The sequence below is a fragment of the Malania oleifera genome, chromosome 10, assembly GCF_029873635.1.
Source record: "Malania oleifera isolate guangnan ecotype guangnan chromosome 10, ASM2987363v1, whole genome shotgun sequence".
Lineage (NCBI taxonomy): Eukaryota > Viridiplantae > Streptophyta > Magnoliopsida > Santalales > Ximeniaceae > Malania > Malania oleifera.
This window is the reverse complement of record NC_080426.1, coordinates 93,102,990-93,247,168: the sequence shown is the minus strand read 5'-3', so window position 1 is coordinate 93,247,168 and position 144,179 is coordinate 93,102,990. Positions and strand designations below refer to the sequence as shown.

Genomic DNA, 144,179 nt, shown 5'->3' with positions numbered 1-144,179 from the left:
TGAAAGGGTAAAAAACGATCTTGTAAAATTTCGCATTGATCGGATAAGAAATCACCGCTCGATTGGCTTCATCTAGTTGAATGCGCAGACGCCAATGACTCCACTGCTGTAGCGCGAGATTGCTATTCCCTGCTTTCGGCCACCTCGTCCTGACTCCCAGCAGCATCAGGGGAGGTTTGAGAGGGCGGAGTGGTGATGGCACGTGGAGACAGAGAAGAGAACATCCGGTTGAGATGCGGAAGAGGCGAGGAGTCTGAGAGAAGTCGCCAATGGTGGTGGAGAGAAGGTGTCTACACTTCCTATAGCATCTGAAAAATATTAGATAAGGTGTCTACACTCCTTATAGCATCTGAAAAATCTTAGATCATAATGGAGTGAGACACTTCTCAGTAAGTAGGAATAAATTATTATTAGTGTGCGGCATATGAGTTTTTAGTGTATACTATGCACATCTATTAAATAATTAACTTTATCTGACAAATTATGTAAAACCGTACTCACACCTTTATATTTTCAACTCATATTTTCTTCTTAAATCATGCTTTGGTTTATTGAATTTCTCTGTCGACATAAATCTACATATACGTGTTTTCTATATTGAGCATAAGCATTTGCAATCTGTAACTCATTCCTATATAATCATGAGCACACATTTTCCTGGCTCAACATAGCACCATAAACATATTCACTATCGCGGCTCAAAAGCGCACCATAAACATATTCAGTATCGTGGCTCAAGAGAGCACTATAAACATAATTAGTATCGCAGCTCAACAGAGCACTATAAACATATTCAGTATCGCGGCTCAATAGAACACCATAAACATAATTAGTATTGCAGCTCAACAGAGCACCATAAATATAATCAGTATCACGGCTCAACAGAGCACCATAAACATATTCAGTATTGCAGCTCAACAGAGCACCATAAACATAATCAGTATCGAGGCTCAATAGAGCACCATAAACATATTCAGTATTGCGGCTCAACAGAGCACCATAAACATAATCAGTATCGTGACTCAATAGAGCACCATAAACATATTCAGTATTGCGGCTCAATAGAGCACCATAAACATAATCAATATTGTGGCTCAACAGAACACCATAAACATAATTAGAATCGCTACTCAATAGAGCACTATAAAAATATTTAGTATCGCGGCTCAATAGAGCACCAAAAACATAATCAATATTGCAACTCAACATAGCACCATGTTCATGTTCATGTTCACATTTCCGTATACAGACTGTCATATCATATCTTGGCATGAAGCCCTCATATCCTAACTCGACATATAGTTGTCATACCCTAACTTGGCATATAGCCGTCATACCCTAACTCCCCAATACTCTCTACATTCCCTGAGATCGGTACAAACCACAAAGTTCACTGTATAATAACATAAAAATCCAACATGTTTATTTGTGTAGTAAAAACATTTATTCTCATGCCACACGATTTGAACGTTAATCCATAATATGGTAAGTTGCCTGGGAAAAATAGATTTTTATTGAAAATTATGTCTATTCATTTCCATTATTGTATCTAACTCAACATATGTATATTTCGGGTAACGAAGATGATTAACTTACTCACTTTGGTTTTTTCCAAATACCCATATATATATATATATATATATAATAACCCAAAATCTTCATGATCATATGCCTAATTATTCAAAAAATTATATATATCATTTCTGTAAACACATGCTCCATTTTAATCAGTTAATCCTTAAAAACACCTCACATAATTTATTCCCTTCACCTGATTCCTAGAGAAATACTTGCAGGAATCCTCAAGCAGTGCCTACGGTGTTCGCAGAAATCTCTGCATTCATATATTTTAGCTTAATCGGCTAAATCCCGAAATAATTACTATCCTAACATCCATAGGCTCACATGCTCCTATTAACCGTTTAAATTCTAAAAAAATGCGGGTATGTTCTACTTCCCATATTTAAATTTAATTTCCAACATATTTAAAAACACCAATATGATCAAATCCTCACAGTTTAATCTAATTCCAAAATATCCCCAATCCAGGCATATATTTAAATTACATGCATATAATTAAATTCATATATTCAAATTTAATCAGTAATATTTTAAAATATGTCTGACAAAATCCATTCTTCTTACCTTATCCCGAGAGTGGTGCCTACGACACCCAAATGACGAATCCACTCCAGTTAAAATGTTGGTGGTTGAATTTGGAACTCAAGGGTATTTTCTATTCTTCGATCGGCGCAACTTTGGCCGAGAAAATCAAGGAGAGAGAGAGAGAGAGAGAGAGAGAGAGAGAGAGAGAGAGAGTTTGAGGAGAGAGAAAGTGGAGAGAGAAGAAAGTGACTAGAATGGCACAGGGGGGGGGGTCTAAAATGTTCTTAGGAAAGATTTCAATTCCTGAAGCTTCTATCTAAGGATCAATTCTATACATAATAAATTACAATATTTTGATATTATATTAATGTTATATATACATATATATATATATATATGTATATATCCCTTGTTAGTATATACTTATACCCTTATATGTATCAACATATTAATATTAATATTATTTAATTATTTAATTAATTAATTTTTTATTTTAATTATTTATTTATTTATTTTTGGTTTTTTTTAATACTTCCTTGCATATTATTTTTGGGGTCATTATATTCTCCCCTCCTTATAAAAATTTCGTCCACGAAATTTATTAACTACCCCTTTCAAATAAAATTTATCGTGAGCTCAATGAATTTAAGTTAACCTTGTGAACAAACTTACCAAAATTGACAACTAGCCTGAACCGACGGATTGAACATCTTACTCTAATATCCCTTGCTACATAACCATCACTCAACAATATTAATTCCCACTTCTAGTTCCTCGAAATCTAACATGAACTTAACCTTTATCTCTCAGCAGACTATAGATTTTGGATATTCCTTTGAAAATTCCTAGCATAGAATTCAACTAGAAAATCTCCAACAACAACCTTATCCCATAATAGCCAAGATCGATTCAAATTTTGAAAATAAATCCTTGTATTATTTGTGAAGACTATAGGGAATCATCACCGCAATCATCACCCAAAAATTGATTTGTATATATCAAAATTTTATACTCCCATGTGCACTCCGCATATAAATCCAATCATAGATTAAATATAACTCAATCCACAATAAAACATGGATGTTCCCATTTAGTTCCATGCATGTGCATCTTTGACCTCATTTCCCATGGAAATATATTACTAAAATCTCATTACCAAGTAAGTAATACATACTACCCAAGTTCATTCAACCCTTTCTTAACCAACAATCTCAAAATGCCAATAAGGTAATGCAACGTACCCCAGTCCTTGATTGTACTCGACGTAACTATGGCAAAACCAAATAAGGGGTCACCCTACCAAATTTGTCAAGCCAAGCAAACCTTAAATAGCCCAATGTAACTTACATAGCTTACCATCCACCCTTTGAGCAACATACTCACGTGGTTGCTCTGTATATTGCTATTCCTGCTAACATTCATTCAAGAAAGCCTACAAGGCATTTTCACATCTAATTGATATAAGCCCTCAGTCAAAATTAACTACCAAAAAGATTAACATGAATGGATTATCATAACTTAATTAAGCAACGGGAAGGGAATCCGAAAAAATAATCATCTACAGCACACATTTGGATAAACTCTTTGGCAACCCATCCATCTATTCTTTATTTCATAGAGAATTGACGGAAAGATATGTGATGGTGTAGACTCAATGACTCTAACAATCTCCTTGTAAGGAAGCAAATTCAGTCACACCAGGATGGATCTTTGAAATCAAAAGTCATAACAGTGAAGGGAAAAAGGAAAACAAGGCAGTATTGATGGTTGTGCTATATGTGCCTACTTCTTGTCATTCATACACCCTCAATTATTTCTCTTAGTTAGTAAATTAGGGATTTGGAATAAAAACAAAAGCTTCCTCCAAAGGACTAAAGGCAATTACTCAAAAATCAACACACATGGGAGATACCAAAATTCGTCAATTACTATATTAGAGCACTAGCTTTCCATAAAAATACACAAGTACATCCCAGTATCATTATTACATCACCTAGTTACAAAATATATATATATATATATATATATATATATATATATTCCATAAAAATACACAAGTACATCTCAGTATCATTATTACATCACATGGTTACAATATATATATATATATATATATATATATATATATATAAGTTACGCAAACACTCATTGCAACTATACTATCTAAGTTTCGTCCCGAAGTGCTAAGCTTGATCCTCTGAAGGTTCTGAAACGTGAAAATATTTATTAGGGTGCCTGATTGTTTCCCTAGTAATGATTAGGAGTGGCCACATTATCCAATGACCCATGACATTCTCACATAGTGTGGCCAAGTCTACTGCACCAATAACAGGTATTCATTCCAACTCGACATTCCCCATATGCCTCTTGTTACATTCAGTGCAAATAGGGCGTAATGAATTACCCTGTCCAGCTTGGTTTCCCATCTCCTGTATTTGACCTTCAATATTTCTATTCCTCCTCCATTGACCCTGACTGGTACCTGCTTGAAAACTAGGAGGCACAGGCCTCTTGCACTGACTCTACATCCCAGCACCCCTCTATAGGCCGGTCTCTATTATTATGGTTTGATCTATTAACTTAAAGAAGGTCTGGACCTGGAATGCCACCACCAGCTCATAAATACTTTGTCTCAGGCCTCCCTAAAATATCATTGCCTTCTTTTCCTCATCTAGCACCATATACGGGGCAAAACAAGAGAGCTTAACAAATCTAACTGCGTACTACTGAACTGTCAAGTGCCCCTGGGTCAAATTTAGAAATTCTGCTGCTTTAACATTCCTGGTAGTAGCGGGGAAGTACCGTTCGAAGAATATTTCCTTGAAGCAGCTCCAAGTCAAAGCTATAGGTACTAGTCTCTGATCCTCTAATAGCCTCACTGATCTCCACCAACGCTTGGCCTCCCTAATCATCTTAAAAGTAGCATACAAAACTTTTTGTTCATCAGTGCAGGGGTGGACTGCTAGTATTTCCTCGATCTCCTGGATCTAGTTTTCTGCAACAAATGGGTCAGCTCCTTTTGAAAAGGTTGGAGGATTCATATAGGTAAACTGTCTTATAGTGTATCCCTGGTCAGCAGGTGGGTAGTTTTGTTCCCTTGAGTTTCTCGCAATCTCTGCCATCCATATTGGAAGTCCCCATGTTGCTATTACCTCTAGCATTTGTATTACTATTCCCAAGGTCCGTCTTAAAAATAGGACAGAACAATCTTAGAATCACATTATCATAACACGATCGTTACAATCATTTAACTAAGAAGCTATAAAATGTACTACATCCTCATGCTGAAATACTTGAGTTTCCCCTTTAGGAACTCTCCTTGTACAACCAACTGACTCACCATCCATGCTCTCAAATTAAGGTTTAGTCTTACTGTTCAAAAACATAACTGTCAATGGTTTGCCGTGGCTTTTCGGTAACTGTCAACTGCTACATAAAAATCACAGAAAATCGCCAAGGGATTTTTGCTTTGAGGCTACAAAACCGAAACCCCAAATTCCAACTTCTCCTTCAATGATGATTTACTATAAACTTGATCTACCCATTTCCTATCCTTATCATAACTCATTCTTATACTCTGGGAAGATCATCTGTTTAAGTCTACAAAACTGCTATGCTCTGATACCACTTGTAACGCCTCGAACCCGAAAGTGGGGTCTAGAGTGCTACGCTAAATAAATCTCTGATAACAATTGTAATGACCTATAAAATTTCATTCAATTTCTCTGATATCACATGTAATAACCTGATTATTTCATATTATAATACTCACTGATACAGACAACGAAAGACCTCAATTACAAAATTACCAGAGTACTAAACTATCACCTTATAAAAACAATATTCCCATATGGCAAAATTAACATCCTTAAAATTTCTAAATGCATTAAAACAAAATTAAATTGATAACAATTCTAAATACAACATTCTGTCCCACCCACGCTTCCACTGCGCACTCTAATTTCTGTTATACTCCTTATAACATTTGAAAAATATTAGATCGAAATGGGGTGAGACGCTTCTCAGAAAGACAAAATAAATTATTATTAGTTTGTGATAGATGAGTTTTTAGTGTATCCTAAGCACATCCATTAAATAATAAACTTTATCTGACAAATCATGTAAAACTGTACTCACGCCTTTATATTTTCAACTCATATTTCCTTCTCAAATCATGCTTTAGTTTACTGAATTTCTCTATTTACATAAATCTACATATACATGTTTTCTATATTGAGCATAAGCATTTGCAATCTGTAACTCATTTCTATATAATCAAGAGTACACATTTTTCTGGCTCAATAGAGCACCATAAACATATTCACTATCGCAACTCAAGAGAGCACCATAAACATAATCAGTATCGCAGCTCAACAGAGCACCATAAACATAATAAGTATCGTGGCTCAACAGAGCACCATATACATATTTAGTATTGCAGCTCAACAAAGCATCATAAACATAATCAGTATCACGGCTCAACAGAGCACCATAAACATGATCAGTATCGCGGCTCAACAAAGCACCATAAACATATTCAGTATCGCGGCTCAACAGAGCACCATAAACATAATCAGTATCGCAGCTCAATAGAGCACCATAAACATATTCAGTATCGCTGCTCAACAGAGCACCATAAACATAATCAGTGTTGCGGCTTAAGAGAGCACCGTAAACATAATCAATATTGCAACTCAACAGATCACCATAAACATAATCAGTATCGTGGTTCAACAGAACACCATAAATATAATCAGTATCACGGCTCAACAGAGCACCATGTTCATGTTCATATTTCTGTATACAACCTGTCATCTCATATCTTGGCATGAAGCCATCATATCCTAACTCGATATATAGTTGTCATACCCTAACTTGGCATATAGTTGTCATATCCTAACTCCCTAATACTCTCTACATTCCTTGAGATTAGTACAAACAACAAATTTCACTATATAATAACATAAAAATCCAACATGTTTATTTGTGCAGTAAAAGCATTCATTCTCATGTCACACGATTTGAACATTAATCCATAATATGGAAAGTTGCCTAGGAAAAATATATTTTTACTAAAAACTATGTTTTGTTTATTTCCGTTATTGTATCTAACCCAATATATGCATATTTCAGGTAACGGAGACGACTAACTTACTCACTTTGGTTTTTTCCAAATACCTATATATATATATAACCCAAAATCTTCATGATCATATGTCTGATTATTCAGAAAATTATATATAACATTTATGTAAACACATGCTCCATTTTAATTGGTTAATCCTTAAAAACAGCTGACATAATTTATTCCCCTTACCTGATTCCTAGAGAAATACCTGCAAGAATCCTAAGGCAGTACCCACGGTGTTTGCATAAATCCCTATATTCATATATTTAAGTTTAATTAGTTAAATCCTAGAATAATTACTATCTTAACATCCCTAGGCTCACACACTCCCGTTAACCGGTTAAATTCTAAAAAACGCGAGTATGGTCCACTTCCCATATTTAAATTTAATTTCTAACATATTTAAAAACACTAATATGATCAAATCCCCACAGTTCAACCTAATTCCAAAATATCCCCAAACCCAGACATATATTTAAATTACATAAATATAATTAAATTCATATTTAATCGAGAATATTTTAAAATATGCTTGAAAAAATCTATTCTCCTTGCCTTATCCCAGGAGTGGTACCTATGGTGCCCAAATGACGAATCCACTCTAGTTAAAATGTTGGTGGTTGAATTTGGAGCCCAAGGATATTTTCCGTTCCTCGATCGGTGCGCATTTGGTTGAGGAAATCAAGGAGAGAGAGAGAGAGAGAGAGAGAGAGAGAGAGAGAGAGAGAGAGTTTGAGGAGAGAGAAAAGAGTGACAAGGATGGTGCGGGGGGGGGGGTCTCAAATGTTCTCAAGAGAGATTTCATTTCCTGAAGCTTTAGAGAAAAGCTTCAGGATCTTAGGATTCTATATATAACAGATAGAATCTCTTAATATAATATCAAAATATTATAATCTGTTATATATAGAATCCTTAGATTCTAAAGCTTTTCTCTGAAGCTTCAGGAATTGAAATCTTTCTTAAGAACATTTGAGACCCCCGCTGCACCATTCTCGTCACTCCCTTCTCTCTCCTTAAACTCTCTCTCGCTCTCTCTCTCTCTCTCTCTCTCTCTCTCTATATATATATATATATATATATATATCCCTTATTAGTATATACTTATTGTAACGTCCTCAAAATTAAGATTTTTTTAAAAAAAAATTGCTCTGATATTCCTGCTATAAAGTCGCAGACCCCAAAGGATACTAGGGTACTCTTGTATACAATGAACATACCTATGCAATGGAAACATACATCATAGAACCATATACATATATGTTATACAATACCAGAATCCAGTATATACAGACCATATCCATACAAAATAAACCTCTTTATCCTCATCTTCCCCAAAATACAACTCTGTCAAAAACTCACCCTAAAACCAAGGTAATCTAAATACTCTCTATCCGCAAGCCTGATCTGCTCGCCCAGCTGTCTCACTTGAAAAATGGTAAGGTAATGGGGTGAGTCGATGCTCAGTAGGTGGAAATATGTTATTACTAGTGTGTGGCAACTAAGTTAAGAATACTTTTTAAATAGTAACTGAATTGTAATGCAATAAATAATTTGTAAAGCATATCTTTCAAGCATTGCTTTCTTTCTCAATTTAAAACATACTGCATCGTTTGTATTTTCTACTTTTCATACTGATAATATTATACTATACTCATCATATACTATAAAACTGTATACATATACATAAATGTACTTTATCCCTAGGACTCTGTATGTCATAATTTGACCCCTCATGACAGGGTTGTGCGGCCTGTAGGTGGGACTTCATCTGGTCAGCCCTCTAGATAAGTCAATATACTCTACACTACCTCAGCCTGGCCAAACTGCATCCACTCCTAAGCTCGGGACTGGCTACTACCTCGTCAAACCGGCCCCCTCCACCCAGTGAACTCGGGAGCTGTATCCTCTCTGAGCACAGCTGATGGTACCCACACCCTATCTGAGATATGTGGTTGTGCTCTATCTATATATAGCAACGGTACCGTGCTTTGTATTCTATATATGTACTGTATCTGTCTGTAATCTTTCCACAGGGATCTGATACTATATACATATATACTCTTTTACTGTTTTCATCATGTTTCCAAAATTACCATAACGCTATCTTTCTATACTGTAAATACTGTAATCTATGTATACTGTATTTATAGCATCTTGATGCTATCTCTGTATATCTGTTTGTATACTCTATCTTTACACTCTGTCTATATACTATGTATGTTATGGTAAAAGGAAACATGGCATGCTATAACTGCGCATATACTGTTCTGTATAAAGCTGTAATATATATACTAATCTGAGTAAAACTATATACATGTATATGTATATATATATATATATATATATATATATATATGTCTGTTTCATGAAACTATTCGTTTAAAAGCTGTTGTAAATTTCTCTATATAATCTCTGTGAATATATATCTATATCTGTATATTTTGTATAACTCCATATACTATGAAAAAATATATAAATTGTATATATTGTCTATATCTGTGTACTCAATATAGTTTGATGCATTATAAAAACTATATAAATTTCTTCATCTCATGAAAATCTACTCAAACCACACAAACATTTAAACTCGTATTCTGTAAATACTGTATAATAAACTGGTATATATATGTTTCTATGAAATCTCTGATAGCATTATGAAAACTTCTAACATAGCATATTTCCCTTACCTTAACTTTGAAAAGCCCTTATAAAACTCTGGATCTATACCCACACGGTTCCTAACTCAACATCCTGAAAACAAAATCCCACAGAACAAAATATCAGTATTTTCTCACCTAAAACATTTCTTATAACTAAGAGAAAGGAAAATACTGAATAGAATGTCTTACCTTGAGATTGGGACGAAATCCAACCCAACTTTTCCAACGATCAACTCCGGCACACTTGCAAAGAACTTCGCTAGGAGCGTTGTGGTAGCCTCAGATCTTTGATCTGGCGAGAAATAGGCCTGAAAACAAAGAGAGAAGGAGAGAGAGACGTAGAGAGAGAAAGGGGGAAGCTTTTTGCGTTGGTTTTTCATCAAAATTCGAGTTAAACACTATTTATACAGCGGCCTTCGTCAATGAGACACGTTATCTCGTCGACAAATCTTTCAGTAATTTCGTCGACAAACCTTGCTCCCTCGTCGACGAAATTCAGGCTGCCCCAAAACCTCTCTCGATATTTTCTCGTCAACGAGGCGTAGCTTCGTCGACGTATTCCCTTATGCACTCGTCGACAAACTCACTGTGTTTGTTGACGAGTCCCTGTGTGCTACTTCCAAGTTTTTCCTTCCAAAACGTAATGTCGTTCGCGTTTGTCGACGAAGCCTACTACCTCCTTCTGTTTTTGTTTCCATTTCCCTCTCTCTTTAATATTTAAATATCATTATTTTTCGGGTCGTTACACTTATACCCTTATATATATCAACATATTAGTACTATTATTATTATTTAATTTTTAATTTTTAATTTTAATTATTTTTTTACACTTCCTTGCACATTATTTTTTGGGTCATTACATAGAGCTTTCTCCTGCTTCAATGCTTACAAGAGGCGTAGTTTCTTCCTTCCCAGTTCACAACTCGAACCATTAATACAATAGTTGAATGAAATTCTAATGAGTACAATAAAATCCTAAACATGCTCACAGAATATAATATTGAAGCTCAATGAGTGTATGTGATGTTTTCAGTAATATTTTTACAATAATTAAATATATGATATTTGTATATAAATATATATATATATATATATATATATATATATATATATGATAAGTTTGCTCCAAAGATCTAAACATTATTTTTAAAAAAAATTATCTACAAAAGATATCTCAAAAATATGTATTTTGGAGATTTTAGGATTTGCTCTCAAATAGTTTTTGTAATAATGGAATATGATGAAATCTTTGAATAAAATATAAACGTAAATGCTTTCAAAGATTTAAACTCTAGCAAAAATTTTTCCTAAAGAGAAATTTCAAATAATAAATTGATGAAGAACTAGACTTCTTGCTCTCAATAAGATGTTAAAAATAAAAGGGCACGAGAGAAGAAATACTTTGAATATGATGATTGAATGCTAAAAAATTAAAGCTTGTTTTACTAAACCTCAATACCCGAATGTTTGCCAAAGATATGAGTGAACGTCCTTTGATCTTGAAAATCAACGTAAAGAATGCCCAAGAATGTTTTTATGTGAAGAGTATCGGCAAAAGGATCTAAAACTAGGTTTAGGGTTTGATATTTATAAGCATCTTCGCATATGGGTGTATCCTGACCGTTGGATCACAAAAGAAATATTATTGTTAATAAAAAATTTGCCCGTTGGAGCATCGTTTTGCCCAACGGACTTGTCGACAAGTGCACACATTCGTCGACAAGTGTTCAACACACGTTCAGCGACGAAACCAGGAGATTCATCGATGAGGCACTGACTGAAATTATTGAGGCCTCGATATTTTTTCTTTGATGAGAACAAAGCCTTCGGCGATGAGTGGCCTTCATGCATTCATCTACGAGACCAAGGGAATCGTCGATGAGCTGCCTGTTATTTAGCCCGATCCAACCTAGGTCAATGCATATGAATATGTCATGAAAGATATGCATCCTAAGGTCAAATTATATTTCATTTTTGAGCTTCCAACAATATCATGTGAACAGGAATATACAAATATAATCTAAAACAATACAACTGAAATAAGACAACGTCTTCACTCATTTGCTCTTGAATTCTTTATGGAATGGGCCAAGATATGTGAGCTTTATATTCGTTACAGCTCTCATTTTTCCTTTTCCATGTGTGCATGCTTGAAGTATAAACATGTTCAAGTATTAAATGCACACATGAGATATTTGGGTTTTGTCATTATCAAAATGGGATCAGACTCAAAAAGTCAACAAAAGCAATATTCTGTCTAATAAAGAAGTCAAAGTGTTAATTGTCACGCCCCGAACTCGGAAATGGGACCCAGGGGTGAATTTGAGTAACCTAACCTGTCTCTATATCAATTTAAACGTACATGATACAATACAAATAGAGGGTACGAACCCATGGGGTGAACGGATGCCCACATACATACATACAACCATCCATACTCATCCATAATACGCAGCGAAATACGGTCTTTTATACATAAACAGTATCATACCAGAGTCTATACAAACTAGGATATACATTCCCATAATTTCAACACATCCCCCCAGGTGTCTACAAAACCATCCCGACAACCTCGTTACAAAACCCATACCTAGGAGGTACTAACAGTAGCTACGACACCCTTTCTCCCAGACGCTAGGATGCTACTTACGGCTACTTGAGGGACCTGAAAAACATCGATATATATTTGGGGTGAGACACCTCTTAGTAAGGGAGAAAGCATGCTATATTAGTGTGTGGCATACCAGTGTTATTTTACATACTTCATAACACTATAAAAAGATACAATACAGTTGAAACATTTCCATACAATTTCATACATATACATACAGTTCCATACAATTCCAGTATTTTCACAAAAACCATTCCAGTACATACGATACCCAAAACATACGGTCAGTGTCATCACACTAGTTCGCAACTACACAAGGTCACCTCGTCTCACAGTGATTACATTGCTACATACGCAACTACGCTACGACGACCGAGGCCCAATAGTGATTACATTGCTCCATACGCAACTACACAAGGTCACCTAGTCTTACATCAATTACATTGCTACATACGGAACTACAATGCGACAACTCAGGCCCAATAGTGATTACATTGCTACAGACGCAACTACACAAGGTCACCTTGTCTCACAATGATAAAATTGCTACACACGCAACTACTAAGCGATGACCTAGGCCTACAGTGATTACATTGCCACATACGCAACTACACAAGGTCACCTAGTCTCACCAAGATTACATTGCCACATGCACAACTACGCTGCGACAACTCAGGCCCACAGTGATTACATTGCTACATACGGTGTAGAACACACCCTTCAATGACCAGCCAGAACATACTAGTGATATTTCACACCCCGGATATAAAGCCAGCCACTCTCGCCCATCGTAGTTAACCGATACATGGCTTTTTTACAAATCCCTGGAATCATTTTGGAACTCACATCCCTATACATTTTAGCGTACCGTAATTATCCGCCACAAAGCTGTTTTACAAATACCTGGAACAAATACAAACATTCATACATACCACACTTATTTGGTTTACGGCAAATCATATCATTTACAATTTCAAGTATACAGTTTATGCAAATATGGATTATGGTCACCTCAATAATACAGTTTTAGCATAACCAACAATTTTCCAAACAAAGTAGAGATGATACCTAAAATTCTCGATTTTTCTAGAAAACTGTAACCCTAAAATCCCACATTTTACCCAATAGATTTTCCCAAATAAGTAGCCAAAACATACATACGATCATAGCCTATAAGCTTACCAATCCTAATTTCGAAAATGGACTGATATAAACTGAATCCCCTTACCTTAACCTGAAATCCAACTATGAACTCTACGGTCCTCAAAACTACAAACTGAGACTCCAAAACCTACAAACCACAGTACAGTACCAGCTTACAATCTGTACTACTACTCATATACTGAATCAGAAATAAAAATCGAGCCTTATCTCGATTTTAGCACGAAACCCGAAATCCTCCGAAACGAGATTCCGATCCACTAGAAACGTAGAGAATCCTTCACTGATCCTCGCAGTAACTTTGGATTTGCAATTTCGATGCCAAACGATGAGGCAATCGAGGAGAGAGAGAGAGAGAGAGAGAGAGAGAGAGAGCTTCCAATCCTAGAGAGAGAGAATGAGAAAAAAAACCATAACTTAGCAAAGAAAAAACCACAAATATCCTTTTAAAGACCTTTGATCCGAGAGATTTCGTCAACGAATTGGTGTTCCTCGTCGAAGAAGTCTTTAGGGATTTCGTCGACGAGAAAGAAATTTCGTTGACGAATCTTGATATTTCCAACTTCCGCCTCTCGGCTTTTCCTCGTCGATGAACCTCTGAATTTCGTTGATGAATTCTTCACTAGCTTCGTTAACGAATTATGGGCTCATTGACGAAATCTGTACAATTCCATTTTTATCCCCTTGTTTACATAATAAACTCACATCTCACGGTTCGGGTTCTTACAATCTCCCCTCCTTACAAAAATTTCATCCTCGAAATTTGAAATCTCTCATTACAAACACTTTCATACTATTACATACATACTCACTCTGAAGCGAAACCAAACTGTCACAATACATATATACATACTCTAGAGAATACGACGGCCATTTATACGCAGCCCCATTATGATACATACATACATTCCCTCACTTATGGCGGATGAATACCGTGGTTACATACATACGTGACCTCAGGAGCTTACAATACAATAGGACTCTCCCAAAGACTAACCACCCAAATACAATACGATAACCGAGGATTACATACATACATAAATACTCATACCTCCCTGCTATCCAACTACTACTCAGAATAACTGCGGACACTTCCGGCGTATTTCCATTTTCAGTTCCCAAGAAGCTTCCTCAACCTTGTGGTTCCGCCACAATATCTTCACTAATGATATCTCTTTGATACGAAGCTTCTGAACTTTACGGTCCAGAACCTGAACAGGTATCTCCTCACACACTAAAGTATCCCCAATTTCTAACTCATCATAACAAATAGCATGTGAAGGATCCAACACGTACCTCCTCAACATGGATACGTGAAACACATCGTGGACCCTCGAAAGTGCTAGAGGTAATGCAATCTTGTAGGCTACCGAACCCACTCGCTCAAGTATCTCGAATGGTCTGATATACCTTGGGCTCAACTTGCCCTTCCTTCCGAATCTCATCACTCCCTTCATCGGAGCAATTCTAAGGAATACTTTACCCCCAACCTCGAACTCCAACTCGTGGCGGCAAACATCTGCATAACTCTTCTACCGAATCTGAGCCAATCTAATCCTCTCCCAGATCAAACCTACTTTCTTAGACGCCTGCTGTACAAGTTCAGGTCCTAAAACCTGACGTTCACCGACCTCATCCCAATACAAAGGAGATCGACACCTTCGACCATACAAAGCCTCGAACAGTGCCATCCTTAGACTAGCCTAGAAGCTATTGTTATAGGCAAACTCCACTAGTGGCAGAAACTAAATCCAACCACCACCGAAGTCTAATACACAAGCTCGTAATATGTCCTCCAAGATCTATATCGTCCTCTCTGACTGTCCATTAGTCTGGGGGTGGAACGCTGTACTGAAAGTAAGTTTCGTCCCCAGTGCTTCCTACAAGCTGTTCCAAAATTGAGAAGTAAACCTCGGATCCCGATTGGAAACAATGGACACCGGCACTCCGTGCATTCTCACTATCTCATGCTTATACAGGTCCAATAGCCTACTTAAAGGGTAGTTGACCTTCATAGGTACAAAGTGAGCATATTTTGTCAACATGTCCACAATTACCCAAATAGTATTCTGCCCATGAAGTGCTAATGGCAATCTAGTAACGAAGTCTATGGAAATATGCTCCCATTTCCATATCGGAATAGGCAAGGGTTGCAACGACCCCGCCGGCCTCTGATGTTCAGATTTCACCTGCTGACATGTTAGACACTACTCCACAAATCGAGCAATATCCCTCTTCATACCACTCCACTAGAAAGACTCGCACAAATCCCGATACATCTTTGTACTACCCGAATGTACCGTATATAGAGAACGATGCGCTTCCTCCAAAATTGTCCTTCTGATCTCATCGTCGCTTGGAACACACAACCTGGTCCCAAATCTCAACACACCTCTGTCAGAGATGTTAAAATCCGCAACCAAACCCTGCTGCACTTTCTTCACAATCTCATCTAATTCCACATCACTAGCCTGCACGACTTTAATACGCTCGAATAAGATCGGCTGGATTACCAAGCTAGCAACGAAAGCCTGGTGATCACTAGACACCAACTTCATGCCAAGGCTTTCCAGATCCCGTCTGACATGATGCTTAGCTACAACTGCAGTTACTGTTGCATGCTCTAACTTCCTACTCAACGCATTTGCTACCACATTAGCCTTTCCTGAGTGATAACTGATCGTGCAATCATAGTCCTTAATCAACTCTAGCCACCGCCTTTGCCTCATATTAAGTTCCTTTTGCATGAAAAAGTACCTGAGGCTTTTGTGGATAGTGAAAATCTTACACTAAACACCATACAGTTAGTGTCGCCAAATCTTCAAGGCATATACCACAGCAGCTAACTCTAGGTCATGTATAGGGTAATTCTTCCCATACTCCTTAAGTTGCTGAGAAGCATAAGCTACCACCTTACCCTATTGCATAAGCACACATCCCAAACCCTTTAAGGATGCGTCGCTATAAATCACAAAACTCCCACCCCCTGAAGGAATGGTCAATACTAGAGTGGTAACCAACCGGTGCTTCAACTCGAGAAAGTACTGCTCGCAATCACTAGTCCAGTCAAACTTCACTCCCTTTTTAGTCAATCGTGTCAGAAATCCAGACAATTTAGAGAATCCCTCCACGATCCGACGATAATAACCTGCCAGTCTCAAAAAACTCCGAACCTCCTGCACACTCTTCGGTCTAGCCCAGTCGACTACCGCTTTGATCTTGCTAGGATCAACTGAGATACCACCCTCAGACACTACATGGCCTAAGAACGTGACCTAATTTAACCAGAATTCACACTTCTTCAGCTTAGCATACAACTTCTTCTCCCGCAGAATCTGTAACACTAAACTTAAATGTTCCACATGCTCTCTCGTACTTCTCGAGTATACCAGAATGTCATCTATGAATACCACCACGAATCGATCTAGGTACTCATGGAAAATCCTGTTCATTAAATCCATGAACACCGCTGGAGCATTCGTCAACCCAAAAGGCAATACTAAGAACTCGTAATGGCCATATCTGGTTCAGAAAGCAGTCTTCACTACATCCCCTACTCTAACCCTCACCTGATGATATCCTAATCGCAAATCGATCTTTGAAAAGACCTGAGTTCCCTGCAGCTAGTCAAAAAGATCATCTATACGAGGCAAAGGGTAACGGTTCTTCATCATCACTTTGTTGATCTCACGGTAGTCAATACACATACACATCGACCCATCCTTCTTCTTCACAAACAATACTGGAGCTCCCTAGGGAGAAACACTAGGTCGAATGAATCCCCTGTTTAGTAATTCCTGCAACTGCTCCTTCAACTCCCTAAGTTCTGCTAAAGCCATATGATATAGAGCTTTAGAGATCAGTGCCTTACCGAGCAGCAACTCTATCACAAACTCCACCTCACGATTCGGAGGTAAACTGGGTAAATCATTTGGAAACACGTCCAGAAACTCGCTGACTACACAAATGTCCTCGAGCCTCAACTCATTCCATGACGGTTCCTGCACACAAGCTAGGTACCCCTGACATCCGTCCAAAAGTAGCCTCCTCGCCTGTAGTGCCGACAGAATCTGTGTTGTCGAACGCACACACGATCCCACAAACTCATACTCTTGCTCCACAGGAGGTCTGAACACCACTACCTTCTTACAACAATCAATCACTACATAGCTGGAGAACAACCAATCCATCCCCAGTATGACGTCAAAACCCGACATGTCGTATACTACAAGATTTACCAGTAGCAGTCTCTCCTGAATGACAATTAGGCAGTTTCCTAACATCTTACCACAAATCGTTACACTCCCAGTCGGCGTATTCACAACCAAACATTCATCCAAAAGTTGGGTCTCAACCCTACACAACTTTACAAAACTAGCAGATATGAACGAATGTGTTGCCCCCGAATCAAATAAAACAACAGCTCTATTCGAAAGCAATAGCATTGTACCTGTCACCACGTTCCCAGCGTGTTTCGCATCTACTGGAGTAAGTGAATATACCCTTGCTGGAGCTGTGGTTGCCTGGTGGTTTCCTTGAGGCATCTGATTACTCCCACGGTTCTAGCTCTATGCAGGCATAATCCTCCTCTGTTCCTGACAGTTCTTCGCCATGTGGTCGATTTTCCACAATTGTAGCACACACCCCAGAATGGCTGACATACGCCATCGTGCCATTTACGACACTTAGCGCACGGTGCGGAGGATGGATCCCTGGAAAAACTCGGCCGCTCGGTGTTCTGCCGATAACAAGAGCTATAGTTTTTCTTCTTCTTCCACTGACTCTGCCGATGCCCACTCTGAGGACCATAATATACTGGCCTCTTCCCCTGAACTTGCACTACCTCATCTCCCCGTAAGGTCAGTCTCAACTATGGGGGCTTTATCCACCAGGACAGAGAACTCATAGATCTGCAACATCCCCATAAGACGGCGAATGTCTTTCCTCAAATCCCTCTCGAACCTCCAAGCCTTCTCGTGTTCATTCGGAACCAAATACGATGCAAATTGAGATAACTCGATAGACCTAGGAGCATACTTCTGTACCGTCAAAGTACCCTGTATCAAGCCTAAAAATTCATCGGCCTTTCCATCCCGAGTGGAGACCGAAAAGTACCTCTTAAAAAATACCTCTTTGAAGCGGCCCCATGTCATATCAGATGGACCAGCTCTCTACTTCTCAAGCAGGCTCACCGCCGTCCACCATCGCCCTGCCTCTCCAGTCAACTGGATGGTAGCGTACAAGACCTTATGCTTCTCAGTGCAGTGGAGGACTCCCAAAATTCTCTCGATCTTCTCAATCCAGTCCTCTGCCACTATCGGATCAGGTCCTCCCATAAATGTCGAAGGGTGCATGCGTGTGAACCTCTCGATGGTGCACCCTACATCAGTAGGAGAGCTGTCGCTTCTCCTAACACTTCGCCCAATCTCTCTGATCACCTGTCTCGCCAAACCACGAGACACAGAAGGAGACTCATCGCTTGCCATCTCCTCGGAGCCACTCTCCAATGAAATTAGGAATGGCTTCCATATTCTTTAAGCTTTCTTACTTTGCCTTTCTTTGGTTCTTTTGACTTTAATATGCCTTGGCTTTCAACAACTCATTCATGTCCTCATATTCTTCAACAAGTAATTCATGCCTTGGCTCATTTAAGCTTCATATGACCTTTGTGAGCACTTTGACCTTACTTCCATCATATTTGATCCTTGTGGGCACTTTAACCTTACTTTCACATGTATGAACCCTGAAATATCATTACTTACACAAATACATTAAATTTCACTTGTTTGTTAGCATCAAAACAAGATAACAAGATTTTAAGTTTTGTAAGGCCAACAATCTCCCCCTTTTTGATGATGACAAACAAGGAGCAAAAATTGGAGTAAGCCTTAAAAAAAAAAAAAAAACTCCCCCTTTCAATAAGCTTCATTTTAATAAAATCAATATTAATTTCATCGATCATGCTCATTACTTTCTTTGGGTTTTACAAGCTTTGTCAATCAATATTAAGTACTTAAATACTTCTTTTGAATAGATATAATGTTCATGCTCAATTATGCCCAATTTTTGTTTCACAATTTCTTCCCCTTTTGACATCAATCAAAAAGAAAAGAAATGATTTAAATTCAAATACAAATCATTTTGAGTATATCAATAACCATGTATTCCAAACATATGCACACACTCAAGTTATTGTTTTTCAATGTAGCATGTGTAGTGTGTAGCTCACCGCATTTATTCAAGATACCAACTAATATTAATTTGATGGTTTTTATGATACCACTTGTTAGGATCAAGTGCTACCGGTTCTTCTAAAACCAATTGGTGGTAGAAAGGGCACAACTTTTTCCTTTAAACGGCAGCGCAGAGCCCCGCACTAAGCGTTGGGTGGACATAAGGAGCTGCACCAATTTAAAATTTTAAAAAAATAATAATTCATGATATCAATTGATTAATGATTCATGACACTCCCCCTGAATTCAATACATTCAGTTTTGTTATTAATTTTTCTTTTATCATCTCATGTAAAATATTGAATCATATCACATATCAAATATCAATATCATGCTAAGATCATCAATGTCACATCATGCTCATAGACATAATCATGCTCATGAATAATTTGACTTTGTGATACCAAATAAGCTTTTAGGTTTGATATCTATTGAAAATTTTAACATGTGAAACCAAAAATACTTTATAGATTCCAAAGCTTAATATCACACAATGTATAGTTCAGGGATACCAATATAACTACTATTTTCTTTCATAGCTCATAGATAAAGAGTAGTATGTTTATCCATGTGATTTATTTAAAATCATGCATGTTCAAGAATTATCCTTATATCAAAAATTTATACTTAAGCTCAATAATCTCATTCTCAATTTTCAACATAATGTGCCATACTTTTCAATATAAATCAAATCAAGTTAATTAATACACATGTAGCATATTAATACATCACTTGTAGGCAAGTAAGCATGTAGCATGTAACATCAAGGCGCTTATATAATAGATATTTTCTTTATATTTTCTTAAGTTAAGCCTTGTAAAAAGTCATCCTATGATTTTGGTCAACAATGCCATTTTCTATTTTATATATGTGTGAAGTCATTATTTCATTTTTTTTTTCTTTGGTACCCATATTTTCTTGGGTCCGGATGATTTTTCAAGGGAGGTTTCTTTTATTTTCCATACTTGTTTGGTTTTAACACTTTTTCTCTTAAACGGACATTCAAACTTTATATGCCCTTTTTTCTTGCATTGATAGCATATGATGTTTGTGTAAGCATTAGAAAATGTGCAAGTATAGTCTTTGGATTCTTTCGAGAAATATTCCATGTAAGAATTCTTTTTCTTTTTATTTTCAATTCCATTGAAACCAATGCCTTCTTTATTTAAAGACATTCTTTGTAAGTCAATCATTTTATCAAGATTTTCTTTTCCTTTAGTGAAGTTATAAATGATCTTATCTTTTTCTTCAATCTGACTCTTGAGATTTTCTATCTCTTTCTTGTTATCAACTTTCTTTTGTGATTTCTCTAACTCTAGAGATAATTTTCTTATTCTATCCTCCAATTCAGAAATATACATATCTTTCTCATATACGATAGAGGATAGAGATCGAAGGTCTTCTATCATTTGTTCATTCTTGATTTCTAGTTTCTCAATTTTCAAGTTGTTTTCTTTTTTAGCAAAATTTTTGGATTCTATTTCTTTCTTTGCTGATTCATACTTATGTTCTAATTGCTTGAGTTTTGAGTCTTTATCTCTTTCAGCATTCTTCAAGAATTCTAACTCTTTCATTAAACTTTCATTCTTATTCTTCAATGAGGTGTTTTGTTTATTTTCTTTCATCAGCATCCTATGTATGTTGAATAGATCATTTTGAAGTTCATCATAAGATGACATACCCTCATCACTTGATTCGTCACTACAAGAATTATTTGAAGATTTAGTTGAGGAGCTTTCTTTGTTATCCCATGCCATAAAACACGTGTAAGCAACCTCTTGGTCACTTATTTCATTTTCCGAACTACTTGTACTATCCCAAGTAGTGGCTTTCATGGCCTTCTTCTTTTTCTTCTTAGATTCTTTCTTTAGTAGTGGACATTCCGATTTGATATGTCCAGCTTTGTTGCAATTGTAACACGTAGGAGTTTTATTCTTTGATTTCTTACTAACTTCTTCTTCTTCTTCTTCATCTGATTCAGATTTTTGAATTCTTCTCTTGAATTTGTTTTTCTTTCTTAGTATCCTTGCTAGCTTTTTAGATATAAAGGTTGCTTCATCTTCATCCATCTCTTCGCTACTAGAGTTTTCTTGTGAAGTTTTAAAGGCTATTTTTTCTTGGGCTTTGGTTTTCCCACTCTTTTCATTCATTACCATTTCGTATGTGAGGAGAGAACCTATAAGCTCATCTAAGGATGTATTTTTCAGATTTCTACCTTCCGTAATAGCAGTAGCTTTTAGTTCCCACATGGAGGGAAGGCCTCGTAGAATTTTTCTTATCATCTCATAAGTAGTGTAAGTTTTTCCTAAGGCATTTAGGGAATTTATTATATGAGTGAACCTAGTAAACATATTTGTAATTGATTCATCCGGGTTCATCTTAAAGGCTTCATACTTGCTTGTGAGCATATCAACCCTATTATCCCTAACATCCGTTGTTCCTTCATAAGTAATTTCTAGCTTATCCCATATTTCCTTAGCTGATTTACAAGCCATTACTCGATTAAATTCATTAGCATCTAAAGCACAATATAACGCATTCATAGCACTAGCATTAACTTGTAGTATCTTATAGTCTAGGTCGGTCATATCGTTTTTCTCTTTGGGAACTTGTTTTCCATCAACTATCTTAGTGGGAATTCGGTCACCTTCCATGACAACTTCCCATGCTTTCCAATTCATAGTTTGAAGATATATTTACATTCTCTTTTTCCAAAAAGTGTAATTCAAACCACAAAAGATAGGTGGCCTAATTGAAGATTGTCCTTCTCCAAAGGGAGCTACGCCTAAGTTAGCCATTTAGATCTTTTTATAGCTACTATTTAAGATTTTCTATAACCCCGCTCTGATATCAATTGAAATTAGGAATAGCTTCCATATTCTTTAAGCTTTCTTACTTTGCCTTTCTTTGGCTCTTTTGACTTTAATATGCCTTGGCTTTCAACAACTCATTCATGTCCTCATATTCTTCAACAAGTAATTCATGCCTTGGCTCATTTAAGCTTCATTTGATCTTTGTGAGCACTTTGACCTTACTTCCATCATATTTGATCCTTGTGGGCACTTTAACCTTACTTTCACATGTATGAACCCTAAAATATCATTACTTACACAAATACATTAAATTTCACTTATTTGTTAGCATCAAAACAAGATAACAAGATTTTAAGCCTTGTAAGGCCAACATCCAAGTTATTATCCTTGGGCTCCATTCTGAAAACAGAATAGGAATCAGTTAGAATTCCTATATAGTACGCAGTTATCACAATCATAGACTTAATCATGACAACTATTACTCTCACAGGTCCAAGTCTGTCCCGTCAGACACGAATCCATCAATGGTCTGCCCTGCCTTTGCTGGAATCGTCATTCCAAAAAAAACACGGAATACTGCTGACACATCCCGATCTAGCAACAGTACAACCCTCGATCAACACTACCCATTTCCTACATCCTATACTCTGGTATGTACACATCAATACTCCTAACCAAGTCTACAAGACCTAACAACCTAGTTAGCTCTAATACCAAGTTGTCACACCCCGAACCCGAAAATGGGACCCAGGGGTGAATTTGAGTAACCTAACTTGTCTCTATATCAATTTAAATGTACATGATACAATACAAATAGAGGGTCCGACCCCGTGGGGTGAACAGATGCCCACACACATACATACATACAACCATCCAGACTCATCCATAATATGCAGCGAAATACGATCTTTTATATATAAATTGTATCATACCAAAGTATATACAAACTAGGATATACATTCCCATAATCACAACACATCCCCCCCTGTGTCTACAAAACCATCCCGACAACCTGGTTGCAAAACCCGTACCTAGGAGGTACTAGCAGTAGCTACGATACCCTTGCTCCCAGACGCTAGGATGCTACTTACGGCTACTTGAGGGACCTGAAAAACATTGATATATATTCGAGGTGAGACACCTCTTAGTAAGGGAGAAAGCAGGTTATATTAGTGTGTGGCATACCAGTGTTATTTTACATACTTCATAACACTATAAAAAGATACAATACAGTTGAAACATTTCTATACAGTTTCATACATATACATACAGTTCCAGTATTTTCACAAAAACCATTCCAGTACATACCAAACCCAAAACATACGGTCAGTGTCGTCACACTAGTTCGCAACTACACAAGGTCACCTCATCTTACAACGATTACATTGCTACATACGCAACTACGCTGCGACGATTGAGGCCCAATAGTGATTACATTGCTCTATACGTAACTACACAGGGTCACCTAGTCTCACATCGATTACATTGCTACACACGCAACTACAATGTGACAACTCAGGCCCAATAGTGATTACATTGCTACATACGAAACTACACAAGGTTACCTAGTCTCATAGCGATTACATTGCTACACACGCAACTACGAAGCGATGACCTATGCCCACAGTGATTACATTGCCACATATGCAACTACACAAGGTCACCGAGTCTCACCACGATTACATTGCCACATGCACAACTACACTGCGACAACTCAAGCTCACAATGATTACATTACTACATATGGTGTAGAACACACCCTTCGGTGACCAGCCGGAACATACTGGTGATATTTCACACCTCGGATATAGAACCGACCACTCTTGTGTAGTTAACCGATACATGGCTGTTTTACAAATCCCTGGAATCATTTTGGAACTCACGTCCCTATACATTTCAGCGTCCGGTAATTAGCCGTCACATAGCTGTTTTACAAATACCTGGAACAAATACATACATTCATAAATACCACACTTATTTGGTTTACGGAAAATCATATCATTTACAATTTCAAGTATACAGTTTATGAAAATATGGATTACAGTCACCTCAATAATACAGTTTTAGCATAACCAACAGTTTTCCAAACAAAGTAGAGATAATACCTGAAATTCCCGATTTTCCTCGAAAACTGTAACCCAAAAATCCCACATTTTTACCTGATAGATTTCCCTAAATAAGTAGCCAAAACATACATACGATCGTAGCCTATAAGCTAACCGATCCTGATTTCAAAAATGGATTGATATAAACTGAATCTCCTTACCTTAACCCAAAATCCAACTACAAACTCAACGGTCCTTAAAACTATGAACCGAGACTCCGAAACCTACAAACCACAGTACATTACCGACTTACAATCCGTACTACTACTCATATACTGAATCAAAAACAAAAATTGAGCCTTACCTCGATTTTAGCCCGAAACCCAAAATCCTCCGAAACGTGATTCTGATCCACTAGAAACGTAGAGAATCCTTCACTGATCCTCGCAGTAACTTTGGATTTACGATTTCGGTGACAAACGGTGAGGCAATCGAGGAGAGAGAGAGAGAGAGAGAGAGAGAGAGAGAGAGCTTCCAATCTTAGAGAGGGAGAGAGAAAAAACCATAACTTAGCAAAGAAGAAACCACAAATATCCTTTTAAAGAACTTTGACCCAGGGGATTTCGTCGACGAATTGGTGTTCCTCATCGACGAAGTCTTCAGGGATTTCATCGATGAGAAAGAAATTTCGTCGACGAATCCTGATATTTCCAACTTCTGCTTCTCGACTTTTCCTCGTCGACGAATTCTTCACTAGCTTCGTCGATGAATTATAGCCTCATCTACGAAATCTGTACAATTCTATTTTTATCCCCTCTTTTACATAATAAACTCACATCTCACGGTTCGGGTTCTTACAATAATACTATGAACCTCTTCACAGATTTGGTGGCATATAACCTTTTTATTTGTTTTTTTTTCTTACCTCTTTCTGACTTATATGATTTTTTTCACTATTTATGTGTGTCTGGTTTCAAAATAATTGTGGTCATTTGGTTTGAAATAAATACATTATGGATTCTGATTCTGATAGTTACAATTTATCACTTGAGTTAGCATCAATATCACTTGATTCAGAGTGTGAATATTCATCTGAAACTTGTAGCATCATGGCTAGGAATGAGAACATGCAGGGGGGTAATCCGAATAGAACACATAGAGAATATTTGCATCCTGGTATGACCACCACCCCATTATGCATCATTACAGCTTTGAATGCTCACAATTTTAATTTTAAACCTGGAATGATACTGTTGTTGTCATATTTTCATGGGATGGAGTCTGAAAATCCTTATTTGCATTTTAAGGAATTTTAGGAAGTATGCTCTATATTTTTAAATCAAAATTTCACTGAAGATATGATCAGATTGAAACTGTTTCCTTTTTCTCTTAAGGATAAAGAAAAAATATGGTTAAATGCACTAAGACCAAGGTCCGTTGGCACATGGTAAGAAATGCAAACTGAATTCTTGAAAAAGTTTTTTCCAGTGCAATGAACTAATGCTTTAAAAAGACAAATCATGAATTTTAAGGAATCTAAATTTTTTATCAATGTTGAGAAAGGTTCAAAGATCTTTTAAATGCTTGTCCACACCATGGTTATAAGGATTGGCGTATTATTAGTTTTTTATGTGAAACTTTGATACCCAAGATGCACCAATTTGTCGAAACCATGTGTAATGGAGAATTTTTTAATAAGGAACCTGAAGAAGCATTTGTTTTTTTTTTTTTTTATTTGGCTAAAAATGCTCAATCTTGGGACACTTCTTGTGCTTATGATCGAACTGGACCATTGAGGAGCATAAGTGGGGGTCAGTATACTTTGAATGAGGAAGATGATTTGCACGCTAAATTTGCTTTACTGTCAAAGAAATTAGAAGCAATTGAGTTAAAGAAAGTGCATGCAATTCAAGGCATTCCAAAGCAAGAAAAATGTAATATTTTTGTAGATGATTGTCATGAGACATCCAAATGCCCCATTATTCCAGCTTTTAAAAAAGTTTTGTTTGATTCTTCTCACCTCATTAATATGACTTCTCAGCCTTTTTCTGCACAATATTCTAACACTTATAATGCAGGTTGGAGAAATCATCCCAATTTCAACTGGAGAAATGATCAGCACATGAATTCAGCATATCCCAAAGCTGGCATATCTCAATATTCAGTTCCTACTCAACAAAATGCACCACCCCCAGCCCTCAGGAAACCTATAGATGATCCACTTTAACAAATGGCCTCTACTCTTCAATAGTTCATGCAGAGTCAAACCACCATCAATAACCAAACTTCTCGAGCGATCAATGACATAAGAACTAATTTGACTAGGCTAAACATAACATTGAGCACACAAGAGAAAGGCAAATTCTCATCTCAACCCCAACCAAATCCTCAAGTGCAGGATGCAACCATGGAGCCTTCATCCTCTACCAGAGCCAATGTCTAGACTTGCAAGGCCATAAAAACTCTCCGCAGTGGTAAGGTGATTGGTACATCAGATAAAGAAGCTGATTAGAATGGTGAAAGTTCCACTTCCAAAGAACAAGGTAAAAATTATGATTTTGGTGTTTTTGAAAAACCAAAGGTAACTATTCCAACACCTTTTCCTCAAAGATTAGTTCCACTGCACAAAGATAAACATCTTGCTGAGATCTTAGGAATTTTAGACAAGTGCACATTAACATTCCTCTTCTTGATGCCATTCAGCAAATCCCAACATATGCAAAATTTTTGAAGGATTTGTGTACAATCAAGGGGAAGCTTAATGTGCAAAAGAAGGCATTTCTCACAGAACAAGTTAGTATAATTATCTAGTCCAATACTCCTCCAAAATACAAGGATCCAGGTTCTCCAAAAATAACTTGTTTCATAAGAAGCTCAAAAATGGGACATGCGTTACTAGACCTAGGTTCTAGTGCGAATTTGCTTCCTTGCAGCACTTATGAGCAACTGGGATTAGGAAAGTTGAAATCAACTTCTATCATTTTACATTTGGTTGATTATTCAATTAAAAAGCCTAAGGGAGTTGTGGAAGATTTGTTGGTGCAAGAAGAACAATTTTATTATCTTGTTGATTTTGTGCTACTAGATGTTCAATTAATTCCTAACTCTATTTTTCAAGCACCTGTCATTTTAGGGAGCCCATTTTTGGCTACCTCCAATGCTTTGATAAATTGTCGAAGTGGTATCCTTAAATTGACTTTTGGGAATATGACATTGGAACTAATTATGTTTAAAACTTGCAGGCAACTCCAAAACTTGGAAGATGTTAGGAAGTGAACTTTTTGGAATCCCTACTTGATAAAGATTTTTTCTTATTAGAGTAAGAAATTCAATTGGAACATGTTTTTTCTGATACCTAGAGAGTATTGATTTATTTGAGGCTAATTTTTGTGCAGGTAACAAAACAGACTCGATGTGGCAACTCAAATTTGGAGACCTACCACTTACATCCTTAAACTTGCAACAATCAGATAAAATTCCTCCCGAGCCTCCAGACATACTGTGATGTTTTAATTTCCTTTATTTCATTTTGCTTTATTTTTTTTTTATTTTTAGTTTATTTGTAGGTACATTTTCTTTTAGTTTTATTTTTTTTGTTCTTTACTTCTCTACCTAGGTACTCTTCTATTTCTCTCATTATCACTCTTTTGCTTTTCTTTTTAATCATTGAGGACAATGCTACATTTTAGTTGGGGGGTGTGATTAGAAATTATTTTTCCTATCTGCATGCCTTAGATACATGTTACTCCGCTTTGGGGAAGTGCAGGTAATGAGTTCAATGCATATTAAATTCCTTATTATTGAATTTTATATGCTTGATTTTTTTTTTTAGCTCATGGAACATGTAAAATATAGTGCAAATCAAAGTTTAGATCGAAAGGGGCATTTATCCATTTCACTTAGTTTCAACCAAGGGAAATATGTTAAAAGTTTTGCTAAAACACACACAACACAAGTTAGAATACTTAGAAAGACTACCTTGGGTCATTATTTGTTGATTTATACTTTGATTATTTGAGACTCTAATTAACCATGTCCTAATGGTTTAGAAAAAAAAAAATCTAAAGCGAATTAAAATCGAAAACAAGCCAGGGATCAAATGAAAAAAAAAATGAAAAAAAAAAGAAAGAAGAAAAATAAAGGAAAACATTTGTGTATTGGAAAAGACTACCTATTATTGAGGTCCTAACAAAATCAGAAAGTAAGTGTCTTCTAAAGTGTAATAGTGTGAAAGCCACCATTGTACATTTGTGTGCTGGAAAAGGCTACCTATTATCGGGTTCCTTACTAAATAAGAAAATAGGTGTCTTCTAAAGTGTAATAGTGTAAAAGTCGTCACTACAATGGTTTTGAATTCGAGTAAGATCATGTGGTTATCTCAGATTAGTTGTTGTGATTGAAGTTGTTAATGCCTCTTGGTAGTCAATCTTGGAATTCTTGTCTTATTCCTATGCATGTGAACTTTGTTACATTCAATTACTTTGGTTGATTAACTAAATGGTGTATAAATCTCTTAGTTGATACTAAATTTAGATTAATCTATTTCCTGTGTTCCTAAACTCAAAAAGTTTAGTTCATGGCATGTGATTTTCTAATATACAGGAATTATAGTTAACACTTCCCCTTGTATGAGTTCATTCATTTTATTTCCTAGAGACTAGCAAAACGCTAGTTGAGGGGTGTAATTAAGTGTCAAATATTGCATAATTAGGTATTCAAAAGTGTATTAAGTATTGCAAATTAGATTAAAAGTCCAAGTTATGCACATTATTTTAAATAGAGCTCAATTTAAAACATTAGGATTTTTATTCTATTTTCGCCTATAAAATTACGAGCACTTGTGTTTAATTATTGTAGGGTATTTTCGAGAATTAAAAAGGAAACAAAAGGGAATCAAGAGAGAGTCGTGAAGCATGCACAGTATAAAGAAAAGGGCAACAAAGGTAATGCATGGCCCATGCACATTATTTAGGAATGTGGGCCATGCACAGGAAAGCAAGAATTTATCCAAGTTGAATTTGAAATAAAAAGGGGTGCATGGCCATGCAAATTGGTGAGGCATGCAAAAGGAAAAGTGAATTGCATGGGCCATGCAATTGCAATGGAGATGAATTAAATGCAGCCCATGCAATTGAAATGAAGAAGAATCAAATGCAGCCCATGCAGTTGAATAAGTCATGCAAAAATTGAATTCAACATTGCATAAAAGTTGGGCCGTGAGGAAGCAATAGGGCTGGTTCGGCCAAGGGACCCATGCGCAGATGGAAACACACGTGCAGCCATAGGTTTTTGGGGGAGAAAAAAAAAGCAAGAAAAAAGGGAGAATAGGGTTTAAACAAAAAGGGGAGTCATGAGGGCACACTGGGGCTGGCCGTGCGCAGCACAATGGCTATGAAGGATAGCAGCTTGCTGCGGCCAAGCTGGATTTTTCCCACTTTTATTTTCTTTTCTCTCTTCCTTTGTTCTTTATTTTTATTGTCCATTTATTTTGTTTCTTTGAATGATTTATTGTTGGTTTACTTTGTTCCAAAAATTTCGAATTGCAAACATCTTAGACTAGATTTTATCTTAGACGTGAAAGCACAACTAATACTTGAACTCATATTATTTGAATTTGTTATACAATCTGTTGTGTATTTTGCATTATATTGAAATTTTAGGTTTGAATGTTATATTATCCGGTCATGATCTCCAAGAATAGGTAAGTGATTGAGAGAAGATGAACTTAAAGGAATATCCATTAGCAAATCGGAAACGGGCAAAACTTGCGTCTCAAGTGTTTAATTAATTGTTTCTTTTAATTGCAATTTAATTTCTATGCATTCCCTTTGAGTTGTTTAGTTTTTGGTAAATTTAGATTCTTAAATTCATCTTCATCTTCATCTTCAGATCCTACTTGTGCATGGACCTCATTATTTTTATCTTTTTTTTTCCTAATCATTGTTTTAACTTGTTAGTTAATTATTCATTTTAGGAATTCCCATCACCATAAATAATAATTTGATTTCTTGGTTTATAATTGAAACGTTAATGCTTGCATACTTCCTATTGTCCCCGTGAATTCGATCTTGGGACTCACCTTTGTATATTACTTTGACATCTTCTGCATTTAGAAGTCAATAAAATTAGTTGATCAAGAGAGCATTTGGAAAATCGCATGAGGGGACTTGAGCAAAGTCATGAGGAGATATGTGAGGATGGTCAGGAGATTAAAGATCAAATGAATAAGTTAATTGAGATGTTCACTACTATGAGCAAGGGGAAAGCTACGCAATCTCGAAAACTCGTTGTTAAAGATGATCCTCTATTTTCACCAGGGTTTAGGCCTATTAGTGAGCATCTGTCATCACAACTGGTGATTTTGACAACAACCTTGGGACCAAGCTTGCACCCATTTAATCCAAAAGCATCTGTCTCGGGTTTCCAACTGATGGGGAATATTTAAGCACCACCTATCATAATTCCTGAAGAAAAGGGAATAACCAAGGAAGAAATTAAAGAAGAGACCCCTAGCCTAGAGGTAAACCATAGGTATAAAGTATTGGAGAAGCGCTTTTGAGCTGTGGAGGGTACAAATGTGTTTGGATCAATGAATGCGTTTGATCTATGTTTGGTGCTTAATGTGGTTCTACCTCCAAAGTTCAAAGTCCCAAAATTTGAGAAGTTTAGCGAGTCCAAATGTCTATTAAATCATATGAAGATGTACTGTCAGAAAATGGCAGCATATTTCGATAATAACAAACTGCTTATTCATTATTCCAAGATAGTTTGACTGGGATAGCTATGAGACGGTATATCCAACATGACCATACAAAGATCCACACCTAAAAGGATCTAGCTCATGCTTTTATTACCCATTATAGGCAAATGATTGAGATGGCTCCCGACAAGTTGACTTTGCAGAATATGGAGAAGAAGATGAGGGAATCATTTAAAGAATATGCTTACCAATGGAGAGAAATGGTAGCATAGGTTCATCCTTCAGTTGAGGATAGGGAAGTAATTTCTTTATTTGTCAATGTCGCGACATCCTGGTGTCGGAGCCTCGGAAGGCAAGGGAAATAATATATGATTTTTTGAAAATTTTGAATTGTGGAGTCACCACTAACCTATTTTTCCTTGGTGCGGTTAAAACACCTAATTACTACTCATTTGATTGGTGACTATACTAAACCTAGGAAAAGGAACCAATAGTCTCAGTCTGCGTATACCAAAAATGAGATCGGAGTTTGGTTATACGAGGGGAAGGTATTCGCACCCCTCATACACCCGTTCTATGAATGGTACCTAATTAATTAAGAATTATCCCTAAATGGAATTTAATAACCTTTTAATTAACTCCTTTTAAAATAAATAAACAAATAAATGAATAAATGTACAAAATTAACAAGAATTAGAAAATCTGGTGGCAACTTAGGATTGTCTAATAAGACCTCAAAAAGAGGGGATCTTGTTAGAAAAATCCCCCCTCAGAGCCAATACAAGTGAGATCTAAAAATACCCCATTGCCTTTTTTTTAAATCATAGAGACACGCCCCAATAAAAATCCAAAAAAAAATCATCAAAATATTCTTAAAAATTATTCCCATATTTGATAGAAAATTTTCTAGAATTTTTTTAAGTATTTTTCCAAAATTGTCTGTGTTTTTTGGTAAGCATAGTAACCATTTACAAAATGGGTGTTTTAGGGTGCTAATTCTTTAAATTTCAATAAAAATGGATGTATAGTATTACCTGTCCTATTCACAAAAGCACTCCCAAACCTAATATCTTTCCAAAAAGGTTTTCCTTTATTTTTCCTTTTCAAAAATAAAATAAAGTGGTGACTTCGCTTTATAAAATAAAATGACAAGTTAGGAAACCAATGGTTTTGTTGTCTATACTTGGTTGATTTGTTAATGGCCACCAAAATGTTGGCTACCCAAACATGTGTTCAAAACCCGATGTTTACAACTTTGGTGACTCCGCTAGGGACATTTGAGAGTCAAGCCACCTCCTATGTGATTGTGTTCATTTTTTTTGTGATTATGATGAGTTTATGTGTTCTTGTTCTTGTATTGTGTATGTACGTCATTGTGAAATGATAGGTAATAATGTATACACCTTTGCCATGTTCGTGCATTTGCATATTCATAACTACTCCTATTCACATATCCTCACTACAACGCACAAGTCCCATACCCGAACTTTATACCTTGTAAGATAATATTAGAGAAGGAAGAAGTAATAAGGCCCTTCGTGGAGCTTGGTTTCCCATATAGGCCTTATGAAAATTTCTTCACTAAGTTTGTTCTCTTTATAGACAATCCGGGAGCCTTTACAGTTGTGATATGTAAAGCCAATCCATACACTAGAAAACTTTATCTTATACCCTAGAATAGAGCTTTTACCCGGAGTTTGGAAATAAACAAAAATGCTAAGACATGAAGTCATTCATGTGTTTTGTAACTTTTTCCATAAAATAACTCGTTTTTTCCTTGCTACTTGCTAATAACTCCCTAATGCCTAATTTTTCAATCTTAAATTGTGTTTTGAAACTTGCATTCTAACCCCTTTCAAGAAGAATTTTTTTTTTTTTTAAAAAGCATAATTTTGAGCTTATTTGCATATAAAGATTTGAATTTACACAATTTGTGCTAATCTTTGTTTGCTGCAAAAAAGAAAAGGAATCATTAAGGTCAAGCATATCATATAATTCCCTAAATAGAGCAAAATTCAAAGAAGCATTCTCAGTCACATCTCCAAATACAAATAGGCAATCCAGTTGAAGAAATCCTCAATGCAAGGAGGTATCAGTGCCAAAAGTTTAAAGCTTCAACAAGCTCAAGCATGCATCTGAGCCTGTTAAAGCAGAAGAATTTGTTGGTAAAGGCATGAAGACAACTCGCCACTAAAAATGGACATCTAGAAAATGCCTCGTTGACTTTCTTACCTTAAAATGTTTGTATCATCTCAGGTCGTGCAAGGTGCACATAAGCCATATTCCTTTTAAGTATTCCAGGTTGTGCAAGATGCATGTAAGTCCTGTCCCTTTTCAACAATTGTAGGTTGCGCAAGATGCATACAACTCCTGTCCCCTTTTCAATTATCTCGACTTGTGCAAGGTGCACGTAAGTTCCGCTCCTTTTAAGTACTCCAAGCAGTGCAATGCACATATAAATCCTGCTCCCCTTCAACTATTTTAGGTCATGCAAGAAGCATGTTGATTTAGGTGTAATCCCAAGAGGGGGGGGTGAATTGGGTATTTTAAAAAAAAATTCAAACTTATTTACCAATTAATCCCTATGTCTAAATTCAACCAATTACTTATCAAGTTTGCTTAAAATTATTCAACAAACATACATGCCATGTAAATAATGAAATGTAGTGCAGAAAGTAAAGAGATAAGGGAAGAGACAATGCAAACACAATTTTTACGAGGTTCAGCCAACTCGACCTATGTCATTGCCTTGAGCAACCCACTCAAGGATTCCACTATAATCCCTAGTCCTTAAATTGGGACGGAGTTTCCCTTACAATCCGCTGCTTACAAGAGGTACAACTCCCTCTTACTCCTTTGCTTACAAGAGATACAACTCTCTCCTCACACCCGATTCACAGCCCGAACCGTGATTACAATCAAATCTGTAATACACACAAAATTGCTTCCAAACAAAGCTAGTGAGTACAATTCAAATTCCTAATATATTACCATGTGATGAAATTTGAAGCTCAGAACGTATGAAACAATACAATTGTTTATGAATGATATCTTTCGACACACAAATCCTTTTTTATCAAATCTCCCAAAAATATTTATATAACTCAATGCTTTTGAGAACTTAGGTTAAATCTTTGAATACAAAAACAACTTTGAAGATTGTAAAGATTTTAAACACATTTTGTCAAAAACAATATTTCTTTCAAGATTTCAATCTCAATGTGATCCTGGTAATATTTGACTTAATGTATATATAAGTATCTATATGATGAGAATACCAAAGATCAACAAACATAATATATGATTTTAAGAAAATATCCTTCAATATATATATATATATATGCACTTCTACGGATATCTAATCAAATAGTTTAGAAATATTCAAAACATCAAGTCTTTAACTAAGAACACACTTGAATGTTACTTTTTGATCAATGGCCTAATAAAAACTTTCTCAATTATTGAACTAGTTAAAAACAATCTTTATATGAATGTGAAAACTCAATATCAAACTTCTCTAAAGATATTCAAAAACAGATGTTGATATGAGAATCTCTTGATAAAACTAAGTGGATTAACCAAACCTCAATACCAATTTGAAGGCAAGATGATTGCTAGATTTTCTTTTGTAAATCGAGGTAGCCTCAGCTTAGATTCGGCTTAAGAACTTTAAAATCCTAATCTAAAGTTTCAGCAGTATATTCCAATTGAGCTAAACGTGCAAATCTCCTCAAGTGAATGCCAAAGGTTTGTTCTTGCGTATTCTCATTTATCTCTCACTTTGCATTAGGGTTTAGATGATGTATATATAGGTGCTCTACCTTTGGAATCAATCTTGACCATTGGATTAAGAAATATCTTGCGATTTCTCTTAATAAAAATTAAATTTTTAAGTTTTTCTACAAGTTCAGATGACTGAGTTCAAGGGCCCAGACAACTGAAGTTTTTTTAAGCTTTTAAAAATAACTTGGACACAGGGTCATACGACTGAGGTTGGGGCTTAGACGACTTAAGTGTTGGGTTCAGATGATTGAACTGTGAGTTTAGTCTTCTGAGGTGCTTCTGCCAGATTCTAAGTTTCACCATAAATTCTTCAAATGACTGAACTTAATCTTCGGTCTTCTAAAGAAATTCTTCAGACGACTGAGGTTAACTTCGGTCTTCTGAAGTTCCCAATTCGTGGATTTTCTCTTTTAGTTTGAAAAATTTGTTTTTCTTTCTTTCTTGGCTCTTTTATAAAAATATTTTCCAGGGTTTTGACATTATTTCTAAGTCCATGAATGTTCCCTAATGATGTTCATGAAATGCATGAGTCCTAAGGTCATTCTAAGGTAAGATTTGAGCCTCAAATTAAATCATATGAAAATGTAAATACATAAGGTCTAAGTACCCATTCCTATGACGCTCTTGAACTTGTCGCTTGCATCTTCATTTTTGTACTCTTTGAGTTGCATGAGTTGTGCCAAGATATGCATGTTTTCATTTTCATGGCTTCCATGACTTGTTATCCTTCCGTGCATGTTATATATATAGTTCATGTTCACAATCTCAATGCACGGATAAAATACCAAGTGATTTGTCATTATCAAAAATCGGATTGGAATCGTAAAGTCAACAATCTCACCCTTTTTGATGATGGCAAATACATGAGCAAAAAAAATAGATAATGGGTTACGCCTGACAAGGCTCCATCTCAAATAATGCATTAAATATTCAATAAACGAAATATGCTCATGTACATACACGCGTTGTTCACCCTGATTCTTCTCCTATAGCTTGAATTTGCTCCTGACTTTTCAACAATTTTTTTTTTTCTATTATTATCCTTCTCCCCCTTTGTATAACATCAATAACAGTTTTTGCTCATTCTTCTCCCCTTTTTGACATCAACAAAAAGGTGTACACTAATAGTGCATGAGTGGACTTAACCTTATGTCTTTCTCCCCTTTGAAACCTTAAAGTTTTAAGCTTGTTCAACTATCAGATTTGACCAAAAAAATACTTCTTCCCTTTTTATATCAACCATCCCCCTTGTTAATGCATACATCTGTGTTGTGGAATGTAAATTGCATTGTGAACATACACAGTGTGTCAAATTTCAAAGATTATGTGAGAATACTAAATGTTAATTAATGTGATACCAAATCTTTACATCGTAAAACAGCGATATCAAATGTTGAATCAATTAGCTAACCATGAGACTTTTAACAAATTGTAAATGTTAAGTGACATTGCCCCCCATGAATTATGTTATCTAATGTAATTCTAGGCAACCTCTCGACTATGCATCAGACCTAATTCACGCCTAATTTGAATCAATCTATCTTCTGCAAGTGGTTTCATGGATATATCTGCTCATTGTTCATCCGTGCATACAAACTCAAGTGTCACATCCCCTTTTTGCACATGATCACAAAGAAAATTGTGTCGTATCTCTATATGCTTAGTTCGTGAATGTAATATGGGATTCTTTGAGATGTTTATTGCACTCATATTATCGCATATTATAGGGATTGTTTCATAACTTAATCCAAAATCCTTCAATTGTTGCTTTATGTATAGCGTTTGAACACAACAACTACCTGCCACTATGTATTCGACCTCAACTGTGGAAAGAACTACTAAATTTTGTTTCTTGGAAAACCAAGAGACTAATGAACGTCCTTAGAAATGACAAGTACCACTAGTGCTCTTCCTATCCACTTGCTTCCTGCAAAATCAGCATCTGAATAGTTGATAATCTCAAAAGTTGTGTACTTAGGATTCCATAATCCAATTTCCATAGTTCCTATTAGTTATCTAAGTATTCGTTTAAAACCTAGCAAATGTGACTTTTTTGGTGCAGAGTGAAATCTTGCGCACAAACACACGCTAAACATTATGTCTGGTCTACTTGTAGTCAGCTAAAGTATGCTACCTATCATTCCACGATAAAGTTTGACATCTACTGGTATACCTTGTTCATCTTTGTCTAATTTCAATGAAGCGCTTATAGGTGTACCTAGTATTTTTTCATCTTCCATATTAAACTTTTTGAGTAGATCTTTTATGTACTTCGATTGATTAATAAATATTCCATGTTTTTCTTGTTTGATCTGAAGTCTTAGAAAGAATGTAGTTCACCCATCATGCTCATCTCAAACTCATTTTGCATAGTATTGACAAATTTATTACACAATTCTTTATTCGTAGCTCCAAATATGATATCATCTACATAAACTTGGACTAGGAGAATATCATCTTTCTTAGTCTTTATTAACAGAGTTATATCTATCTTTCCTCTTATAAATCCATTTTCTAGTAGAAAACAACTTATAGCCTTGCATACGAAGCTCTAGGAGCTTGCTTTAAACCATACAAGGCTTTTGTCAGTCTATAGACGTGATCTGGATTCTTATGATTTTCAAAACCTAGGAGTTGTTCTATATACACTTCTTCACTTATGTAGCCATTTAAAAATGCGCTCTTGACGTCCATTTGATATAACTTGAAATCCTTAAAAGCTGCATATGCTAAAAGCATTCAAATGGCTTTTATTCTAGCTACAAGTGCAAAGGTTTCTTCAAAATCTATACCTTCTTCTTGGTTATATCCCTGAGCTACTAACTTGTCTTATTTCTCACAACTATCCCATGTTCATCCTTTTTATTCTTATATATTCATTTTGTTCCAATGATTGACTTATCCTCAAGTCTAGGAACTAACGTCCATACTTTGTGTCTCTCAAATTGATTTAACTCTTCTTGCATAGACAACACCCATGATTCATCCTCTATAACTTCACTCACATTCTTAGGTTCTTCTTGAGATAGAAATATAAAATGACTAATCATATTCCTAAGAGAGGATCAAGTGGCTACTCCACGTAATGGTTCACCTATTATTTGATCAATGGGATGATTCTTAATGTACTTCCATTCTTTAGGTGGTTCATTAACCTCATTTTCAATTTGATTAGTTTCAATGGATGGTTCCTTAATTTCACTTTTCTTTCCTGAATCATCTTTAATGGATAGTTCTTCAAATTCCTTGTTTATTTCAATTTCATCTTCATTAGGTCTTTTGGAGAAGGGATTTGACTCATCAAACACTACATGAATAGATTCTATAACCATCAATGTTCATTTGTTATATACTCTATAGGTTTTACTATTTAAGGCATTATACATGATCTGCTTAACTTAGGATTTTAATATTTAAGCATGGGTTAAGCAATAAGAATTATACGTTGAACAACAATGCTTTAATTCATTTGGAGGTGGATTTATTCTTCAAAATTGTGATTTTTGCTACTTATTGCAAGGATATTAGATTCCTGATATTTTAACAGTTAATCTCCCAACCTTTACTTTGAATACATCAAGATTTGCCTGCTATTCAATGTTTTAACATTTTACCCAATCATTACGATATAAAAGCATTAGGTAGTTAGATTGGATATATTGCTTAAAGAATCATATTGACTTAACTTTCTCGTAGGATTTTTAGTATAATAACAGTGTAGAAGATAGACATACTAAGATTTACATTCTAAGCATATACTAATCCCAAGCCTATTAGTCATCACAACCCTATAACTAGTCCTAAGAACAAGGAAAGAATTAAATGATCATGTGATTCCAATTTGAACCTTTCTTGATTACCCATGTCATTTTCTTGTCTTTGTCCCGAACACTTCTAAGTGGACACTTATATCGGGTATGCCTTTTCATTTTACAAAACAAGCAAGTTTTGTATATTCGTGGGAAAGCATGCTTATTTCTTTTCTTCTTGCTTAATGAGACATAGCTATGGGGTCTTTGAGATACATTCGAACTCTTTTTGGCAATATAATTTCTTTTAACTTCTAAGGGTTTATTTGAACTATCTTCACTTGTGACCCTGGAAATTGTTTCAGCACGTTCATTTATTTTTTTATTTAAACAGGTGATCTTTAGAATCTTCATGATTTTCTTCTTTTCTAGAATATCATAATAATCTCTTAATTTCTCTAATTGTTTAGCTATCCTTTCATTTTCATTGTTCAAACATATTTTCTCCTCAGATATCCGAGCTAGACACTTATGCATTTTAACTAAAGCTTTTACTCGATCTCCATATGAAGGCATGCTTTCATTACACAATTCAACACGTGATTCAACACAAAGTTTATCACAATAAACATCATATGAATCATTCTACACTTTATTAACAACGTTATCAACAGATGACTCCACACATGTCTCATTATAAGAATTGTCATAATATCCGTCATTTAAATTATTGCATGCATCAATAGCAACATTGTCATAAGGGACATTGCATGAATCATTATTAGAATTATCTACACATGATTTAACATATGATTCTTTGCATATTATAACGTAGGATTCATCACATGATTTTTCATAAGATATATTGCAAGATTTATCACAAAAATCATCACATGAGTCAATAAATGAATCATTATATGAACTAGGCTGAGATACATATACCTTCTCATCGAATAACTCATTTTGTTTACTATTTGCCACCTCTTGATTATTTGAACTTGACATTTCCATAGCGGTGGTATCTTTCTCCTGGGTTTCTCCATACTTCCTATCAAGTTCTTCCCACATATCTCTTGCACATGTACATGTCGTAAATTCATGAAAAATGTTAGAATCTAAAGCACGATAAAGCATATCCATGGCATTTGAATTTGCATGCATTAAACTAGTATCATTTTCCTTTATAGACACACAAATTCCATTAATTATTTCCTGCTAGGCCTTCCAGTTCATTGATTTTATGAAAACACTCATTTTTAGTTTCAAAGCCGAAAAATTTTCACCGTAAAATATTGGTGGACTAAGATAAGATCGTCCCTCACTGAATGGAGTTACACCGTTGTGTACCATGTGATCTTTTTACAAAAGAACTATTAAGTCTATGTACACCCGCTCTGATACCAAATGTTGATTTAGGTGTAATCCCAAGAGGGGGGGGGGGTGAAATGGATATTTTAAAAATTCTTTCAAACTTATTTACCAATTAATCCCTATGTCTAAATTCAACTAGTTACTTATCAAGTTCGTTTGAAATTATTCAACAAACATACATGCCATGTAAAAAATGAAATGTAGTGCGGAAAGTAAAGAGATAAGGGAAGAGAGAATGCAAACACAGTTTTTACGAGGTTTAGCCAACTCGGCCAACGTCCTCGCCTTGAGCAACCCACTCAAGGATTCCACTATAATCCCTGCTCCTTAAATTGGGACGGAACTTCCCTTACAATTGGCTGCTTATAAGAGGTACAACTCCCTCCTACTCCACTATTTACAAGAGATACAACTCTCTCCTCACACCCGATTCACAACCCGAACCGTGATTACAATCAAATATGTAAAACCCTCAAAATGGCTCCAAACAAAGTTAGTGAGTACAATTCAAATTCCTAATACATTACCATATGATGAAATTTGAAGCTCAAGACGTATGAAATGATACAATCGTTTATGAATGATATCCTTCAACACACAAATCCCTTTTTATCAAATCTCCCAAAAATATTTATATAACTCAGTGCTTTGGAGAACTTCGGTTAAATCTTTGAATACAAAAGGAACTTTGAAGATTGTAAAGATTTTAAACACACTTTGTCAAAAACAATATTTTTTCAAGATTTCAATCTCAATGTGACCTTGGTAATATTTGACTAAATGTATATATAAGTATCTATATGATGAGAATACCAAAGATCAACAAACTTAATATATGGTTTTCAGAAAATATCCTTCAGTATATATATATATAGTTATGCACTTCTAAGGATATCTAACCAAATAGTTTAGACATATTCAAAACATCAAGTCTTTAACTAAGAATACACTTTAATGTTACTCTTTGATCAATGGCCTAATAAAAACTTTCTCAAGTATTGAACTTGTTAAAAACAATCTTTATATGAATGTGAAAACTCAATATCAAACTTCTCTAAAGATATTCAAAAACAGATGTTGATATGAGAATCTCTTGATAAAACTAAGTGGATTAACCAAACCTCAATACCAAGTTGAATGCACAATGATTACTAGATTGTCTTTTGTAAATCGAGGTAGCCTCAGCTCATATTCGACTTAAGAACTTTAAAATCCTAATCTAAAGTTTCAGCAGTATGTTCCAATTGAGCTAAACGTGCAAATCTCCTCAAGTGAATGCCAAAGGTTTGTTCTTGTGTATTCTCGTTTATCTCTCACTTTGCATTAGGGTTTAGATGATGTATATATAGGTGTTTTACCTTTAGAATCAATCTTGATTGTTGGATTAAGAAATATCTCGCGAGTTCTCTTAATAAAAATTATTTTTTTAAGTTTTCCTGCAAGTTCAAACGACTAAGGTCAAGGGCCTAGACGACTGAAGTTCCTTTTAATCTTTGAAAAATAACTTGGACATAGGGTTAGACGACTGAGGTTGGGGCTCAGAAGACTGAGGTTGGGGCTCAGATGACTGAGGTTGGGGCTTAGATGACTAAACTGTTGAGTTCAGACGACTGAAGTGTGAGTTTAGTCTTATGAGGTGCTTTTGTTAGGTTCTGAGTTTCACCAAAAATTCTTTAGACGACTGAACTTAATCTTCGATCTTCTGAAGAAATTTTTCAGATGACTGAGGTTAACTTTGATTTTCTGAAGTTGCCACTTCAGACGACTGAATGTTGACTTCGGTCTTCTGAAGTTCCTAATTCCTAGATTTTCTATTTAAGTTTGAAAAATCTGTTTTACTTTCTTTCTTGACTCTTTTATAAAAATATTTTCCAAGGTTTTGACATTATTTCTAAGTCCATGAATGTCCCCTAATGATGTTCATGAAATGCATGAGTCCTAAGATCATTCTAAGGTATGCTTTGAGCATCAAATTAAATCATATGAAAATGTAAATACATGAGGTCTAAGTACTCATTCCCATGACACTCTTGAACTTGTCGCCTGCATCTTCATTCTTGTACTCTTTGAGTTCTATGAGTTGTGCCAAGATATGTATGCTTTCATCTTCATGATTTCTATGACTTGTTATCCTTCCGTGCATGCTATATATATAGTTCCTATTCACAATCTCAATGCACAGATCAAATATCAAGTGATTTGTCATTATCAAAAACCGGATTGGACTCGTAGAGTCAACAAAGCACCTAAGTACTGCTCACTTTTTTAATCAATCCAAGTTGTACGAAAGACACCTAAGTCTTGTCTCTTCTTTCAATTATCCTGACTGTGTAAGAAGCACTTAAGTCTTGTTCTTTTTCAATTATCCAGGCTGTGCAAGAAGCATCTAAGTGCTATTCCCTTTCAATCAATCTAGGCAATGCAAGAAGCACCTAAGTACTGGTCTCTTTTTCAATCAATCCAAGCCATGTAAGAAGCACCTAAGTCTTATTCCCTTTTAATTATCCAAGCCACGCGAAAGGAACCTATGTCCTATCTTCTTCTTCACTTATTCCATGGTGTGCAAGCTGCTTGTATGTCCTGTTCATTTTCAAAACATATTTTTCAAGTAATAAATACTTATGTCAATCCTAAAGTGACTCGACAGTGTAGGTATCTTACAACTTCCCTTTGTCGAGTATTTCATTCCAAGTGACTTGACAGTGCAGGGATCTTACAACTGTCCTTTGACGAGTATTTCATTCCAAGTGTCTTGATAGTGCAGGGATCTTACAACTACCCTTTGTCAAATATTTTATTCCAAGTGACTCGATAGTGTAGTGATCTTACAACTGCCCTTTGTCGAGTCTTTCATTCCAAGTGACTTGACAGTGTAAGGATCTTACATCTATCCTTTGTCAAGTATTTTATTCTGAGTAGCTCAACAGTTTAGGAATCTTTGAAATGCCCTTTGTTGAGTATTTCATTCTAAGTGCCTTGATAGTGTGGGGATCTTATAACTGCCCTTTGTCAAGAATTTTGTCCCAAGTGACTCAATAGTGTAAGAATCTTACAAATGCTCTCTATCGATTATTTTCTTCCAAGTGTCTTGACAGTGTAAAGATCTTACAACTGCCATTTGTCAAGAATTTCATCAAGTGCCTTTTCCTCATCGAGAGTTTTATTCCAAGTGATTAGAAAGTTCAGGATCAACAAATCTTGAGAATATTCACTTCACTCTATCCCTCTAAGTGAGCATTGTAGTGATTGGACGGTTCAGCATTAACACCTCTTAAGGTCAATCGCTCCACCCAATCTCTCTAAATAGGCTCTAACGGGTTGACAGTTCGGGATCATCAACTCTCGAGGTCAATCACTTCTATCATCCCTCTTATTTTATTTTCCTTTGCTAACCTTCATTTAACTAACATTCCGTCAAAATGGACATGTTAATCTTTGTCCAACCCTCTTCCAAAGGTGTTGTCCAAAAATGGGCAGCTATCAATGACCATTTTGACCAAAATATAAAGCGCATTTAGTGGAGGGGGACATAAAGAATTATTGCCGTACAGAGATTTTGATGAATTCCAAATTGTTCTACCCGCCCGCGGATGCCAAATTGCATGCGTGACTTCACTACCCAACAAAATTACAAAAAGGTAAAATTCACGTTCCCATACCGAAAAGAAAATATAAAAAATAAAAAGAAAAAAACATATGACATTTTACCCAATGCCGCTGCCTCACTGTCACTGATTGTCTCTTCATTTCTTCATTTCTACTCTTCAATCTGTGTCTACCTCGCTCTCTCTTCCCATATAAAGAAACAGCGCATTTAAGTTGAAATTCCCCAGAAAGAACCCATTCCAAAACTCCTCTTACGGGCGTCTTCCGAGATGGTTGGGCTGTCGTGGCCTTCTGAATCAGAGGTGAATCTCTGATCCAAAACTCTTCAAATTTTGGTCACCGTGTAGATTCTTCCTTAATGTGTTGTTGTTTTTGTTGATGGCGTTAAATGGTAATTCACAGGTTTTTCAGGATATTAGTTCATTTTTTATTATTATTATTTTTATATTGTGGGTTCATTGTTTGATCTCCATTTGTTGGTGATTATTTCGATTGTGGTGTGTTGCATTGGTTGTATTGCATATGGTTTATGGTATTGTACTATTGTATGCTCGTTTTGTAGGTTTCTCAGTTTGGGCGGGGATTGTAGCACCACATTGCTGATTCTTATTTTGAATTTTAATGAAATATGCGCTTTTATTTTATTATTTTTCTTCTTTTTGTTTGTAGTACTTTTTTTTTTTGTAACATAATTTTTTTGTTGTATTTTTTATTTATTTATTTTAAATATCTTACAGCTAGATGGAATAAGAAAAGTAGTTGCTCAAATGAGTGGGAGAGGTACTGAGGAAGTAAGGGTTGCTGTTTCACCATATAGGATTTGTCCATTGGGAGCTCATATTGATCATCAGGTTAGTTTAATTCTGTTCCATCCAAGGATTGCGAAAATCTCTCAAATATAGTTTTTATTTTATCCTCTTTTGGACCTGCTACAATTACTGAATTGACATCTTTGTTACATGGATAATCAATACATTTTATTTTACTTTGTGTTTATTTATTTAGACAAATAAATCAACATTTGCATATGATCATACTTATGTTAGTTTCTTTGATTGTTGCATTTTATATTTGTTGGATTTGGTATTAAATGCAAGAAATTTAAAATTTTAAGGACTCTGAGAACTCAAAACAGTGTTTTTTCATCTTCTTTTTGTTGACAGGGTGGAATTGTTTCAGCCATGACAATCAACAAGGGTATAATTTTAGGGTTTGTTCCTTCTGGTCACCCTCAGGTGAGATTGACTTCCTACTTACAATACAACAAAATATTAGAGGCCTTCAAGTTGGTGCATAAAATTTAATGTTTTATACATCATTTAGTCCAAATGCCCTTTTTAAAATTAGACATTGATGTTATTAATTAAAATCTCCAAACAGCTTATTTGAAACATTTGCTGAAAAGAAAGAATAAATCCTGTTTAGTGCTTCCATAAAACAATTTCAATTGTACATAAAACATAGCTGGCATAGTTCTATTTTCATTGGACATTTAAGCATCCGTACAAGGATGTAGTATTTATTTATTTGTTGAGTGCTTGAAGAATAATATTTTTATTTGGATCAAAAGTGGGCTCATGCTTGTAGGGCGGAGGGGCAGCCCATCAGCTTCCAAACCTACTCTGCTTTTAGGCAAGGGCAAAGCTTGGATTTCACTTGAGCTCATAAGCTGATGGAGGAAAGGAAGTGAGAAATTGGATGGACACATTTGACCCTGTTTGGAGGTTGATTTTGGAGAATACGGTTAAGGCTTCAAGGGTTTATTGGTTTCAAGGCCTAATAGATTTAAGCAAGGTTTTAAGTTTCTATTTCAACTAAACTTTTTGAGGCTTCAAAAAATACAGAAAATTTGAAATTGTGTCAACTGTGGTTTGAAAAAAAATTATGGAAATTAGTAGTAAAGCATTGAATTCATTTATGAAACTTCAGGAATTGTTAATAGAGATAATAATGAAGATTATAATGTAATACATATTAAACATACTAAATTAATATGAATAAAGATCAGAAATCATTTAAGTATTACTCATTATACAAATACCAATAATTTAAACATAGATGGTCAAACAAGGGTCTAAAAGCTATCATTCAGATCATTTTTTGTAATAATCTTTAGTTTCAATAAAAAAGAACATAGATTAAATGAGAAATTTCAATTTTAGTTTTGAATCTCTAATTTGAAGTTCAGTAAATTTCATTTTGTAGTTAAAATTTCAACAATTGCACTGAAATTTCGAGATTGCAATAAATTTTGGATGATTTGTGGAAATTTTGAAAGATGGAAATTGACTTATATTCCGATTTTAAGATGGTAGAAAGCATAAATTTTAACAATTTCATTGAAATTTAAGACCATGGGTTTGGGTTTAGTTAATTAGTCAGAATTAGTATGTTGGGGTTATTTTTAATTGTTGAGTTTTAAAAAAAATTTATTCAATAAGGGGTTTTCTTGTATTTCTCTTCATTTTACTCTTTCCTATAGAGCATGGTGCACGCTGGCTATTTTATTGTATTTTCCCCCAGGTCTCTCTCTCTCTCTGGATGTTCCACATCATATGGTAGGATTTGATGCAGAAATTATTAAAAAAATCCTAAAAACCTCATTGCATTTCCTTGTGTCATAAAATTTGATGGGCTTTCCTAAGGTGTCCCTACTTTGCTACTACCATGGAGCAAATTGGTGTGGTTAATATCTTTGCAAAATGGTTGTTAAAGTTATCATAAGTACCACTGTATGGGAAAAAATTAACTAAAAGGGTGTTCATTCTTGACCTTTTATTCTATCTTTGATTGATATAGTGAACTTAAAAGGCCTAAATCACCTTTTTTTTTTTCATGGAAACCTAAGGATAAATTGAATTGAAGGCGAGATTTGATTTGTGTCGTGAATCTCAGCTGCCTGTATCATCCATCAGTTACGGGTCCATAATCCATATGAGGATTGTGCCTGGTTTTGAGCCACATCTAAAGCTTCATATGTTCCTCTGATTTGTTTGATTTGCATTCTCCCTTTTAAATAAAAACATGTTGAGGTTATAGATTTCGAATTGTAGTTTGTGTTGTACTTGTCATATTGCTAATTGAAGAGTTATTGTTTAATCTTTCTGTCTTCTTAAGTGCAGTTCTCAATTGCTTATAAAGAGTACGTAATACAAAAATATGGATAGTTGGAACTGGTATTTATGAAGTGACTCAACTATAAGTAAAATTACATGTTGTGGCTGCAAAATAGATGGTGCTACCTATTGTAAAAAATTTTCTGTGTATTTAATGCCTTATTGTTTCAATGCTTATTAATTTATTGGAGATTTTGATGTAGGTCATACTACGTTCAGGACAATTTAAAGGAGAAGTTAGGTTTAGGTATGCATTTCTATTGTTAGTATTTTATTTTTTGCTCTTGTACTGCCTTTTTTGGTGTTTCCTGAAGTTTTACTACTGTTATTTTTTGCTTCTCCTTAACAAAGTTAAAAAATATCTTTACATTTCATGGTGGGGGGAGAGAGAAGGAATGGAGAGAAGAAAATGAATGAACATACAACTAGAACTTGTCAGATTGCCTCTCATTCTATTTATAATATGACAATATATAACATGGACGTGAGGTTAAATGGAAAAGAAGGAATGCACGAAATAGAACATTGAGAAAAGGAAAAAAAAAATGAGGTTTAACAGTCCAAGTGTCCAACTACCACTAATGAAAGTTGAAGATGCATCGGTCAGAGTGACGTTTGGAAATGGTTTACCCATTATAGGGTAGCCCAAATTTAAGGATGATCTTTGAGGGTGAGCTATCACTTCTCGAACATCTTGTGTTTGATTCCTTGCAGGATCAAACCGGTATTTTTGTTGACACCTGTGGAGGGATTGCTGTACTGGGTGTCTGGGACATAACCTGTCAATTTATCTTTGGGCCCTCCATTAATTTTCTTTTAAAAAAATCAGGAAGTGATTTTGAATATTGAAGGTTAGAAAAAATATTATAAGTAACTAAATCAATAAGATGGGGTTTAGAATGACAGTTGGATAAGGTAAAAGCTATTGGTTTACCCTAGTGGACCAATGATGTAGCGTAGAGAGATTATTGGGTTGCTTGATATTGGAACTCGTGTCACATTTAGCTCGTAGAATGGAATGTGTTTGAGATGGAATGGATTAAAAAATTGAAGATTGAAGAAAAAGAAATCAACTGGAAAAAGTTGATTTTAATCCATTTGATTTCTTCCCATTTCTACATACCAAACATATAGGGGCCGTTTGGTATCATTGTTAAAAATAAAAACTAAAAACTAGAAATAGAAACTAAAAATTGAAAGCGAACAACCTATTTGGTTAATATTTGTATAGCTAGGTTAAATTAAAATTTTGATTAAATAAATGCTCATTTTTATCTTTGAATCAAATAACAATTACAAAAAATGATTAAATAATAAAAGTATAAACTAATATAAATAAAAAAAATTCTGCAATAAAAATAAAATTAGGGCAAAAGAAACTGCCTCCCTTGAGGTTTGGCAAAAAGACAGGGACCTCCCCTGAGGTTTCAAAAATTCTAGAGACCTCCCCTAAGGTTTCAAGAATTATGGGGACCTCCCTTGAGGTTTGCCACAAAGACACAAACCTTGCCTTGTATTTTGCTAAAAGAGAAGTCTTTTGAGGGGAGGTTCGTGTCTTTTTGCCAAACCTTAGGGGAAGTTTGTGGTATTTTTAAAACCTCGAGGGAGGTCAATGGAATTTTTAAAATCTCAGGGGAGGTTCTTGTCTTTCTTCCAAAACTCAGGGGAGGTGAGCATCTTTTGCCCTAAAATTTTTTACCATTATTTTACTTAATTATTATATTTCAAAATTCAATTTACAAGAACAATATTGTTGTATATGACAATTGAAATATAGTAAAAATATTTTGTATATGACTTATTATTTTAATTTTTTAAAAATTTATAGGCATTTTTTATTTGAATTATATTTTGAATTTGTATGGTAATTTTATTTTAATTTTAATTAAAAATATGAATAAAATGAATGTTTTAATCCAAAAAGTTAATTCTGGATACTAAAATATTGTAGCAACATGTTGCCAAAACAACTAAAATTATAAAATCTAGTTTTCAATTTTTTCACGAACATTTGAAAACTCTCAACAAAAACAGAAAACCGACAACATAAACAAATGTAGATTCATAATTTGTTTCTTCACTATGCAGAAACGAGAATAGAAACCGAAACAGAAACGATACCAAGCAGGCCCATAATTAGCTTATTCACCCTTAGACAGTGTAACAGTTTTCGGTTCCACACCAATCTGACGAGATGAACCATGCTGCATTGAGTATGATTCTCTAATTCTCTACCATACCTGCGAAAGAGGTAGTTGATGAACTAAAAGGAGAGGTAGGAAAGGGATTGTTTGATCTTAAAATTTGAAGAAGCTTATGATAGTGTTTGTTAGAGGTTTATTGATAATGTATTTGAAAGGAAGGATTTTGGTTCTATGTGTAGGAAGTAGATTAGTTCTTGCCTTTCTTTTGCAGTGTTTTTTTGTCACAATAGTTAATGGGAACCTATGCCTTATTTTAAGGCTTCGAGGGATTTGAGACAAGGACCATTTATCTCCTTTTATTTTTATTTTATTTTATTTTTATTTTTGATAACTATTGAAAATTTTGATTCAATGAATGACCTAACACAACGATAGGTCTCTCTAATTATTATACCTATCAAATACATTCTAATGACCATAATACCTTTACTAATCCTCACTTATTAGCATTACACTAACACACTAATAATAGTAGTATAGTACTAAAAGACTAAAATAACCATTAACATTCCCCTTCAAATAGCTTTGGTAAACATATCAACAAGCTGCATATCGGACTTCACATAAGTGGTGGTAATGAGCTTTTGCACAAGTTTCTACCAAAAAAAGTGGCAATCAATATCAATGTGTTTTATTCTCTCATGGATGATCGGATTGGAGGCAATATGAAGAGCTGATTGATTATCACACATTTACTCCATAGGCTGAGAATGTAGAAAGCCCAATTCTTCCAACATGTTTTTAGCCAAACAAGCTCACGTGTAATGTGAGATGACCCTATACTCTAACTTAGCACTTGACCTAGACACTACAGTCTGTTTCTTACTCTTCTAGGAAACCAAATTACCGCTAACAAAGATACAACACTGGATTGTGGATCTTCTATATGAAGGTGATCTGACCCGATCTACATCAGTATATCCTTGAATATAAGTGTGACCCTGATCTCGATATAAGAGACCTCTCCCAGGTGCACCTTTGAGATATCTCTAGAAGCAAATTACTGCATTCCAAGTAATCAGAGTAGGTATATACACATTTTACCAAAAAACTGAAAATTGAACTGAAATATGCTTTGGTTCGGTTTTTCAATTTTCATTTTTAGTTTTGGTTTTTTTTTTTTAAAAAAAAATCTGTTCGAGCTTCAGTTTCAATTTCATATTTCAACTAAAAACTGAACTAGAAAATTGAAAACCAATTAGCTAAACTGTATGTTGTAATTTTATACAACATGGATGATAGTATTGGATACTTTCATAATTATGTAGTTATTTAATCATCATTTTTAATTCCTCCCAAAATAATAAAATATTTCATTTTATATTTTGGAATAAATTTAACTAAGAATTATAAGAGAAAAACTGTCTAGGACCTGGCAATTTATAGAAGTGGCGAGACTTGTCCATCTTTTGAAGTTTCAATGTGGGACGAGAATTCCCTCTCACCAGAAGAGAGTGCTGTCGCCTGCTAGTGCCCAATGCCCAGCCTGCCAATGCCAATTGCGACATGCAATTGCCCATGCCAAGTTGCCAACATCCCTTTGTAGTAACCCCATTATCCCTTTTGCAGTAATCTCATTTTTCCAGTCCCACATCGGTTGGAAATGGGAAGGGAATAGAGAATAGATTTCCCTACCTATATATTCCAATTACATCCTCTCTTCCATTGCATCTTTGGTACTGGGCTTTGGAACTAAGCCTTGTGCCCAGATAAAGCATTCAAACTCGTGGTGGGCTGAGGCTTTGTCCTTGCCAAAGCCATGGACTTTGAAATATTTATTATTTTATTGTTTGATAGTTTAAAGAGGCCGTGCCTTGGTCCGATGGCAAGTGCCTCCGCCTCGGTACGGGTGGTCTCGGATTCGAGACTTGGGAGCAGCCTCTCCAAAAATGGGGGTAAGGCTTGCCGACATCCACCTCTCCCAGACCCCACTCAAAGTGGGAGCCTTGTGCACTGGGTACGGCCTTATAGTTTAAAGTTTTCAAAAAGCGAAATTAACTGAACCAAACTAGAAAATTGGTGGTTGGATTTTCTTGTGAACCAATAGTTTACAGTTTGGTTTCAGTTTAGTAATTTTAAAAACCAAGGGATTCAGTTTGGTGGTCGGTTTTGGCAATAACTGAACTGAAAAAAACATAGTACAGCCCTACCTCAGAAAATCCATAACTTGACTCACAACACTTGTTGTGAAAGATATGTCCAACTGAGTGACTTTGAGATAATTCGTCTTTCAACAAGTCTTTGATATTGCCCAAGATTAGGCAACAAATCACCTATATTTGGCACTAACTAGTTGTTAGGATCCATGGGTGTATCAATCGGTTTGGATCCCAATATCCCAGTCTCATTCAAAAGATCAAGAACATACTTCCTCTGTGACAAAATAGTTCCCATACGAGATTTGGATACTTCTATATGCAAGAAGTATTTCAATGGTCTCAAATATTTGGCTTGAAACCTAGTTTGTAGAAAATATTTTAGGCTCTAAATAACTTGATCATCATCACTTGTAATTACAATATCATCCATATACACAATAAGAAGGATCCTACTCGATGAAGTATGACAATAAAACATAGAGTGATCCTTCGCACATTGTTGACGGCCAAACTCAAGTACTCCAACATTGAATCGACCAAACCATGCTTTGAGAGATTGGTTTAAACCATATAATGCCTTTGAGCCAATACACCAAGCTTGACTCCCCTGGAGCTACAAACCCAGGTGGTTGCTCAATATAGACCTCCTTCTCAAGATCACTGTGCAAGTAAGGCATTCTTCATATCTAACTAATGCAAGGGCCAATGACAAGTCGTGGCCAAGGAGATGAAAAGATGTACTCACATAAGTTTGGCAACCAAGGAAAAAGTGTTAGAATAATCTAAACCATACACTTGAATATACCCTTTAGCGACAAGACGTGCCTTCAGGCGAGCCATAGAACCATCAGGGTTGATTTTCACGGTATATACCTAGCGACAACCAACCACAGATCGTTCAGGAGGAAGAGATACCAATTCCCAAGTATTATTGTCTTATAAAACATTCATCTCTTGAAACATTGCATTCCTCCTCCTAGAGTGGGCTAAGGTTTTAGAAATAGATTTAGGAAGAGCAACAGATGGTAGAGAAGTAACAAAGTAATAATCGGAGGGTGATAAGAAGTCATAGCAAACGAAGTTGGAGATGGGATATGTACATGTGTGTTTACCTTTCCATACAACAATGGGATCAACATCGTGGGAAATATGATCATCGTACGGGGAAACCAAAGGCATGGTAGTAGAAGCTAGAAGGGACTCTCTTCCTTAGAGCCACCGTCATGAATACACTTGCAAATTAGGATGTTTGAGACGATGAGAAGGACTCAAACTACATAGAGATCGAATTTGGAAGATTAGGCAGAGGAAGGGACTCATGGAATCAGAAGCACTTAGGGACTGAGTGTGGTATGGTGTAGACTCAAAGAAGGTAACATTGATGCAAAGTAGGACTATAACAACGGTCCCTTTTGAGTGCACTAGTAGCCTAGAAATACACATTGTATAGCATGAGGATCCAACTTAACCTCCTTGGGAGTCGGCTAATGAATAAAGGACACACACCAAATATATAAGGATGTAGAGAGAATAAAGGTGAATTAGGAAAGAGAATAGAGTAGGGAATTTTACCACCAAGAATAGAGGATTGCATCCTGCTAATAAGATAGCAAGCAGTTAGCACAACATCACTCAAAAACACTTTAAATACACGCATTTCATAAAGTAAGGCGCGAGTAATTTCAAGGATATGTTTATTTTTCCTCTCCACAACCCCATTTTGTTGAGTGTGGGCATATGATGGTTGATGAATAATTTCCAAACTAAGTCATATAAGTAGTGAATTGAGTATTGAAATACTCTTTAGCATTATCACTCCGAAATATTCGAACTTGAAAACCAAATTGAGTCTTCATTTCATAACTGAAGGCACAAAATATATGAAAATAACTCGGAATGATCTTTTATTAAATATAGCCAAGTCATCCTTGAATCATCATTCATAAAGGTTGCAAAGTATCGAAAACTCAACCTGGACACAACTCGGCTAAGACCCTAAACATCAGAATGGACTAACTTGAAAGGGCTTGCTACTAGTTTTTTGACTCGGGAAGCAAAAGAGACATGATGATGCTTTCCCAACTGATAAGACTCACAATCAAGGCTAGACACGGGACTAGACTTTTCAACTTTTCCAATAAAGGATGACCAAGGCAACAATGAATTTGGAGAGGTGTGGCAGAAGCAGTGTAGCGGTAAAAGGAGATAGTAGCTCAAAGTGATAAAGTCCACCAGTTTCTTGCCTTCCACCAATCGTCTTCCTTATCTTCAAACCTTAAATGACCATAGAATCAAAGGAAGAATGTTACTGTACAATTCATGGATTTAGTAATCTTGCTAACAAACATAAGATTGAAAGGAAACTTGGGAATATACAAAACCAAAGAAAGAGAAATAAAGGAAATGGGATTTATTGTCCTAATTCCGTTAACAATAGTGGTGGATCCATTAACAAGAATAACACGAGGAGAGTTTTTAAGATACTGAAGAATAGAGAAGAAATTAGGTATACCTGGCAAAGTCGATAGCCCAATGGTTGGGGAGAGAAGTATTGGAAGATAGGCAAGCTGCGGGATTACTTGTTTGGGCAAGGGATGCAATGGGAAGAGAAGCTTGTTGTGACGCTTGATACTGTAGAACTTGGAATATTCTTCCTCTGACATAGATATAGCATGTTGCTCCCCCCTTGGCCCCAAAGGCGTGGAGTCAATGGTGGCTGCACTGGCAATGCGTGAAGGTTTACTATGGTGGCATGTAGATCCCAACATTACTCAATAGTATGACCATCTCCTCCACAATGAGCGCACTTGCAAAGAGTGCGTCTACCTCATCCATCTCTTCCACCACAGCCGCTCAAACCACCTCAATAACTTTTGCTGCTACTTGGTTAAAAACTAGGATCACCGTGCGTGGCAAAGGCTATCCTCTCAAAGCCAGATGCAAGAGCAGAAGAATGTGTGCTGAAGGAAGCTTGAAGGACGCGAGAATAAACATTGACAAAAATGGTGGCAACTCTGCACTACTAAGTATTTGGGATGAAACTACCTCAAACTTCGGTTTAAAACCCGGTAGAACTTGAAGAAATGTCATTTGCTCCCTCTGCTTCTTATGAACATCTCATGATGTCAATCTTCTCATGAATACATTTCATCTCTTCAAATACTTTGTGATGCTCTTATCGCCCTGTTGTAACTGAAAGTACTCCTAGGATAAATCATACATGGGTGTAATATTACTAGAGTATAGAAGCTTGGCATAATCTCAAATCTCCTTGCATGTGTTTAGATGCATGCACATCCGGGCTATCTAGGGTTCCATCAAGTTCCACAAGAGGGAAACAATCAAAGAATCTTCTTGAATCCACACTTTTTCTCTTTTCATCAGAAGGACCAGATTGTAACAAGTGGTCAGATTTTCCCAAATCTTGCTAAATAAACCCTAACAGGCTTAGCCCACTGAACATAATTTTTTCCATCCAACTTTTCGGTTGTTATCTGTTGCAGCAATGAAAGAAATGTGTTTTTGGGATTCATAGACTCCATCCAAACAATCATGAACCAAACCATTGTCAAACAAGAGGAACAATCAGACTAACTAGGACAACCTTGAACAAGATGAACCACCGGAACAATGTAACACTGTCACAGCCTCACAAAATCAACTAATGAACACTGCCACTGCTTCAAGAGACTCACCAATGGCCTTTACCAACACTGAACAACAACTAAAGGATTACCATAAGTGCATGGTAAAAAAATTTTGGATCTTTGGGCTAAACACATGCCCAACAACTAGATATTATGGTCTATGGATGGAATCAGAACATGCAGCAGAAAAAAAAGATGGGAGCTGGAAACTCCTCATGTGCTGGCGCGTGGGGGAATGTGATGAGGTTTCTGGCGACGGGGTTTTGTAGGGCTACAATTAAGAGGGTTTTGTTTTTGGGTACATGATTGGTTTTGTGAAATATTGAAAGGTTGTAGTGGTTTCGAGAAGGGCAGCGACAGGCCTAAAACTCCTTACTCCTCACCATAAGAAATCTCTTATAATTCTCTTAATCTTGCCACCAACCCCCTGGATGAATTTTAAAAATAGAAAGAAAATATAGCGAGATACTTGAAAGACAAGCCTGAATGAGAGTAATCCTATCTTCTAGAGAAAAAGAGCACCCTTCCTCATCTAAATTCTTGGACACTCTTACGACAATTGGATCCCAAAAGCGCACTCAACAGGCATATTAATAGCTGTGATACTGCTCGTCCCTATATTAATCTTAAGGCCTGATGCCCTTTCAAAAATATGGAGAAGCACCAAAATATTCAAAAAAGAAGGCCTATGATCCTCTAAGAAAAAATTATATCGTTAGCAAACTGAAGGTGCAAAAGCATTAGCTTATAAATTTCTAAGACTGAGAGAATTTTATTTTTTTTCATAGAGGTTAAAAAAAGTAAGATAAGAGCAATTCAAATGTTCAAAATTCCCACTCCTAGCCCTTTCACTAACCTATTTCCACAACCTTGTCAACCGTCCTACTTTAGACATCCAACACTAAAACAAACAAAAATGGCGAGAGAGGGGCCCCTTGTCTAATCTCACTTGTAGCCCTAAACCAAGATTTAGGCTCACCATTCACTAACACTGAATAACTCACATTTGACAAACACACTTTCGTCTAACTATGCCATCCCTCTCCAAATCCTTTCCTTATAAAAATCTTATCCAATAAGTTCCAACTCACTCTGTCACAGGCTTTGTCAAAATCCAACTCTAATTTGTGATTAGAATGGCATTTGTGATATGTTCACCACACCCCCCCCCCCCCTCCCCCGGCGGATTGTACTTTGGGCCTTAGTGATATAGTCTTATCAAGCACCAGACTGGTTGTGGATTTGCTAAGTATGATGATGATTAGAGGGATAGATAGGGGGTAGTGCAAGGGATAAGGTTGGGTTTGAGGAAATGTTATTTCTCACTTATTATTTATAGGTGATTCTAGTTTCTTCCTTTTTGAGGACTTTGGTAATTTATTTTTGTTAGATTTGATTAAAATAATTGACCTAACTTGAATATAGGTCTTTCCCTCTATTTATAATACAAGTTAAATACATTCTAATGACAATAATACCCTTACTTTACTAACTCTCACTAATTAACATACTAACACTCATTAATAATAATACTAAAAGACATAAATAACCTCTTAACACTCCCCCTCAAGATGGAGTAGAAATGTCATATGCTCCTAGCTTGTGACAAATGAATTTAACATGAGCACCCCCTAACACTTTGGTAAACAAATCAGCAAGCTGCATGTCCGATTTCTCATAAGCGGTTGTAATGAGCTTCTGCATAAGTTTTTCCTGAACAAAGTGGCATTCAACTTCAATGTGCTTTGTCCACTCATGAAAGACTAGGTTGGAGGCAATATGAAGAGTAGCTCAATTGTCACACATCAACTTCATAGGTTGAGATTGCAAAAAACCCAATTCTTCCAACATGTTCTTCAACCATACAAGTTCATAAGCTGTGTGAGCCATAACTTTATATTCTCATTCAACACTTGACCTTGGCCCCATAGTTTGTTTCTTACTCTTCCAAGAAACCAAATTACCACCAACCAAGATATGGTGGTGGATCTCTATTGGAAGGCGATCCATCCCAATTTGCATCTATATATTCATGCATATAAGTGTGATCCTAGGTCCTTGATCACGATATAAAAGAACTCTCCTAGGTGCACCTTTGAGATATCTCAAGATGCGAATTACTGTGTCCCAATGACTTGTCCTTGGAGAATCTAGAAATTGATTCACAACACTTGTTGCAAAAGATATATCCGACCGGGTAATTGTGAGATAACTGAACTCGCCAACAAGTCTCTGGTATTGTTCACGATTAGGTAGCTAATCACCCTTATCTGGCATTAACTTGCTGTTTGGATCCATGGGTGTATCAACTGGTTTAAATCCCACAAGCCAGTTTCATCCAACAGATCAAGAACATTCTTCCTTCGTGACACAACAATTCTGATACGAGATCTTGATACTTCTATACCCAAGAAGTATTTCAACTGTCCCAAATCCTTGGTCTAAAACTTAGTTTGTAGAAAAAGTTTAAGACCCTGAATACCTTTATCATCATCACCTGCAATAACAATATCATCCACATAAACAACAAGAAGGGTCCTACCTAATGAAGTATGACGATAAAACATGGAATGATCTAGAGCACACCGTCAAAGACCAAACTCGAGTGCTACAACATTAAAACGACCAAACCATGCTCTGGGAAATTGTTTTAAACCGTATTAAGCCTTCTCGAGCCAACACACTAAGATTGACTCCTCCCGAGCAACAAATCAAGGTGGTTGCTCCATATAAACCTCCTCCTCAAGGTCACTATGCAAGAAGGCATTTTTCACATCTAGCTAATGCAAAGGCTAGTGACAAGTAGTAGCCAAGGAGATGAAGAGATGTAAGTTTGGCAACTGGAGAAAAAGTATCAGAATAATCCAGATCCATACACCTGAGTATATCCCTTAGCAACAAGATGGGCCTCTAGATGAGCCACAGAACCATTAGGGTTGACTTTTATAATGTAAACCCAGCGACAACCAACCACAAACTTGTCAAGAGGAAGAGGTACCAAGTCTCTAGCACGATTGTCATGTAAAGCGTTTATCTCTTCAACCATAGCATCCCTCCTCCTAGAATGGCCTAAGGCTTCCAAAATTGGTTTAGGGAGGGTAGTAGATGATAGAGCAATAACAAAACAATAATAGGAGGGTGTTAAGGAGTCATAAGAAACATAGTTGAAAATGGGGTGTTGAGTACATGTGCTTTTACCTTTCCAAACAGCAAATGGAAGGATCAACATTATGGGAAGTATGATCATCAAATGAGGGAACCAAAGGCGTGGTAGTAGAGCTAGAGGGGACTCTTGTCCTTGGAGCCATTGTCATGAATACACCTGCAAATTAGGATGATAAAGACAATGAGAAGGACTCAAACTACATGGAGACTCACATGGTCGGTTGGGCAAGGACAGTAACATAGAATCTGGAAGATTAGGCAAAGGAAGACCTTTGTTGAGCTCATAAGAGCTTAGTGACTGGGTGTAGTAAGGTGTAGACTTTATAGAAGGTAACATTGGTAGAAACAAAGAAGTGATGCAGCACAGGACTATAACAATGATATGCCTTGATTATATGAGTAGCCTAGAATGACACATTTTATAGCACGAGGACCCAACTTATTCACCCCAAGAGTTAGTTGATGAGCAAAGGACACACACCCAAATATACAAGGAGGAAGAGAAAATAAAGGTGAATTAAGATAGAGAATGGAGTATGGAATTTTACCACTAAGAATTGAGGATGACATTCTGTTGATCAGATAACAAGCAGTAAGTACAACATCACTCCAAAACACTTTAGGTACATGCATTTGATAAAGTAAGGTGTTTGTGATTTCAAGAAGATGTCTATTTTTCCGCTCTGCAATGCATTGTGTTGAGGTGTGTGGGCACAAGATGATTGATGAACAATATCAAACTAAGTCATATAAGTAGTGAATTGTGCACTGAAAAACTCTTTAGCATTATCACTTCGAAGCATTCAAATTAACAAACCAAATCGAGTCTTTATTTTAGAACAAAAGGCACAAAATAGATGAAATAACTCATAATGATCTTTTCTTAAATAACCAAGTCATTCTTGAATAATCATACACCAAGGTTACAAAGTACTAGAAACCCAACTTGGACACAACCCTACTAGGACCCGAGACATCTGAATGAACTAACATAAAATGGCTTGCAACCCGTTTATTGACTTGGGAAGCGAAAGAAACACGATGGTGCTTTCCTAATTGACAAGACTCACAATCGAGACTAGATGCAAAACTCAAACTAGGAACAAGACATTTTAACTTTCCAATAATGGATGACCTAGGTGCCAATGAATTTGGAAAGGTGTGGCAGCAGCAATGCAGGCGGTAGAAGGTGATAGCGGCTCAAAATGATAGATTCCACCAACTTCATGCCCTTCGCTAATTGTCTTCCTCGTCTTCAAATTCTGAATAACCACAAAATCAGTGAAGAATGTCATTGAATAGTTCATGGATTTCGTAATTTTGCTAATGGACATAAGATTGAAAGGAAATTTGGGAATATATAAAACTGAAGGAAGAGAAATAGAAGAAGTGGGATTTACAGTCCCAGTTTCCTTGACTGTAGTAGTGGATCCATCAACAAGAGTGACACAAGGTAAATTTGCAGAATATTGAAGAGTGGAGAAAAAGCTAGGTATACTTATGATATAATCAGTGGGTATGGAGTCTATGACCCAAGGACTAGGACGAGAAGTACTGGATGACAGGCATACTGTGTGATTACCTTTTTGGGCAAGAGATGCAATGGGAAGAGAAGTTTGTTGTGACACTTAATACTGCTGGAACTTGGAATACTCTTCCTCTGACATAGATATAGTTCGATGCCTCCCACTTGAACCCAAAGGTGAGGAGTCGGTGGTGGCTACATTGGCTGCCCCCAAAGGTGTGAAGTCAGTGGTGGCTGCATTGGCAACATGTGAAGGTCTGCCGTGAAGATCCCAACATTGCTCAATAGTATGATTATTCCATCCACAATGAGTGCACTTGAGAGGAGTACCTTTACCTCGTCTGTCTTTACCATTAGAACCACTTGAACCACCGTGATAACTATTGTGGTTGTTTGGTAGAGAACTAGAATCACCCTTTGTAGCAAGACTGTTCTCTTAGAGCCAGATGTAAGAGTAGGAGAATGCATGCTAAAGGAAGGATGAAGGGCAAAAGAATAAACATCGGCAAATGATGGCAACTCGACACTACTGAGTATTTGGGACCAAACCGCCTCAAACTCAGGTCTCAAGCCTGCTAGAACATGAAGAACCGTCATTTGCTACCTCTGCTTCTGCATCTCATGAGCGTCAACAGTTATAGGTTGCACGGCGTTAAGCTCCTCATGAATACGCTTCATCTCTCCAAAATAATCTGCAATACTCCTATCTCCTTATTGTAACTGAAAGTACTCCTGGGATAAATCATACGTATGTGTAAATGTTACTGGAGGATAGAAGTTTGATATAATCCCTAATCTCCTTGCATGTATCTAGATGCATACACATACGTGCAATTTGTATCTCCCTTGAATTCCATAAAAGGGAAGCAATGAAGGCATCTTCTTGAACCCACACGTCTTTTCTCTTCTCATCAGAAGGATCAGATTGGAGCAAGTGGTTAGATTTCCCTAATCCTATTGAATAAATCCGAACAACTTTAGACCATGGAACATAGTTCTTTCCATCCAACTTTTGAGTCATTTTTTGTGGTAGCGATGACTCACTCTAAAATGAGCAGCGCAAAGGCTATCCCAAGTATAGGAGTTTTGTCGTGTAATAATTAGCCCTAAAAGGCCAGATTGTCCCCTCAAGGAATGCAGATTAATTCCAAACTTGTGTAAAACAAAAAGAAGAAAATAAGAAAACACAGTTTACTGAACACAATTCAAATTCGATTTTTGGGGTTTTTGGGAGATTTGTGATGAATTAAAACAAGCGAAATCTAAACTATGAACCTAACATGCATAAACCAACCAAATAACTCACTAATTTAATACTCAAATAATAAATTGAAAGCAAGAACCTCTCTAATCAGCTTTAAACAAAGATAAACTAAACTTAAACTTCAATTATGACGTAAGAATAATGAACCGACTCAACACAATAATAACTTGGATAAAATAGATAGATCCTGCAATATCTAAACATAAACTGAACTTAACAATGACTCAACTAAATGAAAGTAAACTAGACTAAACAATAAATATGCGCAACAAAGTCTTAAATAAACATAACTAAACTTAAACCACTAAAGAGTTCCCACAAGATATAATGACATTAAAGTGAAATAATAAACAACAAAGTCCCAACAATATATTTAAAAATGACACTAAAGTGATTAAAGCAATTAAATGACAATAAGGGGAACTTTAAATAAAAATAACTTGAACTTAACAATAAAAATAGCCCACACAAATAAAATAACTCAACTCAAAGATAACTCAAACAAAAATAATTCCCAATAATAGCTTCAATAAAAATGATTAACTCAAAAAGGTTTAACAAAAAATAAATCCCAAACGAATGCTTAAAAATGACTAAACTTCAATGCTGGATTAAATAAGAATAAACTTCAAACTAAGTATTTAAATGACATTAAAATAAAACTAAATAACAAAATAACAAGAGAGAGAGAGAGAGAGGGAGTGTGAGAATAATGGAGTCGTGAGGTTGGAGTGAGAGCCCCCAAGGAGAGAGCCTCCTCTTGCGGTGCACACCCTAAACAGAAGACCCTTTTCCGGCTGCCTCCTCTCCAAGCACTTAAGCAAACTAAAGCACCCTAATTTATCCCTACCTCACTTTACATTCAATGCCCTCAAAAGCAATTGAAATTCCTTGAAGCCTTTTTCAATTCAGCTGCCAATGCCTAGCACATGGCCTTTGTTCACACATGGCGGGCCTCTTCTTCACGTGGTCACATCACATGCACCACTTGGCTCAGTGGCCTTCTTTTCCTATGTGTATTCGGCCGCCCTCTCAATTCATTCCCGTGCACAACCCAGGTTCATGAAGCCCAAAAGCCAGCGCACGACTCCCTTGCTTCAGTTCCCCCACACGACTCTTTATGCATGCATGAGATGGCTTCACATGGTCTTGTCAATGCGCGAAGCCCAGCCCATCACTCCAAAATGGCCCCCATGGGCTGCCTTTATTGCATGAGACCCAGCTCACTATTTAATTTAATGCTCCCAAAGGACTCCGGGCTAGCTCTCGCATAGGCCCAACTTCAATTGCATGCATGCACGGCCTTTTGTGCACTGCTCATTCACGTGGTCTTCTCATGCATGCACTTGCATTTTGAAGCCCAGCTCATGGATTGCATGGCTTCTTTGCATGCATGGCCCGGTTTCTCTCACGCACGACCCATGTACATTTTAATTTCAACTTTAATTTTCAAAAATTATCTTGCAATAATAAAACACGAATATTCGTAAATTTATGACAAAAATAGGATAATTATCTTAAAATTATCAAATGAGCTCAATGATTAAAATATTGGACATAATTAGGTATTTAATTAAAATGGTAACACTTAATTAATGCATTTAAATACTTAATAATGCAACTTTGACGTGTAATCAAGCGATATAGGAAACAAATTTAGGTGTAGCTCCTATAGAAGATAAGATAAGGGAAGGGCAACTCAGATGGTATGGACACTTGCAACGTAGACGACATAGTACACTTGTGAGGAAGAGTGACTTAGTTATTGTGGGGGGCAATAGAAGGGGTAGGGGTAGACCTAAAATAATTTGGGAGGGGATAGTAAGGATTTAATATCCGTGAATCTATCTAAAGAAATGGTCCATAATCGCATAAAATGACGGAAAAAGATTCATATAGCCGACCCCACTTAGTGGGACTAAGGCTTGGTTTTGTTGTTGTTTTGTTGTTATAGATTTTATCCCAACACTCAGAAATCAGCTAGCACACAAAAAACAAGAAGAACAATCAAAACTAATCGAGACAATGACAAACTGTGTGAAGCACCGACACAATGACGGACGAGGTGAACAACTCACCAACGGATATAGCACTGCCATAGCACTTACAAATCAGCAACCACACCATAAACAAGAAGAACAATCAATAATCAGGACAATCAGAAACTATGTGAAGCCCCGAAAGAACCACGGGCAAGGTGAACAACTCACTAATGGATATATCACTGCCACAGCTTCACAACTGAACATACGAACGCTCCCGGATCCAAAAGAAAACTTACAAAGTAGCCTTCACAAACCCTGAACAGAAATTAATGGAATAATACGAGTGCATGGCTGAAAAAGGTTGAATTTTTGAGCAAAAAACTGGTCTAACAGCTTGATAATATAGTCCAGAGAAGGAACCAGCGCATGGCAGAGGAAAATAAAAAAAAAAAGAAAAGAGGTTGGAACTTCGCTCATGGGCTGGCACGTGGGGTCAGCCCTGCCAGCATTTGGCTGGCTCTGGCACATGGGGGCACGTAGGGTGCCCTCCGGTGATGGGGTTTTGTTGGGTGGGTCATTTGGGGGGGGGGGGGGGTCCTGTTTATGGCTATTTGATTGGTTTTGTGAACTAATATGAGATGGAGGTGGATTTGAGAAGGACAGCCGTGGGAATGGTGTCTTCCAGCGACAGCTGAGAGGAATAGGGTTTAGGTTGGATCATGCTCTTATACCATGTTAAGATTTGATTAAAAGGAATGAACTAACTTGAAGATAGGTCTCTCCCTATTTTTATAAAAGTTAAATACATTCTAATGATGATAATAGCCTTGCTAACTCTCACTAATTAACATATTAGCGCACTCATTAATAATAATACTAAAAGACATAAATAACGTCTAACAATTTTAGTGTCTTGAATGTTCTACAAATTTTTAAGAAGGTTTCTTGTTTGAAGATCAACTTGTCTAAGCATGGGATTGCTTTGCATCGATGTGGATTCTACTATTCTTTACGATTATGCTTTGGTGGCAGGGTATAGTATTTAAGGCTGGCCTGTTAATTATTTAGGTTTTTCCTTTGGGGGGTAAACCTAGTGTCATTTTTGTTCTTCTTCTTCTTCATTTGTTATATATATATATATATATATTTATTTAGAGATCTAGCAGTTGAGAAAGATTCTAATAGGTTAAAAGGGTGGAGAAGTTCCTTTTTGACGGACTTCCAAAGGGACTGGTTCATACTTCATTAGCTGTCCCATTTTCTGTTTTTGTTATTTTCTGTGTTTAAGGATGCCTCATTCTCCCACTTGTACATTCTTCCATTTCGCTTTACAATATATTTCTTTGTGTATAAAATGAGAAAGAAACAAGTTTGAATCTCAGTTAAAAGATTTTTTTGACAAAACAAGAAATTTCATTAAGAGATAAAAGAATGTACCATGCCAAGAATAAGCGATCCTTTGAAAGAACAAAAATTAATTTTACAATAAAAAAATGGAAATAAAAATAATGAGAAATTAGCCTGTCAATTACACTGGAAGTTAGAGAAACAAGTCCCCTTAATGTAAGTACTTGACTAGCCGAAAGAGCCTAAGGGATGCATCCTATCCCATATCAAAGATACTGCAGGACGCCACTATAAAAGAGTCTTGCATCCCTCTCTAATCAAATTCCTGAGATAATAGCAAAAAAACTGCACACCTTTACAAATACAATCTAATAGCAAAGCATCCTTACTCTAAAAGAAATAAGCAGAGACCCTTCAATTGATTTTGGGCATACCAATTATCTTTAAGCCAAGAAAACAATCTTCACCACAAACCCCAAGCAACTGAACATTGGAAAAATTGACGTGAAGCAGTCTTAGAACTATCATGACATAAAACACACACATTAGGGGATATTAGGGCATCTAATTTGCAACAGATTGTTGGTGTTATTTTTATTAAGAACTGCCAATTCAATAAATATCTGTAGGGAACTCTTGCCTTCCAAAAGGAAAAGACTTGGAAGAGCCAATCAGATGATCAAGAAAGTATTTGCAAGAAAAATGCCTTAGGGTGTCTAAAATCCATAATTGAACATCCATCCTATGGCCATGAGAAGAAGCATTTAACAAAGAAAGCAAAGATGAGAGCCTCCTGACCGATAAGAATTTTTTGAAAATGGAAGTCTTGAGATAAAAATCCATCAGTACTTAACATGAAATAAGAATTTATGGTCTCAAATTTCTACAAAATTATTAAAATTTCCACTTTTCATGACCCTTGAAATCGAAATGGCAATCAGTTTCCATTTGACAAAATTTCCATTCATCCTAAATTTATCGAAATCTCGAAATTTAAATGAAATTTGTCAAAATTTTAACTGTAGAGTGAAATTCCCCAAAAATTCAGTTTTGAGATTCAAAATCAATTTGAAATTTATCTCTCTCTCTCTCTCTCTCTCTCTCTCTCTCTCTCTTATTTTTATTTATTTATTTATTTCTTGAAACTAAAGATTATTACAAGTTTGTTATGAGTTATAGCTTTCAAACCTTTGAAATGATATGAAAAATTAAACTTAGGTACTATCAATAACATTTTATTTGACCATTGGTGTCTAAATTGTTGTATCTATATAATAAACAATATTTAATTGATCTATAAATTTCATTTAAATTAATCAAATATGTTAAATATGGTTATTTGATTACAATTATTGCATCTTATATACCATATACCTATCCTTGATATATTTTATTTATAATATTTTAGCTCAAAATGTTGCATTATTATGTTTAGTAATATTTTCCAAAGTTTCATAAAAGAATTTCATGCTTTACTACTAGTTTCCATCATTTAAGTTGAAATTAAAATTGATATCAAAATCGAAATTTCCATAATTATGAAGCCTCAAAATTTTTGTTGGAATTGAAATTTAAGACCTTGGAAGAAATATAAGCCATTTTAAATGATGGAAAGACAAAATAAGCAGGGAAGAAGAATTAAAAAAAGAAACATCTTACTCAAACATCCTCCAAAAACAAATACAGGAACCATCCTCCAACTTATACTTGATGAACAAAAAGAAGAAAAAAATAATTTGCAAAATAGACCTCCAAGGATTACGACATGTAATTTCTAATTAGTATACCACCATTTCCTTGCAAGTCAAATTTATTTTTAGCCACGTTGTGCCAAAGTTCTCGGACGCTTACTTACCAAGACCCAAACCACCCTCATCCTTGTCCAATTGAAAACATCCCAACTAACGAAATGATCCCTCTTCTCACCCATTTTTTTACAAAAGAAATATTGCATGATTTCATGATTTTTCTATTTTACCAGCTATCCCACTCAAGATTCTAAATAAAGACAAACAATAAGGTGCAATAGTTGCAAGACATGCCTTGATCAAGGTAATATGATCTCTTAGAGAAAAAACAAGGCACACTTCACACCTTGTGAAGGGTTGTGTGGGCACTAGTTATAACAGCCTTGCTTAACTAGTCAACCAAAAGTATACTGCAGTTTCACCACTATGAACAAATTCTTAACCATCGAATGCAAAGTTAAGTGGAAGTAGTTAACAAGCATGAAAATAGACAAAAGTCTTGTGGTAAACTATAAAGTAATGCAATTCATTATTGGCACCTCCATAGGCAACATGTATTTAGTGAGGGAAGCCTACAGGATAAGCAAGTTTACAAAAGTTAGTGAGTTTTACAATGATTAATGATCACTTACTTTCTCCTAAAGAGCTTTCTATGCTATTATAGCTCTAACACTAGGAAACATCAAACTGATCGAGGAGTCATACTCCCATTTTACACTAAAGCATTATTCTACTCAAAGAATAAAACTTGCACTACTGTTTACATGATGGCTAACCAAATACCTATCTCATGTACACAAGATAGGCGATCACAAGCAAGCATAATGTCTCACCTTGTTCATCCGCCTAGGAATTCTTGCCAATGGGCGTACTTGGGGAATAACTTAGGTTGCGTAAAGCAATGAATGACAACCGATTTATCTATTTTCACCTTGAAACTTGACCCAAGTAGGCAATGCTACCACATGCGAAGAAAATATTTCATTGCTAGCATCTTCTTTTCTTGAGCTGTGTACTTTCACTCAACTTCACTAAGCTTACAACTCTAGTATGCAACAGAATGTCCATCTTGTAACATGACTCCACTAAGGGCATATTTTGATGCATTTTTCTATGCCTCAAAGGGGTTCATAATGTCCGCAAGATCAAGTACTGGATCGCATCATGGCTTCCTTCAAGTTGTCAAAAGCTCCTTGGCGCTCCTTCGTCTAGTTCCACCTAGCACCCTTCTTTAGCAATTATGTCAATGGGGCAGTTCTCCTTGAGCACCCCTCCATGAACTTGTAATAGTAGTTGGTGAGTCCAAGAAAGGATGCGACTTCTTCTTTGTCATTTGGATCTTCAAATCTTGTATAGCTCTCACTTTCTCTGTATCCATACGGATACATCCTTGTTCAACCACATGACTAAGTAATTTGATGCACCTATGAACGAAAGAACACTTCTCTCCCTTCATATAAAAGGTTGTCCTCTTTTAGCTTTTTGAACACCTTTCGTACGTGCTCTTCATGTTCTTATAGAGTAGAACTATTGAAAACTATGAGAGTAAAACTATTGACAGCTATGTCATCAAGGTACACCACGACAAGCTTGTCGAGGAATTTGTGAAACACTTGATTCATAAGTGCGCAGAATATTGTTAGTGCATTCATCAAAATCGAAAAGCACTGTTAAGAATTCATATGCCTTTTATTGTTTCCAACAAGTAGTCTTCGGTTTATCACCATCTACTATCCTCACTTGATAGTAGCTTGAATTCTAGTTAAGTTTGGTGAAGTACTTAGCATGATTTAGCTTATCAAACAAGTAAGCAATTAATGGAACCACAATCACTTTGTTGAGTGCACAGTAATCCAGACATTTGTATGCTCCTATCACGTTTTATTTGAAACAACATCGGTACTTCGAATGATGCTTTGGAAGGGTGTATGTGACTTGCTTCCAATAACTCATCTAGTTGCTTTCTCAACTCTATTAAGCGCTAATCCTAGAGGCGCCATTTGATATGGCCCTTTAGTTGAAGGTTTCATGAAACCCTAGTAACAACTCAATCATTCCCCACACCTTGTTGTGGAGGCCATTTGTTTGGTAACTTGTTTGGCATCACAACTTTGTATTTTATCCAACACATTGTGGGTGGTAGTAGGCATCCGCTCTTGATTTACCTTGTTATTCACTACCAACATGGTTAGATATGTTTGCTCACCCTTTCTCAAGCCCATCTTGATTTTTATGGCTGATAGGAACTTCTTGTTGTCCCATTTCTTCGCAATAGTTTGCACCATGCAAGGGTGATCTCCCATTCATCGGTACGACTGTTAAACTCACATATCTTGCCCATTGTTAAGGCTTTACAATCAATTGCTTGGCTACTCTCGGAGTAGGTTGAGGTGTGGAGTTAACTGCTTTCATGTATCTTGAATCCTTCTCTAAGTTTTAGTTGAGTGTCTATTTTTCCGCTTGTGAAACAGAGTTATGGGTAGCCTCAGTATTCACTATATCACAGGCTTTTTCCATTGATTCGCAAATCCATAGACATTAACCCTTTAGCTTGAGTAACTTTTGACTCTTTTGTCTGCCTCTCCAACACGTTGATTATACATTGCACCCATCCTTGGGGTTTTCTCCTCATCCTCATCCTGCTCTTGTGCCCTTTTCTTATTGAGCGATGACTTGTGAGGGCAGTCAACAACTTTGTGAGGGCCTTGACATAAGAAGCATGCCAACGTACCCTTACAACTGGTTTGTTGAAAGACCAAAACGATGAAGCTTCCTTAGAAGTTGATCCGTTGGGTGACGACTCCCCTACTTTTGGGTTTGCTCCTCTCGGTGTTATTCAAGCGTTCTGCGGCAACTTGTTCAATGGGTAAGTCTTGAACTCTTTATCGATGAAGTTCGGCCCTTGCCTATGGTTTCAACCCCTCAAGGAAATAGAACAGTTAGTCTTTTTCTGACATGTCCCAAATATCCAACATCAAAGCCAAGAATTGTTTCACATACTACTTGACTGCATCAGTGTGCTTAAGATCTTGCAGTTTGTGCCGAGCATTGTAGACATTTTTAGGAAAGACTTGGGCCCTGAGTTCTCTCTTCAAGTCAATCCAACTATTAATAACATATTGTCCTTTGTGAATCTCATCATACTTAGTTCACCACCATAGCTTAGCATCACCACTCAAGTATATTGTTGCCATGGTATTTTCGCCTCCTTTGAGTTAGTCCTCATTGCATGGAAGTATGGATTCATGTCAAATAAGTTCTCTAACTCCTTAGCATCACAGGGGCCCCCATACGCTTGGGGTTCTGGCACCCATGTTAATCTAGCAGGATGAACCATCAGACTTATCTTACTAGTGAGACCATTTGGATCTATAAAGAGCGCAAAAGTCCTCTAACAATTCCACCATAGAACCAACCCTGTTGATGTCCTCGTGATCCTTCAATGCATCTACACGTTTAGCAAGTTTACATGGTTGGTTGTCTCACCCTATGGTCTTTTACTAATGTTTCACACAGTCCCACAATTGGAAGGTAAGTGAATTCACAAGCAATTAACCAAGGTCTGATACCAACTATCATGGGCTAAATACTTCACACCTTGTGAAGGGTTGTGTTGCACTAGTTATAGCTCTCTTTCTGAACCAGTAAGTCAAAAGTATATCACACTTTCACCACATGAGAAATTCATAACCATTGAATACAAAGTTAAGCGAAAGTAGTTAGCAAGCATGAAAGTAGACAAGAGTCATGTGGTCAACTATAAAGTAATTCAATTTATTGTTAAAACCTCCTTAGGGAACATGTGTTTAATGAGTGAAGCCAGCAGTTAAACACGTTTACAAAAGCTAGTGACTTTTACAATGATTGATAAACACTTACCCTCCCTTAAAAAGCTTCAGACGCTATTCTAGCTTTGACACTAGGAAACATCAAACTGACTAAGGAGTCATACTCCCATTTTACACTTAAGACATTATATGTCCTACTCAGAATAAAATTTGATCTAATAATTACATGATGGTTACCCATCCCATGTGCAGAAGACAAGTGGTCATATGCAAGCATAATGCCTTGAACAAGCTTGACTCGTGACACACTTCCACTCATCATGATGCTTAGATACTTTAACCACAATTAGCTCCTAAAATAGTTATTGACCTAAGATTACCACCTGAAGGAACTTCTTAATAAATCAAGGGAAAATCTAAAATGCTACAACTTGCTAAAGAAGCAGATTCCAAAGGTCTCTTTGGCGACAAATTATTAGTAAATAACCCACATTGTTTTTGCACATATTAGTTTTTGGATCAAACATCTCAGAAATGTGTACAATAGTGAAAATATTCAAGAAAGACTCCCTAATCACACAAGAAAAAGAGAATGTAATTAGAAACAAATCCCTTGCTTCTCACAACAAAGCTCTTAACTAAACCTCTATTCGTGACACTATTTGATTAGCCTACATAAAGCATCCACTATTATGGGATAGAGTTGTCTTGTTTGCTTCTTTTTGGCACATTCTTTGGGTTTTTTTTTTTTCAGCGGGGGGGGGGGGGGGGGTTGTTTTCCGATCTCCAAGAGGATTGGAGGGCAGCATTATTGTAGTCCCTTTTAGTTGATTTTTGGAGGATGTCTAGTCCTCCATATATTATTTTTGTCTTATCTTCTTTAATGAAAATTTAATTATCTAAAAAAAAATCCACTCCAAACACTAATAAAAAAATGGGATAGTGAACCCCCTTGTCTAACTCCTCTCGACGCCCTGGATCATGACTTACGTTCCTTGTTTATAATGACCAAGAAAAGAAGCACTAGAAAAACAACCCCTTATCCATGAATCACATTTCACAAAAACCCTTCTTCATTTAAACCTCATACAAAAACTCCAACTCTTTCATATTCTAAAACCCCAATTAAAAGCAACGCCTATATTTCTCCTCCAAACATTTTGCACCACCTCATTAGCCAACAAGATGGCATCCAAGATGTGCCTAGCCCTCAAAAAATCACTGAGTGAAATAATATCACTTAAAACCACACTCAACCTAGCAAGAACCTTTGCTATAATCTTGTAAAAATTAGCTACTAATAATAGGCTTAAAATCTGAATGACTTTTTTTAGCGAACAAGCTGATAAAATTAGAATTAATGCTTTTGCAAACAATTCCATTTAAATAGAATTTTTTAAAAACTCTTCAAAAAGTTTACTCATCATGACCCAAACAATCCTAAAAAAATTGCCTTATTTACCATTTTGGACAAAAGCTTTATCCCCCTCCATCCTAAGGACAGTCTCTTACCTCTCCTCCCTAAAATGTCTCCCTAACCAAGAAGCTTGGTTATTAGAAATAGTGCCTCACTATCCTACTTTATTTGTTGGATCGACATATTCCTTCCACTGGGGAGGATGAGAATTGTGAGTGTGGGAGGGTGGTTCTTCGGGTACATCACTTCTGAATTTTGTTTTTCTCTCACACCTTTTGAAAACTTGGTCACCTAACGTTTCCCCTTGGAACCACATTCTTTGGAGGGTTAAGGCTCTTAGGAAGATTCAATCCCTTGTTCGGACCATGATATTGGAAAGGATTGACAGGCATGATCTGCTTTAGAGAAGAAAGCCGTGCAAGGCTCTTAATCCCAACATTTGCATTATGTGTTGTGAATGCGATGAAACAAATGCTCATCTCTTTGTGAATTGTAGGGTGGCAACACAGTTTTGAACGCTCTCTTTTTTTATGCGGGGGAAGAGTGGGTGGCTCTGAGAAAGGTGGAAGAGCTGCTTCTGGTTAATGAAAGGGGCTTTGAAAGCATAGAAATGGTAGAATACTTTGGAGCATAGCTGTTTTATTCGTTGGACCTTTTGGACTGAGAGGGATGCTAGAGGACCTTTTTCTTTTGTTCGTGTTTTCTGAACTCTGGATCTCTGGGGGAGGACTCCTTGTCCTCCAAGACTTGTAATCTGTTTTTTGGAAGTTAACTGCCTTATTTTGTCCAAAAAAAAAAGAAAAAGAAAAAGAAATAGTGCTCCTCTCTAACCCCTTAATCACAGGCCTAAAATAATCCTCATCTGAACACTGAATCCTAAAGAAATCTGTTATCATCTCTACAACCAAACTAGAATCCCTAATGAATTCTGCCTTATCTTCTCATTAGCCAAGCTATGATAAAGAATTACAATCATCTTGACAATTCCATTTAGATTAAGTTTTTGCTTCCAACTTCTAACCTCCTTGAAATCAAATCATCCAACTCATTTTCGACTCTCAAGAGCCGAGGGAAACTTGCTCTCTTCCCCTACCTCAGTCAAACCACTTGAAATCTCTTTTCTATGCAAAGGCTCAAATGTCACGGATGACATATTTGCCTCTTTAACACTAATATCTCCCAATATTTCTAAATTCCACTTTTAGATGCTTCAACACTTCAACTTTTTTCATAAACCTAAAACCCTCTCTCCCACATGTAGAATAAGCATTCCATGTTCCCCTAACCAAAGAATGAAAAGAATGATGATCAAATAGCATGTTCTCAAAATGAAATGGGAAAATGAATTAAATGATTAAGTAACGATCCAACCAACACATCTTGATAGGGGTTTGGAAATTCATCCTCCCAATCACCAGACAATAGAAGCCTGTCTAAGTGACTAGTAACCGATTTCTCAGCTCCATAGACCAAGAAAATAAAACATTACTCTAAGAGAGATCCATCAAACCACATTCCTTTATGAACCTGTCAAATTTGTGCATACCAGAAGTAAAACTAGTCCCTATTTTCTTATTTTTAAGAATATAACTTCATTAAAATCACATGCTGTGATTCACCTAGGACTGGAGAGCAATAACCATAAACCGTATTTAACTCAATAACTCATACCAAATATAACAGCTAAGAGTATATCTAGAAGGACCATAAACTGAGATAAGCCACCACTGACCCCTCCGATTAACCACTAGTAAAGAATGCAGGGAGAAGAACCTTGCTTGACAATCAGCTCAAGAAAGACGACACATTTCCCCAAACAATAACCATTCCATTGTTGCACCAATAGAAGGGAGGAATCCCAAATCCTTAAGCCTTACATCCAAGATAATATTTTCCTGCTTTCTTTTCAATCTAAAAGAGGTCAATAACAGGTCTAACTAATAGCCCACTTGTCTCAAAAGTTCTAACAAGTAACAACCCTAGTGCCTAAAGTGTTTTGGCAACTCATGCTGCATAAAATTGAAAGGAAGATTACAATTAGTATCCTGTCCCCATATTATCTTGAACTTATGCTATTGGAAAGATACGTTTCTAACAAGGCAGCAGATTCCACCAATTCCAACCATTGATTTTCTGGAGAAATGTCATTGACATGCTAGAATATTCCTGAATTGTTCAACACACCATTTTGACCTCTTTTAAAGCCTGAAGGGGAGCCTACCAACTTGAGTGTGTGTCTTTCTTATTTGAAACATGAATATATTGGCTGGCCCCTGCCTCCCTAAATTTTCAAAGCATAAAAATCTTCCCCTTATGTGCACTAGTAGCACATAATTGTGCTATGTGTGAGGATTATTTCCCTCCTTAGAGCCGTGAAAGAAAAATCTTCCTTTGATTTTGGAGCCATTGACAAGTGTAGAAGGGATTCCTTGAACTAGTGGGAGAGAGTGGGAGAGAGAGAGAGAGAGAGAGAGGGGGGGGGGGAGGGAGGGAGAGAGAGAGAGAGAGAGAGAGAGAGAGAGATGTTTAATCAAAGAAAAGGCTAATGGGTCAGGATTCTCCTTAGTGAGCCTTGAAGTTCACCAGGCCAAGACTCTAGAACATCCTAGAGTTGGGATTGGTAGAGACTCTGCCACATGGCTTGTAGCCTGTCTCGTATGCTCGTGCTACCAATTTTGACCGGAGAGTGCAAGCATAAGATAATTAATATTTATTTCATAATTGTGGTACATAAATGCTGACCAATTTCATAATTTAGGGGCAAATGGTAATTTCATGCACTTACAGTGAGCATTAGAAAACTTGTTTGTCTCTCAGCAAATTGAGAAATTCATATTGTAGCATTATCTAATTGGTTGATAGTGATAACCTTTCTATCATATTTGAATGATTGATGGAACCTCAGCCCATAAAAATCATGGCAATCACAGCACATTGAATTATCTTGCTTGCTTTACTCTATTCTCCATTTTATCATTCCCTCTTGTTTGCGAAAATGTATTAAAGACATCATTTATGTTCAATAGTCATCACCTTTTGTCAGATTTTGTACTGATCAGTAAAACACGTTGTGATTTTTTTCGGGACATTTCATTGAAGATGGGGTTATGGCCCTCCAAGTTATATAAAAACCTTGAACGTAAGTCAAAATCAAAACTAGGAATACATTTGGTTATACACATGTTGATGTTAGCATCAATGTGGTTGACATTAGTGATTTTTTCTCTAATTTTGGTCATCAAATTCTTTTTACCTTCATCTCAATTGATCTTCTGATTGTTTAAAGAGATCAAGATCAAAGCAATAAGAGGAAAAGAAAACAAGAAAATAGAGAAATAAGAGGAGAGGGAAGGGGAGAGATATAATGCAAAATTAGTTGACCACTGGTTAGAATCCTTTATGTTTTGATTACCATGTTTAATGTGGTTTAAAGAATTGGAGATGCCAAAAGAACACAATAAAAACAAGTAAAAATAAGAAAGCTGCGCCCAACGTCTTAAATTTCAATTTTGCTCAAATTTTGAAACTCCAAAAGTACAGAAATTTTGATTTTAATGTCAATTTCAATTTCTATTTGGAAAAAAAATGGAAATCACTTGTAATGAATAGTGTTAGGATTATAGATGGAGAGACTAGAGAATTTCCAATCACAATATGTGTGCATCAAGGATCTACTTTGAGCCCTTATCGTTTTGCTTTAGTGATGGATGAGCTGACTAGCAGTATCCAAAATGAGGTTCCATGGCGTATGTTGTTTGCAGATGATATTGTCTTGATTGGTGAAACTAGGGGTGAGTAGAATCTAAGTTAGAATTATGGAGAGAAACTTTAGAATCTAGAGGCTTTAGGATAAGTAGAAATAGGACAAAATATATGAAATGTAATTTCAGTAATTGTAGGAGGAAGATTTGAGAGTAAGTTACACTTGATGATGAGGAAATCAACAACACTAGTTGATTGATACCTTGGATCTATTATGCAACCTGAAGAAGAAATTGAAGAAAATGTAATACATAGAGTTAAAGTAGGTTGGGTAAAATGGAGAAGTGCTTCAAGTGTGCTTTGTGATTGTAGAATACCTTTAAAATTTAAAAGGAAGTTTTATAGGACGACTGTAAGACTAGCTATGTTATATGGATTAGAATGTTGGACGACTAAGAAACAACATATCCAAAAAATAAAAGTTTCCGAGATGAGAATACTTAGATGGATAAGTGGTATAACGTTACGACTTAAAAGATAAATTAAGAAATGAACATATTCGTGGTAAGTTAGGCATAGCTCCTGTAGAAGATAGGACAAGGGGGGACGACTCAGATGGTTTGGGCACTTGCAATGTAGGCTACATAGTGCGCCAGTGAGGAAGAATGAATTTGTTATTGTGAGGAGCAGTAGAAGGGGTAGGGGTAGACCTAACATAACTTGTAAAGAGATAGTGAATAAGGATTTAATAACCCTAAATTTGTCGAAGGAAATTGTTGGTAATCACATAAATTGGTGGAAAAGGATTCATGTAGCCAACCCTACCTAGTGGGAGTTCAGGCTTGGTTTGTTGTTGTAGTTGTAGCAGTAAAGCATGGATTTTTTTTTTTTTTATGAAACTTTAGAAGTGGTTAATGGATGTAATAATATAAGTTTTAGGACTAATATATTACAAGTAACATACATCTACTTCTTTCCCTCATCTATTTCATCTTAGATCTCAACAAAATAAAGCCATTTCTTTCTTTGCTGGCAAATTAGTAGTCCTTTGGTTTCCTAAAATCTTCATTTTAGGAGACCTCTAAACAATAGGGAGATGGTGGATATGTTGAGCGAGAGTAATCTATCTTCGGGGAGGGATGTTTGTTCTTGGTCTTTAGACCAGTTTTTTTTTTTTTAATTTTAATTTTTGATTCCTTCCAAGTTTTCTTTTTGGCTATACCCCACTATTTGGAAGGCTAAGGTTCCCCCTAAAATAAAGGCTTTCACTTGGTTGGTTGTGCAACTTGTGCTTAATAAGATAAATACCAATAACTTGTTGCAAATTTGGAGACGTATGAAGATTCTATTTCCCGATGTATGTGTGCTTTGTTACAAGAACTCTGAGACAACTTCTCACCTTCTTTTGCAATGTGAATGTGCTAGAAGTATGTTGGAATATGCTTTTTGGCATTATGGAAGAAAGCTGGGTGTGTCTTCCCTTTGTGGAAGACCTTTCAGAAATATCCTTCGCAGGCTTTGGTAGAAGAAAGGGCAGGGCAACTTCATGGAAGTGTGAATTTTTCTCAGTATTATGGGGTTTATGGATGGAACGTAATACTTGGATATTTTCTGGGAAAAAAATTAATCAAATGTTGGTTTGGAAAAAACAAAATATTTGGCCTCTTTGTGGTGTGTCGGGTATGGATTTTTTAAAGGGGCAAGTTTTCAGGAGCTACAAAGAGATTTGAGGAACACGTTGACTGGATGATTTTTTCTTGGGCACTTTTTATGTTTTTATTTGGTCTTGGAGAGTCAGTTTGTCTTGGGAGATTTCTTATTCTCCCTCTTGTAAATTCTCTTTCTATTAATGATATCTTCTTTTGTTGTCCAAAAAACAAAGTTTGTGTATCAAACATATTTGTAAGACAATGTGCATTAAACATATTCAATAATACAAATGAAATTTCTAAATCATTTAAATTTTATTTATTATACAAAGAATTATAATTTAGACATAAATGGTTAGATAAAAAATGTTGTTGTAAGTTTACTTTTTCATATAATTTCAAAAGCCCATGTAATAATCTTTTTTGTTTCAATAAAAAAAATAAAATAAATTGAGAGAAATTTCACTTCGCTCCTATATCTCTCCTTTGAATTTTGAGGAAGTTTCGCTCTATAGTTAAAATGTCACCAAGTTTCGCTAAAATTTTGTTATTTCGATAATTTTAGATGATTCATTGAAATTTGGATGGAAATTATGTAAAACAGAATTGATTGCCATTTTGATTTTGTGGGGGATGGAAAACGGAAATTTCGACAATTTCATGGAAATTTAAGACATGGCTGCACCACTGGAGGTGGCTTACCTCTTTTATGACATTGAGCTGAGAATGACTAAAATAGCCTGCGCTCTCACATCCCCACACATCTACTCATGCATATTCCTGACAATAGTTGCCATTTTCACTAAAATTTCTTGATTCTAAATGCGATTCAAATCAACCCTAAAAGCAAGTCTCATAACTACAAGTCTCATATCTGCAAGACTTAAGTGATTTTACTTAGCTATGGTCTGTCCATGTGGCAGCCTGTGACGGGTGGTCTGGATCAAGGTCTTAAATTTCGATTTCCACTCAAATTTCGAAGCTCCAAAAGTATAGAAATTTGGATTTTGATTTGGAAAAATAATGGAAGTTAGTAGTAAACCATGGAATCTTTTAGGAAGCTTTAGAAATTATTAATAGACATAATAATGTAAGTTTTAGGACTAATATATAACAAGTAAATACATCTATGCTGTTTATGAAGTGGAGAAGTTGTAATATAATATATGTATCAAACATATTTTTATGATAATGTACATTAAACATATTCAGTGAATCAGTTAATACAAATGAAATTCATAAATCATTTAAATATCATTTATTATACAAATAATGATAATTTAGACATGAATGGTTAAATGAAATGTTGTTGTAGGTTTATATTTTCATATAATTTCAAAAGCACTTGTAATTAGGAAATTTCATTGCATGTTTCAAATTTCGACAAGTTTTGCTAAAATTTTGAGATTTTGATTTTGGATGATTTATTGAGATTTCAATGGAAATTATGTAAGATGGAAATCGACTGCCATTTCGATTTCAAGGGTCCCGGAGACCGGAAATTTCTACTGAAATTTCGATAAATTTGTGGAAATTTAAGACCATGGTTTGGATACAGTAATGACCTACGAAACTTTTTAATGAAGTGGCTGTTCTTGAGAATTGAACGTGCGTGCTTGCTGCACTTGATAGTGTGAGATTTTATTTATTTTTTAATAATTGCATGCAACAATATGGCTCCTTGTTCAACTGAAAGCCTCTTTTTATATATTTCAAACAATGCTACAATGGCCAAAATACCTGTGGTTAGCTATACCAGAACTTATTTTCTGAGTAATTACTAGCGACGACCTAAATTATGACCACTAATTAGACTGCCTAAGTGTATGCTCAATAAAATAATATAGTCATGAACCAACTAGTCTCCTTGTTGTTGACTTGTTTGCCATCAATTATCCATTGATTCAATTAGGTCATTTTTGGTTCATGAAATAGCTGTACTGAGGATAAGACGGAAAAAAATGAAAAATTTGGAAATGGAGGTAATAGTTGTTCTTTGTCTATTCCTTATTATTCCATCCAAGAAGGAACATGAATGGAATAGACATTCCAATGGTGAAATTTGCTAATAGTTCTTCCTTGTATATTTGTTGTTATTACAACAACAACAACAAAACCAAGCCTTAGTCCCACTAAGTGGGGTTGGCTATATAAATCTTTTTCCACCAATTTATGCGATCATGGACCATTTCTTTTGATAGATTCAAGGATATTAAATTCTTACTCACCATCTCCTCTCAAGTTATTTTAGGTCTACCCCTACTCCTTCTACTGCCCTCCACAATAATTAAGTCACTCTTCCTCACAGGTGCACTATGTGGCCTATGTTGCAAGTGTGCATACTATCTGAGTCGTCCCTCCCTTATCTTATCTTCTATAAGAGCTGCACCTAACTTACCACGAATATGTTCATTCCTTAATTTATCTTTCAATGTTATACCACTCATCCATCTAAGCATTCTCATCTCAGCAACTTTTACTTTTTGGATATTATGTTTCTTCGTCGCCCAACATTCCGATCCATATAGCATAACTGGTCTTATAGCTGTCCTATAAAACTTCCCTCTCAATTTTAAAGGTATTCTACGATCACATAGCATACTTGAAGCACTTCTCCATTTTACCCAACTTGCTTTAATTCTATGCATTACATCGTCTTCAATTTCTTCTTTAGCTTGCCAAATAGATCCAAGGTATCGAAATCTACAAGTTCTATCTATTTCTTCATCATCATGTTTAACTTTGTCTCCAATATTCCTCCTGTCATTACTAAAATTACATTTCATATATTCTGTTTTATTTCTACTTATCCTAAAGCCTCTAGATTCCAAAGCTTCTCTCCATAAGTCTAACTCAGCCTCTACTCCGTCCCTAGTTTCGTCAATTAATACAATATCATCTGCAAACAACATACACCATGGAACCTCCTTTTGAATACTCTTAGTCAATTGGTCCATCACTAAAGCAAAAAGATAAGGACTCAAAGCAGATCCTTAATGTACACCTATGGTAATTGGAAATTCTCTAGTTTCTCCATCTATAGTCCTTACACTAGTCATTACTCCATCATACATATTCTTAATGACATCGGTATACCTACAACATATCTTTTTTTTCCAAAACCCACTATAGAACTTACCTAGGTATCCTATCATATGTTTTCTCAAGGTCAATAAATATGATATGCAAGTCCCTCATCTTTTTCTTAAACTTTTCCATTAATCTTCTTAAAAGATAAATAGCTTCTATGGTAGATCTTCCAGGCATAAAACCAAATTGATTTTTTGAGATCTTCGTTTCTAACCTTAATCTTTGTTCAACTACCCTATCCCATAGTTTCATCGTATGACTCATAAGTTTAATTCCACGATAGTTATTACAATTTTAAATATCTCCTTTATTTTTGTATATAGGTATTAAAGTTCCTTTCCTCTATTCATCTAGCATTTTCTTAGTTTTTACAATTATATTAAATAAATTAATTAGTTAACCATATAATTCCATTATCACCCAAGCATTTCCAAACTTCAATTGGGATGTTATTTGGTCTCATAGCTTTCCCATTTTTCATCTTTTTTAGTGCAAACTTAACTTCGTTAACTCTAATTTTGCGAATAAATCTTATATTTTTAGTCTTTTCCTCACTTGACAATTCTAAGTTTAAACCTTCTATTTGGTTTTCGTTAAACAACTTACTAAAGTAACTTCGCCATCTTTCTTTAATAACTTCGTCTTTAACCAAGACAATATCATCCTCACTTTTTATACATTTTACATTTCCTAAGTCCTTGCTCTTCCTCTCTCTAGTTTTAGCAAATTTAAATATATTTCTTTCCCCTTCTTTTGTGCCTAATCTATCATACAAACTATTAAATGATCTATATTTAGCTTCACTAACGGCCTTTTTTTGCATCTTTTCTTGCCTCCTTATATTTTTCAAAGTTATCCCTGTTTCTACATTTTTGCCACGTTTTATACTAAATTCTTTTTGTCTTTATGATGTTTTGTACATCTTTATCCCACCACCAACTCTCTTTGCTATTCGAGAGTCTTCCCCTTGATTCACTTAAAATCTCTTTTGCAATTTTTTAATAGAGCTAGCTAATCTATTCCAAAGAGTATTTGTATCTATCCCATCTTCTATGATCCAATCCCCATCTTTGATCATTTTATCTTTAAATTTTATTATATTTTCTCCTTTTAGGTTCCACCATCTAGTTCTTTTACACTGGTTTATTTTATCATTTTTCTTCCATTTTTTAATACATATATCTAACACTAAGACTCTATGTTGTGTGGTTAGGTTTTCACCTGGAATAACTTTACAATCCTTGCATGATAAACGATCTACCCTCCTAGTTAAAAAAAATCTATTTGACTTCTATTTTGCCCACTTTTAAAGGTTATTAAGTGTTCTTCTTTCTTCTTAAAGCAAGTATTCAGTATACTAAAATCATATGACATAGCAAAGTCTAAGATCATCTCCCTAGACTCATTTTTGTGTCCATATCCATATCCTCTATGTATCCTCTCATAATTTTTATTATCTCTTTCAACGTGTCCATTCAGATCTCCTCCTATAAATATTTTCTCAGTCCATGGTATGCCTTGTATAATACTATCCATATCTTCCCAAAATTGTCTCTTAAGATTTTCTGCTAAGCCAACTTGAGGAGCATAAGCACTAATGATATTTATTATCTCTTGTCCTAATACCATCTTGATTTTTATAATTCTATCCCTGACTCTAGTTACATCCACAACGCTATCTTTTAAGTTTTTGTCTATAATAATGCCTACTCCATTCTTATGTTTTTCTTTTCTAGTGTACCAAAGTTTAAATCCTGATTTATCGATTTCTCTAGCTTTCTCCCCCACCCACTTAGTTTCTTGAAGGCAAATTATATTAATTCTTCTTCTAATTATTGTATCCACAATTTTCATGCTTTTACCCATAAGTGTCCCTATATTCCAGGTTGCTAATCTAATCCTAGTTTCCTGAACTAACGTCTTTACCTGCCCACGTCCAAAATGATGCAGGAACCCTCGCATATTTGACACTGTATTTGGGCGTTGACACTGTGAGTCGCTTAGGAACGACGACCTAGCCCACCCTCGCCCACTTTTCGCTACACTCGGGTGGTGATGCAACGCGTCGCTCGTAAGGGACGCCCCAGCAAATATTTGGTAAGGATTCATATCATAGTGATCTGACAGATTTTACGCTGGCTGTCAGCTACCTAACGCAACCCTCCTTTACTCGGGCTTGGGACTGGCTATGTGTGAAAAAATTAGGACATTAAGTGCATCACAGGTGGAGTTGTATATTTGTTGTTATTGATTCATAAAAAGTTTTAGATTGTTATTTGCTTTATGATAATAACATATATTTTTTAATTTGAACTACTAAATTCTTCTATTTTAACTACTCTAATCCTAAGAATAAGTATTCCACAAACCAAAAGAAACTTATATCTTGTTAGTTGTAATGTTACTTTTCTTTTGTCCATAGGGATGATTTGTGAACGAATGTGGCTTTTATTATTATGCTGCTTAGATTGACTTTCAGGAATCTAGTTTCTAGTTTGTCATTCATACCTATGTAACCTAAAAAATTTACAATGGTATTTTTTCTCGAAGATATTTGGTAGTGAACCTTTTTAAAACATGTGATAGTATTTATCAACTTCACCTTTTATAGATTCTGCAACTATTAAGAAATCCTTATTACTAGTCATGAAGTAAAACCTGCCATGAGCATTAAGTAATCTTGTTGGTTCCCTCTACTGCACTGAATTTGGTTTTTGGTTTAGACTGTGAGCTTTGTAATTAATTTCTTTTGATGTAAAGAAAAAAAAAATTTCTCCCTAATTTTTCCTTTTTCTTTTCTTGTACATTCTGCTCTTTTTAATATGATTTATTTGTTTATAAAAAAAGTAATATGCCCTATTTGGTAATCACTTGAATTTTTCTATCCACAATAATGTTTTGGCCTTACAATTCTCAATATTCATGCAGAGGCCCCTCCATCCTCCCTTCTCATTTTAAGCCCTCTCTAACGTGATTTTATTTTCAGAAGCATGGAATGATTCTGTTGTATGGTTTTAGTTCATGTTGAACTTAAAGCATGTTGTATAGCTCCTAAATGCACTGGATTATTTGGTCTTTTTGGGTTTTATAGAGTTGATGAGGTTCAGCACCCAAGGAATACTGTCAAGCCCAATGACAATGTCCATGTAAATGGTTCATCCAAGTCTCAGGAAGAATGTAGTTGGGGAAATTATGCCAGAGGAGCCTTATATGCGCTACAAAGTAGGGGGAATCAAATCACTCAGGTTTGCCCTATTGAATTTGGTTTCTCACTTTGTTTAAACTAAGAAAACATTTCTGAAGTCTCTGGAGAAAAACAGGAAAGTTGGATAATTAAAAGACAATATGGATCCATGTCCAGTTACAAGTGCTGCCATGTCCAGGGTTACAAGTGCTTCATTTAACCAGTCAGGGAGCATTGTGCACTGGATGTTGCATTTTTTCTGTTTTTATTTATTTATTATTATTGTTTTCATTGATGCATAAGTCAGGAGGGAGATGGTGAGATTTGAAACCCACTAAAAAATGAAGTGTGGGATGAGCCCATCACCAGTGGGTGATCTCATGTACTCAGGGCAACAGAAGTTTTGTGTTTTTTTCATCTCTTCATTTTTAGGTTTACTTTATTTTTCATTGTGCTGTCCTAAGCTGTTTTCACCTTCTCAAACAGGCCCCTAGGGCACAGAAATAATATCCAAAACAAACCAACAAGGTTATAAATTGGGTTCATCCAGTTCATCTACTCCAGCTATCAATATAGTCTGATCCTAGTAGTACAAATCAGTTTAATTTTAGAGTTGCAGGCTCCTGAAAATAATGATTTTATGTACTATTTCATGTTAGGGTTTGGGTGACAATTTTACTGAACACAGCTTGTGACGTCTTTGGTAGAAAATGATGTTAGTTCTTGTTGCGCATTGTACTTGGATGCAGTTAATACTTTGTTTGAGCGATTTCTCTTTGTGATCGTTTGTTGCTTTGTTGCAGGGTATCATGGGATTCATTTCTGGGTCTGAGGGACTTGACAGTTCAGGCCTCAGCTCTTCTGCCGCTGTAAGTTTGTGTTCTCCCACTTGTCTTGTCATTATTCTAGCATTTTGAACATTAAGAAGGCATGATTTTCGAAACCTTTAAAATGGAAGTTCAAATGAAAATAGTTTTCTCCTCCATTTGACAATTTATTGCATTTTTAGTCTTCGTCACATATAACTAGGATGTCAAAGTTGGCAGACTTAAATTCTCCTGCTTATTATACTGATAATTTTTTATGAAATAAGAGGTCTTATCCCAGCTATTCTTTTTTCCATGTAATAATGTTTTGTTATTGAAAGAAGAAAAAAAACAATCTAAAAGCATGATCCCAGCTATTCTTTTTTCCATGTAATAATTTTTTTTTATTGAAAGAAGAAAAAAAACAATCTAAAAGCATGCTAGAATGGAGTTGAAATCAGCATTAGTGGAGCTTTGTTAGTAGAATTTTATCTGTAAGAGAAAGGGCAGCCTTGAAGTAGTATATGAGTTGATTTATTCAATCAACTAGTAGGAGTTCATGCTTGGAAAGAGTTCCTCGGTAGCTGTCAAAGGGTGTTAGCACTGAATTGAAATTCTAGATGAAGATATACAATGTTATCTAAGATTTCTTTTACCGGGATTTAAACATTGATCACTTATGAGGAAATGAATAATGATGATTTGACTAACCTAAAATCACAATTTTCAGCAGAACTACCTTTCATTACATATTTTTCTACTTCTACTGACTTGTATGTTTAATAGGTTGGAGTGGCGTACCTGTTGGCTCTTGAAAGTGCGAATAGTTTGATGGTATCTCCCACAGAAAATATTGAATATGATCGGTATGTTTCTTTAAGATCACCCTTTTCTTATGCAGTTAGAAAAAAAGGAGCGTGCATGTGTGGAGAAAAGAGTTCCAAAATTCTTATGTTAACTTTGCTTTCAATTGGCTAATGGACAAGTTTCTTCTAGTAAATTGCATAAATTCCTATAACTTTGTTGAATATCCCCTGGGAATATTTTTCATTGAAAGTCTTTCCCAATCAGTCCAATTCGTAGCTTCTTCCTCGACTCGTACAACCTTCCGTCAATGATCAACCTCACCTTCAAAAAGAGAAGCTCCAGTGGTAATTGAGAACGTGTATTCTTTTGGCAATCTTAGGATGTCAAGAGGTTTCTTCACCTTCTGAAACCATTTTCTGCTTCCAAAGGTTCTGGATCGCCTGCAAATGTGGGAGGATTTACTTTCTTCAACTCCTTTAGCATATTCATTTGTTTTTCGATCACCTTCTCTTCTAGTACTTGCCCCTTCATCTGCTTGTTAATTCTGTGGACTTTTTAATTCTTTTTTTGCTATAATATCTATAGCTTGATTAATACTATGCTGGGCTAAATGAATTCCATCTAGCCTCTATGATTGTTCTTGAACATCTGGTGGCACTTGTGCTTTGGTGGTGCTGAAGATGTAGAAAAACCTTTTTGTTGCATTATCCTTTTCAATGTTTTGATACACCATGAAATATTTTGGGATGCTTAATCATATTTAATGTCCACAACTCAAACCACCATAGCTCAGCAATACCATCAACAATATTTACAAGTGACAATCAGATGCAAGTTAGACTAGCATGTTTCTCATTCTCTATCTTCTAATAATGTCCAACATAACCTAAGCTCTAGTACCTCCTACACTCCCCCTCCGTGCACGTGAGCTGAGAGCCATCCTTGTGTCACCATCACTGCCACAAATCACTGCACGCTGGAGCCTTACTGCTGCACGAACACCACTGCTGTCACAAGAACACCTTTCTGTGGTGAGGTTTACCTCTCTCTCTCTCTCTCTGAACTCTTTCTTTCTTGAAATATCCTCTCATATAACCTAATTTAAAAAATTTCCAACACGAGATCTCTCTCTACTTTAATTTCTCAGATCCTCATGCATCTCTCACTTAGATCTCTTCTAAACAGGAAGCTTAGAGCTCCCTAGGGCTAGATTTCAGTTTTAGATTGGATTTTGGTGAGGGGTAACGAGCTGTTAAGAATTTTGGCCTTAGATTTCGGGGGATTTGGACTGTAACACATTAGGGTTTTGTTGTTGAGATACGATTATGAATTTGATTGAGGCTTTCTGCTCTTGTTCTTTCTACTCGAATATTTTCCGCTCTATCTCATCCTCTCTCAATCTAATTCTGATCTCAATCTAATTCTGATCTGGTTTTATAGATTTGCTCTCTTTCTTCCTGACTTCTAGATCTCTCTTTTGAACTCTATGGCCTGAGTTTACGGCTTAGACTTTCTTAGGGCTAGATCTAGTTTTTGAGTTGTGAACCTAAGAGCCAAGAGCTTTAGATGAGTTATTTGGGTTGTGGCTAGGTTGGGAAGGGACTGTTAGTTTAGGGCTTCTGTTGAATGCAGATTTGAACTTGTTCTGATTCTAGTTTGCTTACAATATTGCTCACATACACATCAGAATACAGATGCTCATTAAACATACTCATACAGTTATACTGCAAAATCCATTTATGCATTACTTTATTCATATCATATCCTAATTCATTCTAATACAAGCTATTCGTTTAAATCTAAAATCTAAGATTCCACAGAGCAGACTGGCACTTGATGGTCCTCTCCATTTCACTCTCAACCTCTCGCAAAACAGATCTTCTCCCCTTTTCGTGTGTATGCTGCGATGAAGCCTGGTGTAGGATATGATGAACTGAGTGATTCAGATTGAAGGAAAATCCTTTGATCTGCTTTTGGACAAGGGCAAGGGGAGCTCATCTTTGCTCGTGGTCGAGAACAATATCGTTCCTAAAATATGGGTAAGGCTATCAGAAGAGGCTGTTCGTTGATGGGTTGTTGATTTTTGGTTGGATGGAGAGGGGTTTTTGCCCTTCTTTGGTTGGTGAACTGCTAGCTATTTATTTTAAAATCTTTGGTAAGATAAAGGGTAAGGCAGTCCTATGGAAGTGTGGAATATTCTCAGTTTCAATGGGGTCATGGTTGGAGTGTAATGCAAGGATGTTCAATGGGAAGAAATTAAATTGGGTGCTGGTTTATGAAAAGAAATCAGTATTTGGCCCCATTGTGGTGCACTGGTTTGGGGTTTTTCAGAGAATTAATTCCACAAGTTACATAGAGATTGGAGGAACATTTTGGAATGCTGATCTTTTATTTTTTGATATTTTTTTAGTTTTTTTTTTTTCAATAGTTCCAGGCCTTTTTTGGGGGATGTCACATTCTCACTCATGTAAAAAAAAAACTTAAAAGAGTGTCAAAGAGGCAAAAGGAGTAAGAGTAGGCGGAGCAAGGTCATTAAGGAGAATTTCATTTTGGAGTCATCTGGTCGTGGATGGAGATGCACAAGCTATAGGAATAAAGAAATTTTCTGCTGTGAAGGCAATCCAGCAGCTGTGGTATAGTGCGATTGAAGAGAAAACATGGTGGCAGCAGCGGTTTGGTGAGATGCAGATCTAGGGTTTCTTGCAAGTGGACCATTGATGAAGAAGATGGTGATATTTGAGCAGAGAGTAGTGGGCCTTCTAATCCATGTATGCAGGATTTAATTTGTAATTTATTAAATCAGGCTACTGGGCCAAAGAATGGTGGGCTTCAGATTAGTGGGTCTATGAGTAATAGAAGAGCTTTGTGGTCTTGCTGGGAGAGGGGAGGACTTGTTTTAAAAGTTTTAATATACTTGGACCAATTGTTAAACTGTTGTGGCTTTTCTGTTGAACAGGTGGAGGGGTCTGTCAGTATGGATCTGAATTACAAATTACAAAAAGGCAGCAGTGACCATTGGAGAGTCTGAGGGATGATTAGTGAGGGTTTCCCTTATAGGTCTGGGTTATGGGTTACATGATGAAGGGGCTTCGCACTTTGACAATATGGATGCTATGCAAATGGAGAAGAGGAAATATTATACAACAACAACAACAAGAAGAGGCCTTAAGTCCCTCTAGGTGGGGTGTGCTACATAAATCCTTTTCCGCCAATTTACCTGATCGAGAGCATTTTTCTCTATTAGATTAAGGCCTATTAAATCCTTCCTCACTAGCTCATTTCAAGTTATTTTAGGCCTACCCCTACTTTTTTCATGCCGGAAACAATGACTAACGCACTCCTCCTCACTTGCATATGTTTAATTAATTTTATTTGGGTCTAATGTTCATTAGAGAAGATGCATAACTCTTGCATTAAGTTGCATTTTTTTATCACTAGTATTTCTGATATGAGCATTCTAAAATTATTTACCATTTTTGTGCGAATGTAAGGGCCATAAGTGATGATCTTCTAGATTCCTACAAGTGCAGTTATTGCCATTGGATAAAGAGGGTGGGTTTGTGGATTGACCAGTGGCAAGAGTCAAGACTCATGCTTACCATGGATGCTATAAGATCTTTTAACTCTAATGTGGAAATGGTCTAGCATAGAGCTGGAGCTGTGTTGCCAATTATTGTCTCAGATGGCACCAGGGGTGTATTGGTCTATTCTTATTTTTATGTCCAATTAAAAACTTAAATATGAAATATAGGAGCTATCCATACAATCACATACAAACAAAAAAACAAGATTAAAAGAGATCAGGAAAGCGAAACAAAACCATTTTATAGTGGTTGGATGCAATACTCAACCCACCTCTCTCTCTCTCTCTCTCTCTCTCTCTCTCTCTCTCTCTCTCTCTCTCTCTTACCTACCCAATTTGGATTCCCATTAGTTCAAGGAATCCCTTCAGCCATCAGAATGTCTTTACCTGCCACAGTCCACGTTCGAGCTTCCTTAAAATTGCCTGGTTCTCTTCTTTGGGTCCTCTATAGAACCTCCTCACTTGTGTGCCACAAAACTTATCCTACGTGAAGAACCCCCTCCACATTGTGTCAGTAACTCAAGCTCACAAAATGCATAAAAATGGTGGAATCACCAATAAAAAAGAATAAAAGTGATGTTTTCTTATATCTGGTTCTTTGTCCCCTGCTGCTCGTTATGTCTGGTAGAAGTGTTACTGTTGTAACCTTTTAACTAAGAACTCATCATCAATAAAAAAAAAAAGGGTGGCAACTAGTTCATTTGACTGACTTAAATCAAAGTGGGATAGAAGAGGCAGGGCTTCCTTTTTCACATTTATTAACCCCGTCTTTTTGACCCCAAAGCTCATGCATGCATGTCCTACCTCAGTTTGACCGGGCACTTGCAATTTTATATTATCCAAGTCTTTCATGTGCTTAAATTTATAATTTTTCTAATTACCTACGTGAATTTTTATCATGATTTCATTGATTATTATTATTATTATTATTATTATTATTATTATTATTATTTTTATTCTTTCTTTGAACCAATCATTCTTATCTACTTTATCTAATGCTTGAATTGAGGTGCTTGGAAGTTTCATTAGTTGTTCATCACTTCCTCTAACCTTATCTTTAATGAGTAACTTATTATTAGTTTCTAAATAACAAAAACTGTTTAGTTTTGTTCATAGTTTGCTTGGCACTTGAGTGCATTTCCAAGTATTATGTGTTACAAATTTTGTCTCATATGTTTTGAACATTTAATGTTATTAATTCTGTCATTTATGCTTATGTAGGCTGGTTGAAAATGAATATTTAGGTCTGCGAAATGGCATATTGGATCAATCAGCTATATTACTTTCAAGGCATAGTTGTTTAACTATCATGAACTGCAAGGTAATCTTTTATGGATTTGAGTAATGATTTAAAGTTATAGAGAATAAAATCTTCAATTTTCATGGACTTTGTTCAGCTCCAATATAGGAAGCTCTAGGTTCATGTCTTGTGATGCGTTTCTGACGGAGGACTGCTTTTCTTGCCTTTAACAGTTTTATAGAAGGCACAAATTTAAGAAACTTGAGTAGCGGTTTGTTAGTAGAATTATGTTTATATCAGTGATTTTTAATTACTGTGTGGTTATTTATAAATTTTGATGGTTTGGGGTTATTTGTGTAATTTATAATAGTTTTATCTTCAGCATTTCTTTGTTTGTTGTAGATATAGGCTTATGATGGAAGGATAATCAATTTTTGAATGATTGAGTCTCTCTGTTAATCTCTCTCAAATCAGTCTCTCTCCCTCTCCCTCACATTTCATCTTCTTCTTCTTCTTTCCTTCTTTACTTTCTCGTTCTATTCTCTCTTCTCTGTTTGCTCTCTTCTCTCCCTATTTTCTCTCTCTCTAATCTGTCTATTTCTCTATCTCTTCTTTTTCTTTGTTAACCAACAGTAACATACAAAGCCCCTTCAATCCCAAAATCCTTACCCTTTGCCCATGGAGCAAACTTTCTCCCCCAGCCACCTCCCCCCCTCCAAAAAAAAAAAAAAAAAACTGAGCATTTACCCTTCAGACAAGCCCTGAGAAATCTAAACCTTAACCCTTTTCTCCTTTAGTAAATTATCAAAAATATGCAGAAAATTGTTGCTGTTGTGAAAAAAAAAAAAAAAAAAAGAAAAAGAAAGAAGGTTTCTGCCATTCTAAGTCCAAAGAAGGTTCCAGTGAAAAAAAAAAAAATTTCTGCTGTTTCAAAGCATGTCACAGGAAATGAACTTCTTCATCAAACCTCTGACAGATAACTCTTCAACCCTCACTTAACTAACCTGTTGCCAGAAGCCCTTACAGCCATCAAAGCAACCCTTCTCCCATTGTTGCAAGCCCCTTTGTTGTTTCTTGTCATTGCTCCAGCATCCTATCTTTGAGTCATCATCACGGCCTTATCATTGCTGGGATAAACCCTCTTTATTTCCAGGTCTGTGTGTGAAAGGACTGGTTTGTTAGAGACTCCTACAAGTTTGCAGCCCATTTTATATATATTATCCTAGGACAGAAAATTATGATTGGATAAATTAGCGGAAAAGAATTCATATAGCCAACCCCACTTAGTGGGACTAAGGCTTGGTTTTGTTGTTGTTGTTGTTGTAGAAAATTATGACTGAAAAGAAGAGAAACTGACTGCTGCTTTTGGACTGCAACGAGGAATACTGAAGATAAATAGAATCTGACTGACAACTGAAGTTTTCTGTCAGATTCTACGGAATATGAAGAGAAATTAAATTTGATAGCAAAAAAAAAAAAAAAAAAAGGATTTTCTACAAGAATTTCAAAATATCAAGAATAGATAGACGTGATTACCAGGTTTGCAGTGGTACTCTAGACTATTCTTGTGAGCACTAGTGTCTGCTGAAAGAAATTGGGCAGGTTTCTGAGGAATTACAGAACAAGCTGATCTTGAGCTGATAGCAAGCTTGTGGGCCCTTTCTAAGGTAGAATTCCTTCATTTTGAAGCTTGATTACCATTTGTTTGATTAGGTAACAATAAGCTGTGTAGTCCAAGTTTTTTTGTTCCTTATTTTGTAAAAAATAATGAAAAAAACAAAAAGTGAAAAAGTTTGATCTATATCTTCCCTCCTTTATTTCTTAAATTTAGCCATCTTGCTGGTTTCGCTAAGTAGAGGTTTGACACTTCTTCATTAAATTTGATAGTTTTGTGTGTGCATCATAATAGTTTAGAGTTCGTATTAAGTTATTACTTGTGGCAAATATAGCATTCCCTCAGTATTTATCTTTGTTCTCCTCTTATTTCTCTCCATGTCCATCAACAAAGCTGTTGACTCCACCTCACATGGGACCTCACCATTTGACCTCTAGACCTTATCACTTATTTAGACATCATAAGCCATTGGGCCATCAATTGGAGCAAGTCAATGGACAATTTGCTCAACGTCCTGGAATTTTTGGGTAAGCACCATTAAATGAAGTGGTAGATGAGTCAGTTAGGCAGCCCACAGTATTGTCCCCACTCCTAGAGCACCAATAGCTACCAATTGGGTGAGTCAAATCCATCTACCTAATAATAGACCTATTTGAGATAAAGACCCTCAATTATATTTGGGAGGTTGGTATTATCATGAGGTTGATTCCGTTGAGCGTCAATATACCCCTAGGCAGCCAACCTATGAGTATCATAACTGAATTCTTAATAGGGGCGATATGTGGATCTAGGCTTGATAATGAGGATTACAAGTATATTAATAAGAGGGTAAAGGAAGATGTGCATAAATAAGGTGGTGTGTTAGATCCTATTAACTTCTTAGACTGGATGAAGGAGATTGGAGGATTATTTTGAGTGGTACCATCTGAGAGGTGAAGAAAGACACTTTTTCCAAGATGAAACTTGTAGCTCCAGTCTAGAAGTATTTGCAAACTTTTCAGCAAACCCTCCAGTGAGCAGGTGAACCTCCTATTGCCTCTTGGGAAGTCACAAGACAAAAAATGAGACATACAATGAAAGAGAAGTACCTCCCTCCATCCTATAAGAAAGAGTTGTTGAGTGAGCTCTTTAACCATAAAAAACCACCACTGTCTAGCCAGTTTTATGGAATGATTTGAGGAGCTTTCACTAGGAGTGGTATTGTCAAGGACACTCACAGAGTCACTAACTTGATTATGGTCTTAAGGAGGACATTTGGAGAGATTGAGTTGTGTTCACCTGAATCTCTAGGGGTGGCCTATCTGAAAGCCATTGCCAGATAGAAGTACATTCAGATTCCTCATAGGAAATCAGTTCAGGTGAGTGAGTCTTGTCAGTTCATTCGCTGCATAGTTCTTTTTTTTTTTTTTTTGAGTGGGTATAATATTTTGGTGTATATGGTTTGCAAAAATAAATATGATCCAACACAGATTGAACAACCTAAATCATTGTGGTTATTTTATATTTACGTGCATGCACCAAATAAAAATAGAACTTCTTTAAACTATGATGACTAGTTCCTCAGCACAAAATCAAATAAAGACAAGTTGGTGGCTATTCTATGACTGTGAGCCCAGCCAATCAAAACTGCAAATCTCTCATGGTATATTTGCACCATCATGTCTCTGGCAATGAAATGACGATAGGAACTTATGTGATCCTGGTGAGATGGATATTATATGTAGAGAACTTATAATAACAGCTTAGCTTGTTATAGAAGCAAACTAATAATTAATAATGATCAATTGCCACAGTTTGGTACATATCTTTCATCCGGTCTATCCTGACCGCCCAGGTTATTATTGTCATAATCACCATAGCAGTTATTAATAAGCAAAAAAAAAAAAAGGAAAAAATAAAATGGCAAGAAGAAGAAACCATCTTGTGCTGCAAGATGAGGAAGAGACAGAAGTATTTGAAGAATAAAGAGAGCCAATTTCAGTGAAGTATCTGAACAACAAACAAGAGTCTGCATCTACAAATGAATACAGAAGAGAAGAAGAGATGTGTGCTGCTGCAGAGGCATGAGATTTTTATTTGGGAAGTTCTGTAAAATTACTCCTTTAACATCAGATAAGTTCAGAAGTGCTGCAAATCTTAGGGCCCATTTAGTTTTGGAGAATTTCCCATTTTCCAATTTTTAGTTTTCCAAAGAATTATAAAAATTTTAGCTAACTTTTTAATTTTTCAAGATTTTACTAAAAAGGTAGAAAATAAAGAGTTTGTTAAAATGTGAAAAACAATTTTTCATTTTTTTAATATTTTAAAATAATTACAAAAAAGAGAACTTGTTTTCCAATTTTCTAAATTTTATACAACAACGGCAACAACAAAAAGCCTTAAGTCTCACTAGGTGGAGGCGGTTACACGAATGCTTTTCCGCCAATTCACTCGATCTAGTGCATTTTCCTCTATAGGATTAAGAGCTATTAAATCCTTCTTCACCACCTCATTCCAATTTATTTTAGGCCTACCTTACCTTTTTTCATGCGAGAAACAATAACTAACTCACTTCTCCTCACAGGTGCAGTACTAGGCCTACATTTCAAATGCTCAAACCATATAAGCCACTTCTCCCTTATCTTGTCTTCAACTGGTGCTATGCCTAGTTTATTGCATAAATGCTTATTCCTTAATTTATCTTTTAATGTTATACCACTCGCCCACCTTAACATTCACATTTAAGAAACGTTTACATTTTGTATATGATGTTTCCTAGTTGAACAACATTTTGACAAGCATAGCTGGCCTTATAGCCGTATTATAGAACTTTACTTTTAATTTTAAGGGTATTCTATGATCACACAACGCGCCTGACACACTCATCCATTTCACCCAACCTGCCTTAACTCTATGTATTACATCCTCTTCAATTTCTCCTTTCACTTGCATAATAGATCCAAGATAAAAAAATCTATAAGTGCTATTAATTTCTTACCAAGTTTATTCTTGATTATAAAATTTTTCAAGTTTTTTATGAGGTTATATCTAGAATGATGGATTTTGGGGTTTGAATTTGGATTTGTGTGGATTTAGAAGAAATTCTATACATAATCCACACAAACTGGTGTCCAAGATCTGAATCAAATGCTCCCATATGCAAAGTAAGAGTTGGAAATCTAGAAAATAATGAAAAGTTGTTTTCCAACTTTTCTATATTAATTTGGAAAATTGGAAAACAAGGTGGCATTTTTGTAATTATTTGAAAAATTAGAAATGAAAAATAAAACAATTTTCTCAAGAAAATAGTGCCAAAACTGTTTATCATTATCCATTTATTTCTTAAAAATGTTGAAAAATGAAAAATTAGCTAACTTTTTTGTAATTTATTGCAACACTGAAATGGAAAATGAAAACTGTTTTACAAAACTGAACAGGCCCTGAGCTTTTCAGAGTAATGGTTTTTAGGGCTGTTGGATGGTAGTGTCTGCTAGTTGCAACAATGACCAAACAGGATAAGTAGCAGATTCTTCTAACATTTGCAGTTGGCAAATGCAAAATGTAGGAAAATTGTTAAAATAGTCACTTAATCTCAAACTTCCCTGACTATACCTCTTTACCCTGAATTTCTTCATCATTAAAGATAGGATGCTTTCAAGTAGATTGCTGAAGTTTCAGGTACATGAAAAATCCCATCTAACAATGAGTCATCATAGTAACCATACTTGGCTGATAATTCATCCAACAACAAACCATCTTCTCAGTCACAACCATTATTAAAATCACTTTCTTCTGCATACTCATCACCTCACTTTTTGCTCTCAGTACAATCATGCTACCTGTCATTCTTCACCAGTTCACCCTGGAAGAATCAATTCTTATAGAAAATTGAACCTCCGTATAAGGAAGGCTCACATTCCCATTCTTCTTAAGTGCCTTATGAATAATGTATAGAAATTTAAATCTTAATTGCTTGCGAAGGAGTACTACATATCTTTTCAGCATCTCCATATGCATTACTGTTCAATTTGAGTTAATTCTACGCTTTTCATTTATTTGTTTCTGCAAGCATTGCCTACGACTTAATTTAATGCACTGTTTTGTTCTATTTGATCTGCTTCTGTGAATCTTGGACTTCATGATTCTGTCTTTATTTTTTTCGTCTTGAGAGTTCAAACTCCTGCTGATGATATTCTGTTTTCTATACATTTTATAATGAATCTGATTTGTAATTGTAGACCAAGGAACACAAGCTTATACATCCGCCAAAGTTGCAGAAGAATCACAATATTGAGGAGCCAAAAGCATACAAGATACTATTGGCATTTTCAGGCTTGAAGCATGCTCTGACAAATAATCCTGGTTATAATCAACGAGTTGCTGAGTGTCAAGAAGCTGCAAGAGTTCTTCTGCAGTATGATCATTTAACATTATTATGGATAGCAAGTTATTTTTTTTGGAATTATTTTCCACTGTTCAGGTTCTAGTCTTAATTTTTATGCATATCTTTTGTAGTATGGCACTGTGTGAAATAATTAGGCTGTTCACTTCTGTATGAGAAGTTGCATGAGAAGGAAGGGATGTTTTAATGATTGTTCAGAAGTCAAAATGAATGCAGTAGCTGAAAAGTAGAAACAATGCAACTGCAAACTTGAAGATGATAATATTAGGTTAGTAGAAACAAATTAAGGAAATCCACGTTTCCTAGAAGCTGCATGGTGGTCTCTGTCTTTGCAAAAGCTTCGTCATTGATGTGGCTGGGCTACCAATTGTTGCAATAGTTTAAGCTGTTTGGAGTTTGGACCAACAATTTTATATCAAACTATCCTATACTGCCCCTTGTGTGCAACCTTATCTTGCTTGTGAAGGGTGAACAGATTGAATTAGAATGGGTGCACAATTGAAAACTGAACAAACTGCACTTTATCAAATGTAGGGGCAACAAACATAGACTGCACGACTTAGACCTGGGAACTCCTGAAGCCTAAGCTCTCATAACATGTTACGCTAACAATTATTAAAAAGACTTGAAAGTGTTGGGAATTTGGCCCAAAATGTAGCTCAAGCTATACAACAAATACATTAGCAATAAGCACTTATCTAGCTACAAAGACAATTTATTTATTTAATTACTTAAATATTTATATTCTAGGATGTTTTTTTTAAGGAAATGGGGGTGGGAAAAGGAGTGCATGTAAAATTTAATAACTTCTTTCAAAATTGAAATCGAGGGAAGATATAAAACATGGGTACCAGTTATGGTGCAACATGGATATGAGTAACACAGGAAACTATAGAAATGTGGTCAACCATGGTACAATTTGGCTACTGATGGTTAATGGTCATATGAGGTCCTTATCATAAAATAGGAGCACACATGTTTTAGGGGCAGCATATTAGCATCATCTAAGGTCTATAGACTTATGAGTTTTCCAAAGCTTTTGTAAAAAGATACGGTCTAGAGAATTCCTGTTGCTGCTATATGTTGAGTGTGCTTCCATACACATTGCTAGACAAAGTGTGAACTCCCCACATCTCCTGTAGGTTTTTTTTTTTTCTCTTTGGGGGTGGGGGGAGGGGGTTCTATTACGAGCTCATGTTCTTCGAGAAGGGTGGGCTCCTGCTTGGCTGGAAACTGTGTATCCAGGTTCTAGTATAATTGTGTGGAATAGCATATTTTTTCAGTGGTCTTTCATGCAGTCGGACTCTGAGATGCGCAAGAGCATGACTGCAGGTTATCCTCTTTTGATTTTTTCTAGTGGGCTGTACATGATTTCCACTACCTTGTATGGTTATTTTGTGGTTGGTCTTATATTTTCAACTATGCAAGCATTTCTATCCTCTACCGCTGATGGATGCTGATATCAGCAGCTATCTACTTCTGTTGATTTGGGTTTGTTTCGAAGGAATCCCCCTAGTTTTCTTAGATTACTGGGAAATTATTTGAAGTGAAAAGAGCAAAAGAAAGAAAGAATCAAGAGACAAGATGGCTCTTAATAATTTTTCAATCAATGCAGCCTCTAATAAAATGCTGCTTAACGTAATACATGGAAGAAATGTGTGTGTATATATATATATCAATGTGGCTCTTAATCAATTTTGAGTCTAATGGAGGTATAAAAGTGGTAGAGGAGGGAGGGGGCGGGAGAGATGGTAGTCATTTTATTCTCCCCTTGTATTGTGTTAAAATTAAAACATATGGTAAATTACAGGTGGGGGAAGGAGGAAGGGTAGTCATTTTATTCCCCCCCCCCTCTGTATATGGTAACTTACAAGTTTGCCTTTGTACTCTTATGTTTTTATTCGTAGCAATTATTGCCCCTACAACATGGTGAAGAGAGAGGGAGCTTATGTATTGTCCAAATTAAAACATATGATAAATTTTGGGTCTGCCTCTGTACTCTGTGTCTTTATTCATAAGAATTGTGTCTCACATGAGAGTTTATGTATTGGCTTGACATCATGATGAAGATGGAAGTATGAACATGGTATCAACGGAGAAGGGGGGTAGTCAGTTTCTGTATTGCAAATTACAAGTCTGCCTTTGTATTCTTGTGTCTTTTTATACATAGCAATTATGCCCCAGATGATAGTTTACGTGTTGCCTCTACATCAGGATGAAGATGGAAGTATGAACATGGAATCAACAGAGATGTTTAGTGCATTCCATCAAATTACTAAACTCCATCCTAGTGCAGAAATGGTAAAAACTAATAATCTTAAAGAAACAAATTCTATTGTTTTTTCTGATGTAGACACCATACTACTAGCAATTAGATATGTATCTATTTTTTTTTTTTCTTGTCAAAAAATAGAGATTTCGTTAAAAGGTACCAAGGGGGTTCCACCTGTTTACAACAAGAACAAAACGGGCATCATGAACAATGTAAAATGTCCACTAACTCTAAAATAGCAAAACCATCCATCAAATGAAAGCCCCTTAAACCAAAAAGTGAGAGTGGTCAACCATCTCTCCTTCAGCATAATGGGCGGTGTGGCTGAGCCTTTGAAAGCCCTTCTTTTCTTTTCCTTCCACACAGTCCAAAAGATGGTGAGAGGGATCAGGGACATAGATCTTCTCTTACCTTTCCTAGAATGAGATCTCTTTGAAGCCCAAACTCCTTCTCAAGTGTCTTAGCTGCAGCCAGGCTACTGCTTTATTATAGCTAGAGCAAGATTCCAAAGGTCTCATGTCCACAAACAATGGAGGAGGATGTGATCACACAAGGTGAGCACTTTGGAGATAAGTTCACAAATACTTCCCACCAAGTTTATGGGCCAGAAGTCCTTGGGAATCAATGCAATAAAAGTTGAATTAATGCTTTCCACAAATTTGCCCAATGAGTGGAAGTCATCAGAGGTCTTGAAAATTTCATCTTTTAGGATGTCTAAGTTGTCTTGAAAGAAAACCAAGTGAAACCACCAGGGTCCAGGGCTCTAGCTCCATTTTATTCCTTGAGAACATGAATGATTTCCTCTTCAATAAAGAAGTTTCCGGTCACAAAGCAGAAACTGTAATTATTTATCTGATGTTGATTCCATCAGCCTTTGGTCACTAAGAGGCTAATTTGGTGTGAAGGTTCCTATAGAACTTAAAATGCCTTCTTTACCGGCCCCTTCTTTTTCCAAGATCACCTCTTTGATATCCACCTGATTTATGGAAACAAATTTTCTGTGGAAGGTTGCTGTTTGGTGGAAGAACTTTGTGTTTCTGTTTGCTTCTTTGAGCCAAAAAACTCTAGAATTTTGTCCCCATGCAATCTCTTCAATGTTAACAATCTCAGACAGGTTCTTCCTAAGGGAGATTTCTTTTTATTTTGTTGTCAAATGATAGGCCTCGAGCTACCTCTTTGTCATCAAATGTCTTTAATGTCCATAAGGATGGCTTCTTTCCCTGAATGATTGTCTTTGAAGGTGTTTTTGTTCCAAAATTTCAGCTTCTCTTTGGGGTCTTGGGCTGCTTCAGTTTAGAAGCTAGAAAGGTACTAGCATGGCCTTCGACTTGGAAGATGGACCAACACACCTTGACCTGAGTTTTGAATCCATCATGCTTTAGCCACATGTTTTTGAGGCAAAAAAGGGTTCGGCTCCATTTAATTCCTTGTGTCAAGAAGAATAGGAAAATTATTGAAATGGGTCTTGGATAATGCTCTTCCCGATTAAAAGTATTGAGAAATCTATCAATCCTTGAAAAAGGAGGGGTTTCGACAGCTTGGACTAAGTAATGAAAGGGAGGTCAATGAGGCCACTCAAGTTGATGGAAGTTAAAAAATTCTATCATGCTTTTATTTCCTGAATTCCTTCTATATTTTTTTTGTGCATAAAGTACTGTATTGAAGTCACTTCCTATAACCAAAGGACTTTTCCATTGGGTTCTGAAGTCCTTGAGATCTCTCCAAGAATAAAATCCTTTTTTTTGGGGAGGGGGGGGGGGGGGGGGGGGCACTTCCCCCTTGGCTATAAACACATGTTAGCTGTCAGGAGAAATTGCCGGTAGGTTGTCAGAAACAGCAAAAAATTTGACATCTTGGACTCTGCCTGCTGCCATCCATTCTCTTCCCTCTCTTTCCATCATTCTGGTCTTCTTCAAGGTAGTTTCTTTTTTTTTTTTGGCGTCTTACGGAGCTTCACTCTTCCTTAGTCTTCTCTTCGTCATCTAACGTGTCTAATTTGAAATCTTGAGTTACATGCACACTCTCACTTCCTAAATTTTATGTTTTTAGAAGTGAAGAAATCAAATTCTCTATTTTTTTTTTTTTTTGCACTTACGTATTTTTGTCTCTTTAGGAATGCCAAATTTAAAGTTCTTCCAAAGGATTGAGTCAATAGAATTTTGACTGAAAAATACGCAATTTTGCACATTTTAGCATACGATTGTGTTGAAAAAGAACATCCAGCTTGGATCAAGGTTATATGGGAGGGGGCATGAGTCCAATGAGAGGTTATGTTGGCACCATATACTACTCAACTCCATCGCCAATCTCGAATTTGAATCTTGAATGTTGATTGAAGAATTCTTGCAATCCCTCATTGCTTCAATATTCTTCAATTGATTTTCATTAGCAGCATCAAATTTCTGACACCAAAGGGTATTTATTGTAGTATTTTCAGTTGCTTGTCATTACCTTTTAGGATTGGGGATAGGATCATTAAAACATGGTGCGAATTATTGTAGACAAAGACCTAAAAGATAATATAGTAAATGTTAAAAGAATAGGGGATAGGATCATTAAAATCAGGGGAGATAAAAATGAGGCCAATGATACAATCTTAGATTTTGCACTGGCCTATGATTTGGTTATATTGAATACTTGTTTTTTAAAAGGAGAAAAAAACTTAATAACTTTCAAGAGTGGGTATCATAAAAGCCAAATAGATTCCTTTTTAACTAGGAATGGGGATTGTCCATCTCATAGGGATTGTAAAGTCATCCTAGGTGAAAGTTTGGCTACACAACATAGAGTCCTAGTATTATATATACATATTAAAAAATGGAAGAGAAAGAGTAACATAAATAAACCAAGCGGACTAGATGGTGGAGCTTGAAAGGAGATAATATAGTAAAATTCAAAGATAAAATGATCAAGGAGTGTGATTGGATAGTAGGGGGCAAGGTAGATGCACGTACTATTTGGAATAAAATGGCTAATTCTATTGTAAGGATAACAAAAGAGGTTTTAGGTAAGTCCAAAGGAAGATACTCAGGTAGTAAAGAAAGTTGTTGGTGGGATCAAGAAGTCCAAAAAGCCAAGACAAAAAGAAATTGGTTTAAAATATTGCAGAAGTGTAGAAATATAGAAAATCCTGAAAAATATAGAGGTGAGAAAAAATGCTAGACTAGATACAAAAGAAGGAAAAAAAAAAGACATTTATAAACTTGCTAGAGATAGAGAAAGAAAACGCAAAGATTTAGGTGATGTAAAATATATAAAGGATGAGAATGATAATGTCTTAGTTAGAGAAGTAGACATAAAAGAGATAAGTTGTTTAATGAAAATCAAAATACAAGATGAACTTGGAAGTGGCAAATGAGGAGAAGACTAAAAGTAGGAGATTTATTCGCAAAATCAGAGTCCTTGAAGTTAAGATGACATTAAAAAGATGAAAAGTGGGAAATCTATAGGACTAGATAAAGTATCAATTGGAGTTTGAAAATGTTTAGGGGATAAAGGAAATGTTTGGTTAACTAATCTATTCAAAATTATTATAAAAACCAAGAAAATGCCATAAGAATGGAGGAAAAGTACATTAGTACCTTAAAACAAAAACAAAGGTGATATTCAAAACTATAATAACTATTATGGAATTAAGATTATGAGTCATATGATGAAATTATGCGAAAGGATAATAAAACATAGAATAATACTAAAAACGAGGATTTCAAAAAATAAATTTGGTTTTATGCCTAGGAGATCAACAAAATAAGCTATTTATCTTTTAATAAGTTTAATGGAAAAGTTTAGGGAAAAGAATAGGGACTTGCATATAGTTTTTATTGACCTAGAGAAAGCATATGATAGAGTACCTAGGGAAGTTCTTTGGTGGATCTTAGAAAAAAAGGGGTATGCAGTAGATATATTAAGGTCATTAAGCATATTTATCATAGAGTAGTGACTAGTGTTAGGACTACAGAGGGGGAATCTAGAGATTTTCCAATCACAATAGGTATATATCAAGGTTCTGCTTTGAGTCCTTATCTTTTGACTTTAGTGATTTATGAACTTACTAGAAATATCCAAAATAAGATCCCTTAGTGTATGTTGTTTTCAAATGATATCATGTTGATTGATGATAGTAGGAGCGGAGTTGAATCTAAGCTAGAACTTTGGAGAGCCACATTAGAGTTTAAAAGGTTTAGGATAGGTAGGAATAAGACAAAGAATATGAAATGTAATTTTAGTAATGTAAGTAAGGAGTAGCAGATGAGAGAAGATTAAACTTGATAATCAAGAAATTATTAGCACTAATATATTTTGATATCTTGGGTATATCATGCAAGCAGAAGGGGAAATTGAAGAAGTTGTAGTACATAGAATTAAAGAAGGTTGGGTAAAATGGTGGAGTGCGTTAGGTGTGTTGTGTGATTGTAGAATATCCTTAAAATTAATAGGAAAGAGTATACGATGGCTATAAGGCCGGCTATGCTTTATGGTTCAGAATGTTGGGCAACTAAGAAACATGTACAAAAAACAAAGTTGCTGAAATGCAAATGTTAAGTTGGATGAGTGGTATAACGTTAAAAGATAAAGTAAAAATGAGCATATTTGCAATAATTTAGGCATGGCACTAGTTGAAGACAAGATAAGGGAGGGGCGGCTTTGATGGTTTGGGCATTTGAAAAGCCTAGTGTAGCACCTGTGAAGAGGAGTGAGTTAGTTATTGTTTTTGGCATGAAAAAGGGTATGGGTAGGGCCAAAATAACTTGGAATGAGGTAGTGAGGAAGAATTTAATAGCGCTTATCTAATAGAGGAAAATGCTCTCGATTGGATGAATTGGCGGAAAATGATTTAGGTTGCTGACCCCACTTGGTGGAACTTAAGGCTTCTTGTTGTTCTTGTTGGTGTTTGTCAGAAACAGCAAGAGACAGAGACAGAATCAGAACTGTGATCCACAAGTTCCAACACATCCTCCTTCCAAGCAACAAGGATTTCACCAACGGAGCTGTTTGCACTTAAGCCATTTTCAATTTTTAAGTCCACTGATACTACTAAAGAGAAATCTGTTCACAGATTCAAACTTTGTTTCCTGGATGCAAATAACACCTCCTTTCCAATCCTTAAGGAAACTTTTTCACCACTGTCCCTTTTGATTTATGATTTAAGCCCCTGAATTTCCAGGAGATTTCACTGTCATAAACTCAATAAATAAGCCCTGCTGTAACTAGCATATTCTGAGTCTATGAAACTTCTACATTAACTGAGAACTCTAGTATTTTCAACTCTGTTTTTCTCTTTCTTTTTCCTACTGTCTTAACAGTTTTTTGATACTGGTTTTGCCTTCTTCCCATATATTTTTTCTCAAGTTCCTTGAAAATACTAACGATTGTTTCCTAAAATCTGTGGAAAGAGACATCAATGGCCTTGCTGCCCATCTTAACTCTGCAAAGCACCCGGCTGGAGACTTGTTCTTTGAATATTTCGCTGTCAATGTCCATTCTCCTCTTGTCTTCCTCAATATGCCTTCTGAATCGGTTTTGAAGACTGGTATGATGACCAGACTATCATTCTCTTTTTCAGTCAAAGTTCAGAGACTTCAGCATCAGGTTCTGAAGGTATGGATGCATGTTGCAGAGGGCCTGGCAGAGGGTGGCTTGCTCCAGATGTAGAAAGGCTTGGTGAGCTCGACAAAGAGGAACTTTTTGAAGGCTAGAGGAACCAGGTAAATGTGGCTGCTGATTGGGCTTGTCACCTGTGAAGTGGAGCCTAGAGATGATGGGCCAACAGGGAGTGTTTATGTACAGAAAGGGCTGGAGAGGGAAGATTGTGTTTGGCCCAAACCAATATTACCTAGAATGCAGAACGTTCTGGATCATGGAACGGAAACTGGATTGTGGTATCATGGTATGACATGCTCTAAAATGTAGAATGTTATACTTAGATAGATACATTGGTGAAAAAAATATGTAATTGCACTTATAGATTTTGGGGAGGATGTTGAAGCGTTTCAAAATCTAAAAGAGATTTTCTTTTGTGAATTTGACAAAAAATAAATTAGGATGGAATTGTAATGTGATAATTCTCCACTTAACTAATAAAAAAATATGTTTTGTGAAAAATCGTGGATTAAAACTTAGGAATTAGAATCATTAGATTTAGCATTCTGGAACAGAAATGTACCATGTTTTGGAACGTTTGTACAATACACGATTCACTATGGTGCTAGTGTTTTCTGCTGACTATGGCCCAAAATTAGGCCTACCACCAATTCCTTAAAACTTGAGAAACTTTTTGGCCCAGTAACTGAAGGCCCAGTTTTTTCAAATTTGAAAGGGGTTGGGGTGAAGGCTATCTGTCTTTTGTTGTATTTTTTCCACAAGGGTTTTGAATGAGCGCGTCAGAGCACACATCCCCATCAAAGGGCTGGATTGAGCTTTCCTGCTCTGATCCCCAGGTTGTTTCGGCATAGGTGCTCATGGTTGCAGGTTCACCGTAAAGGGGAGAGAGGTTCCACAATGGCAGCAAGAAACTGAAGATGCCATTTCCGAATGCCCTTCGTTCATCCAACAACCATGTAAAGGCAGAGGTGAAGGCTCCTATAAGGCTTATTCGACTGTCGAGGACCTAAACAGGGGAAAAACCCCAGGGCGCTGCTATTGGCATGTTAAGAACAAATGCCTAGCCTAGCTTTTCTGCTGCAAGGTGGATCTTTTTCCCCCCCTTTTAAGTTGTGGTCCTCAAGGAAAGCAACTGATCTTACTCCCCCTGAGTTGATCTCGAAGAAGGAAATGAAGCTCCCAAAGGATTTTTTCTTGAGTTGAAGCTGAAGGTTTTTATATTTGTTGACTCTGAGGAGGTCCTTTTTTTCTCCATCCACAACCAGGTCAAAATATTTCCTTTCGATGTGGACGATTTTCGAGTTTGCGGCTCCTGCATCTTGAAAGAACAGTCCCTTGAACTTATCAATCTGTTATTTCTTATGCATCATTATGACTGGGCACTGTGGCACAGGCTGCACAACATTACGTAGTCATTCACTGAAGTAGCCGTCTCAAGGACCAAGTGCTTTGTGAAAAGAAAACGTTTTGAAAGATCAATCACTTTACGAAAAGAAAAAGTTTCAAAGGCCTTTTTTCCTTCTAGAATATTCTGTTTTCTTTTTCTTTTTCTTTTCTAGTCTTTTTGTGTAACATACAATGCTTATGTTTATTGATAGTGTTTAACTTAATATTGAAATTGGATGTCATGGCTTGATTTTTTATACTTTGGGTGTTTTTATTTCACATTGACGCAAAGGTGTGTGGCACTCTCCTAACTTACAACCAAAATATCTGCATTGGAATCATCTTAGTTTATTTTGCTCTGTCAGTCATATTTATTGTTTTCTGCTTGTCTTACAGTGCTTCTGAAAAAGGTGATATGGAACCTTTCCTGTCCAATGGTGAGTTCTATATCATAATTCTTCTTACAAGTTGGAAATCTCATATTCTCTCTGCTTTTACTTGAATAATGATTCCAGTTATGTTCTCATGTTTAAGCAGTTGAACCAGCAGCCTATAAAGCTCACAAGGTAGTCCTTCGTTTCATCAGTGTATTTAAGTTTGTGTTTTAAAGACTGGATATTTATTTGATCTGAAATCCTTGAGGCTAGATATTTAAATCAATTCTGGTTCACATCCATATTTATGACTTTGTCTGCGAATCTATGCTAATTGTGTCTGTACAACTTAATATTAGATATTAAACTAATAAGAATTAGTAGAACGGTGAAATTCAGGGAGGGGGCTACCTCAGGAAGTTCAAATCATAATAGAAGTGCATCAAGGGCTTGCTTTGAGTTCTCATCTTTTTGCATTGGTTACACTATGATGATAAACTTACTATGCATATACAAGATGAGGTTCCATGGTGTTTAATTACAAATGTTTGTTTTGATGTATGAAGCTTGTGGTGTAGTAGAACTGATGTTTAGAACTACAGAGAGATTCCTTCGAAATTACGGGTTTCAAGATAATATGAAGCAAGACAAAATACATGAACTGCAATTTTAGTAATTTCAGAAAAATAATGTAGAAAACATTCTGGTGGTCAAGAAATTTGTCATTGTTGTAATTCATTACCTTTGATCCATTATCCAAACAAAAGGAAGAAACTCAGGAAGGTGTGATACACTGGTACATGGATTTAATGTATGTTGGTTAAATTGGAGAAACACCTATGGCATGCTTAAAGGAAAGTTCTATGAGATGGTTATAAGACCAGCCATCTTATAAGTCTAAAGATAAAGTAAGGACCGAATCCATCAGAGTAATTTGAGAATAAAACTTGTTGATTAGAAGATATGGAAGGCAGACAATTAAGGGTGCCTGATTTCCTTGCAGTAATGCTCTGATGGCCATAGGGAAGGCCAGATGGTGCTTTAGCACCGGTGAAAGTTAGCTGATTCTTTTGGTCTTAGAAGGACGAAAGGGGGAGATCGTTTAAGGACTATGGTGTATTTTTATTTTTATTTTTTAAAAAAACTAGTTTTTGTTTGTGGTTGGAAGGTAATGGTTGGTTGCTTTAGCTGTGGAGCCAAGCTTGAGTCCAGTTGAAGCCAACAATAATTCCATCAAATAGAAGTTGCAAAAGAAAAAGGACAATGCTCCACTTAGGTTGGAGATGAAAGGGACTTTGCCCCCAACTGCATTTTCAATTTAGGTGGGGGGGGGGGGTGATTAGTATGGTTGGTGAAGAGGAGCTTTGTCAGAGGTTCTGGAGAGACGAGGTATGGAGGAAGAAAAATTACGGGGACTCAATCATGTGGAAAGGAGGATATGAAGGCAGAAGAGGAGGGGAATTGGAGGAGGCTGGGGAGCAATAGGTTTGAATTCGAATTTGTTGTGCCATCTCTGGAGCCCATTTTCATTAACTCTTTCAAAGAACTGGGAATGGACCTTATAGGGATAGAAGAGTTGCCAAACCTAGGCATCCCAAAGAACCTTGAAATAGGCCCGTTGCCTCAAGTATTGAGAGGGAGGTTTTTTGAAAGGCCATCCTGTTCCGCTGGGCTTCACTTTGTTGAAAGTACTAAACTATGGCTTCCCAAAGGTGAAGGGTCCCTTTAACTCTTGGCTAGGCTTCTAATAAAAAGAAAACTGTCTAGGGAAAGATGGATTAGATGAAGACAAAATCTATGAACAGTGAAAGGGATCAAATTTATATTGATGGGAGCAAGGGTAATAATACAGTTTATGATGCTACAGAATTCGGTATAATATGCAGAATCATGCAAAGAGAAATAGAGGGAAATGAAATATTTTTAGTGGATTCATCCCTCTAGGATCAGAACTTCTTGTTTCAAAGAGGAAATCTATGAGAATTGATCAACCATTAACTCCAAAAGTACATAGAATATAATTGATGACTTGGCTAATTGATGGACAGACTACTCAAGACACCTCCGCAATTTTAACATGGCCGATTTCCCTTCTTTTGCAATCAGTTTCGCTACAGCATTTGCTGCTCTAGGTAATTGTCCACCTTTCCAAGTGTGATTTCTATGTCATGTATATCGTGCCTAACAAGAGTTGCTTATGGCTGAGAAGAGGAGATGAAACCCTAAGAAACCCTCTAACCAGAGAAGGCATCTTGATTTTAAGAGTTGACAATGGAGAGAAAAGAAGAAAGGAAGAGAAGAGTCTGTGACTGGGTCAGGTTAATCAGGTTTAAAGAAATTCAGGACTCTGATACTATGTTGCAAATCTGTAGTAAATTGAAGTTTAAAGAAGAAAATACGACATCTAGGGTTAGAGAGGGAGAAGAGGGGTTTAAAGTGGGGGTGAAGAGGGGGTTTCTTGATTGATCGTGAGTTTATTTTTCTTCCTATTTTTATTTTATTTAAAAAAAATGTAGACCTTTCTTTCCTTGCTTAGATTGTAAATTTTCTTCTCTATCTCATACATCTTCTTTTATTATCAAACAAAAAATATCTTCTTTAACCAAAGCACTATCATCTTCATTTCTTTATACATTTGTTGTTACCTAAGTCTCTATCCTTTCTTTCTCTAGCTCTAGTAAGGTAAATAACTCTTTCCCACCTCTTTAATATCTAGTCTAGTGCATATTACGTGCTCTAATTTCAGCTTCAATAACAACTTCTTTTGCTTCTTTTCTTGCTTGTTCAAAGTAGCTTTGTATATTTCTACCTTCTTGTCACATCTTAAGCAACATTGTTTTTGTCTTACTGTAACTTAGACTGAGGTAGTAATGATGGATTTAATAAATCTCCAACTTTAAATGACACAATTGTGGATTTCTGAAATGGTGGAAAAAGATTCATACATTGCCCTAGTGGGACCCAGTTTTTAGATTTTGATTTCAACTAAATTTTCAGAGCTTCAAAAGTACATAAATTTCAATGAAAATTTCGATGTTGATGTCAGTTTTGATTTTAACGTTGAAGAATGACGGAAAATAGTAGTAAAGCCAAGATTTTTTTTTTCCTTTTTGCATGACACATCATGAAATTCTTAGTACACATATTTATGCATGATTTACAACCAAAATATTGTGAATAAATACCAAGTCTATTGTGTGTAAGGTGCATGAAGCAGAACAAGATTTGGAACTGCCCTTTCCCTCTCTCATGCGAGACAACACAAGGAAGACAATCGTCATCGAGAGAAAATCCTTCGACCTTGTTTGACCTCCTCAGAATTTCCAAATATTGAAGAGTAAGGAGAATTACATCTTCCTGAAGGCGGAGAAAATTGCATCACTCCTCACTGCCTGGGATGATCTCTGGAGCTGCAGAAAGGAGAGGATTTTGCCTCCTTCGTGGCTTCACTGCACAAGGGCTAAAGAGAAAACCTTGATGCTTCAACTCAAGAACATATTTGATAGGTGCCTTGCCCAAACGGAAGTCAATGCCAGAGGTTGGCAGTACATAGCCTTTCTAGAGAGATTTGATTTGAAGTGTAGGAGCAAAATTTTCATACGCTGTGGCTGAATTGGTAAGACAAACCAAACTCCAAGGCTTTGTCGACAAAGCAAGAACCCTTGATCAACTCGTGCCAATTGAAAAACCAAGCTACCCTCTCTCTAGGAGTGACATTGACGTTGATTCCATCGTAGGTCAAGTGTCCCTCTTCTCATTGCAGCTGCATCATCAACCTCACTCTCAAGGCTGTGCAGAGGACTCAGAACTCAGAAGCAAGGGCTGGAGAAGACAATGAAGACATGCAATCCTTTGCATGGCAGGAGCATAAGGATGAGAAGGGTCAATATTTTTAAGAGCTTAAGGATGAGAAGGGGTCAATGTTTTTGAAATTTTTGGGGGTAGGCCCCCTTTAGCCTAATGATTTTCCTGGCTTCATGGAACTAGGGGTGGACCTCATTTGGGCCCCTCCAACAATATTTCAGGAGGTTCTTTTTGGACTCCCCCCATCTCAGCCCTTGCCCCAGCCCCTCTGGGGCCTGGACAGCCCAACTCTTTTGCCCCCTTCTCTTCTTATGAAGGCCAAACCTTTGTCAAAAGAACTCAGGTCTGCTTTGGAACTTCTGCTCCTCTGCAGGCTCATCTTGAGCAGGCCTACAATTCTGGTGGGCATTCCAACTGGAAGTCTTCAAAGTCCATAGAGGAGGAAGATTATCTGGCACTAATTCCAGCATCCTTTCCATTCTCTGTTGCCTTGAAGAACTTGCAAGACAGCCCTTTCTCTCCTTGTATTGTAGAGCTTAAGGGCTGGACATTAACAGCACTAGTTTCGAAGAGCAGGTGTCTGACTAGGCTCTTCGCAAAAATGAAGTTGGATAGTTAAGACAATTAGAGAATCATATAAAGGTTTTTTGAGGCAGGGCCATGTGTTTCTTTGAAGAAATAGAGAAGAAAAGAAGAGAGGAAGGGAAACTTACAGTTAAAATCCTCGGGGAAACAGCTGAAAGAAGGATGCAAATGGGGAACTTAAGAGATTTGAGCTATCTGTAAATTATGATAAGTTGAAGGGAACTCTGATATGTTGGAGGCTGGAAGTAGGAAGCAGGTGAACTTATTAAGGAAATTGATATCATGGAACGTGAGGGTCCTTAATGACAAAGCTAAAAGGACTTTAATCAAGTCTTTTCTCAAGGATTGGAAAGGAGGTATTGTTTGTTTTTCAGGATTCAGTAAATAACCATATGTTCAGCAGCTTATGGGGGAACAAGAATTGGGTGTGGAGTTCTATTGGAACTACTGGTAACGCAGGAGCAATTCTCATGCTGTGGAAATGATTATGTGTCAGAAATGATGGATCATTCTCTGAATTCCTTCTCAACGGAACTTAAAATACTACTTTTATTTGAATTTTGAATGGGGTTTATGGTCCTGCAAAGGCTCTTCCACTTAGCTCAGATTGAGCTCCTAGAGCTTAAAGGCAAATGGGATGCCCCTTGGGTGATTGGGGGGAGACTTGAACATGGTTTTATATATCAATGAAAGGAATCAGAGAACCTCAGAGACGTATGGGAGTTCCATGACTTCGTCAATGTTTGTGCCCATATTGATCTTTTCATCATTGGCGGCCCTTACGCATGGTCAAACTTTAGGGTCTTAATTTCCTTAGTCTGGGAAGCATTTCCTAAAGTTTACTCAGTTATTGCTCCCATTACCCATCTTAGACCACTTTGCCATCCTTCTTGACCTGGGAGGAATTAAATGGGGACCAACTCCCTTCTGGTTTGAGAACATGTGGCTCAAGTTTGATGGTTTTGATGAACAGATTGAGCAATGGTGGCCTAATATGCATTTCAAGAGGAAGGCAGCTTTGTGGTTGCCTCAAAATTGAAGGGCCTGAACCGCTGAAGGAAAAATTGAAATGCTGGAATGGGAATACCTTTGGCAACATAAAATTGAAGAAGAATGTAATCCTCAACAGCATCAAGGAGATTGATGACGAAGAGCTTGGACAGGGCCTTGATTCTGAGAGCAAAGCTGGAACACTTACACTCAAAAAGGAGCTTGCTGGAGTCATTAACATGGAAGAAATTTCTTGGAGACAAAAATCCAGGGCTCTTCAGCTGAATGAGGGAGATAGGGATACTTTTTCTTCCACTGAAATGCTAATGCTCACAGATTGAAGTGGAGGTGGAGATTCTACTTAAAGGGAATATCAAAAGGTCATCGGCAATTTTTACAAGAACCTCTAGCTCGAACCAGAGACATGGATCAACAGTGCATTTATGTCAGTGACCTTTGCCCTGCACAGTGGCTTGAAAGGCCCTTCAAGGAAAACGAAAAATTTCAAGCTCTTAAGAACTGTATCGGAGATGAAGCATCCGGCCCTGAAGGAGACACCTTGTCTTTTTTCCAAAAGAATTGGGCTCTTCTTAAGCAGGATATAATATGTATTTTTGATGATTTTCATAAAACAGGCAAATTCATGACAGTATCAACTCAACCTTTGTTAGCTTGATTCCCAAGAAAATGGGCCCTGCATCAAAAATTTCTACCTAATGGGCAGCATCTAGAAACTCCTTTCTAAAGTCCTTGTGCGGAGCTTAAAATTGCAATTTTAGTAGTTATCAGGGAGCACTAGATTGCCGTTGTAGCAGGCAGGCAGATCATGGATGCAGCCCTGATCACGAACAAAGTTGTGGATTCCTACAATAGGGACAGGAAAAGAGGAGTTGTTTACAAGATAGACATGTAAAAGGCATTTAACTATGTGAATTGGAATTTTCTCCTTTGTATTTTCTGAAGAGTGTGCTTTGGGGAATTCTGGTGTAGCTGGATCTATCAATGTATTTCTGCCCCTTCCTTCTCACTGCTCATTTATACATTTTTGGTTCATATTGAAGTCTCAGGCAAGGGTATTCCCTCTCCTCCTTATTGTTTATCATCGTTATGGAAGTTTTGTGCCTTCTGATTAATAAAGCCATAGAAGGAGGCCTCCTCGGCTTAGTATTGGGAAGAATAGTACAAAACTGATTGTCTCACAACTTCCTTTGCTTATTACACCATCATTTTTTTGTGAGGGTGACCCTAAGAAAATCATCAATCTCAGGTGCAATCTCATTGGTTTCGAATCGGTTTCAGGCTTGAAGGTGAATGTAGGTAGAAGCGAAATTCTTCCAATAGGGATCAGCAAAGATGGGCCTTTCTTTGCAGGCCTGTTAGGGTGTAAGATGGGGGGCTTTTCCTATTACCTATCTCGGTCTTCCTCTGGGTGCTAAATTTAAAGATATGGAAGTTTGGGATCCTATCATTGAAATATTTGAGAGGAAATTCACTGATTGGAAAAGGAACCACCTATCAAAAGGTTGGAGACTCACCATCATCAGAAGTACCTTATCCAACCTCTTGGTATATTTTATGTCTCTCTTCCCTATCCCTAGCTCAATTGCTAAGAGGTTGGAATGTATTCAAAGAAAATTCTCTTGGGAAGCATGGGTGAGGAATTTAAATATCTCATTATTAAATGTGGGGCAGTTAAACAACCTACACAAACAGGAGGATTAGGACTAAAATTTCCTCCTGCTTTCAATAAGACCCTCCTGGGAAAGGCTCTGGAGATTCATGAATGAGAAGAACCTTTTCTAGAGAGAAGTCATTGCCTCAACAAGGTCTGCGCCAGAATGATTGGACCTTTAATAAGAGCCGATCTTATGGTGTGGCTGTATGTAAATCCATGAGGAGAGGATGGGATAAGTTCTTTTATCTTATTTATTTTTGAGTGGGAAACAGGTAGAATGTCTTCTCCTTGACATGATATTTGGTGTGGCAAGTGTCCGCTTAGAAAAAAATACCCGTCCATCTTCAGCTGGCCTGTGACAAAGATGCCAGTATTAGCAAGCATTTTGAGCTCACTCATTGTGGGACTTCCTTTAACATTCCCCTGGTTATGTATTCCTCCAATTGGGAAATAGGCAACCTTTCAGAATTTTTCAGTACCCTTTTATAAAATCCTGTGCCAGAACACTGCCATTTAGCCCAAGTGGACCCTGGACAAAGAAGGGAATTTTACAGCTAGATCCTACTATAAACATCTCATTTTTCAAGTAGAAACCTGCAGCAAATTCCCCTGAAAGCTCATTTGGAGGGAAAAAAACAGGAGATCTTTTAAAGGATCTGCTTCACTCCTTCATGTAAGCAAGGATCAGTGGATTGCTACTGTATCTAATTGGCATAGTGGGCTGTTTGTGAATAATATTCATGTAATCATTGATTTTTTGGACACCCTAAAGTGTAGGTGATGTACTTTCATTGTAATTGAGTGGCACCCCTTGATGCTATTTAATGAACTTTCTTTGCTGATCAAGAAAAGGTGCACAATCCATATATAATTATGATCATATTAGACATATTCAATTGATAGAAATAAATTCATAAATTAAATGAATATTATTTTTTATGCAAATACACTTATTTTTGGCAAAATAATCAGATAAAAAATGTCGTTACTAATATCTAAGATCAATTTTTTGCATAAAATTTGAAGAGCCTGAATGTTATCATTTGTATATGGTAGATTACTATTTTACCTAAAAGCTTAAGTCATTAGGTTGTTGGCCAACCATGTATTACACTCTCCTACATGCACAACCTGATTCCACTAGAAGAGGTGAAAAATAAAAAATGACATCCATGGTGAGAAATTAGGATAATTACAAATGGAAAATAAATGCGGGCTCTCATAACATGTTTGGTCACCACTTGACCTAAAATCTTAAACCATGAGGTTGTGGATCAACTATGTATATCAAGCCTTAACATCTATTGCAATAGTCTTTATTTTCAATAAAATAAAAGATCTATTTGGAGAGGGAAATTTGAAATTTTTTGTTTTGAATTTCAATTTTAATTTCAAGGAGCTTTATTCCAAAGTCTTATTTTAAAAAATTTTCGTGAAATTTCAAGATTTTGATAAACTAGAAATGATTTGAGGTATTCTTGATTAAAATTTTGTTTGGTAGAAAATGATTGCCATTTTTATTTTGAGTGGTGAAAAGTAGGAATTCTGATAATTTTATAGAAATTTATGGGGGGATTTATTTGATCTTAATAGCCTCTAAATAGAGGTTATGTCTGAACTAGTTCACAAAATTATATTTGAATTCAGTATGTAGCACTTAACACTTAATTTTACTGAGCACCCCCTAAGATCATCAGTAGGACTTAAGTCTTTGTTGTTGAAATCTTGAGTACTTTTTCTTTATCTTCTGTTGAATTCAAGAGGATTTCCCAACTTTGTTGAGTTTCTCTGTTGAGCATGGATATAGATACAAAGGCATGGGATAGGGATACATGGAATATCTAAATATGTAGCTATGCCAATTCTAACATACATGAAATATGATAGCATGAATACACTTTTATAATTACATTTGAGTTTGAATCTATATGCATCTATATTTTACTATTTTCTAGATAAAAGATATTTAGCAATTATCATAATAACAAAATTTGGAAGTAGAAAGATCAGAGATGTTATGTCTTGGTCATACCTTGTGTTAATCTCTTTAATTATTTAGAAATTCACAAATAAAATACTTTTCATATAAAAAAAATGTCATGTACATATTTGTGGTTTTCCAACTACCTGTTAGAAAACACTAGCGTATGGTTTTCCAACTACATCTCTAGTTAGAGTACATATTTTTGCCTCTATATATGGAGTTCTACACTTAATTATCATGCTAATCCATAATCATGGAAATAAGTAGATGCCCTGTTTGTGCTACCTGAAACTAATGTTCTTACAAATTCTATTTTGGCTTATCTTAATTTTTATCTGTTTATTTGTTAAGTTTTTGTTCTGTGCTCTATTATTAAATCACTAGATCGCCATCTTCTACATATAAATTGTGCTAAGAAGACGACTCATTTCATGAATTTAGCAAATTTTTATGATCTCAGGAGACGTATAGGGATATAGGGGGTATGTAGCCAAGATAGTTTTAACAAAAATGAAATATGATAGTGTCAAGATACATTTATGTATATTTTTTTGACAAAAGTGAAGATACATCATACATTTATAATTAAATATGCATCTATATTTTACAATTTTCTATATAAAGCATATATAGTGAGAACCAGAAGACATAAATTGTTGGAAGTAAAAAGATTTAAAAGGTGTTATATTTCTTCATCATACCGTCTGTCAATTTCTTTGATTATTTAGAAATTTTAAAATAAAATATTTTTAACATTAAAAAGGATGCCATGTACGTATTTATGGTTTTCCAACTACATATTAGAAAACACCAGTGTGTGGATTTTCTACAAGTCTCCAGTTAGAGTAGATTTTTTGCCTCCATAGTTAGAATTAGTTATCGTATTAATCCATAATTATGGAAACAAGCAGATCCCTGTTTGTGCTACCTGAAGTTCTACTTGGCTGATGTTAATTTGATCTGTTTACTTGTAACTTTCTGTTCCACATTCCATTATGAAATCACTAGATTGCCATCTTCTTACATATAAATTGTGCTATCTAAAGGACCCATGTCATGAATTTGGAAAATTTTGATGATTTTACACATTGTTTTCTAATTATACTCAGTTTGATTTTATTGATTTTGCAGGGCAAGTTGGAACCTAATCTAGCTAGAAGAGCTGAGCATTATTTCTCAGAAAATATGCGGGTTATTAAAGGCATTGGCCTTTCATTTTTACAATTTTTATTTTCAACATTTTATCCCTCCTCGTTTGCTGGTTAATCCTCTTTTGCTATATGTTGTGTTAATTTTTTAGCTAGTTCATAAAATTATTTAGTTAATAATTTCAGGACTTGAAGCATGGGCCTCTGGTAGATTGGAAGAATTTGGAGAGTTAATCTCAGCATCTGGTCTAAGTTCTATTAAGAACTATGAATGTGGTATGATCTGATTCCCTTTATTCATCGCTTGTATTGTAAATGCAGGCCTAGTAGCACACTTGTGAGAAGGAGTGAGTTAGTTATTATTTTTGGCATGAAAAGGGGTAGGGGTAGGGGTAGGTATAGGTCTAAAATAACTTGGAATGAGATAATGAGGAAGGATTTAATAGTTCTTAATCTTGTAGAGGAAAATTCTCTCAATCGAGTGAATTGGCGAAAATGATTCATGTAGCCAACCAAATTCACCTAGTGGGACTTAAGGCTTGTTGTTGTTGTATTGCTTGTATTGTCTTTTTCCCAATATTTGCAGAACAAGATTTTTTCTTTCTTCCATTCGCTTTTCTTTTCTTGCTTTTTTTTTGGGGGGTAGTGGAGCTAAGGGAGTATCTTGAACACCAAAAGGAATATGCCATAAAATACTTAAATTTAGATTCCATTCAATTTTAATGTTCACACTTCATAGATGAGAATGCACAAGCCATTCACATGTGGCACCTGGGACCAATAGTACTACAAAAAATTGTAAATTCTAGGTGGCTTTTGATAGAGAAACTCAAAGATCTTGAGAAACATGTTTGGATGCCTTGAAATTTGAGGGTGTGCAGCTATCCTTTATATAACTGTCTGATCCAAACCTTTGGATGGGAAAGCCTCAGATTTATCTGAGACATCTGAAGCTATTGATGGAAAAGCCTCATTAAAACATGGACCTTCTTGCTTGCCGAGAATTTGAATCCTCACTTGATCAAATTCTAGATTAAGTCCAACAAGAAAATCATAGACTCTATCTTGCTCGATGATCTTTTAGAACAGCGGCATCTTCAGGACGCTTGGTTTTTATCACTCTATAATGATCAAGTTCTTGCCACAAAGATTTCAATTGGTTGGCATATTCACTTCAGATTTACTCCCTTGTTTTGCTGCAATTGTCTTCACCTTCACCTCATATATTTGAGCTGCATCTCTAGCTTTTGAGTATGTCTGTTGAATTGCATCCCAAATATCCTTAGCAGTAGCCAAGAACATACATGTGTCACTAATCTCATTAACCGTAGAATTCCACAGCCACGCCATAATCATGGAATCTTCTTCATCCCATGCTTCAAAACGAGGATCTTCTGGTTTCGGCCCCATACCCATGAGATGGTTGATCTTTCCCTTTCAATTTCTTCCAATTGTGTTGTAGCAGTCATCTCTACAACCTCCGACATTTTTCACAAACAATGATCTCTTGGTGATTAAGGCAGATCACTCAAAACGGAAACCACCAGCAACGAAGGTTGGCAAAAGTAGAAATAAGAATGGAAACTGCTCTAAGAAATTTCAGCAATGAAGGCTGAACAGAAAAAGTGCAAAAATACTTTGTTTTTGAACTAAAAAACAGGGTAAAACAAGGTACAAGGAAGCAGCAGTATGGTCTCGGCAATGAAGGTCTGTGTGAAGAGGTTTTTAATCCCAGAAAAGAGCTTTAGGCTCTGATACCATGATACAAATTGAGAAACACTTTGTGGAAGAATTTTCTTCATTTCATTCGAATAATACACAATATGTTAGCTATATACATCAACCCTAGCAACAGAAAAGGAAAATTAACTAGGTTATATCAGATCCCATGATTTATGGGATATTCTAACAAAATGGGAAACTAACCAAATCAGCCTAATTCTAGGAATACAGGCTGTTACAAAATTTCCTAAAATAGCTAACTATACATGTATAGAATACAAGTCATTAAACACGTTTTCCCACATGTGGTATAGGGGTTTTGAATTCTTGATGATGCCTTTTGGGTTGATGAATGCCCTAGTGACTATCTAAGATGATGAACTAGGTGTTTCATGATTACCTTAACAAGTTTGTCGTGATATAACTTGATGTATTGTTGTCTATAGTCTACTTTGCAAGAACATCAAAAGAATTTACAAAAGGTGCTAGCTCAAGGAGAATAGCCTATATGAAAAGAAAGGGAAATTTTCTTTTAGTATTGACTGAACAAGGCCATATCCGAATGGATATGGAGAAAGTAAGAGTTATTCATGATTAGAAGATAGTCAAAGACTTGCATTCCTTTCATGGGCTTGCCAATTAATATTGCAAATTTGTTGATGGGTACTCGAAGAAAACTACCCTGTTAAACATATTGGTGAGGGTTATAGGTGGGGACATGGAAGTGCTAGGCAACCTTTGATAACTTGAGAGAAGATATGATGAGGGATCTGAACCATCCAACACTTGTTCTTCCAAACATTATGCAGCCCTTCGAGGTATGATAGATGAATCAGACTATGCCCTCGGTGGAGTCTTGTTGGATGAGGGGCATTTGGTTATGTACAAGAGACGTAAGCTTCGTGAAACTAATTGAAAGTAGATAACTCTAAAGAAGGAGATGCTAGTAGTGATTTATTGAGTGTGGTGGCATTAATTGCTTGGGTTGAACCATCGAAGTGCCTGGTGAAAACAAATAACTCGAGTACCAACCAATTTTTTACATACCCTAAGTTATCCCCTAAGCAAACTTGTTGGCAAGAATTCTTAGTTGAGTTTGGCTTCTTCTTCAAGCATAAGGAGGGGCGAATGAACCATGTAGCAAATGCACTGAGCACAAAGGTCAAGCTTGTAGTCTATACTCATAACTCACTTGATAATAAGGTTACCTTGACTACAGGTGTAATTGGTTCATGTCGGTTCGGTTTTTATCAAAACTGATAACCGAACCGAAAAAATTGGTTTTCAAAATTTGAAACTGAAACAAAACTGTACACGTCAGGTTTAGTTTAACCGGAAAACGAATTTTATGGTTCGGTTTAGTTTCCAACCAATTTTTAATGCAAAATTTATATTCTTAAAAACGGAAGAAAGGCTTAGCAAATGAAAAAAATTTGCAAGCCCAAAAGAGCCCAAGCCTATTTGAATTGTAGATAGGGTTGGCCCACTCACACAACTTGAATGATGGGCCTTAATCAATGCAGTAATGGTAGGCCTAGATGGACCTTTATAGTGGGGGAGGGAGCTGCTATTCTTCCTCCAACCAATGTGGGACAAAGGCTTCCCCAACCCATTAGCTGGGATCTTCCACTCTCCACTACTCTCTCGTCTCACATTGCCAAAATGAAGATTTTGGGAGTCATGCTTCTGATCCTTCTTCCTTATCCTTGAGCAAGTTCAACAAAAATGCAAAGTTAATAAGTGAAAAAAATTAATTAATAAAAAAATAATTAAATGCTTTTAGTTATATAAATAAAGAAATAATATATTTTACAATACACATATATATAGTATTAAAAATAAGCATTTTAAAATTATAATCGGTTTTTGGTTTCTTTGGTTTGGTTTTTAGTGAAACCGAAACTGAAATCGAAAGTCAGTTTTTTAATAAATTCAAAATCAAAACCAAAGAACAAGACCGAAATACAGAGCCGAAGTATCAAATGGTTCAGTTTCAGTCTGATTTTCAGTTTTTCAGTAAATTTTGTATGCCCCTAACCTTGACAATGTGGGATTGCATTAAGGAGAGTCTTGTCAAATAAACATTTGCCCAAAACTTTGTGAGTTTGATGGAAAAGAGCAAAATGCACCGTTTGTGGTTAGAGGAAGGCTTATTGGATGACACATGGTAACCAACTCTTTGTCACTTTAGTTGAGGTACTATTTGCCACTCATACAAGAAAACAAGCAAAACTATCTAACCCATTAGCATGAGAAGCGAAAGAAAACTGCTTGACTGTTGGAGCCTCATCAAGTACCATCGAGACTATGGAGAGTGTCTCATTTGACTTCATTACGAACTTGCCCAGAGTTGAGGTCATGGTCTATACTTGTGGTTATAGAAAGGTTTTTGAAATTACAATACTTCCACACCAGCACCATTATTTGTCAAACATATTGAAGTATTGGAATGTTTCCAAGACATCACTGAGACATATGATTCATGGTTTAGAATTTTTCAAAATCATTAATTCATAGCTTGACATTTACTCGAGCTATCATGGCCAAATAGAGAGATTCAAAGGGCTATTAGAGGATTACTTGCGCCATTTTATCACTGGAAACAAGAAGAATTGGGCACAAATTCTTAGCTTGACTCAGTTCTATTTAAATGCCCAAAAGAGCTTAACAACCAACAAAAGTCCATTTGAGCTTGTTACAAGCCAACAACCATTGTTACCTTATACAATGGATGAGCCATACAGAGGAAAGATTCTGAGAACATATATTTTCACCAATGAATGGAGACGAAAATTCCCAAAGCCCAGCTAGATAAAGCTTCCAATCGAATCAAGAAGTGGGCAAATTAAGGGAGAAGACCATCGTGAGAGACTTGGCACTTCTTAAGTTCCATCGAGAGCAAATGGTCATTATTAGGTCGAGATCGGAGACTACTTCACAAATATAAAGGAGCAGCTCCATCTTGGCATAAGTCAAGAAGGCCACTACCTCTTACAAGGTTTGTCCTCCAAATTAGGGGAAGGGGCACGCTGTGCCTCAAGCCATTCATTACCGACACTAAAGATCCAACCTAAAATTAGTCAACCTAAGCACCATTGAATACCTCATCTCTTGACATGCGAGAAATTGAAGAGATCCTTGTAAATGTAGAGTTTACGTCATTAAGGTGACAATGACACAAGTTTCTAGTGAAGTCGAAGGGCTTGAAAATTATGAAATGAGTTGGATGTCAACAGAAGACATGCAATCATTCATACTCAAAGTTGAAAAGTGCTTAATGTCAAAGTCTACGAGGACCTTGACTACATATGTGGGGGAGAATGTCACGAGTCAAGCTTGTCAAGGCTTATGCTTGCCTATGACCTCATGTCTTGGGAACATTGGGTGGGTAACTATCGTGTAAATACTGTTTTAGGGTTTATTAATTAGGTAGAGTAATGCCGTAGGGAGGAGTATGATTCCTTGGTCATATTGATGTTTTGTCATGCTAGAGTCGGAATTGCATTAAAAGCTTGTTTTAGCAATCTTGTAAAACTCACTAGCTATTGTAAACATGTTTAGTCTACTTGTGTCCTTCACTAAACACACATCGCCTATGGATGTGTAATAGATGAATTGTGCTGCTTTACTATTTACGACTTGACTCTCGTGTTAACTTTCATGTTTGCTCACTAATTCTGCATAATATGTGTTTGATGATTGTGAACATGTTCACGTGGTGAGTTTGCAGTTTACTTTCGGCTGACTAGTTAAGCTTGTGTGCTGCAACTATTATTGCATGGCCCTTCACATGGTCTGAAGTGTTTGGCTTGTAACACTAAGGCATGAGGGATGATGCTTACATGCCCTAGGCTTGAGTTGCATCCTTATACACTGAATTATATGATTTAGGGCAGGCCTTGGATCAATGGTAAGGTTGCTCCATTGTGATCAGTTGGTCACGGGTTCGAGTACTAGAAACAACTTCTCTGCATAAAAGTAGGGATAAGACTGTACACTGTAATGATCCTCCCCCTAACCTTGCAAAGCAGGGACCCTTGTAGCCCGGGGACGCCCTTTAGGTATTGCTTTTGTAACCTGGCTGTGTTTCTTTGTGCTGTGTGTATTGTTTTTTTTTTTTTCTTCTTTTACAGAAAAAGAAAATATCATTAATAGAAAAAGAATTTACACGAGGATGGGATATATAGTGAAAAAAACTCAAATAAACCAGGAAAAAAACAACTGAAACAGCAACAAAAGAACAAAAGATCAGCAATCTAACAGGTTCCTCCAATCTCTTTGTAACTCCTGGAAATTGATCCCTCTGCAGAAACAAAAACCAGGGCACCACAGTTAGGCCGGATACTAGATTTTTTGTCCCAAACCAGCACCCCATTTAATTTCTTCCCAGAGAAAATCTACGCTGCAGCCATATCACCCATAAAACTGCATATAAGCCACACTGCCATAAAGCTGTTCAACCCTTCCTTCTTCCAAAGCCTATAAAAGAATTGGCTAACAATTCTTCCACCGAAGAAGAACAAACCCAGCTCTGTCCTGTAATTCCAATAAGCTTCCAACTCCTCCAAGCAAATTCACAGTGCAAAAGAAGATGGGTAGTTCATAGTTGTCTCAAAATTCTTGTAACATAGCACACATACATTGAGAGAGAAAGCCTTCAAAGGTCTTCATATTTTCCGCAAGTTATTAGTATTTATTTTATTAAGCACTACCAATTTAATTTTTGGGGGAGGCTTGGCCTTCCAAAAAAAATTATAGAGTATGAAAGAAGAATTAGAATAGATCAAGAAGTCAACAAAAGATTTGCATGAACACACTCCTAACTAATCTAAAGACCACGAACAAACATCCCTCCTTGAAGAAAGATTACTCCCACTCAATAAAGGTAACAAAGAGGACAACTCCATCATCTCCCTATCATCAAGAGTTCTCCTAAAATGGTGATACCAAGAAACCAAAGGGCTACTCGGATCCTCAGTAAAGAATGGCATGGCTCTGTTTTGCTCAGAACTTAGCTGAAACAGACGAGGGAAAAAAGTGGAAAAGGATGCATCTCCCAGCCAAAGGTCTATCCACAAACAGATACAAGAACCCCTTCCCACCTCGAGTTTAGTGTGAGGGGTTAAAGAAGGATAAATTTGAGGAATGGACCTCCACGAACTCCTGAAAAAACATCTTAAATTAACACTGGTACCCCACCCATTCTCATCCAACCCGAACTTGCTTCTTATTACTCTATACCAAAGGGACGATTCATATAGAGGGAAGCGTCATAAACATTTGGCTAAAGAGTCGTGTTTTTAGACACCAACTTACCTAGACCCTAAGTCTCTCATAATTCTCTCAAGCTTGCTAGCAAACGCAATCGGAATCTTAAAAATAGACAAGAATTATGATGGAATGCTAGAAAGACAAGCCTGAGTTAGGGTCATTCTTCCCCCAAACAAGAAAAGAGCCCCCTTCCTACCATCTAATCTCTTTGTCACCCTCTCCACTATCGGATTCCAAAAATCCACAACTCTAGGATTTCCCCCCAAATGAACCCCTAACTCAAAGGCCAATCCAGAATTTCAAAATCCACTTCAGTAGTCCACTACCTAACTCTCTCCATGAGCACATTCAAAGTTGTTAAACCACTCGTCCCCATATTGATTTTAAGACCAAACACCCTCTTGAAAATTTGGAGAATACCCAAAACTCTCCTAAAAGAAGGGCTATGATCATTAATGAAAAAATGGTATCATTCGCAAATTGGAAATGGAAACCACTCCCTCTAGCCCTACTTCTAGACCTCTTAACAAAAACTAACAAACCCCCTCTCCACAGCCCCATCCACCATCCTAATCAACTCGTTAGCTACAAGGATGAATAAAAAGTGGGATAACAAGTCACCTTGTCTAATGCCCCTAGAAACGCTAAAGCAGGATTTCCTTTCACCATTCACAATCACCGAGAACCACACATTAGACAAGCAACCCCTTATCCAATGATACCAACGTTCACCAAAACATTTTCTTGCAAGAATTTTATCCAAGAAGCTCCAACTCACTCTATCATAAGCTTTCTCAAAATCTAATTTAAAAATGAACCCCCTCTTCTTATTTCTCCAAATATCCTCCGCCACCTTATTGGCCTCTAGAATAGTTCGCTATTTGCCTCCCCTCCCCCCCCCCCCCCCCCAAAAAAAAAAAAAAAACGCACTTTGAGCGCTAGAAATAGTATCAACAAGCACCACACTTAACCTATTAGCTAGAGCTTTAGCAATAATCTGATACAAACTAGAGACAAGGCTAATAGGTCTACAATCCTCAACCTTAATAGATCTGGATTTTTTAGGCACCAAGGCTATAAAAGAGGAATCGATGCTTTCGCTCAAAATCCAATTACTAGACTATTCAATAAAAACTTTCAGCAAATCACCCTTGACAACCTCCCAACGATCTTAGAAAAAAGTAATACTAAAACCATCCTGGCCTGGAGCCTTATCCCTTTCCATCTTGAAAACCACCCCCCACCCTCACTGCCTCCTCATCAAAGTATCTTTCTAATCAACTCTTCTAATCGGCATTTATAGGATTTCAATTTAACCCTTCTAACATCGGTCTACAATGATCCCTCTCCAAATACAAATCCTGAAAAAGTTAGTAATAAAGGAAGCAATCTGACCTTGGTCATTGGTGACTCTCCCTCCCCCCACATCTAGCTCCCTAATCAAATTCTTACACCTTTTGCCATTAGCTAGCCTGTGAAATAAAGAAGAGTTACAATCATCATCCTTAACTCACTTGAATTTGGTCTTTTGCCTCCAACTCCTTGATTCTTGAAAGATCTCCCTCCCCCCACATCTAGCTAAGGGAGCAGAAGCCATAGACAGAGTGAAGTTATTCCCAAATAGTGCTCCTAAGAGTTGATCTTGAAGCCCCATGCACTGAGGAAACCCACCACTGCCCCTTCCCTCTCACTTCAAATAACACAGAAAGGGGGAAAAAACCTCCAGTGTGTCCACTCTAGATACATAAGAGTTCTGCATGACAAGGATACCACCAAAGGCACCATGTGAGGGCAAATATTCCCAATCCCTACAACGATCACCCCAATACTTCTAAAGCCCCACCCACCACCCCTCTGGGTGTACTAATTCCAATTTAGCATATCTGGGGAGTACTTGACCAAAATTTCCTTAATCAAGTTCCTTTTCCTAAATCCCCCCACAACATAACATTCCAACAAACAATTTATTTGTGTGTGTGTATGTGTGCGTGCATGCGGGCGTGCTTGTGGTATTCAAGTGTGGGATTCAATCTTGCTTATTGTGGATTAGGTAATCTAGAAGGTAAGTCCTAGTTGCAATCACATGTTCATATAAGTTAGCATAAATTTTAACCCTTTGACACCTGTCATGCTGGCTGTAAGTGCTCCCTAAAATGGGTTAGGCTGCGGGCGACAGCCTAACCCCAGCCCATGAAGGGTGTAATGGTAGCAAGCCATAGGCTGACACACAGATCACACAAAATATGCTCGGCAAAAAATGAGGAAAATGAAAGTGGACAGACCAAACATTAGCCCAAAATGGTTACAATTGATAAAGTTTCTTCTGTGAGCACAATGTCATACAAATTCCCACAATATTACAATAGTTTCAATAATTATACCAATTTCCTTTTGTTATTATTTAATTTTTTACTCCTTCCACTGTTTTTATAAGCGTATAGCATTTATTCTGTTTTTGGCCATTGGTCAAGCTGTCAAACCACATGGTTGAACTGGCCCCTTCTATGGTTCAAATTTCATTTGAGCATGGTGAATATAGGTTTTCATTTTCATTTTTATTTTTTATTTTTTCTAAATGGGGTTATTGGCAGTAACATTGGTGTTTCCATCAGATTATTACATGCATGTATTTCAAATGGTTTACCGCATTAGTATTCTCCTCATGAATATGCCCACTAGCAGATGCATATTTAACTAGTGCGGGTTGATTGCATTATCATGAAAGAAATATTAACCTTCAAAGATGGATGATATTTCCGTTTGGTTGGTTGGTTGTTGTAGTAATCCCCTTTTGCTTCCAAGTTCCAAGACAATCCCGTCCTCTCCTAGTTTGACTTTTACAGAGCATTGGGCAAGAGTAGTTTGTGAAATTGCGAATTTTCATTTTATCATCAAATGCTTCCTCACTCATGATATTTGATGTGAACATAATGAGACATCACACAGAGTTCAACAAAAATGCCAGAAAGCTATGACTGCTTCTGTCATGAGAACTACAAAGTTATTTAAATTCAACATGTCATTGTTTCACTATTTTATTATCTCATGTTGATTGGCTACATCAGAGTTCTTGATATGTGTGCCAGTTCAGAATTTATGCGAACTTCAATTTTCGTTTAGAGCTTCCTTTGCACTGACAAGAATTTGTAGAATTAAAATGAATGACAAATCTCTACTCCAAAATAAACTGGGGCTGACAATTGAAATCGATTGCAAATAACTAGCCGTGGCTTTCAGATATAAATGTTTATTAAAAAAATGTCGTGAATTGTTCAGGTTCTGAGCCATTGATACAATTGTATGAGATACTCCTGAGGGCTCCTGGAGTATATGGAGCACGGTTTAGTGGTGCTGGATTTAGAGGGTGTTGTATTGCATTTGTTGATGCCGAATGTGCAGCAGAAGCTGCATCATTTGTGATGGAGGAGTATCGGAAGGTTCAGCCTAAGTTGGCTAGCCAGATAAACCCAGACAAAGCAGTTCTGATATGCGAAGCAGCTGACTGTGCTCGGGTAATCTAAATGAGTGATCATTTCATCAAAACTATACTATACCCCCATTTCTCTTCTTTCATTCACTCATCATTTTTTTTCCCCTGTATGTGATTTCATTTATATTCTTTGTTTTTTTGCTTTTATTTTTTATTTAACTTAACCAAGCCTCCTGTTGAATCTCCTGCACTCTGTGAAACTGAGTTGAATCTTCTGTGCCTGGTAAAAGCAATTAAAGGGGAATTATTTTTATTTTATTTGATTCCATGCTGAAGAATTGCACTCGTGCATTTTGGAGGAACATGGGTAGGTTGTTGAATGTCCCCATGCATCACTTCTCACTGAACGCCGCCGCTGATATTTTTCCATTTCAGACCTCACCAGGATTACCAAATAAGAAAAGTAGAGGACCGAAAACCCTGCTGAAAAACTGCTTCAATTACATTCTTCTGTTTTTCACAAATATCAAATTCGACGAGGACTCAACCGTGAATGCACAACCTGCTTTTGGGGAGACGAAATTGAACCCGAGTCATAAAAAATAACTACATCCAATCATAGACTATAAGTAGCCAAGCAGCATCCCAATATGGAAAATTATAGGACTCACTCACAATGAAGAAGAAAGACGCACACTCATGACAGAAGCAAGCACGAATCATTGAACTTTTACGTAATAATATAACAAATCTCCTACTTTCTCGGTTCGCCGTTCCGGTTCTGCGACTGCGCCGCACTTCCGGCTCGAGGGCTTCTGCCTTTCTGGGTGTCGTGCAGCGGGATAGGGTTATATTTTATACATATAGATATATTAAGATAAACGGGTCACCCACACAAATTCGCCCAACCCGTTTATTAACCGGTCGGATTCAGATTGACCCGTTTATAAACGGATCATCTTAAATTAAATTCAAACCCAAGTTAAACAGGCGAATCGTAGGTCATGGATCACACGTCGAGTTTTGACCCATTTTACCACCCTTATTCACTATATTATCAAATGAAAACTATCTTAGGATTTTAACCATCTATTATAAAATTAGTAAATAGCTGCATGTGAAAACCTCAAAATACCTGCATATGACTACAATTCGTCACGCCTTGATTCAAACGTATCGTACTATGTCATGGTGGAGCAAATGTAAATAGGGAGGTTTTGCTTATGGAGGGCAAGGTGGGAACAAACGAAACCTTCAACTTGTAACAAATTTCAAGTGAATAACTATTCTAAAGATGAAGCATAATTCAACAAAATGTTTAGGAGCCTTTAGGTATGACCAACAAAAAATATGAAAATGAAAAAATAAACATCAAATCAAAAGTTAAAAATCAAAACGTACAAATTAAAAACTTAATTGAACAAATGGTCACTCTTCTCATTTAATCAAGTAACAATTAAATATATGTTTTCAATAATAAAAATACTTTAAAAGGCATTATAATAAAAATAGAAATCATTATAATTATGTCATGTCAAAACTCATTCTTTAATGCTACAAAACAAATCTTATTATACATGAAAATTGGAAAAAAAAAAAAAAAAGTAATTTTAAAATGAATTTTTTTTCAAGTTTTTAGAAATTTTATGGATATTTTATTTTAATTATATTTTTAAATGTACATAGTCATTTTATGTTTACTTTAATTAAAATAACATATAAAATGAATAATTTAATTAGTTAATTTTGCATATTAAATTGTTATCGTTGCAAGTTGTCAAAATAATTAAAGTCGGAAAATCTAGTTTTTTTTTTTTTTTTTTGAAAACAATTGAAAATTATCATCAGAAATAGAAATTTGCTAATATTAATAAACTCATTATACAAAAAAGAACAAAATATATCATTAAACAAACTCAAAGAATCATGGAAGCTAAGATGTACATTACGATAATTGGAAATAAAATAAATAGAACATTATATTAAATGCATGTTCATTTTTCATCCTTGAATTAAATATTAACTAGTTACCATATAGTCCTTCAATCACCATAAATTTTTCATTATCATGTACTAAGTACTTTTAGGCTTCAACAATAACAACTAACAAGGCTCAAGTCCTATGGTTATATGAATCCTTTTATGTTAATTTATATGATCGAGTGCATTTTCCTCAGCTAACTTATGAGTTGTTAAATCTCTACTATCTATCTCATTCCAAGGTATTTAAGGTCTAACTCTATCTCTTCTAATACCATTAAAAACAACTAGCTCGTTCCTCAAAGCACTCCTTCATTTTTCCCAACATATTTTAACTCTATATACTACATTCTCTTCAATTTCTCCTTTCATTTACGTAATAGATACATGATATCAAAGTCAATTAGTATTGTTGGTTTCTTGACTATTAAGTTTAGACTAAAAAAACAGTTCTCCATAGCTCTAACTTAGTTCTACCTCGCTCCTACTTTTATTAATTAAACTATATCATTTGCAAACAATATACACCATAAGATCTCATTTTGGATATTCTGAATTAGTTCATCAATCATTAAAGCAAACAAACACTAGCTCAAAGTAGAAGCTTGATGCATACCTATCGCGATTGAAAATTTCCTAAACTCTCCACCTATAGTCCTATTATTTGTCCTCTAAATGGAATTTAAAAATTATGTGTAATTCTTTATTATATCTTTTTACTTTTTTTTTTTTTGGAAATACACATCTAATTCAAATTGTTAAGAGTAACTCAGTTACGATATTGAATATAGTTTTCTATATCCAAAATAGACCGGATACAAAAATATATAAAATCCATGTTCGGTTAATTGCTTTCAGAAAATCGATTTTAAAAAGGTTTCTACAAAATACTAGTGTTTATGAAATGATTAAAATTTGTTCTATTTTCATATTTGGCTTTCAGATAGAATGAAAACAGTGTTTGGGGAAGCCATCTCCCCCATTTCCATTTGCTCTCCTCCACTCAAATGCTCTCTCACAATTGTCCTTCTCCTCTCCCTCTCTTGCTTTCTCCTGCTCACATTAACACCATCATGGACGAGGAAGACAATCCAAAAGGATTTGAACATGAACAGCTCTGTACAAAATCCGTGAGCGACTTCACGAATTGCTATAATTGATAAGAAAGATGACTAGAGAAGAGATGCTTTAAATATGATCAGTTGCTCTTCCCCCCCATATTTCTCATTTCTTCTTGATCTATAGTAGGAAGAAAACATATTTGAACCTTAGAGTTGTGTACATGATATGGTGTACGCAGATCCAAGGTTGACAATTATTTGTGATTCTTCTTTTCATGTAAAGCTAGGACTCTTCATAGATTTTATAATCAATTAAATAAATTTAAGGAAAAAAATTCAAATGAAAGTGGAACTGTATTGGATGTGTTAGGGGAGTCCTCGTGAGCAGGCTTGATATACACGGGCGAATACCAACTTGACCTAAAAGTTGAAATTATTTAATCCTAGGCCTAACCATGTATAGATGAAAATCGTCCTCTACTTAGTTGGAACAACTCTAGCAATTTATTTTTTAAATAATCATCCCCCTCACTTGTAAGTTGTTGTGATATGTGACTCGCGTACTAAGTGGAAAGCTTGCATAAAGGGAAAACATGAAGGAAATCAACATGCAGCAGAGGAGACTGTCGACAATAATTGTAACGACCTTCTTAACTAATCATATAATAGAACATAGTAAATAAAATAGTCAACCCGAACCTGCGGGTAGCCGGGACACCTGTCATACACAGCGGAATCTAGATAGTAGCAAATGTAAATCATCAACCTCAATACCACTAAAAATACATAATACCAGAGTTAAAAATAATCAAAAACTCTGTGTATATACAATCTCCCAAAATATCCAAAAATACCAAAAGTATTTCCTAGGATCCTACAACAAGACCCTTGATCCTAGTTCAAACTTACCCTCCTATTTGGGTGGTACAACAGGCTCAACGGCGGCCACGACCCACCGGTCTTTCTGGGTTTCCTGAAAATTATTTAAGTTCGGGAGTGAGACACTTCTCAATAAGAGAAAATAAACTAAATACAGTTGTATAGCAACATGAATATTTAATGATAATATAGATACACAGTACATTCTTCATACCAGAAAACATTAATCATTTAATAACTGTATAAACGTATACCTTCATATTTTTAATAAATCATACTAATCATAACTGTCTGGTATAACTAACAATACTGAAAACATACCCAGGATGAATAGTTAGCTAATGTCATGTATTACCCCACATGACGGGTTGTGCTGCCCAAAGGCGGGACCCGACAATGGCTGGCCGACCACTGCCGAGTCAAAAATGTCTGTAAGTATGATGTGCCCGCCACACTCTAGTTCGGACTGCCAGGTGGACGTCTACAACTCTACACTAAAAGTCACATCAACTATCCATCTCCCACCCTTCGTGGGGTGGTTAGCATCAATCTGAACATAGATATCTGATCTATATAGTTACGGTACTATGCTCCTGAACTGAACTAAATTAACATTTGGGTTCTGATAACATATAATACATGATAATATAACCTTTAACATAAATGGATTGATTGTATTTTCTATACTTTCATATATACGGCCTTGTGCCAAACATTTCATAAATACGGCCTCGCGCCGAACTTTTCATAATTATGGCCTCGTGCCGAACATTTCATAAATATCATTCTAGATAATAAATCATTTATCATGTATTTTCAAAGTCATAATGTACTGTATTATTTCATAATTCCTGAAAACATGCTTTACTTATAAATTGTCATATCATAATATTTTTCATGAAAAATAATATTTATGCCACACATAACTGAGTAAATTTGTACATTTCATTCTAAAATCACATTTTTTTTATAACAACAGTATTTTCCAAAATATGCATTTTCCTAATAATATTCAAATATAGAACATGCTTCCTTGAAAATTAATTTGCTGATAAATAATACTAATTTGCATGAAAAAATATCTGCTTTAGTTTATTCCCTTACCTGGTACTGAAGAAAACCCCCTAAAAATTCCACTCGTCCTGCACTCGTAGGGTTTTCCGTTCAACACCCTGAATTCAACAATCCCCAAAACTAAACTTCAGTATTTTCACGTAAATATCATTTCCTATAACTATGAAAAGATCAAATTTGGCATAAAAACCTTACCTTAACTCAAGAATGAATTTCAACTCGCTTTCACCAATGATCCGCTCCAACAGATTTGGAAAGAACTTCCCCAAGAGCGTTGTGGTGGTCTCAGATCGTCAATCCGGTGAACGACAGAGCCGAAATCGAAGAGAGAGGAGAGATAAACCATAGAGAGAGAGAGAGGGATTTTTCTGATTTTTCGGGGTAAAAACTAAGTTTTAGGCTATTTATACTAGGGGGCTTCGTCGACGAGCCACGTCACCTCGTTGACGAGGTCAAGAGAAAATTCGTCGACGAACTCTCCCCTTCGTCAATGAAATCTCCTTCTGTTTGATTTCCATTTTCCTCTCTTTTCTTTATTATTTAAAATATCATTATTCTTCGAGTCATTACATTCTCTCCTCCTTATAAAATTTTGTCCTCAAAATTTACTATTCATACAACTCATCATCCCTTAAAGGCAAAATGATCTACTTATTTTATTACTTACCGTCACTTATGGCGGAGGAATACCGTGGTTATATATGAGTTCTGGGAGATTACATATACAAAAGAAAATTTCCCCCAAAACTATAATACCACTTACTAACTAAAGTATTATACCTGCAAAAAAAATACTACACAATCACTTACATTTCTAGTTATATATGATCTTCTTGGAATAATTGTGGGTATTTCTATCTGATCTGTTCCTCGAGCTCCCAAGAAACCTCTTCTATTGTGTGATTCTTCCATAAAACCTTTACTAGAGGAATCTTCTTATTACGTAGTTCCTGTTTCTTTCTGTCCAGAATCTGCACCAGTACCTCCTTATAGACTAGCGAATCACTGAGCTCTAACTCACCATAGCTGATAATATGAAAAGGATCTGGGACATATTTTCTTAACATAGATACATGAAATACGTCGTGCATCCTCAATAGTGTAGGTAGCAAAGTTAGCCTATACGCCACCGACCCCACTTTCTCTAAAATCTCAAATGGACCGATAAACCTAGGGCTAAGTTTACCCTGCCTACCAAACCTTATAACCCCTTTCAATGGAGCTATCTTCAAAAATACATGATCACCAAAATTTAACTCCAAATTCTTGCGACGATTATCGGCATAACTCTTCTATCGGCTCTGAGCTGCACTGATTCTATCCCTGATGAGTCGAACCTTATCATACGCCTGCTGTACAAGCTTTGGTCCCACAACTCGCCACTCACCCATCTCGTTCCAATATAACGGAGAATGACATTTTCTACTATATAGAGCTTCAAATGGTGCCATGCCGATGCTAGAATGGTAACTGTTATTATACGCAAACTCTACTAGTGGCATGAACTGAGTCCAGCTACCCCCAAAATCTAATACGCATGCTCCGAGCATATCTTCTAATATTTGTATCGTCCTCTCAGTATGCCTATCTGACTCAGGATGGAATGTCGTGCTAAATGATATCTGAGGCCCTAGAGCTTCCTGCAAGCTTCTCCAGAACCGTGATGTGAAACGCGGGTCTCGATCTGATACTATGGACACAGGCACTCCGTGAGAACGAACTATCTTCGGACGTAAATCTCTGTCAAATGACTGAGGGGATAGATGATCTTGATAGAGAGGAAATGGGTGGTATTAGTCAACCAATCTACTATCACCCAAATCACATTATGGTCATGCGATGTCGACGACAACCTTGAAACAAAATCCATAGATATATGATCCCATTTCCACTCTGGGATAAATAGCGGTTGCAACTGACCCGATGGCCTCTAGTACTCAGCTTTTACCTGCTAGCATGTCAAGCACTAGGCTACATACTCGACAATCTCTCTCTTCATACCACTCCACCAATAAAACTCTCGCAGATCCTTGTACATTTTCGTACTGTCAGGATGAACTGCGTACAAAGATCTGTGAGCCTCCTCTAAAATAGTCTTCTTAATGTCAGTATCGGAAGGAACGCATAATCTAGAACGGAACTGCAAAGCTCCATCATCTGCAATATTGAATTCCTCCCCCTGACCACTCTGCACTATGTCCATCACCTCTACTAATTTTGGGTCTTTTTTCTAAGCAGTTTTAATTCTTTCCTGTAGAGTAGGCTATACCACTAGACTGGCGATACATACTGAAGAATTACTCTCAATCAATTTAATGCTGAGTCTCTCTAGATCCATCATGATCGGACGCTGGATCTCCATAGCCGCCAATGCTGATTCCCTAGACTTCTTGCTCAGTGCATCAGCTATCACATTTTCTTTCCCTAGGTGGTAACTGATAGTACAGTAAAAATCCTTAATCAATTCTAACCACCTTCTTTATCTTATATTCAATTCCTTCTGAGTGAAGAAATACGTTAAACTCTTATGGTCGAAAAAAATCTCACACTGCTCGCCGTATAGGTAATGCCTCCAAATTTTCAACGCGTGTACCACTGCAGCCAATTCAAGGTCATGGGTAGGGTACTTCTTTTCGTATTCTTTCAACTGTCTGGACACATACGCCACCACCCTACCATGTTGCATCAATACACAACCAAGTCCTTTCAAGGACGCGTCACTATAAATAATATAACCCTCACCCCCTGACGAGATGGTCAGTACTGGTGCCGTGACTAGCCTCTGCTTCAATTCCTGAAAACTCTGTTCATAGCTATCATCCCATTCAAATTTGACATTCTTCTTAGTGAGTCGTGTCAATGGTCTTGATAAAGCTGAGAATCCCTCAACAAAACAGCGGTAATAACCAGTTAACCCCAAGAAACTCCTGATCTCTTGGACGTTCTTCAGTCTAGCCCAATTCACTACGACATCAATCTTACTAGGATCCACAGAAATTCTGTTACTTGAGATAATATACCCTAAAAACACAACTTTCTCGAGCCAGAAGTTGCATTTACTGAACTTGGCATATAGCTTCTTCTTCCTGAGCATCTGCAAAACCTGCCTCAAATGTATCTCGTGCTCCTTATAACTTCTCAAATAGACTAGTACATCATCAATAAAAACAACAAAAAATTGATCTAAATATGGATGAAAAATCCTATTCATCAAATCTATAAATATGACAGGAGCATTCGTCAGACCAGATGGCATAACAAGGAACTCGTAATGCCCATACCTAGTCCTGAAAGTCGTCTTAGATACATCTTCTGCTTTTAGCTTTACTTGATGGTAGCCTGACCTGACGTCAATTTTAGAATATACCCATGTACCTTGGAGCTGGTAAAAAAATCATCGATACGGGGTAGAGGATACTTGTTCTTGATTGTCACTTTATTAATCTCCTTGTAGTTTATGCACATCCTCATAGACCCATCCTTCTTCTTCACAAATAGTTCTGGAACTCCCCACAGAGATACACTAGGTCATATGAAACTTTTATCAAGTAAATCCTATAACTGATTTTCAATTCTGCCAACTCTGCCGTGCCATTTGATACGGTGCTTTAGAGATTGGTGCTGTACTCGGAAGTAGATCAATGGGAAAATCTACCTTACGATCAGGTGGCAAACCTGGTAATTCATCTAGAAATACATATGTAAATTCTTTCACCACTAGCGTGTTAATAAGTTTTAATTCATTCTCCGACATTTCCTTCACAAAAGCCACAAATCCCTGACAACCATTCAGGAGTAGTCTCCTTGCCTGGAAAGCTGAGATCATCTGAGGTAAAGATTGCACTCGTAACCCTGTAAATATGAATTCTGGTATTCCTGGCGGTCTAAATATTACTTCTCTCGCATTGCAGTCTATACGGGCAAAATTAACTGCTAGTCAATCCATACTGAAAATAATATCAAACTCATGCATGTCTAGCGCTACCAAATCAGCAGATAGAATCCTCCCCTGAACATCAACTAGACAACCATGAAGCACCCTACTACATCTCACTGCTGATCCGGTCGGTGTAACTTGTAGTGATTCTTAAAAAAAAAAATTAAAAAAAAATTAAAAAATTAATTAAAAAAAATTAAAGTTTTAAAAATTATTATTATTAAAAAAATTAAATTAAATTAAAATTTAAATAAATTTTTTTAAAAAATTAATTAATTAAATTATTATAATTATTATTAGTAAAATAATATAATATAATATTATATATATATATATATATATATAAAAGTTAAGGTTATCTAGAGACATTTTTTACTTTTCTTCTTCTTCTTCTACTTTCTCATTCTGCGCAGAGGCTGCGACTCAACAATCCCTTGTCCCCTCTCTCCCACTCTTCTCCATTTCGTCTCCATTATTCTGCCGATCAAAAATCCGAAAATACCGTTGGGCTCTGCTCGCCGCCACCGACATTTCTACTAGAGCGGATCTGTTGTGGGAGCGGCATAGGCATATCTCCTGGGGTAAGGCCAAATCTCAAACTTACCTCAATTTCTCTTAAACTATAAGCCCCATTAACGAACAGAAATTGTCAAGAGACTCGTGGGGAGATTCTCTACAATCTAGCCAAAGTGGGTTTTCGAATTGAAGCTCTGGGGTACCAATCCTAAATCGGGGGTAAGTTTGATAACTTAGGCTTTTATTAGGCTATTTAGGGTATTCAAAATTTAAGGAAATTTTAGGGAAAGTTACTCTAAAAATTATGATGAATAATATGGTGAAATTTGAATTTCAGGGTTCCGAGGTTTTTGAACACCTGGGGCGTAGGCAGGGGTGTTAGTCGACTTTTTCAGGAATCAGGTAAGGGAGATTAAGTTAAGTCAGGAATTTTATTTAATTTGAACTGATTTAATTAATATATTTATTCGTTTATTTATTTAAGAATTTGAAGGTTATTTTGAAAACCAACCGTTCGAAATGAATTTTACAAACCTAGGATATATGGTATGGTATTTTTGATTAAAATGAACAGTGGAAAGTTTGTTCATTTATATGGATATGTTAAAATATGGAAATTGTGTGGCAGATGATTTAATTTGTATGGATTATTGTATATCTAGATTTGGGATTTTGAAATATTGAATTGTTTAAGAAATACTAGAATTGTTGTGAAAAGTACTGGAAATGCTTGTGAAAATATTGGAACTGCTTATGAAATGCAGGAGTTTGAAATAACGACCAGTGGTCGGGTACTGTTTGATTGGCCAAGGGCTAGGATTATTATTTGATGGCCGAGGGCCGAGTTTTAATTGATGGCTATATGCCGGGTTGTATTTTGTGGCCGAGGGTTAGGTTTTTGGAATAACAGGAAATATATGTGAATTGATATTTTAAATGATGATTTCTATTATCTAAATTGCATGATATGCTTTAGGAACCCTGGGGACCAATGTATTGTGAGCACTGTACCGTTGCTAGTTAGATCATGTGCTCCCACACTGTTTGGATAGAAGTGTAGGGGGTCTAGCTGACTGCTTGCGTGAGGTTGAAGTAAGGGCGTTGGACCTGCAACTTGCTGTGGATGCTTGCAGATGTGTTTGTAGAGGATGTTATTTTTTACTTTGTTTGGGCTGATCACTCAAGTTTAGTCCAGCCTTCGGGCCGCACAACCTGTGTCATGGAGAAGTAAATGGCGTAATTGTCACAAGGAGTGTCTTGTATGCATATCTGTTAATTTATGCGAATACAGTTAATTAAAAAGATAATTTTGAGGGCTTACTGAGAAAGGTGAGTGCCCTGGTAACAGTAATGGAACTAGAGCAGAGGGATGCTACCTGTATAGGCGGGTAATCTTCCCTATCCTCGGCTAATTTTGTGTGTGAGTGTAAAATAAGAATGTTTTCATAAATGTGTTTATCTATTTAGTGAACTGGTTATTTTCTATCATGCTAGCCACACACTGACATTAAATTAGTATTTCCCTTAGCCAGCTGTGCCTCACCCCTACTTTACAAATTGTCTTTTCAGGGAATCCTAAAGATCGGGTCTAGTAAGTTAGAGGAGCTGGGCTAGTGGTGTAAATTTTATGTAGGTAGTGTGTAGATAGATATTTTATTTTTGTTTAGTTTTATGGGATGTAATTATGTGAAAATTGATATATTCGTGAATAAAGATAGTTAGAACTCTGGTAATGTAATTCGAGGATTTTATATTTTATTTTCGCTGCGTATGTATGTTTTACATTTGATGAATAAGGTATCAGGTACACTGACGTCTAAAGTAGCACTCGGGGCCCATGTGGTGGGTTGGGGTCGTTACAGGTGGTATCGGAGCCTAGGTTTGCTAGGTTCTGCAGACTTTGAGGATTGATAATTACCAGAGTATAGGTTGAGATAAGATAGGGATAGGACTGGGTAGGTTAAGATAGGTTTTGGTCTAGAAGCTTGGAGGTCGAAATCTATTGACGAACTTCTGTAATTTTCTGAATCTGTCGTGAATTTCAGAAAACCATGGTAAATCCATCGATGGTTTCGTTTCTAGGTTGAGGGACTTGAACTCAGAAAATTTAGGTTGGAATGTTAGGATGAGTGGGTATGTGTGTGAAGTTAATGTTAGGATGGAGATTTATTTTTACCTCAATGGTTTTGTGATAGAATTGGAATATGAATTATTAAATTAGAACCCGTATATTATATTAATTTCATTATTTCATATTTACATTTATTATGTTAAGGGTGAAATTTCTAAGTCGAGTTATATCCTATTTACTTACTGTCAGACAGTGCCATTGATTTAGGTGCAACCCACTCGTTTGTATCTCAGGGATTTGTTAACTTATGTGGTTAAAGGCTCAATTATTAGAGACTGAGTTAGGAGTGGGCACACCGACAGGGTTAGTGTTAATATGTAGCAGGGTGATCATGGATTATCCAATAGAGATTTAGGGGAGAGTGCTGCCTGCTAGTTTGATAGTCCTTGATATGCATGGTTTTGACATTATTCTAGGCAAGGACTGGCTAGCATCTAGCTGCGCAAGCATTGACTGTCGCAGGAAGGAGATGGTATTCAGAACCCCTGGGGAGCAAGAGTTTGTGTTTGTCAGGTCGTGTGTGCGTTTGGCACCACGGATCCTTTCGGCTATCCAAGCGAAGAGGTTACTTTTGAGGGGATGCCAGGGTTACCTAGCAATGGTGAAGGAAGCGCCGAAGGAGGAACTTAAGTTGGAAGATATCCCAGTGATAAGGGAGTTCTCTGATGTTTTTCCAGAGGATTTACCGAGGTTACCTCCTGATCGGGAGGTGGAATTTGCAATTGATCTGATCCCAGGGATAGCACCAATCTCCAAAGCCCCATACAGAATGACTCCAGCTGAATTAAAGGAGTTAAAGAAGCAACTACAGGAGCTTCTAGATAGGGGTTTTATCAGACCGAGTGTATCGCTCTGGGTTGCACCAGTGTTGTTTGTGAAGAAGAGGGACGGGTCGATAAGGATGTGCATCGACTACCAGGAGATTAATAAGGTAACGGTGAAGAACAAGTATCCATTACCCCGAATTGACGACCTGTTTGATCAGCTTCAGGGTACATATATTTTTTCTAAAATCGATCTGTGATCTGGATATCATCAGGTGAAGGTTAAATCAGATGATGTATCGAAGACTGCTTTTTAGACTCGGTACATCCATTACGAGTTCTTGGTTATGCCGTTCGAGTTTACGAATGCTCTAGTGGTATTTATGGATCTGATGAACATGGTATTCTACGAGTACTTAGACCAATTTGTTATTGTTTTCATAGATGATATTTTGGTCTATTCGAGGAGCCCTATGGAGCATGAAGCTCATCTAAGATTAGTACTTCAGGTGCTCAGGGAAAAGAAGTTATTTGCTAAACTTAAGAAATGTGAATTCTAACTAGAACATGTTGCATTTCTGGGTCATGTGGTATCCAGGGAAGGGGTTTCAGTGAATCTGAGCAAAGTGGAGGTTGTAGTTGACTGGGCAAGGCCGAAGAACGTGCAGGAAGTCAGAAGTTTTCTAGGTCTTGTCAGATACTACCGTCGATTTGTTGAGGGGTTCTCCAGATTATCAGGGTCTTTGATACGACTCATAAGGAGGAATGTGAAGTTTGACTGGATCGACGAATGTGAGCAGAACTTCCAGGAATTGAAGCAGCATCTAGTCACTGCCCCAGTGTTGACCCTTCCATCAGGTGAGGGTGGATTTGTAATTTACAGTGATGCATCACTGAAGGGACTTGGTTGTGTTCTAATGCAGCAAGGGAAAGTCATTGCTTATGTGTCTCGCCAGTTGAAAGAGTACAAAAAGAACTATCCTATGCACGACTTGGAGCTGGCAGCAGTTGTGTTTGCATTGAAGATTTGGTGACACTACCTTTATAGTGTAAGGTGCGAGATCTTTACTGACCATAAGAGTCTCAAGTATTTCGTCACCCAGAAGGAGTTGAATATGAGGCAGAGCAGATGGCTTGAGTTGATAAAGAATTACGATTGCACCATTAGCTATCACCCAGGAAAGGCGAACGTAATAGCCGATGCATTGAGCCGAAAATCTGAGGGTATGTCAACCTTAGCAGATATGGCTTCGCACTAGATCGTGATGGACCTAGAGAGGTTGGGTGTAAAATTGGTAGAAGGGAATCATCAGGCGTTCATTTCTAGTCTGGTGGTTCAACCGACTTCATAGGATAAAATCATAACAGCTCAGTTGAAAGATACAGAATTAATGGAGATTGTAGAGAAGATACAGGATGAGTAACACACAAAATTTAATGTTACTAAAGATGGAGTTCTCAGATTTCACACTCGATTGTGTGTGTCAGATGACACAAAGATAAAGAGGACGATTCTAGGGGAAGCTCACCACTCTCTCTATACAGTTCACCCCAAGTAGCACGAAGATGTATAGAGACTTGCGAGAATCGTTCTGGTGGAGTAACATGAAGAGGGAAATTGCTAAATTTATGGGTCAGTGGTTGACATGTCAGCAGGTGAAAGCAGAACACCAAAGGCCAGCGGGACCACTTCAACCACTGGACATCCCAACATGGAAGTGGGAGCATATCTTGATGGACTTTGTATCGGGATTGCCTTTAGCGTTACATGGGCAGAATGCCATATGGGCAGTGGTTGACAGATTGATGAAGACTGTCCATTTCATTCCGGTTAGAACCAGTTACTCCGTGGATAAGCTGGCAGAACTCTATATTCAGAAGATAGTTAGAATACATGGTGGGCCCGTGTCTATCGTTTCAGATCGGGATTCACGATTCACTTCCCATTTCTAGAAGAGTTTGCAGGGAGCATTGGGTTCTCAACTCACTTTTAGTACTGCATTTCACCCTTAGACGGATGGACAGTCTGAACGAACCATTCAAATTCTCGAGGATATGCTACGGGCATGTGTGTTAAATTTTGGGAGCAGTTGGATCCGATATCTGCCGTTGGTTGAGTTTGCATACAATAACAGTCACCAAGCCAACATTGGAATGACACCATATAAGGCTTTGTATGGTCGCCGGTGTCGATCCCTATTGTATTGGGATGAAGTAGGCGAGCGGCAGATTTTGGGACCAGAACTTGTTTAGTAGGCTTCTACAAAGGTCAAACTTATTAGGGAAAGGATTAAAATAGCCCAGAGTCAGCAGAAGATTTATGCGGATACTCGTCGACGGGAGCTAGAATTCAAAGTAGGTGATATGATATTCTTAAAGATTTCTCCGATGAAGGGGATGATGAGGTATGGAAAGAAGGGAAAACTGAGCCCTAGATACATTGGGCCGTTTGAGATCCTGGAACGAATTGGTTCGACGGCGAAGAGAATAGCACTACCCCCGGTGTTGTCCAGGATACACGATGTATTCCACGTGTCCATATTGAGGAGGTATGTTCCAGACCCCTCACATGTGATCAGTTATGAGCCGTTGGAGATCGGGGATACTCTAACATACGAGGAGGTACCAGTTCAGATTTTGGATCAGAAAATACAGGAACTGCGTACTAAGGATATACTATTAGTGAAGGTGCTGTGGCGAAATCATGCAGTTGAGGAGACTTTTTGGGAGTTAGAAACGAAAATACACCAGAAGTACCCGCAGCTGTTCAGCAAGGGTTAGTGCCAGACGGGTAAGGGTATGGTTGTATATAGAGGGATTAGAGTAGGTTGTGTGGTTAGTTGTGTATAGTTTTAATTATGGATAGTCTTTGGGAAAATTTGTTATGGATATAGTAATTTCCCAAAGGCAGTATTGTAATCACGGTATTCCTCCGCCACAAGTGAGGGTAGTTAATAAACTTGGGACGGGGCCGCTATGTGGGTGGCTACCAACTTTTCTGTAGACAGGGATCGTGAGTTAAGAATGTGATTGATAATAGTTAACAAATTTCAAGAACAAAATTTTTATAAGGAGGGGAGAATGTAGTGGTTCTTAAAATTGTTTAAAAAAATTAATTAAAAAAATTAAAATATATATATTATTATTTAAAAAAATTAAAATTAAATTAAAATTAAAATTAATTTTTTTTAAAAATAATAATTAATTAATTAATTTTAAATAATTAATAATAATAATAATAATATAATATAATATATTATATATATAAGTTAAGGTTATCCACAGACATTTTTTACTTTTCTTCTGCTTTCTCATTCTGCGCAGAGGCTGCGACTCAACGATCCCTCATCCCCTCTCTCCCACTCTTCTCTATTTCGTTTCTGTTATTCGGCCAATCAAAAATCTGAAAATACCGTTGGGCTTTGCTCATCGCCACCGACATTTCTATTGGAACGGATCTGTTGTGGGAGCGGCGTAGGCATTTCTCCTAGGATAACGTCAAATCTCAAACTTACCTCAATTTCTCTTAAACTATAAGCCTCATTAATGAACGGAAATTGTCAGGAGACACATGGGGAGATGCTCTACAATCTAGCCGGAGTGGATTTTCGAATTGGAGCTCCAGGGTACCAATCCTAAATCAGGGGTAAGTTTGATAACTTAGGCTTTTATTAGGCTATTCAAAACTTAAGGAAATTTTAGGGAAAGTTACTCTAGGAATTATGATGAATAATATGGTGAAATTTGAATTTCAGAGTTTAGGGGTTTTTGAACACTTGGGGTGTAGGCCGGGGTGTTAGCGGGCTTTTTCAGGAATCAAGTAAGGGAGATTAAGTTAAGTCAAGAATTTTATTTAATTTGAACTGATTTAATTAATATATTTATTTATTTAAGAATTTGAAGGTTATTTTGAAAATCAACTGTTCGAAATGGATTTTACAAACCTAAGATATATGGTATGGTATTTTTTAATAAAATGAACGATGGAGAGTTTGTTCATTTATATGGATATGTTAAAATATGGAAATTGTGTGGCAGATGATTTAATTTGTATGGATTATTGTATATCAGGATTTGAGATTTCGAAATACTGAATTGTTTGAGAAATATTGGAATTGTTATGAAAAATACTGGAAATGCTTGTGAAAATACTGGAACTGCTTATGAAATGCAGGAGTTTGAAATAACGGCCAGTGGCCGGGTACTGTTTGATTGGCCAAGGGTCAGGATTATTATTTGATGGCCGAGGGCCGAGTTTTAATTGATGGCTATGTGTCGGGTTGTATTTTGTGGCCGGGGGCCAAGTTTTTGGAATAACAAGAAATATATGTGAATTGATATTTTAAATGATGATTTTTATTATCTAAATTACATGATATGCTTTAGGAACCCTGGGGACCAGTGTATTGTGAGCACGGTACCATTGCTAGTTAGACCATGTGCATCCACACTGTCTGGATAGAAGTGTAGGGGGTCCAGCCGACTGCCTGTGTGAGGTTGAAGTATAGGCATCGGACTTGCAACTTTGCTGTGGATGTCTGCAGATGTCTTTGCAGAGGATGTTGTTTTTGACTTTGTTTAGGCTGATCACTCAGGCTTAGTGCAGCCTTCGGGCCGAACAACCTGTGACATAGGGAAGTAAATGGTGTATTTGTCACAGGGAGTATCTTATATGCACATCTGTTAATTTATGCGAATACAGTTAATTAATAAGATAATTTTGAGGGCTTACTGAGAAAGGAGAGTGCCCTGGTAGCAGTAATGGAACTAGAGCAAAGGGATGCTACTTGTATAGGTGGGTAATCTTCCCTATCCTCGGCTAATTGTGTGTTTGAGTGTTTGAGTGTAAAATAAGAATGTTTTCATAAATGTGTTTATCTATTTAGTGAACTGGTTATTTTCTATACACTAAATGCATATTGACCACACACTAACATTAACTTAGTCTTTCCCTTACTGAACTGTGCCTCACTCCTACTTTACAAACTGTCTTTTTAGGGAATCGTAGAGATCGGGTCTAGCAGGCTAGAGGAGCCGGGCTAGTGGTGTAAATTTTATGTAGGTAGAGTGTTGATAGAGATTTTATTTTTGTTTAGTTTTTTGAGATGTAATTATGTGAACATGGATATATTCGTGAATAAAGATAGTTAGAACTCAGGTAATGTAATTCGAGGATTTTATATTTTATTTTCGCTGTGTATGTATGTTTTATATTTGATGAATAAGGTATCAGGTACACTGACGTCACTAAAGTAGCACTTCAGGCCCACGTGGCAGGTCGGGGTCGTTAGATAGCTACTAAGAATTCAACATCTAATGTCTGTGTTTCAGCCCCACACAATTTAACACACCCTAAAGATACAAATGAGTGTGTGGCCCTCGAGTCAAAAAATGCAATAATTTTAAATGAAAACATATTAACCGTACCTATCACCACGTCGCCGGCTGTCTCAGCATCACCCGGCGTCAGAGCAAAAACCTTGGCTAGGACCATATTCTGCTGTTGGCCTCTACGTGGCCCCTGGTAGCCTCCTCGAGCAGGTCTATGAGTAGGAGCAGCACCAATCTGAGCCTGACACTCCCTCATCATATGCCTTGACTCCCCACACCGGTAGCAGACACCTCGTTTGGCACGACACTCTCCCAGGTGTCTCTTCCCACAAGTCGGGCAAGCTGGAGATAGCTGCACACCCTGAAAACTGCGATTCCCGATCTCCTGCCACTGATCTATGTAGTAACCACCCCTTTTCCACGAACCACGACCAACTCCTTACAGGGAACCAGAAGGTGTGGATCTCTTCTTCTGCCTCTGCTTCTCAGTCTCCAACCGCTCCCCAACCTCTGCTATAGTGGCCCTATCCACCAATTCAGTAAAATTTTGTAACTTCAATATCGATACCGGCTTATGTATTTCTCTCCTTAGACCTCTCTCAAACTGTCGTACCTTCTTTGCTTCATCTGGTATGATGTACGGGGCGAAGCAAGATAATTCGATGAACCTTGTCGTATACTGTTGTACGGTCTGCTATCCCTAATTCAGATTCAGGAACTCCTTTATCTTAACTTCCCTAAACGAAGCTGGAAAATAACTTTCGAAGAGTGTCTCCTTAAACCTCTCCCATGTCATATCCACAGGTACTGTCCTCTGCTGCTCTAAAAGTTTCACCACCGTCCACCACCTCTCAGCCTTTTCAGTCAGTCTATAGGTAGCAAACAACACCCTCTACTCCTTTGAGCACTGCAGCACTACAAATATTTTCTCTATAT

The 144,179-nt window shown here is 36.5% G+C and overlaps 1 protein-coding gene across 2 annotated transcripts; it reads left to right on the top strand.

Moving 5' to 3' along the window:
• The first annotated feature begins 44,063 nt into the window (after window positions 1-44,063).
• LOC131166321 (galacturonokinase) lies at window positions 44,064-125,888 on the top strand. 2 transcript variants are annotated; one of them, XM_058124765.1, is made up of 14 exons: window positions 44,064-44,268; window positions 44,704-44,817; window positions 45,130-45,201; window positions 47,286-47,329; window positions 82,804-82,957; window positions 83,700-83,765; window positions 84,489-84,568; window positions 89,314-89,413; window positions 95,165-95,340; window positions 104,984-105,024; window positions 105,125-105,153; window positions 115,131-115,200; window positions 115,334-115,423; window positions 125,417-125,888. In XM_058124765.1, the coding sequence occupies exons 1-14, from the start codon at window positions 44,236-44,238 to the stop codon at window positions 125,659-125,661; spliced, it is 1,314 nt and encodes a 437-aa protein (XP_057980748.1). In that variant the 5' UTR covers window positions 44,064-44,235; the 3' UTR covers window positions 125,662-125,888. The 2 variants fall into 2 exon arrangements, with proteins under 2 accessions (XP_057980748.1, XP_057980747.1); XM_058124764.1 differs by having other exon boundaries at window positions 44,070-44,268; window positions 105,122-105,153.
• The last annotated feature ends 18,291 nt before the right edge of the window (window positions 125,889-144,179 follow it).

What these genes read in the sequence shown, in the direction of transcription:
- LOC131166321 (XM_058124764.1), top strand. Translation starts at nt 44,236, where the DNA reads ATGGTTGGGCTGTCGTGGCCTTCTGAATCAGAG. An exon ending in GCCTCAGCTCTTCTGCCGCT is followed by an intron (nt 83,766 to 84,488) that starts GTAAGTTTGTGT and finishes TATGTTTAATAG; the next exon opens with GTTGGAGTGGCGTACCTGTT. An exon ending in TATTAAGAACTATGAATGTG is followed by an intron (nt 115,424 to 125,416) that starts GTATGATCTGAT and finishes TGAATTGTTCAG; the next exon opens with GTTCTGAGCCATTGATACAA.